Source organism: Mustela putorius, unplaced genomic scaffold (genome assembly GCF_011764305.1).
Source record: "Mustela putorius furo isolate JIRA1106 unplaced genomic scaffold, ASM1176430v1.1 tig00003976_pilon_pilon_pilon, whole genome shotgun sequence".
Lineage (NCBI taxonomy): Eukaryota > Metazoa > Chordata > Mammalia > Carnivora > Mustelidae > Mustela > Mustela putorius.
This window is the reverse complement of record NW_025422118.1, coordinates 5,430,738-5,543,473: the sequence shown is the minus strand read 5'-3', so window position 1 is coordinate 5,543,473 and position 112,736 is coordinate 5,430,738. Positions and strand designations below refer to the sequence as shown.

Genomic DNA, 112,736 nt, shown 5'->3' with positions numbered 1-112,736 from the left:
TGCCTTTGCTATATCCCATAGGTTTTGGACTGAACTGTCTTCATTCTCATTGGTTTCCATGAATTGTTTCAGTTCTTCTTTGATCTCCTGGTTGATCCAAGCATTCTTAAGCAAGGTGGCCCTTAGCTTCCAGGTGTTTGAGTTCCTTCTGAACTTTTCCTTGTGATTGAGCTCCAGTTTCAAAGCATTGTGATCTGAGAATATGCAGGGAATAATCTCAGCCTTTTGGTATCAGTTGAGTCCTGATTTGTGACCAAGTATGTGGTCTATTCTGGAGAAGGTTCCATGTACACTTGAGAAGAATGAGTATTCTGTTGTTTTAGGGTGGAATGTTCTGTATATATCTATGAGGTCCATCTTGTCCACTCAATTGATGCAGAAAAAGCATTTGACAAAATCCAGCATCCGTTCCTCATTAAAACGCTTCAAAGCATAGGAATAGAGGGAACATTCCTGAACCTCATCAAATCTATCTATGAAAGACCCACAGCAAATATCATCCTCAATGGGAAAAAGCTTGCAGCCTTCCCGTTGAGATCAGGAACAAGACAAGGATGCCCACTTCCACCACTCTTGTTCAACATAGTATTAGAAGTCCTAGCAACAGCAATCAGACAACAAAGAGAAATAAACGGTATCCAAATTGGCAATGAAGAAGTCAAACTCTCTCTCTTCACAAATGACATGATTCTTTATATGGAAAACCCAAAAGACTCCACCCCCAAAGTACTAGAACTCATACAACAATTCAGCAACATGGCAGGATACAAAGTCAATGTGCAGAAATCAGTGGCTTTCTTATACACTAACAATGAAAATACAGAAAGGGAAATTAGAGAATCAATCCATTTACTATAGCACCAAGAACCATAAGATACCTGGGAATAAACCTAACCAAAGAGGTAAAGGATCTGTACTTGAGGAACTACAGAACACTCATGAAAGAAATTGAAGAAGACACAAAAAGATGGAAGACCATTCCATGCTTTTGGATTAGAAGAATAAACATTGTTAAAATGTCTATACTGCCTAGAGAAATCTATACTTTTAATGCCATTCCAATCAAAATTCCACCGCTATTCTTCAAAGAGCTGGAGCAAATAATCCAAAAATTTGTATGGAATCAGAAGAGACCCTGAATCACTAAGGAAATGTTGAAAAACAAAAATAAAACTGGGGGCATCACGTTACCTGATTTCAAGCTTTATTACAAAGACACCAAGACAGCATGGTACTGGCATAAAAACAGACACATAGACCAGTGGAACAGAGTAGAGAGCCCAGATATGGACCCTCAACTCTATGGTCAATTAATCTTCGACAAAACAAGAAAAAATATACAGTGGAAAAAAGACAGTCTTCTTCAATAAATGGTCCTGGGAAAACTGGACAGCTATATGTAGAAGAATGAAACTCGACCATTCTCTTACACCGTACACAAAGATAAACTCAAAATGGATAAAAGACCTCAACATGAGACACGAATCCATCAGAATCCTAGAGGAGAACATAGGCAGTAATCTCTTCGATATCAGCCACAGCAACTTCTTTCAAGATATGTCTCCAAAGGCAAAGGAAACAAAAGCGAAAATAAACTTTTGGGACTTCATCAAAATCAAAAGCTTCTGCACAGCAAAGGAAACAGTCAAAAAAACAAAGAGGCAACCTACGGAATGGGAGAAGATATTTGCAAATGACAGTACAGACAAAAGGTTGATATCCAGGATCTATAATGAACTCCTCAAACTCAACACACACGAAACAGGCAAACATATCAAAAAACGGGCAGAAGATATGAACAGACACTTCTACAATCAAGACATACAAATGGCTATCAGACACATGAAAAAAATGTTCATCATCACTAGCCCTCAGGGAGATTCAAATTAAAACCACGTTGAGATATCACCTTACACCAGTTAGAATGGCCAAAATTAACAAAACAGGAAACAACATGTGTTGGAAAGGATGTGGAGAAAGGGGAACTCTCTTACACTGTTGGTGGGAATGCAAGTTGGTGCAGCCTCTTTGGAAAACAGTGTGGAGATTCCTCAAGAAATTAAAAATAGAACTTCCCTATGACTCTGCCATTGCACTCCTGGCTATTTACCCCAAAGATACAGATGTCGTGAAAAGAAGGGCCATCTGTACCCCAATGTCTATAGCAGCAATGGCCACGGTCGCCAAACTATGGAAAGAACCAAGATGCCCTTCAACGGATGAATGGATAAGGAAGATGTGGTCCATATACACGATGGAATATTATGCCTCCATCAGAAAGGATGAATACCCAACTTTTGTAGCAACATGGACGGGACTCGAAGAGATTATGCTGAGTGAAATAAGTCAAGCAGAGAGAGTCAATTATCATATGGTTTCACTTATTTGTGGAGCATAACAAATAGCATGGAGGACATGGGGAGTTAGAGAGGAGAAGGGAGTTGGGGGAAATTGGAAGGGGAGGTGAATCATGAGAGACTATGGACTCTGAAAAACAACCTGAGGGGTTTGAAGTGGAGGGGGTGGTGGGAGGTTGGGGTACCAGGTGGTGGGTATTATAGAGGGCACGGATTGCATGGAGCACTGGGTGTGGTGAAAAAATAATGAATACTATTTTTCTGAAAATAAATAAATCAATTTAATTAAAAAAAAGAGAGAGAGATCTGAAAGGAATGGAGGGTTAGGATTAGGAGGGTTGAGGGGGACAAGGAGAACTGGAGAGCCGTGGGAGGGGTCTTAGGCAGGAGGTGTGTTGTGTGTGACCCTCGGGAGAGGCGGGATTCATGGTGATTTCCTGGAGAAGCCCAGCCATCGAGGGCTCACATACTGGATATCAAAGGGTTCTCCATAACAAACGTACTTCCTGCCCAGGCTCCGAGAGGCCTCCCCTGCCAGCAAGGGAGCCTTGGAACTCAAAGGGTGTTGGGGAGGCAAGGAAAGAGACAGAGAGTGGGTGTTTTTGTAATGTTTACTCACAGGGCGGTCAGGGGGGCCCTCGTGGCTGGGATGCTTCCAGCACCCCCGCAGAGCAGGCTCCGGGCTGGCCGCCCCCGCCGGCCCCCCAGGAATGGAGGGCACGCTGGTCCCATGCTGGCGGCGCTGGCTCTACGGGAATCTGTGAAATGTTAGTTTGACGTCGGGGAGTACCTCTCCCCCTTTTCTTTTCCCACTCTTTTTTCAGAAACAGGACCTGGGCCTCCACGCCTCTGTTACACATATTGGTTCTGACAGCTCAAATTAATATGTCAGATGCTATGATCCTCGCTGGCGACAGGCCTTTTGACCCTATCAGCGCAATCTGCCTCCCTGATTGAAAATCTCTGCGCCTCAAATTGATTCAGAGTTTTATAAACATCCTGCAGCCACGATCCAAGGAAGCCACCGATGAAAAACCTGAGAGAGTTTAATTTGCCCCTCTCCTGCCCCAGCGCCTCAAACCAGCAGGGTGGAACAAGCAACAGGGTTAAAAGGAAGGCCTTAGACCAGGCAACCTTGTAAGGTAAGAGTCCAGGGATTTCCCCACCACCACCCCCCACGCCCCCCAACCACTTCCACCAACTGAGCTACCCTGGTGGTAGCTTGCCTGCATCCTAAAATGCAGCTGGAATGATCCAGTAAGAGGGAACCTGATCAGGCATCAGAAGGTCTGTGTTGCCTGGCTCTGCTACTCACTAGCTGTGTCACCTTGGAAAACTTCCTCAACTTGTCTGAGCCTTGGTTTTCTCTTTGTGAAATGAATAATGCCCACTCTGCTGTAAGGCTGTGTAATAACAGGACCGCTCTAAGGATGGGGTGAGGTGATGCTTTTGTAAAGCACTGTTGAAAAGCAGGGAATCATGACTCGTTTTTGTAATACCCCCAGGAGAAGGAGGAAGCGAAATTAGCAGAATGTTGGTAATTGCAGATGCTGAGAGATAAGTACTACAGAAGGATCCACTCTGTTTTTCTGTCTAATTCTGTGTATGTTTGAAAATTTCTAAACTAAATCCTTTTAATTTTTTTTTCTAAGTTTTTTTAAGTTATGTATTTGACAGAGAGAGAGAGAGACAGCAAGAGAGGGAACACAAGCAGGCAGAAGCAGACTCTCCACTGAGCAGGGAACCCCATGCGGGGCTCGATCCCAAGGCCCTGGGATCATGACCTGAGCCGAAGGCAAACGCTTAACAACGGAGCCACCCACATGCCCCAAAAAACTAAAAGGTGCCCTTTTAAACAATATATGTGGAGACATAAAGTACGTAAGTTTTGGAAGTGTGTGTGTGCGCGCGTGTGTGCGCACATGTGTATGCACACACATGCACACAGAGAGACAAGAAATCATTCCCCAGGGAAGCTTTCCCTTCTCACACATTTAAGGGTCTTGAGAACTGCCCCTCAGAATGGAGCCAGCTTAAACATGGAGATGAGATGAATTTGATCCTACATCATACAGGAAAGGGACAGTTCTCTGCAAAGGGATCCTCGTGGGAAGGGGTAGAGCTCTGTGCACAGGGATTCCCTGTCTGTGAGGATTCTTCCATGCAGAGCCCACCTGACATCCTCTGCGTGCACCCAGCACCCCGGCTGGTCTCCAGCAGTCACTGGGTGCTCACGATGACAGTCTGTCTGCTTCCCTGCACCCTCCCACACAGCACCAGTGTGTGGTGGTGACCTTGGTCCCCCTCACCCGTCACATCACAGGACCCACTGCGGACGAGATCAGCAGAACCACTCCTCACAACCACTCAGGCACTCTGCTGGATTCTCAATGCGGGGACCTCTCCGCTCCAGCTTCCAGCACCTTCTGTCCTGCTGCTGCTTTCCCTGCAGCACAGCCTCCTCGACACCATGACTCCCGGGGCATCAGTCCCGTGGCAGGAGCACACTCAGGTGTTCAGAAGCCCCTGCTTTTGCCTCGCAGGCCCTGCTGATTCTGATAGGCACACACTCGGAGCAGCCCCACCATTCCGCCACCGGTGGGAACGCACCCTTCGTTTGCCGGCCTCTCGGCGTGGCTTCTGAGAGCAGCAGCCACAGAATGGCCAGGCCCCCCACAATGGCTGCTCCATTCTCTGTTGATAACGCAAGGGAAGGAATGCGGAACTTTCTCCAAACTTCTCCAAGGCCTCAGGGAAACTCCCATGGGTCTTCCAACACCCCCACAGAGAGGTGACTCGGCATCCCTTCCACTGACACCTCCTGGGGCTGTGTCACCAGCTCATGCTTGAGAGGGAGACAGTGTAGGCACTCCTGGATGACCACAGAGACAGCAGCCAAAGGTGCACCCACAGCAGGGCCCCAAACTTGACCCCAGAGCCCACCTTAAACCATACGGAAGTTCTCACCAGCCTTAGTTCCTCATAGGGGAGGCGGATGGTCAAGAATGTCATGGCTCAGCAGCCCAGAGGACCACTCCCTCCCACTGGTCACCTCCCCAGGGCCCCGGAGAAATAATGAAGGCAGGCACCTCCCTTACTCCCTGACCTTCCACTTCCCAAGCTGTCACAGACCAAAATGCCTTCCAGTTGGTCTCCCTGAGGATCCACGAAGCTACTCACAGCAAGTTGTCTCCAAGTAGACAATGACACATCAATTTAATACTCGTGTCTTCGATCCCATCTGGCCAGAGTACTCTTGCTCTGCAGCCCAGCCTACCTGGTCCCAGGTGTGTTCAGTCTAGGGAAACACATGTCCTGGGGCTCAGAGGCTGGCTCCCCGCTCCCCTGCTCACTGGCTGTGTGACCTGGGACAAGTTACTTAATCTCTCTGTGCCTCGGTGTCCTCATCTATAAAATGGGAATAATGACAGTATTTACTTCCTGGGGATGTTCAGAGGATCCTAGCAGCGTCTGACACATAATATATGCTCTGTATGTCAGCCCTCATCATCATAATCACTATTAAGTGCTTGTTGGGAACCCTTGCTTCTGGCTTTCTTGAAATGGATCATTTTTTTCTCTGCTTCCAAATCAAGCTTCCCCACCTCCTCATTTACGAAGAAGTCAGTTCTCAAAGTCCAAATCATTTCTCAAAACTAAAATACGACTTCTCTTTCTCCAGCTCTCTTCCCTCCCACAGGCCAGCCTCATCCGTTTATGGTATTTTATGGCTCTCAAGACATTGGATTTTCTCCCGCAAAGGCAACAAGATATCCTTTGTTCATCCATGAGTTTGTATTAATAGTCGCTGCCAGTTTACAAAGCTCTTTCACTTACACCATGCCATCAATCCTTTATGGAGGCCCCAGAAATGGGAAGCTGTTGGCCTGAGGTCCTTTCCTTCTGCGTTGATGGCTTGTGAGAGGCAGGCCTGCCACTGGGCTCCTGCCCTGCCGGGGTCTCCAATTCCGTGTGTTCCAAACCTCACCCGCCTCCACAGAGGCACAGGGGTCCGCAGGCCTGAGAACAAACCCAGGGAGGTCCTCCCCTCCAACACATTGAGGGGTCCTGCCAACTGCCTGCCAGAAGAGTCCTAACCAAAAATGGTGGCAGAGAGGAATCTGGGTCAATGCAAAAAATGTCTGTGACGTGTTGTTGATTTTCAAAATCAGTTCAGAAATATTGTGCACAACAGGACTTGATTTCCATAGAGAAACAAACACACAAAGAAGCTGGAAGGATATGTACATATGGTGTTGACAATGGTAGAGATGGCAGAAAGTAAGATCATTTTCTAATTTTTCCACAAAATGCATTAATGCATTATTGCATGTATAACTTAGACAAATTAAGACTCAGCGAAATGGACACAGTTGCACGAATGCTTTGCTGTCCCCCTGTGATGCCCCAGGGTTAGAGATTTCTCCTCACTTAGGAGAGATGGTCCCACAGGAGGCACCTCACCTCTCCACAGGCTCTCTCCCAGATCCCACCGACATTCCCCCTATTTCCAGGAAAGCCTTGGTTTGTTCCTCCCCAGCAATGGGACACCAGGGATGGGCAGCAACATCCTCAGAGGGGAGAGAAAGCGCCATCCCCTTCATCACCACCACTAACCCGGGCAAAGCACTGCACATTGTCTCACACCATCTGCCCCACAGCCTGTGAGGTAAGTCAGCATAGCCTCTCTATGCCACAGATGAGGAAACCGAGACCCAGAAAACAGAAAGAGTCTGCATGAGATCCCACAACGGGAAGGACCGGGCATCTATAGAGCCCAGGATTCCTGGCACTACGTCTGCCTAACTCATACCAGATCCCTTTGGCACACTGGATGGCCCAGGCTCTTGTGGCGGGGCCTGGAGGAGCCATATTAGACCTCCTGTTGCCCAAAACGTTCTCTCTCAGGAGCTTCACAGCCCCTACCTGACCTTGGAACTTCCTGCCTGTAGTCACTCCTGAGCCACATGACCGCAGAAAACCCCGGCTGTATCTGTTGGTCGGGGCGGCCATGACAACGCACCATAGGCAGGGTGGCTGATACAAGGGGAAGGTACTGCCTCATGGGTCGGAGGCCATGACTTCAGGATCAAAGAGGCCGTTTCTTCGGAGGCCTCTGTCCTTGGCTTGTAGATGGCATCTTCTCCCCTTGTCTTCACATGTTATCTGTGCATCCATCTGTGATTGAATTTCCTCTTCTTCTAAGGATACCAGTCATACAGGATTGGAGCCCCCCCTCAACTGACCCCATTTTAATGACCTCATTAAAGATCCTATCTCCAAATAGTCATGTTCTGTGGTACCAAAAGTAAGGATTTCAACCTGTGAATTTATGGGGGACACAGTTCATCCCATAATACCAGGTAGAGTCCCCCTTGACTGGGAAAGTTTCCCCAAACCTCTTCTGTTGGCACCAGCAGGGATTGAATGCCCACTTATACTAGTAATCCCATGAGTGCTGAGAGGGATAAGGTCCCAAGAGGCAGCTGGGGAGAAAAAGTACAACGACAGGTCCTCGGGACTGGGGACAGGACATGCAACGCGAGGGAGCTGGGAAGATGGGGGCCGAGCCAGGTCACCCACAGGCTGGTGTGAAATGACGAAGCTGGCCCAGAGCCTCTGATGGCCCACGAGTCCATGGAGACAGTCATCCCAAGTGAGGCAGGTGTATCATAAAATAATTTAGTCTATAAAGGAGATTTATTATAGGACAATGGCTTTCCTAGAAAGAAAAACTATTCCAAAGCTCGGGGACTCTGGGCAAGTTGAGTAAGAGAAGACTAGACCATGTGGTTTCTAGCTTCCCTTCCGGCTTGAAAGTTTTCAGATTCAAGACCATGTTTCTTCCTGATGATTTTGCTGGAACTGCTGACATTTTGCCTGGAAGTGGCACAGAGTAGGCGCTCAGATGAGTCCAGCTTCCTTCTTCCATCTGTTGCCTTCCATTCCCATGGCTGTCCTCGGTGTCCAATTCCTCGTCCTGGATTAAACAACAGAAGACAGAGAAAGAGCAGGGGCTTTCAGAAAAGCCCCAACAGCAGGTACCAGAAAGGACAAACCTAAACAGAAAAGAAAGTAATACCACACTCACTGAACAGGTCGAGATGCCTGTCCTCTTGCAGAGAACCTGGGCCAGACCCTTCTGAAGACAACAGAGTAGCTATATGGGGGACAGGAAAGTCTGTGTGCTCCCGGCCCCAAGGACCCAGCAAAAACTTCCCGTTGCTCCCCCAGGTCCAGGGCAAAGGCTCTGTTTCTCTCTAGAGCCTTACAAAACTGTGTCCCTCAGCTCACGAGGCCTGGGGCAGAAAAAGGCAGGGTGAGATCAGAGGCCTAGCAGATCCCAACGGTGATCCTGAGAGAGCCAATCTCATCTCCATGTTCAGCAGCCCATTAGTCTCCCCAGTGAGCATGTGGGCTCCTCTCATACTTCAGCAGAAACCTTCTCTGTGCCAAGGGGCACAGGGAGAAAGACAGCTCACCACTCGCCCAGTGAATCAGAGTTTTTGTCCCCCCCTCACCTGGCTGAGCCCTCAACACACACCTTCAGAGCCGGGGACCAAGGGGTTGGAGGGGCAGGTGGTGCCCAGTAGGGCACTGAGGAGGGGCCTCAGCTACCACGGCTGCTGACATGAGCTGGGCGCAGGGAATGGTGAGAAGAGAGACAGACCCCAGGGGTCAAACCCCGATTCTCACACTCCAGGTAAACGTGGTACATCTTTCTGAGAACCTGATGACTGGGTGCTTTCATCTTCAAAGCTTGTTTCCTTACATCATCTAATTTGAGTCTCACTGTGATCCTATGAGATACTCAAGGCAATTATGGTTCCCATTTTACAAATCTGTAAATCAAGATACATGTCCTGCGAGGGACCACACAACTCACACAGAACAGAGCTGGCACCAGAGCCCATGGCTTTGGGGGCCCAGTGTGCCCTTCCCACTCCTCTAAGGGGCTCCACTCTAAACCCTAGGAAGATAAAACTAATAAGCAGTCAGAAGCCCTGAGTAAAGGAGTGCCCTGTGCTTGCTTTCAGGGGCACCCTGGAACATTCCAGGGGCCATATCCCACCCCGTTCCCTCTGAAGCCAGGTAAGGTAGCACAGAAAAAGCAGTAGAGTGACCATCACCCAGACCCAGGCTCCAGTACCAGCACTCACTAGCAGGGGACCTAGGACAAGCCAGTGATCTCCCCTAAGCTTCAGTTTCCCTGGAGACTGTGTGAGAGGTAGTGTGATTCCCAGGCCAGAGCCTCTGTGTCAAAGTAAATGCTGCCTGCGTGAGCTGGGTGATGAGGGGGGACACAGATCCCTGGGGAGCAAACACGGGTTCTCCCTCCAGGGGAACGTGATGACAGGGCACTTTCATCCTCAAGGCATTTTTCAGAGTTTGGCTTTGAATTGAGTTGCCACTTCTTCGATGTGTGACCTTGGGCAAATCACTTAACCTCTCTAAACTTCAGATTCTTCAGTTATATAATATGAACAACTGTTAGCACCTAGGCACATGTGTCTAGGTCCAGGGCTTGACAGCAATAGGCTTACTGAATCCTCCCCACAACGCTGGTGAGAGTGTGTTTGCCCATTTTACAGATGAGGGGAGAAAAGACTTGCCCAAGGTCACACAGCCTGTCAATGACAGCGTGAATTCAAACCCAGATCAGCAGGACTCCCAGACCCCCATCCCTTACCTTCATGGATACTGAAAGACGGTGCCAGGCATTACAGACACCGAGCAGGCCTCCACTGAGTGGCAGCTGCCGTTGCCATGATGAGTGTTGAGGTGCTGTTTAACCTGTGAACCACTTGGCTGCCTGGTACCTGCAGTGACTCTTCAGGAGACCCCAGATGAGGCAGATGGGCTGCCCCTCAGTACATGGTGTTCCCCCCTGGGCATAAGCACTGGACCTTGGGCATCTCGGCATCTCCCACCATGACTAGCCCCTGTGTCATGGTCCCCTCCTTGTCCTGGTCAACCACTGTCCTTTAGGCATTCACATCCTGTGCTCCATCCCATGAAGTCTCCATCCCAGTTCCAGTGTCTCTCCACCCAAAATGCCGCCATCATCCACAGTGACATCCATCTCTTCTTTGGATGACCCAATCTCCAACCCGCCCTTTAGTTCTTTGACTCTGTGGTGGTGACCTTTACGCCCACTCCTCTTCGGCCATTCCTTTCTAAGGCAACATCCCTGATGTCATAAATTCACAGCCCGTTCTCCTGACCACCTTCTCAGTGACCCCTCCCAAAGCCTCTGGATCTTTGACCCCAACAAATTCATCAGTCCATAATCACATCGACTCTATTTTCTCCTGTGAGCCCCTTCTGTCTTCATGTTCTTCTCTTTCCAACCCCGATCCCGTGGCCGTCACTTCACCCTCTCTTGCCAACATGCTTAACTGGCATATCTTGGCTTTATCCAAGGTCCTTGCATGCACAACTGGCCAGACTCCAAGCCAGAGAACCCAAATGTCTGGCCCCACAATTGCCACAATGGAACCACCAAACACAGATGGAGGAACTCCTACAGGGGTATAAACTGGCTTCTCATGTTGCCCTTCAGGCAAAATCGAAAACCTTACCACGGCCTCCAAGGCCTTGCACAGTTGAAACCTACTTCTCCAGCCACATCTCATTAATCCATCCAGCGGACAATTACTGAGCAACTACCCTGTACCTACCAGGCACTGTGCCCCTCCCACTTGACCTCTATCATCAGCCATGATAGCCTTCTTCCAGTTGCTGAAATGTGATCCTTCTCACCCTAGGTTCTATCTGTTTAGATGATTCTTTCATCTACCTCGCCTGACCAACACCTTCTCATTCCCTCTGCCGGGTCTCAATTTAAATATGGCTTCCTCTGAGCAGCCTTTGTTGACCCCCTACCCTAGATTCTGTGGCTCTGCCAGTGTGCACAAACACCACTATCCATTCCTCATCATAGCACTTTTTTAAAAAATTTTTATTTAAATTCAATTTAGTTAATGTGTAGTATATTATTAGCTTCAAGATTAGAATTTGGTGATTCATCAGTTGCATGTAACACCCAGTGCTCATTCCATCAAGTGTCCTCCTAAATGTCCATCACCCAGTGACCCCATCCCTCACCCACCTCCCCTCCAGCAACCCTCAGTGTGTCTCCTAGAGTTAAGACATTCTTACGGTTTTCCTCCCTATTTTCACCTTTTTTTATTTTTCTTTCCCTTCCCCTATGTTCATTTGTTTTGTTTCTTAAATTCCACATATGAGTGAAATTGTATGGTATTTGTCTTTCTCTGGATGACTTATTTCACTTAGCATAATGCCCTCTAGTTCTATCTATGTTGTTGCAAATGGCAAGATTTCGTTCTTTTTGATGGCTGAGTAGTATTCCATGGTGTGTGTGTGTGTGTGTGTGTGTGTGTGTGTGTGTGTGTGTACTACATCTTCTTTATCCATTCATCTGCTGTTGGACATCTGGGCTCTTTCCATAGTTTGGTTATTGTGGCTATTGTTGGTATAAACATTGGGGTGCAGGTGCCCCTTTGAATCACTGTTTGTATTCTTTGGATAAATACCCAGTAGAGCAATTGCTGGATTGCAGGGTAGCTCTATTTTTAACTTTTTGAGGAGCCTCCATACCATTTTCCAGAGTGGCTGCACCAGCTTGCATTCCCACCAACAGTCTTCATTACATCCCTTTTGATAAGATGTATTCAAGTGTGATCTGAATTGCTCACTGTTGTATCACCAAGTCTTAATAAATGTTTCTTTTTCTTTCAAAGAAAGGAGGGACATGTGGCAGATTTTAATAAATATCTACAAAAATGAAGACTTTGCTGTGAAATCGCTATACCTGCATTTTGGGCCACCTATTTGTCCCTTGGGTTGGTTTGCCAGATCTAACTAGGCTGCTGGTCAATGCTAACCCAGTGTGTCCCTTCATCTGTACCCTTTACAAAGGAGGACCACTTCTCTGTCCCCCAAAAGAAGCCCAAAATCTTTCGAGACCCATCTGAGAAGAATGTATGGAAGTTCTACTCCCACATCTGCTAGGGTCCCTATTGGGCCTTGATTTGGAGACCAACCCCTGCCCCAAGGACAAGATACCATAGCATCCCTACTTTGGCCTTGGCCTTCTCTTTCAAGAAAGCTAAAGCTAAAGATAAGCCCTATGGGGTCCACCCATCCTGTCTCAGCCTCTCTCCTACTCTCCCTGCCCATGAACTTCTGCTCAGCAGTCTGGTTTCCACGCTGCCTCCTTGTTCTCTCTCAAGCACAGTTACTCATGCTTGTCCCCCACCCCACCATTTTGTAATGACAAAAGTGCGAGGCAAAAGGTCAGTCAGGAGCACTGACATGGTAAAGTGCCAGCCTGGGACTTGTGAGATTTGCTTGCTTAGCCCTTAATATTTCTGTTTCGTTTTCTTCTATGAAAATGAAGGTAAGATTACCTACCTCATGCCGCTGTAGTAAGGGGATGGAGTGAGGTATGTGAGACTCTTTGCATAGTATTCTGTAGATGTGAGACAGTACAAGCCATATTCTTCATCATCCTTCCCCATCCTTCCCAGCCCATTCTTAGTGAGGTCTCCCCAAATCACCATGGCCCACCCCAATTATCACTGTTGTCTAGGGGTCTTTTCTTATCCATTGGGATTGGGAGGAGTGTTTAGTAAAGGTGTTTAGTCATATGTTAGATGTTCTGAGAAGTGGGGATAATAATGGTACCTACCTTAAAAGCTGTTGTTTTGAGGATTAAATAAATTAATATGTTATATATAGGAAAAGGAATTAATCCATATGTATAGGAATTAATGCCTATCAAACTAATTTAAAATTTTTAAGAATTGTAGAATAGTATAACCAGCAGTCATGGAGCCCAGAGTTGACAGTCATTCGGCTCTTGGTCCCCACTGGTGTCAGCTCCCAATCTTCTTTGCCAGGTGGGTGATCTTATCCTACTGAGTTACTGATTGACCCAATGTGGTGCCAACCTCACAAACCAAATCATTTCACCTTCCCATCTGGACAACACCCTTCTCCTCTCCTTCTCCCAATGTCCTCCGTGTTATTCCTTATGCTCCACAAATAAGAGAAACCATATGATAATCCACTCTCTCTGCTTGACTTATTTCACTCAGCATAATCTCTTCCAGTCACACCCATGTTGATACAAAAGTTGGGTATTCATCTTTTCTGATGGAGGCATAATATTCCATTGTATATATGGACCACATCTTCTTTATCCATTCATCCATTGAAGGGCATCTTGGCTCTTTCCACAGTTTGATGACGGTGGCCATTGCTGCTATGAACATTGGGGTTCTTTTCACTACATCTGTATCTTTGGGGCAAATACCCAGAAGTGCAACTTCAGGGTCATAGGGTAGCTCTATTTTTTATTTCTTAAGGAATCTACACACTGTTTTTCAAAGTGGCTGTACCAACTTGCATTCTCACCAATAGTGTAAGAGGGTTCCCCTTTCTCCACATCCTCTCCAACACTTGTTGTTTATTGTCTTGTTGATTCTGGTCATTCTAAGTGGTGTAAGGTGGTATCTCAATGTGGTTTTGATTTGAATCTCCCTGATGGCTAATGATGATGAACATTTTTTCATGTGTCTGTTAGCCATTTGTATGTCTTCTTTGAAGAAGTGTCTGTTCATGTCTTCTGCCCATTTTTTGACATGATTATCTGTTTTTTGAGTGTTGAATTTGAGGAGTTCTTTATAGATCTTGGATATCATATGGCTGAAATCCTTGATCTGAACTAAGCATACTTTATCTGAGTGAACGTGGGTGTGTGTGGGATTCGGGTGGGGGACAAGAGGCAATCTGGAGAAGGTTTCCAGAGATGCTCAGTCAACTCCTACCTGCTCCTTTCCCAGAAGTACTGTCTGGAAGCTCCTTCTAGATCTGCCAGAACTTACATATGGTGGATCTTCTCCTGAACCTGGAGCTGTGTAGACGCCTCATGTAGCATCTGTGTGTGAGGAGGGTAGTGATGAGGAAGATTGTGGCCTGGACAAGTTGAATTTAGTTCAATTCAGCAACTATTTAGTCAGTGCCTGTTCTTGTTGGGGGTTAGGAAAGCTATTATTATTTACGGGGTGGGGAACAGGGAAAAGACCTGGAGAAGGTAAAAAGAGATGATATAGGACCAGTTCTTTAGAAGCTTGGGGGGTCGGGACACAGCCACACTGGCTGGGTAGGAGTGGGGCGAGGGTGGGGAGTGTGGGGCTGCAGGAGTCGGGCACCTGCAGGATCCTTGCTCTGCCACTTTCTGTTCAGGGGATCCTGACTCGGTTTCTTGTCATTTGGGCTCCTCACTTTCCTTGCCTGTGAAATGGGGACCCTGGTGTTGTCCAGCATTACAAGTGTCCACAGTCTCTCAGGATAGATGAACCATGAGAGACTGTGGACACTGAGAAATAAGCTGAGGGTTTTGGAGGGGAGGGAGGTGGGGGTTGGGTGAGCCTGGTGGTGGGTATTAAGGAGGGCACATATTGCATGGAGCACTGGGTGTAATGCTTAAATAATAAATCTTGGAACACTGAAAAAATAAAATAAAGTTTAAAAAAAAAAGAAGAAGGATTTCACCCATAAATCTGTCATGGGCAGGGAGGAGTTTTATTGAACAATTACAGAGCACCTCAGAAACAGCAGTTACCTGCAAGAGGAGGAAAGCTCTCACCCTGCCCATCTTACTTAACTCCAGGCTCTAGAACCGTCTGTCAGAACTCGAGCCAACAGAGCCAGAGAGCAGCCTTTCATGTGGGACATCCTTGAGGCCCTGCTAGGTGGGGCTGACCCTGGGGGTGCTTCACAGCCTCCTCCAATGGAGGGGAGAGTGGTGTAGCTTTCGGAAGACCCTCCAAAAGCAAGGGATGTCCCTTCACCCCCTTGATCCTTGGAAAAAGGAGCCCACCCTACCCTGTAACCTGGGAATCCGGTCCTTCCAGGCAAGGTTCAGGAGCATTTGCCTCTGGAGCTTCCTTAGAGGAGGGTCTAAGAGAGCTTCTACAAGAACTCAGAAAGTAGGCCTGGTAACAGAGTACGAGTCATCAGCATGGGAACTAACCTGCTCCTGTATCCCTAAAGTTTACAAAACACCTGCCATCCATTATCTGGTTAGCCCTGATGCCCCAGCAATCCAATGAGGTCAGAAAGGTCAAGTGTGATACCCCTATTCGTCACCTGATTTCCATGAGATGAGGTGAACCGTCCAGGATCGCACCATCGGTTAATGACATAGATTAGCTCAGGCCATCTGAAATTGCCAGGAAAGGCAGGGGGACCACAGGTCTTCTCCTTCCTCTGAATTCAGAGAGCAAAGACAGGTCTTACTCTGGCAAAGCCCCACCCCCACCCCCAGCAGTGGGAGCCAGTGAGTCTGCGGCAGGTCCACAGCCAGCCAAGCCAGGGGTCCCAACATGGACTCGGGGAGGGGAAGAGATCTATCTCCACCATGGTCCTTCCTCATCCTCCACTCCTCTCAGTGCTCTAGGACCTAGGGGTCAGCTGGTCAGCCTCAGGAAGCTCTCCCGTGACCGCTGAGTGAGGAAGTGAGTGAAGAGAGCAATGCCATTCCCCATCCCAGCTCCAGGGTACCTGCCCCGCTGGGGGCTGCCCCTGTCCTCCCCACAGAGACAAGCTCTCTTCACATGGCTTCAAGTTCCACCTGTGTCCACCAGGTTGTGGCCCTGCGTGTCCGTCTTGGCCCCATCCCTAGGCTCCAGGACCCCTACATGTGGGACATTTACATGTGGCTGATTGGTCTCACTGCCATCTACGTGCCTAAAATCAGAGACATCCTAGTTCCCCTCAGGCCCCTCCTTGTCTCCGCTTTCCTTCGCTCTCATTCTCTCTCCTGGAGCTCCGCACCTGGGCTCATCTCCAGATCCCCTCTGCCCCCTTTGCCCGAGCAGCGAAGGTTCCATCCATCATTTACCAGCGTTAAATCGCATCACACTCTACCAGAGGTTCAAGGTGACCTCCAGAGAGAGCACTGTTGTTCACCTCGTGGGCAAAAGCAGGGAGGCCCAGCATATTTGCCACAGAGTAAGTTTCTCCCTCTCCCTTTCCTGTGGCGCTGATTCTAAACTTGAGCTTTGCGGGGTTCGGTGGGGACTCTTTCCCACACAACTGGGCACACAAACTCTCCCTGTACCAGAAACTCGGAATGTTGAGTTCTTAACCCCAGGCTGCCTGCCACGGCTCTCCAACCTGGAAAAGAAGGCAGGAAACAAACGGAAGGGGCAGGTGTTGTGTATAGGGACTAACTTCACCCTGTCTGGCTTCTTCCCATTTTTAACTGTGTCTGCTGGTTTTCCATTTTTAAACCTGCCTGACCCCATTCATCTCTGCAACCTTCCTCCCTGACAGGTCCTGAAAAACACGCTCTGAAATATGAACACAGAGATCTTGGTCCAGAGCAGTGCAATTCAGGAAGCAGGGCCCGGCCCTTGCTGCCCTACAGAGTAGGCAACTGGTGTGATTGCAAGGGATTAGAATCATGAGTCCTTGCCTCAAAAAGCCATTGCCTCTCTTCTCTTCATTGACAGATGAAAAGCCCAGCTCTATATGACCAGGGATGAGGCTACAAAAGCAAATACATCCAAGAGAACTAAATATTGGCTCCAATTCACACTAGCGTGTAAATGACTGCTAGCAGATCCTTTCCTGATGAGGGGAGCACCAAAGGGAGGTGGAGGTCTCCTTACAAAGGAAGAGAAAGAGCAGCCAGACTCAAAGCTTTGAGGTGCTTCTCCCAGTGGAGAAAACACTGGACCAGAGTCAGAACTAAGAATTCTAGTCCCAGCTCTGCCTATAGTTCACCCGGTGACTTTAGGAATATTGATCTACCTCTCAAAGCCTCAATTTACAAATCTATAAAATGGGTTAATTGAACAGGCCTATCTCTAAAGTCCTGTCAAGGTTTGGCAAACTGCTATTCGATTATTTCAGTTTTGCCTCCAGCCTACTCCATTCACATCCTTAACGCAGCTGGAGACATATAACAACTATTTGTCATGATCAGGCCTAAAAATTCCCATTGTCCAAACCACAAGTCAAACAATGCCTTCCAGGTACAGCCAGAAACCAAGGTCATCATGACCTTGAGAAACACAATGAGAACTAGGAGACTGAATCTTGATGTACTTACAACCCTTTGGAATAACAGGAGTTGAGGCTCCATCAGCCAGGAAATGAGAGCCCGCCATGGTGCAAATGAAGTAATGATTACCCCTCAGATCTGCAGAGCGATTTACCACCAACCGTCTTCTTTCCTGCCCGCTGTCTAGTTTGATTCTCTCTAGAACTGCGTGAGGTGCACAGGGCAAGATTCATCACCCCATTTTATAGATTGAGAAACCCAGTCTCTGGCATGGAAGGGGCAGCCAGGACTCAGACCACGTGATTCCTCTCCTTCCACGCAGCCTGCCTCCCACTCCAACGCCATCCCACTGCTTCCTGCCTTTTCTGTGCTCCACCTCTAGTTCCAGATCCGAAAGGGAGCTCATAAAAGGCAAAGGGCAATAAATTCTGGAGAGAGACCCAGGGAAGCTGTCAAGACAGAGGAACTCCGGTGCTCCGGCAAGTTCTGTCTCCTCTTCCCTCAAGCCACCCAGGGCTGGGGAGCCAGAAACCAACCCACCACCTCCTGCTTCTTGCTGCCTGGGGCTGGCTCAGCTCACATTCCCATGACCTGGGCTAGCTGGTGGCATCCGACAGCAAGGTGCTTCCCTCTCCTGCGGCGTGCTCCCCGGTGAGCTCTGCCCAGCCGAGGCCAGGTTTACTCGGGGATAATTGCAAAGCAGGAGGCTCCTGCCCGTGACTAATCAAGCAAGTAAGACAGAGGTTAAGAACAAACCCAACCAGGAAGGGGGGTGGCGGGGGGGAGAAAGAGAGAAAGAAAACTCAAGAGAGAGAAAGAAAGAAAGCCGCTTTAATAATAGGGTAATTGCCCTGTTTAGGATTACAATCTGCCAGCATTTCACTAAACTTTATGACACATGATGACAAGTTAATAAGCCAGATACCTCACTGTGTGCGTTAAACAGATGCCCCAGCCTCCTTGTGCAGGGAGGTAACCCCCACGGCACACACACCACCCCAACACACACACAAAACAACAAGGTGTGGGGGGAGGGGGCCGAGAAGGTGGGGAAACTGGTTATTTCTGTTGTCAAAATGGCCCCAGCAATAAATCACCATTAATAATACTGTCATCTATCAAAGAGGAGCTCCGGTTGCCAAGGCCTTTGAAGTGGCAGCACCTATAATTTCCCACCTATAAAAGGTACCTTTGTGCATATGTCATGCTGGAAGCTGACAGAGCAAGAAGCCGGGCAGTTCCTAACTTCCCCACGCCCAGCCCCATAGGGAGCCCATGAAGCACCCCACTCACTCCTGCTCCACCGTCGCCTGGGGGCCAGGCCTGTCTCCACTCACTCCACCACAGGTCTGAAAGGCAGACAGGCTGCCAGGCCTCCAGCTGCCAGCAGGACTGGCAGGCTGGTGAGGGAGAGGAGGCAGGGGAGGTGCACAGGGAGAGGGCTCATGTCCAGGCAGATCCGGGAGCTTCCAATACCACCTACAATCTAGCCTTTTGGGTAACTGAGGAGTGACATCCACCAGCTTCCTGGCAGGACCAACCCCCAAGAAGGAAGACCTGGGTGAGCCTGAGGGCTAAGGCAGTGCCCCTCACAGGCTGGACCCTGTCATCAGAGTCACCAGAGAGAGGAATGGCCCCCGAGGGCTTCCCCAGACATAACTAGATAAGACTCTGTGGGGGGAGGGGGTCTGGGCATGGACTCGGCATCTTTAACAGGTTCCCCTAGAAGGGTGTCTCAGACACACACAGGTGGGAGAAGCACTGGTCCATAAGCCCTTCCCCTCTGCCAGAGAGGAACCGGGGAGCCTTGGAAGGGCAGCCATTGCTGCCACTCCAGGTCTCAGGAGGAAGATGGCGAAACCCGAGTTAGTCAGCCATGGCTGCCAGAACCAGGTACCACAGGCGGAGTGGCTTGAACAACTCAGATGTCTCACAGTTCTGGAGCCTAGAAGTCCAGGAGCAAAGTGCCAGCAGGGCTGTTTCCTCTGAGACTCTGGGCTTGGCTTAGAGATGGCCGTCTTCTCCCCACGCCTTCACATGATCTGTCCTGGGGACCTGTCTGGGCCCAATTTTTCTCTTCTTACAAGGACACAAATCAAACTGGATTAGGGCCCACCTTCATGACCACATTTTCAGTTAATTCCCTCTTTAAAGATACTATCTCCAAATACAGTCTGCTGAGGTACTAGGGGTTAGGACTTGGACAGATGAATTCGGCAGGGAAGGCGGGGGGGATACAATCCAATGCATAACAGAGCCCTAAAACTCAACATAGGGATGAGCCCCCGAGTTTGGAACAAAGACCCTAAAAGCCACCAATCCACTGGCAACATCTGAAACTGAGATCAATCTTCTGAATTGATTGAACCCAGCCTTCTCATGTCCCCTTCACCTCGCAGGTGACTTGTCCCTAGATTTCAATAGACCCCGCATGTCCATATCTTATGCAAGGGGAGAAAATCCCAGAATGAAGTCCGCTTCAATGTGACTTAGATTGAGACCCCAAGGTGTCTCTAAATGTGGACTGGTTGGCTCAGTCTGTGGAGCGTGTGACTCTTGGTTTCAGCTCAGGTCCTGATCTCAGGGTTATGAGATCGAGCCCTGCATCCGGCTCTATTCTGGGCATGGAGCCTGCTTAAGATTGTCTCTCCCTCGAAGCTAGCAAGGCCTGTTGGGTCAAAGTTTGTTTGTGTGGCCCCAGCCAACATTTGCTTGCTAAGCATTTATTCTTTCTGAAGTTTTTCTTATGAATTTCCTTCCTTCCCTTTAAAGCCCCAGACACCTACCTTCTTTTCCTCAGTCCAGAATAACATATATACTCCATTTCGCCTGGCTGTCTTTGGAATCTCTCATGTTTATACTAATTCCCTGTGCATTTATAATTAAATTTTATTTTCTCCCATCTAAAAAAAACCTCTCTCCTTCTCCTTCTGCGCCCTCCACCCTCTCTGTCCCTCTCTAATAAACATTCATTCATTCATTCATTTAATTAAAAAATAAAGGTGGACATTTACTGAGCACGTACTGTAAGCCCAGCACCACTGTAGGAACCGACATCATTTCCAACTCCCTATGAGATTAACTACAAACAAGATGCTCAATTGGCCAAGGTCAACAGTTACAACAGCCCAGCATGGCCCGGCCCCCAAGTCTTCGTGACTCCAAATCCCAGTCTACGTGCTTCTTGCTTCTCCACATCCTCTTCCCACGTGTAGCTCCTGGATTGTCACTGTGGGGCTGCCACCTTTGAGGATCTGCTGAGCTGCTAGGAGTTAAGCCCTGAGCATTGAACATTTTATAGGGGATTTAAAGCTACTTTTATCTGCAGGACATTTTCCTGAAATTGTGCCCTATATGTTGATGTGCTTTACATAAGCGCAGATGTAGTTGATCGACACCTACACCAACGCTTGCCGTGTGTTTGTTTTGTGAGGCAGCTGGGGCTTGAGTTCCTGGGAGCTGCACACCAGACCAGGGCCGCCCTGCACCCATGGTTTCCCCTTCCACTCTTGGTCCTTTCCTTCCTCATTTTCCACATGAACAAATGGAAGTCTTAAGCTAAGTTATTTCTATGACCCCTTCCTTCACTAGCACTTCTGACTCCTCGGGAAGCTCTCGAGAGGAGAAGGAATGGTGACAGTCTGTCTAAGTGGTTCTTCTGCTCTTTCCTGAAGAGCTAAAATAATTAATGCCAAAGTCTCTCTGTGGCCAGAGGCAAAGCGAGGCGCTTCAGAGCTTCCCACGTATCAGTACAAGAAGCTCCTAGAGCCCGCCATCACCAGGAAAGTCTGTCCAGGCTGGGACACCCTTGCCGGCACCCCAGCCCCCCAACTCCAATCCAGCTCTGCCTGAGACCCTCCAGCGTCCTTCAACTTCTGCACCAGCCTTGCATTTCCTTAGTCACACAGTCCCTGAGGAATCTCTGGAAACCCACAGACACTGCCTCCGTGAGCGCTGAGCAAGCCCCTCATATGATCTTCTGAGCCTCAGTTTCTTCTTCTTTAACATGAGAGGTTTGGGTCCCAAAGTTCTTAGGGTGCTTTTGGCCTTGAGTCTGTCTCCCCCAACTCCGAACTTCCCCTCACGAAGGAACCCATAAGGCATTTCACAACCACACACGGGTGATAGCGCACAGCCGTCCTCACACACATACACACTGACACTCACACACACTCACACACTCAGACAAGCAGGGGCTGCTTCTGTCCCCCTCCCCCTTGCTCCCTTTCCACAGCTCTACCCTCTCGCCCCCACCACAGACAAGCTCTTCTTGGCTTCCAGAAGCAGCTCCCAGGAATGGAATGGCCCAGCAGTGGCTCCTGAGAGGACAGCTTCTTGGCAGAGATGGGGGTGGGTGGGGTAAAGCAAATTTTTTCCTTTGAGGCCCAAAGGCTGTCAACCCTCTTCAGCTGCCCTGGGGCCTGTCAGCCACAGAGCAAGATTTATGACCTGGGCAGCTTTGATCCAGGCCTCTGATAAACATCAGGCCCAGCTCGATGGGAATGCAGCCTCCCAGAGAAGCAGAGCCCAGGAGGGGGTGCCCAGGGACAGGTGGGGCCTCAAAGTCCTGTCACCAAACAGAGACCCCCATTCTGGGGAGAAGGGTGTAGCCCCTGTAGGGTCCAGGGCCTCTACAGCCACAACCAACGCTGTGAAGAGCCTGTCCAAGTCTCAACCAGGAAGTGGGGAGGCGCTGGCCTGGGCCTCCAAAATTCCCTCACACTTGCTCACCTGTCCTTCCACACGCGTTACCTGTGCTCCTCCAGACATAAATAGGCCAGGGAGAGAGAACGAACCAGATAAGATTTGAACTGAGAAAGACAAGTTTGGCCCAGCAGGCCCTGTGGGCTTTGTTGTTCCCGTTCTTGTTGTCGATACTGTTGTTCTTAGTGATGATGGGGTTGGTGAGCAGCTGGATTGTGTTTCACCCCAGCCTCCCTTCAGAAAGGACACGAGGCCAGGACAACCTGCGCGTGGTCTCAGAAACCCCTTGGCCCTTCCCCTTGCCCTGGACTTGGCCCCTCAGTGGGACAGGGAATCCATATACCGTCAAGGGACACCCTCAGCTTTGCCGGTGAAAGTGAGCTCCCTGCAACAGAGCCACGTCCAAGTCTCCGGAGGAGCCAGAGAGTGTCATCAGGATGCCTCTCAGACTTCAAGTGTCAGCCCCCTCCACAAAACCGTTCCCATCCAGGAAGCAGCCTCTGCCGCTGAGCACCCTAGAGGAACGTTGACAAAGTCGGTGGGGCCTTCCAGGGGGCCGCGGGTGACCCAGGCATCGGGAGACACCTGGGGAGACTCGCTGCCCCTCCCCATACCCAACAAACCAGGCTGCAGCCCGAGCACGCAGGAATAAATACATATTTGCCAAGCACCAAATTGGGTGTAATGACCCTGGCCTGTCTCACAGGGTCATCTTGAGAAATAGCTGATGTCAGACGATGAGTGTGAGCAGCTGTTCTCCATTTGCACTCAACAAGAGGAACGGGCCTTAAATTACAGCAGGAGGGATTAAGGTTAAACATTAAGAACAGCTTCCTGGCGAGGAGGGTCGTGAAACTCTGTAATGTGTTACCCAGGGACTGCATAGACATTCTTTTTTCAATAAGACTTTAAAGCAGGAGGCTGGTGATCTGCCCAGGCAGTTTTATTAGGGACTTTATTAGGTCATCTGGCCCATCGTCCTGAAGACAAGGGCCTGGACTAAACACCCACCAAGCAAGACGTCTCTGGACACAGGACAGCCTCAACTGCTCCTAATAATCCAGAGTGGTTCTGAACCTCTTCTTGCTGCCCCACAAGGTAAGAAGAGGATCCAGAGGCCGCCCTCCAGGGCTTGCCCTCTGGGACTTACTCCCAGCGCTTACTCTGGCAGCAGTGGTCACCATTAACAATGAGGGGGAAGTGGGGTGACTTCCGAACCCTCTGAGACCAAGACCGATATTTACCAGCCAGCACCAAGAGAAGCCCCTGTGCCCCCAGGGACAGAGAAGTCATAAATCATAACATTTTACTGCCAGGGGAAAAATGTACCCACTTCACAGATGGGGAGACTGAGACCTAGAAATGGGCAGCACCTTCACGCAATTTCTTTGAACCTGAGTTGGGGCTGGAACTACCTGGTGAGGAGTCTGGTTTTGTCACCAACCAGCAGTGCGAGCTCAAGCCTTCAGTAGCCTCATCTACAGGATGGGATTGTGGTAAACAGTAAATGGAACACGCAGGGCGACATCATTAATCCTAGAGCGCTCTGGATCGAAGGTGACTGCTCTCACTATTATCACTCTCAATTTGTGACCCTTTCTGTTACTCCAGCTGCCTTTACTGTCGACCTCTAACCTGTAGGTGATTCTCCCAAGTTTCCAGATTAACAGAAAAATAAAATGTTTGATCTTTAAGACCAGGGAAGGTATGTAATTAGCTTTAGTCATCCTGTTACCCAAATCCGCTCATTCTGCCGATGAAGAGATAGAGGGTGCCCACAGGCCCTCAGAGAAAGACAGGCAAGAACGTGCTAGAAGGGGTCGGGAGGGGAAGGGAGCGTGAGAGTAAGCTTGGGGACCTCCCGGTGCTTGCAAATCCCACCTGTTCCCTGGACCTGGCTTTGAGTTTCAACTTGGAATTCTGGGTAGCTTCTTAGTAGCCTCCCTTCCACAGCCCCCAGTTACCTGATCCAGGGGTCAGCACCCTGAGGGTCCCATAAAACTACTGGCTGACTTGATGAACCCAGTGTGGGGTTGGCTGACACCAGGGTGGGCAGGCAGGAGGTATGCCAAGGCTGGGCCTTCGGAGCCCTTCCCTCTGGAGCCCTTCTGCCTCTGACCTGCCCCAGCCCCCACCCTAACCCCCCTCCTTCCCACACCCCTCTCAGATGCACCCTAAGATCCATCTCTACCCAAGGCAAGAGCCACTAAAAGACACACAGGACATCTGGGAAGCTCCTCTTGTTTGTAAATCTCCATGTAAGCAAATATGTGATTTGATCACCCACAAAGCATCCTGCTAGAAAGTGATCATCACCCACCTTTCAAGATAAGATACGGAGGGTCAGAGAGATTCACCAAGTGGTCCTGATCACACAAGGAGCAAAAGCAGCAAATCTAGGGATTAAGCCCCAGCCTTCGGGTTCTGAAGCCAGCCCTCCTTGCCGGCGAAAGCTACTCCCAGCTCAGACCTGGGTCTCCACATCACGTCCTTCTTTCTGAATGTTTCTTTTTTTTTTTTTTTTTAAGATTTTATTTATTTATTTGACAGAGAGAGAGAAATCACAAGTAGGCAGAGAGGCAGGCAGAGAGAGAGAGGAGGAAGCAGGCTCCCCACTGAGCAGAGAGCCCGATGCGGGGCTTGATCCCAGGACCAGCCCTCCTTGCCGGCGAAAGCTACTCCCAGCTCAGACCTGGGTCTCCACATCACGTCCTTCTTTCTGAATGTTTCTTTTTTTTTTTTTTTAAGATTTTATTTATTTATTTGACAGAGAGAGAGAAATCACAAGTAGGCAGAGAGGCAGGCAGAGAGAGAGAGGAGGAAGCAGGCTCCCCACTGAGCAGAGAGCCCGATGCGGGGCTTGATCCCAGGACCCTGAGATCATGACCTGAGCCGAAGGCAGCGGCTTAATCCACTGAGCCACCCAGGTGCCCCTTTCTGAATGTTTCTAACATGGCTTACCACTTTCAATGCCAAAGCCTTCACCTTGCCCTGGGATGGAGTCCCCTTCTTGGTGAAATCCCATGTCCTCTATTCGCCAGGTCCTGGAGGAGTTCCATGATGAATAACAAACACCCCCGCAGTCACTTGCCTGTCTGGACATTCAGGTTTTCAGATTCACTGGGAGCCTCCCGCCTTTCTGGAAGGTCTGTCTCCTCCCTCTGTTACCTGGGTGTTATCACACCTGCCACCAGCCACGTCCTTCGGGTTATCTGCTGTGCCCAAAGGATCCCCTCCCAAAACCCACTCATCCCAGAATGCTTTGCTTGCCTGCTGTTGACCTTTGCCAGGTGCCCCCCAGCTGTGCCCAGACTAAGCTACTGAAACCAGACCTTCTGGAAACGCCCCAGAAAGAACCGTGGTAGCCAGAGCGGGTAGAAGAACAGATTCCAGAGTCAGACAGACTAGCTGGGAGTTCTTGGGCAAGTCCCTTCTCTGTGCCTCGGGCTTCTGTCCACAAAACAAAAATGTGAGTACCAACCTGGGAGGGTTATCATGAGAAGGAAAGACACTGATGTTTGTAAGCTGTTAGAAGGGACCCTGGCCTGAGATTTGAGCAGCATGAACATTAGCAAACAAAAGCAAATGCCCATAGCCTGAACTTTTAAAATCACAGACCAGGATCCTAGACCCAGGCTTGAGGCATCTCAAGGCTGGAAGGAGCCATCTCCCTTCCAATGACAAAGGTCCTTATGACCATGGGTGAAATCAACCTTCGGAATAACCATAAAGACAGGGAGCTCATCACCTTACCGCAGACCCTCCCAGCACTGAGCAATTTCAACTCGATTTTTTGTTTTGTTTTGTTTTCAGCCTGAGCTAAAAGCAGCCTGTCTAGGGCTTCTACCCACTGGCCTGATCCCCGAGCCTGCTCCCTTCCACATGACAGCCCGGCCTCACAATCCCTTCTCACTCACACACCCCCACCCTCACTCTGGGCACCCTCAGCTGTGCACCTTGATTTACGGGCCATTCCCAGGCTGGTAGGTAATGCTAACCAGCCTGGCACAGTCCTGCCTGCCTCCCGCACCTTTCCTCTCCGGAGCCCCCAGGCAGCATACCAGCACGCACACCCGTGCTGACAGCTCCGGGGGCAGCTCAGCCAGGCACCATGTGGCCCAGAGCCAAGTGGGTGGTGCCCAGGGACAAAGTAGAGAGTGTAGGTTCTGAGAAAAGCCTCCAGACACATGTCCAAAGACAGGCAAGGCAGAGGCCTTTCCAGAATCTGCCTTAACCGAGGCAGAATAGACAGGTGGGGGCATCTGGGAGGCACCAGAAGATCTCCTGCTTCTTTTTAAGGTCTTGCACCATGGGCTGCTTCTATTCCTTTTTTTCAACGTAAAAACCGAAGGGAGGGGGGCGCCTGGGTGGCTCAGTGGGTTAAGCCTCTGCCTTTAGCTCAGGTCATGATCTCAGGGTCCTGGGATCAAGTCCCGCATCAGGCTCTCTGCTCGGCAGGGAGCCTGCTTCCTCCTCTCTCTCTGCCTGCCTCTCTGCCTACTTTCGATCTCTCTCTGTGAAATAAATAAATAAAATCTTTAAAAAAAAAAAAAAACAAAGGGAGGGTTCTGCATGACATCTGCTGTACTTGGGTGCAGATGAAACTGAGGCTGCAGGAGGGTATGTGACAGGATGGGGAGCCTGGGGAGAGAGAATATTCTGGAAAACGAAGGAAAGGACAAACGCTTTCTACCTCTCAGCCTGCCCAGAGTGAAAGGAGATAAATAATATTTATTTTAGGACCTGCCATGTGCTAGGCACTGCCCTTCACCACGGACCTAAGTGAATACGTGTAATCTCTGAGGCAACACTAGCCGTCCATACCCTTCAACTTTTGCAAAGAAGGAAGTCAAGACTCAGCGTGGTCAAGCAGCACACATAAGTCACACAGCTAATAAGAGGCAGAGCCAGAAACCAGACTCGGGTCTGACTCACGGCTAAGCCCTTCGCACTTCCCACGGTGTGGCCAGGTCACACTGCCTCCTCTGTGTTACCGGAGCGCCAAGAGCCCCTGCGTCAGGCTGAACAAATATCCTCTCCTTCCTTCTCTTTCTCTCCCCTGTCTCTCCCTGTCTCTATCTCTTTCTCTCACTCACACACACACATACACACACACCTGTGGGCACATGCATAGCCTCATAGGGCCCCAAAGCCTGAGGGGCGGGACTCAGAACCAGAACCCGGTTCAGCTCCTGGCTCAGCCTCTCCAGGGCTCACGACCCCCCTGAGCTTCGGCTTCCCTGTCTGTCAAATGAGGATAAGAGCGCCTGCCTCACAGGATCTGTGGGATGATAACATGAGTTACTATTGGAAACACACTTAGAACAGTGACAGAGTGTGAGTCGCACACATGTGAGCCCAGCAAGGAGCCCAGAGAGGCCGCGAGAGGTCAAGCTGGGGATAATCCATGTCTCCGAGTTCCCATCTCAAAATAGGAAGGTTGCCCCAGACGGAGCCTCGCCACTCTTCCAAGTCAAATATTCCAGGCCACAGCTCTAAGTGCTTCTCTGGGGTAGAGGCGACTCCCGAGCAGGCAGGAAACACATCCCAGAGGCCAATGGGCCATTGGGGAACATTTCTCAGCTTTTTAAGAAAAGTGGAGCCAACAGTGTCCCACGCAAAGGCAGTCCAATTAAGTCACCCCTGCAGAGGAGCTAGTGCTGCCCTCCACGTGCCCCAAGGGTCCCCTGTGGCCAGAGCCCTCACGGGTGGCTCTGGGGGTAAGCAAGAGAACAGGACACCCCCAGTGAAACCAGTAAGGAGAACCAGCTGCTCTGACTTCTCCCACCCTTTCCAGAGGCAGGACACAGGAGGGGCAAGGGGAAGACATTGCCCTCGGGAAGGTAAGCAAGGTCCTGGGGGCACCTCCCCACCCCTAGAGGAAACAGCGGGGCTGGGGGCGCAGCCTGCCCACCTGAGGGGCTGCTCCTCTACACCTCCCCTTTCTCCACTCTGAAACAGGAAAAACAGGGTTGGGTTTTTTTTAAAGATTTTATTTATCCAGGGTCGCCTAGGTGGCTCAGTGTGTTAAGCCTCTGCCTTCAGTTCAGGTCATGACCTCAGGGTCCTGTGATGGAGCCCTGCATCAGGCTCTCTGCTCGGTAGGGAGCCTCTTTCCTCCTCTCTCTCTCTGCCTGCCTCTCTGCCTACTTGTGATCTCTGTCTGTCAAATAAATAAATAAAATCTTTTAAAAAAAAGATTTTCTTTATCCATTTGGGAGAGAGAGAGATGGCACAAATACAGGGAGACGGGCAGAGGGAAGGGAGAAGCCGGCTCCTCGCTGAGCAGAGAACCTGCGGTGGGGCTCCATCCTCAGAACCTGAGATCATGACCTGAGCCCAAGGCAGATGCTTAACCAACAGAGCCACCCAGATGCCCTAGAAACACAACGTTTAAATTGGGTTTTTCTCTCACTCAACCATGAGGCTGGAAAGAGAGGGTGAGAGCACAAGAGAGGGACAGAGAGAAGTGAGGGAGAGGGAAAGAAACACTGCCAGTGTGCAGCAAATGTTGGGTTTTTCACTGATTTTTAGACATTTGTGGACCCGCTGATTTATTTCCAAACATCTGGATTTCTGAGTTTCATCCTATTTTGGAAAGGGACTCATATCAACTCATATGTTCAGCTCAGTCCAGCTCAGCAAATGTTCGCTAGGCACCTGCCGTGGGCCAGGTCCCCAGGGAGATATGAAGCTGAGTGAGATATAGCCCTTACCCTCAAATAGTTTATAGTCCAGTTAATGAGACCGAGGGTAAAAGACAATGCTAATATAAAGCAGATATGATCAATGCAAGATGAGAGCTTCAAACAAAAAGTCACAGTAGCCTAAGGAAGGAACTAAGTAGCCTAAGGAAGAAGACTAAGAAAGAGATGTTTGCTTTCTGGAAAGGGGTCTGGTGATATTCATCTAAAGCCTTGCAAATGTCTGTAATCTTTGACCCAGTGGTTTTATTGCTAAGGATCTATTTTGAGGACATAATCAGAGCCCTGTATGCAGATTTCTGCACAAAGACATATTCAGGTTATTTATAAGAGAAGAACATAGTGGGGGGTGGGGCAGCACCTGGGTGGCTTAGTCAGTTAAGCATCTGCCTTCCGCTCAGGTCATAATCTCAGGGTTCTGGGATCGAGTCCCACATCAGGCTCCCTGGTTGGGAAGCTTGCTTCTCTGCCCATCACTCCCCCTGCTTGTGCACTCTCTCTCTGATAAATAAATAAACTCTTTTTAAAAAGAGAGAGAGAGAGAGAGAAGAACATGGGGAACAACGCATACGTATAATAAGCACGTTATAGGTGAAAGAATGGGTAGGGAAGAGCGTATGTAGAGAGGTTGTGGTCCAAGGAGCTCCAGGGACTGAAGGAAGGCCACTGCTGGCTGGTGGGAGGGAGAGATGGGGCAGGGGGAGAAAGAGAGAGAGAGAGAATGAAACCCGAAGAGGAGAGCAAAGAGGCCAGACCAACTCAGCGGCTCTGGGCTCTGCTCTCACCCTGAGGGCCATGGGAAAGAAGCCTTTACCAGATTTCCCAGAGAGGGGTAGCGCGATCAGATCTGTGGCTCTAAAGAGCCTCTTGCTGCCGTGGAGAAGCTGTGCCACAGGCAGAAGTCAGTGTAGGTGCTTTCTGTGTATTCCCTTATTGAATCCTAACCACATCATGAGAGAGGGAAGCTGAGACTCAGAGCTGTGAAGTGACCTACCTAAGGGTGCACAGCTAGGAGGCAGAGCCAGGCGAGGAGGCGGAGCCAGGCGAGGAGGAGGAGCCAGGCGAGGAGGCGGAGCCAGGCTAGGAGGCGGAGCCGGGCAGTCTTTGCGACTGCAGGGAGGGGCTCATGTGCTGTGGCAGGCCGGTTAGGAGCTATTGCTGGAACTCAGGTGGGAGAGGAAAGTAGCTGAGAGTGGTTGAGGGGCAATGAGAGGGGCATAATTAGTAGGATTTAGTGATGGCTTGGAGAAGGGGTGGGATTGGGAGGCATGGGGAGGAAAGGGTCAAGAGTAACTCCTAGGCTTCTCTGTGCACTTCTCTGATTTGAGGAAGAAGAACGTTAGATATATTTACAGGTGACCCTTGAACAGCTTGGGGTTTGAAGCTCCGACCCCCAATCAAAAATCTGTGTATATGAAGGGGCACATGCACCCCAATGTTTATAGCAGCAACGTCCACAATAGCCAAACTACGGAAAGAGCCCAGATGTCCACTCACTGATGAATGATTAAAGAAGATGTGGTGTATATACATATAGCGGAATATTACTCAGCCATCAAAAATAATGAAAGCTTGCCATTTGCAATGATGTGGGTGGAACTAGAGGGTATTGTACTAAGTGAAATAAGTCCGAGAAAGACAACTATCATATGATTTCCCTCGTATGTGGAATTTAAGAAACAAAACAGATAAACATAGGGGAAGGAAAGGAAAAATAAGATGAAAACAGAGTGGGAGACGAATCATAAGAGACTCTTACGAAAACAAACTGAGGGGTACTAGAGGGGAGATGGGATAATTGGGTAATGGACATAAAGGAGGTCACATGATGTGATGAGCACTGGGTGTTATATGCAACTATGCATCACTAAGTTCTACTTCTGAAACTAATCATACACTATATGTTCATTAAATGGGATTTAAATTTTTTTTAAATCTGTGTATATTGAGGGGTACCTGGGGGGCTCAGTGGGTTAAAGCCTCTGCTCAGATCATGATCCCAGGGTCCTGGGTTCGAACCCCGCATTGGGCTCTCTGCTCAGCAGGGAGCCTGCTTCCCCCTCTCTCTACCTGCCTCTCTGCATACTTGTGATCTCTGTCTGTCAAATAAATAAATAAAGTCTTTAAAAAAAAATCTGTGTATATGGGGCGCCTGGGTGGTTTAGAGTGTTAAGGCCTCTGCCTTCAGCTTAGATCAGGATCTCAGGGTCCTGGGATCGAGCCCCGCATCGGGCTCTCTGCTCAGCAGGGAGCCTGCTTCCCCCTCTCTCTCTGTCTGCCTCTCCACCTACTTGTGATCATCTCTCTCTCTCCGTGTCAAATAAATAAAGTCTTAAAAAAAAAAAAACTGTGTGTAACTTTTGACTCCACCAAAACTTAACTGCTAATAGTCTACTGTTGACCAGAAGTCTTACCACTGACCTAAAGCTGATTAACGTATATTTTGTGTGTTATTTGTGTTATATATCGTATGCTTATAATAAACTTAGCTGGAGAAAAAAATCCATCAAGAAGCTCATAAGGAAGAGAAAATATATTTACTCTACCGTACCGTATAATTGAAAAAAATCTGCAGATAAGTGGACTCGCGTAGTTTAAACCCATTTCATTCAAGGGCCAACTGCACACATACATATCATACACACAGAAATATATATACCATATGGGCATAATAGAGAAGGAATTTCAGGAAATATAACAAAATGATAACAGTGGCTATCATTCAATAAAAGGCTGAAGGGTTACTTTTATTTCTTCCTGACACACATGTATTTTTTTTAATTTCTTACAATAGGTGTACATTATTTCCATCACCAAAGTAAAATTAATTAGACCTCCAAATTATGCATCAATGTATGTATACCTTTGAATGTACCACACATGGGCACAGACTATCAGGCATTATCTGTAGGCCCGTTCATCAGTGTGAAGTGTATGACCATCACAGTGTCAATCTCATGTAGGAAATGACCGTGAGCCTTCCGCAAGCTGGGCTCAGAGCTCTCCCCAGCCTCCTCAAAGGCAGCCAAGAGCCTGAAGCCAACCAAGCCCCATTCTGAGCCTAAGGGTAGACTTTCCAAGTAGAATCTCACCAGGAATTCCAGACCTCTGCCTGCAGAGGAGTGTGTGACCGAAGTCCGGAAGGACCTAGAACCAAGCACACCGTGGCAGAGTAAGGAATGAATCCTCCCATAGCCTCCACAGTTGACGGCAGTAGAGTCTCCCATTGGGGCTCTAAGTGTCCTGCAAACCCCCTGCTGGGCTTCCTCTCCAGACAGATGGACCCTTAGGTAGCGTAGGCTATCCTGAGTGTAGGCCAGAGGGTAAGTCCCAGAGAAAGTGCCTGGAAAGAATGAAACAAGCCATTCCTCTAACTCCACCTCCTTGAGAACAGGATCAGGATTCAGAGAACAAAGTCTACAAGAGACTTGAAAAGGCCGGGTGACTCCTGGTCCAAGAGTCAGGAGCTGGGTGGGCTCAGCTGAGGGCATGAGCCAGGAGGTACCCCTAGAAGCCCAAGGGAAGCGGAGCGAGCTCCCGTGAAATGGGCCAGCAGGCAGGTGCTAATGAGATTGGGGCTTGGGGTAACCCTAGGAAGAGGGTGTGCCTGGTGAGGGCTTCTCCGGGACACCAGCTGCCTCTGCTGCCTGCATAGGGGTCCCCTCTAGTTTCTTGAAAGATCAGCAGTTGCTTTAGAGACAGCACACCTCAGCTCAAATCCAGGCCCTATGACAAGTGAAAAATGATTACGGTCAAAGCCATGGACTTCCAGATTACAGGGAGGCATGACACAGCGAGTGGAAGCCACTATGCCCCACCTGCAGGTACTCACAGTAAAGGGGCTCTCCTGGGGTCTGTTGCTGAGTGATGCCTCCCAGGTGTTATTCTTGAGACCAGGAGATAAACACACATACACACACACACATACACACACACACACACCACCCCATATGCACAAGTGTCAATATTCACATTCTGAGTTAAAGACATAACCCTAATTATAACCACTTAAATACACATAAACATGCACAACCTGTTTACTAACACTCACATCTAATTAATAATCATAACTTAGGGCAATTTGCAACTTACAAAGTGCTTCTCACCTGAACCTATCTCATTTGATTATCAAGAATTACATCGTGAGGTAGATAAGCTAATTGTTATTATCCAGCCTTTACAAACAATGAAACTGAGCTCAGGGTGGCTCAGAGTCTCCCAAAGACATACAGTTAGTACCATACAGCGTGAAACTCAAATCCAGTTCTAAACTGTGTGCTTTTCCTCTCTGCCACACATGTAGAAACCCTCCTATTTCCTCAGCGGCAAACGGGTATTTCTTGGCTGCCCAAAAGAAGGCTTGATATCAACCCACCAGTGGAGAGTAGCTATAGATAAAGAAGCTTGAGAGTCAGATAAAGAAGAGTCCCTCCACCATCGGGCAGGCACACACAGCCTCTCATTGTACCCTGATAAATCCCCAGCCTTTATTTGGGACATTCTTTCCACCCGGGCCCCATCCCAGACTCCCTCTAGCCCCATCAAATATCAAAGCCCAGCTCAAGTCCCCTGTCCTCTGAACGCCTCCCTTCCCCCCACGGACTGCCCACACATCTCTCTCCCTTCTCTGATGTCCCGTCATACATTGCGTCCTCAGTCTTAGCCCCTGTGGTTCTCCAGTTGTTTTCTCTGCGTCTGAAGAATGAGTCTAAGGGCTCTGCCATCATCGAGGCATGGGCTCGAGTCACGTCTCATCCATCCGAGCTGTGTGGCCCTGGATAAGCTGCTTCGCATCTTTGGGCCTCACTCTTCTTGCTATAAAAGAGGGCTAATGCTAGAACATAGATCAGAGTTGTGAGAGCCAGATGTGAAACTCGTGCCTGACACAGAGTGAAAGGCCAATAAATGTCACTTAGGAACATAGTAAACGGGAGTTCATGGAGAATCAGACATATTCTTATTCTTATTTTTTTTTTGGACCACCCCCCACCAAAGAGGCTGGGGACAAGCAAGTCATTCACCAGCTAGGCAAAGGTAAACCCCAGCTCAGTCACAAGTTAACTGTGCGACCTCAGGTGGGCCAGTTTGCCTCTCTGGGCCTCAGGTGTCTGATCTGCTGGAGGTCAGCAGGGTCTCCTGACCCTGAGCCGGGGGTGGATCAACCCACCACAGATGCTCAACTCAACAGTGGTAGCGAAGTGGGGTGACTAAGTGCATCAGTGGAAGCCATTCCGACTTGGGTTCAATCCCTGGCTCCACCTTGGGTAGGTCACACATCCTCTCTGAGCATGAGTTTAGAGTGAGGTGACCATACCATGAACCCACTGGTGGCGGAGGTTGCCATTGTTTTGGTTATTATTCCTCCTTTGAATCCCGAGAGTGAAGGGTGAAGAAGGTGCAGAGAATTCCAACCATAGCTGCTATCACAGGAATGACAGACATCAGGAGTAGGTAGTAAAAACTTGAGAACTAATAAATTAAATGAACCCCAGAATTTCTTTTATCCCTAATACTCAGCGCAAGGGATTGAGCCTCTCCCAGAAACCCCCCTCCCCCAACCAAGGTACAGAGAAAACAAAAGAACAGCTCTTCCCCCACCTGTCGTGGACTTGACAACTCTTGATGCTATCTGGGCTCTCCTGGAGGCTAGTCCAGCCAAGGTCCTCAGGCAGGCAAGGCACAGTCCTAAGGCAGCACCAATGAGGGATGGTCAGAGTCAAGGCTGAAATCACAGCCAGCTGCCCCCGGAGACCCCCAGGCCAGCCCGAGGCCCATCTCCGAAGAGCAGGAGACCAAAAGCCGGGGCCGAAGCCAGCAGCCAGTGCATCCCGGGCTTCTCCCAGAGCTGTCCCCCAGCGAAAAGGCCCAGGTCATCTCCGTGACCCTCCAGGGGAGGGCCTACGTGGAGAAGGAGGGTGAAGAAAGACTCTCAGGGCCAGCAGAGGAGCAAGGCTTTAAATCCTTCCCCCAGCTCTGAGCACTCCCAAAGCCCGCGCCAACCCCACTCCACCAGGCCCCCCCTGGGGCTAAGTGGCTGCCACCGAGAGCCTGGCCCTTTGCCAACCCTCAAGGGTCGCCTTTAGGTTGGGGAACTCAGCAGCTCCAAGGTGCTGACCTTTCTGCGGGGGCCATAGCAAACACCTGTCACAGGCCTGAGTGCTAATGATAGGTCCAAGTGAATGGCATTAAGGTTAACACCTGCGTTAGTGACGTGCCTTGCAGAAGGTCAACTGTGCTCGTTGAAGCAGCCTGAGGGAAGGGGGAGGGGGACTGGTCACCCTCCCTTCCAAGCTGGTGACTCTGTCACTTGTGCTAAAGCACACCAGTCATCCATGTAACTGAAGTAACTCGGGGAGATTTTCTCCCCTTAGCCCGCAGCGGGAGGAAGAGGAGGGAGAGAGGGACACATGTGTCTTCCTATTGATTTGCTGCTGCGAAGGTGGGCTCCCTCTGCGCTTGGGGGTGGGGAAGGGAGGGAGGTGAAGCCAACACCATCGCTCCTGGAAATGTCCTCCTTCCATTAACGGTGAAGTAAGCCCAGGATCACTGCGCAAGGTCAAACCCACCATCTTCTCTGCTCACCTCCCAGGACAAGCCGGCCCCGAGCTGCTCCTTCGGGCATACCGTCTCCCCTTGGGCTCTCCTTGGTCAAGGGCATCTCCCTGCGGCATTCCCCAGCCCCCGCCACCCATGAAGAGCCCACCTGTCTCCATCTTGGGACCTGGAGGTAGCTCGTCACTTCCAGAAAACAGAAGAGATTTCAAACAAAGTCTCCTCTGCAGCAGAAATCATCTCCCAGAGGCGGGTCTGAGGCTTCTAAGCAGGACAAAGTGCCCACAGCCGCCAGTGATGACTGTGAAGGTTCCATAGGGTTCTTCACAAACAACAAGACATGATCACTTTCCTTCTCGTCCTTGAACAGATGAGAAAACTGTGTGACGGGTCTATCCTGTGCCAGATGCTGAGCTAGACTGAGGCAAGAGACACGGCCCCCCAGAAGGGAACCCAACTAGGTCAGGTGGATAAGATGGTATTTAAGGATCCTTTCTGCAAAAGAAAAAGGGAAAGACGCCAAGATAGAGGTGCAAGTAGTGTCATGGGAGCAGAAGGGAGGGAGAGACCATAACCCGCAGGGAGAATGAGGGAAGGCTTCTTGGAAGGGGTGGCATTTGGATCTTAAAAGGTGGAAAGACTCCGATGTGAAGCAATAGGAATAGCACATTGCCCCTGGAAAGAAGAAAGAACACAAGGTCTATGTAGAGGGAAGGTGTGACAGAGTGTTCCCGATGACTTCATGCCCTGGATGGGCCACGCATTGACCTAAAAGTCGGGCGGCATTTATCCAAAGATAGCTGCTCCATTTCAAGAAAATGGAACAGGTGTCCCAGGGAAAAAAAAAAAAAAGCAAAACCCGATGCTGATTTTTTAGGGGTCTGTGCATGTGATACATGGTGGGTGGTGTTATTATTGCACAAAGATGTCAGGAATAAACCACAGGCCTCCCCACAGATGCCACGGCCAGATGGGAAGACTGGCAGTATTTTGACCTTACTTGAACCCTGCGTCCCAGGATTCTCCCGAAGCCTGCCCCAAAGGGCCGAGACACATGTGCTTCTGTCAGCAGAACAGAGAAGGAGAAACAGTAAGACAGCAACACCCAGAGTTTAAATAGACCCTTTGTCTCCGGCCAGGGCTGTTTCATTACTCACCCTACACGTGACATCCCCATCTTCTCACTGATTCCGACTTGCTGCATGAGGCCATTTTCCAATTGGGGCAAACTAAGACCCCCGTCACACAGTTTAGCTCCAAGCAGAAACCAGGCGTTGTGCTCATGGTAATGGGTAGTGATTACGGCTCCCCCGCTCTGTGTAGGATACACACTAGGCACTTAGTGCAGGAGTGCAGGAAATCCTCACCTGATTATAACCGCAATTTTATAGGTGAGAAAACAGAGAGATTGAGGGACTTGCCCAAAGTCACACAGCAGTGAAGTGACAGGGGCAACTCTCAAACCAGTCCATTCAAACCTCAACCGCCCCCCCCACCCCACAACTGTTATGCCCAAGCACAAATGGGCTTAAAGACGGGCCTCCCATCAGTTCTGGGGCTGCGGGGGAAGGAGATGAAGCATCCAGGAGGGCTGCAGGGTGGGGTGGAGAGTCCAGTGCTTACTTCAGAGATTCTTTGCAGGACAGAGAAGTTCCCGAGGGCTTTAACCCTGCATTGGTCGGAAGACAGATTCCAGCAAAGGGAGGGCAGGGAGAGAAGAAGGGAAATCAAAGCAATAAAACTTCCCGAGCCACCACAGGCCGGAAACCAGGGAGGAAGCGTGGCCGGCGGGAATAGGTCTCTCGATCCATATTTCATGGGAGAGGCGATAACAATTGGACATGTCACTCCCGAAAACCAGAAACTCAAAGCAATTTCAGATGAACTTTCAGAATGATAAAACAAATGGCCATGTTCGTGTTATACACCAAATAAATCACACCCAAGTGATAGTTGTAATTCCCAAAAGTACACAGAGAATTGATTTTCCTATGACACTTATCATGATGAACGGATGTACCCCTGGATGGGCCCATCCTAAGTGGCTCCTGCTTAACCCCTGCCCTGCCGGGGCTAGCTCAGTGCCTCCTAGGGACAACCCACCCGGCCCCGCCACTCTCTGAGCCCGGGGACACAAAGCTTGCCTCCTGAAGCTGGGCTGAGACTTGGCTCTAGCAGGTCGGTCCTGCCCAGGTGGGTCACCAGCAGCTTCCCAGGGGCCGGGTCTGATCAGGGGCAGCCAAGAGGTCAGACGTTGACCTCGCTCCTGTCTGAAATGGAATGAGGCCTCCCTGGCCATGTCTGTGTCCATGTCTGAGAGGAAGGAAGAAAAGAGCTGCTGTCCCTGGTCACCTTCATCTTCACAGTTGCCCGGATGCTGGATGTCATTACCTGCTCTCCTTTTCAGTGAATTAACTGAACCTCAGAGAGGACGACTTGCCCAAGGCGGGTTCTGTAAACTGGACTCTCTTCCCCACACGTGCTGCTGGCTTGGCGCTGCTGAGATCTGCCCCCCGCCCCCACTCGTCCATTCAGAGCTCAGCAAGCATTTACTGAACATCTATTAGGTACCAGGCCCTAGGCTGGGGATACAGTGGGAAATAAGACGCTATTTCTGCCTCACGGAGCTCACGGTCAAGTGCAGGGTGGGGCACACAACAAAAGAAAGATCGCAATAGGGAGTTCAGGCTTTGTGGGGACACGCGTGACACTGTCCCACCTTATGGGAAAGCTGCCTCCCTCCGGAGGGGCAAAGGAGGCTTCAAAGAGCTCGAGGAGGAGGTGGTGCCAACCGGGAAAAGGACAACCCGTGTAGCTGGAGAGGGAGAGGAGGTTAGAGAAGCAGTTGTCAGAGGAGCCTGGAGAGATGGGATGGCTATCCCGGAGCGCCCTCGCAAAGCTATGGAAAGCCACTGCAAGGACTAGGGGAGGGGGGGGGGGCGGGGGCAGGGACAGGATCAGATTTGTATTTTAAAAGCTGATTCAGGGACTGTTGGGAGCAGACAGCGAGCTTGTCTTCAGGCTGTGGGCCCTGTCTCCTTATAAGACTATTTGCATTCTACAAACCAGAGGTCAGAATTCTATTGCTCACCATCAAAGGCAGCTGTAAGACTTGGAGAACAAAGAGTAGATAGAACATGTTCTATAAAATAAGCCATAAACACCAACTCGGGCTAAAATCAAAGACAGTTTCTCAAAATAAAAATAGATGGCTTTCAAAGTTAACGTCATAAACAAAATCTTCTGCTCTCTGGTGCTATGTGTTCTTACACTTCTCACTTCAGGGCTAAGATAACTTTAGCTGCTTGTTTTGTCAAGGTTGTTTTTCTGGTTGGTTTTGTTTTGTTTTGTTGTTTCCTGTCTTTTGTCTCCTTAATGCAGCTAGCACAATCCCAGTTCTGCCTCTTGCTAGCTTTGTGACCTTGGGCAGAAGCCTTGGCTGCTCTGAACTTTTCAGTCTTTCCACAGCTCTAAAATATTATGCCCCTATGGCATACGGAGTTTCTTTAAGTGACATGCATTTATATCAGACAGTGAATGCTTGTCAAATTCAAGCTCCAGGAATTTATAGTCTGTCCAACTCCAGAGATGTTGTCACATTGTCAGAGATGAGGAGAAATGGGGTCGTGATCAGAATCTGGTCGTCCCCAAATTATAAAAGGACTGAGGAAAAAAAAAAAAGCAGGCTCAGATAATGAACCCCCTGATAAGTGTCTTCTCTCTCAAATTCCCCAAGTTCTAAGACAAAAACACTTAATGAATCACACTAGAAAGGAGAAGAATTTCTAGATATGTCACTCCCCTGTCCCAAACAAGTTTAAAGACGATTAACAGTGACCGTAGCATAAATTAGCAACACCTAGACACAAGCTCTTACCAGATACTTTAAACCAGGAATTTTCAAACTGAAGTAAGTGAAGGATGAGAACACATTTAAAGGGAAAAAATCTCACAATCCCCATGGAATAGACCTAAGTTATTTAGCAGTAAAGTTGATACAGACAAACACTAACCTAGGTGTAAATCCCTATGCTTCTAACTCTTATGCAAATATAAAACAAAAACAAATCTATGAAATAAATTTAAACTACACAATTTAAACTACCAAACTGATCAAATTCAAATGAACACCTTACTTTACTGTGACGAATAACGATGTTTTGCAGAAGTTGAATGTCTGATGTTGGGCCTCCCAGCAGAGAGATATCATTGTTTTAACCTGTCACTTTATTGTCAGCCCAATTCTTTGGACTTTAACATGATAGACCATCATTTAATCCAGAGGGCAGCAAACATTTTCTGTAAAAGGCCAAATGGTAAATATTTTCAACTTTGCAGACGATATGGGCTCTGTCAAAGACTACTCAACTCTATCACTGTAGCATGAAATCAGCCATAGACAGTGGTAAATGGATGAGCCTGGCTATGTGCCAATAAAACTTTATTTACGAAAACAGGTGCCAGGCAGGATCTGGCCTGAGGGCCATAGTTTGCTGACTCCTGATTTCATCCATCATCTTTATTATGTCATCATTTGGCCTTTTGCCTTTTACCAACAAATTTCACTTTTAACTATTGATTTTTTTTTTTATGGACCAGGCAATTCAATAATTCACTCCAAAATTTCAAAAAAAAAATTAGCAGAAATGATTTCTTGCCTGCTTACTACTCAATCACTGCTAAAGAACTGATATGAAAAAAGGCAGGTTCTGAGAAATACATCATCTTCCCGCTGTGGGCATGGGCATTCTTGGGTTCTGTGTTCCTGTAAGTCCCTTGGACCATGCAGCAGCTGTTTCTCTCACTTCTTTTCTTTATTTGAATTACTGATTGGACGTCAAATGGTGACATTCTCTCACCTTCATTGGACACGAACATATTATTTAAGATAGTCAGCCTCTACTATTTCCTCTTTATTTTACCAGTCCATCATTCAAACAAAAAACAATGACTGAGCACCTACAAATATCAGGTGCTATTTTGAGCACTTGGGACTTTTTTTCATGTTTTTAAAGTATGTAAGATTTTATTTTTTTATTATTTATATTCAATTAGCCAACATATAGTACATCATTCATTTCAGATGTAGAGGTCAATAATTCAACAGCTGCATATACCACCCAGTGCTCATCATATCACATGCTCTTCTTTGTGCCCATCACCCAGATGTCCCATGCCCCCACCCACTTCCCTCCAGCAGCCTTCAATCTGTTTCCTAGAGTTAAGAGTCTCTCATGGTGTGTCTCTCTCTGATGACTTCCCATTCAGTTTTCCCTCCTTTCCTCTATGGTCCTCTGTGCTGTTTCTCATATTCATATGTGAGTGACACCTTATGAGAATTGTCTTTCTCTGACTTATTTCACTCAGCATAATAACCTCCAGTTCCATCCATGTTGATGTGCATGGTAAGTATTCATCCTTTCTGATGGCTGAGTAATACCCATTGTATATGTATAGCACATTTTCTATATCCATTCATCAGCCAATGGGCATCTCAGCTCGTTCCACGGTTTGGCTATCGTGGATATTGCGAGCACTTGGGATCTTAAACAGAAAAAACAGACCCAAAGAAGCCTGCCTGAAGAAGATATTTGCAGGGGCTCCTGGGTGGCTCAGTTGCTTAAGCCACTGCCTTCAGTTCAGGTCATGATCCTAGAGTCCCGGGGATCAAGTCCCAGGGATCGAGTCCCGCATCGGGCTCCCAGCTCCGTGGGGCGTCTGCTTCTCCCTCTAACCTTCTTCCCCTCATGCTCTCTCTCACTCTCTCTCTCAAATAAATAAAAGATATCTTAAAAAAAAAAAGAAGAAGAAGATATTTGCAAATGATATATCTGATACTGGGTTAACATCCAAAATAGGTAAAGAATGCATATAGCTTATCATGATGAACCCAGAGTAATATATAGAATGGTTGATTCACTATATTGTACACCTGACACAAATGTAACACTGTATATTAATTTTATTTGGATAATAAATAAATAAATAAACATGGCGGAAACCCAAAACAGTCTGATTAAAAATGAGTGAAGGACCTGAATAAATACTTTTCCAAAGAGGACATACAGAGAACCAACAGACACATGAAAAGATGTTCAAACATGATCATCATCAGGGAAATGCAAATCAAGAACATAACGAGATATCATCTCACAGCTGTCAGAGTGACTAGTTTCAAAAAGAAAAGAAATAGGAATGTTGGTGAGGATGTGGAGAAAAGGGAGCGCTCGTGCATTGTTGGTGGGAATACAAACTGGTGCAGCCACTGTAGGAAACAGTAGGGAGATTCCTCAAAAAATTAAAAATAGAATTACCCTACAATCCAGCAACTCTACTTCTGTGTACTTACCCAGAGGAAAAGAAAAAACGAATTCGAAAAGATACATGCATCCCTATGTGGACTGCAGCACTTTTTACAATAGCCAAGTTATGGAAACAACCCAAGCGTCTGCTGATAGATAAATGAATAAAGATAGGGGGGCGGTATAATAGACTGTCACTTAGCAATTCGAAAAAAGAATAAAATTTTGTCATTTGCAACAACATGGATGGGACTTAAGGGTATCATGCTAAGTGAAATAAGACACAGAAAGTTAAATACCATAGGATTTCACTTAGGTGTGGAATCTGGAAAACAAAACAAAACAAACAGCAACAAAAAAGAGAAACATAATGAATACTGTTATGCTGAAAATCAATTTTTTAAAAAAGAGAGAGAAACAGACTCATATTAGAGTTGCCGGATGGTGGTAGGGGGTGATGGGTGAAATGAACGAAGGGGATTACGAGATTACAAACTTCCAGTTTTAAACTAAATCCCGCAAATGAAGAATACAGCATAGAGAATACAGTTAATAACACCATGATAATTCTGTGTGGTGACAGATGGTAACTGCGCTCATCGTGGTGAGCATATCCTAATGTATGTAATTATCAAATCACTATGTTGTACTCTATGTTGAAACTAATATACTATGTTAGCTATACTTCAATTAAGAAGAGGGAAAAAAGGGAGGGGGGGCCTGCGTTCACAGATCCTACATTCAGATTGAGGAGTGGGCAGTAGACAGATGATAAAAATTCAAATAACATATGGATACATCAGTTGTGGTGTTGTAATGAAATCGAGTGAAGGTCTATATTAAATAACTTTAGAAGCCAGCATCATCACAGAAGATGATCGATTACAAAGGATAATCCCAAGGGCAGCGTTCAGTGTCCTTCCTGTAGGAATCCGACAGCAGGCAAGGGTTGCTTATTTGTGTTTTGCCGGAGGACAGGTCACGGGAGCTCTCACGGGAGCCAGCCTTGCTCACCAACCCATCAGGAACCCCGAGCTGTTCCCGCTTGGGCTCCTTGGGCGCCAATGTGGTTAAAGCGCCTGCGCATGGGAACTCAAAGTGGCCAGGACGACATGGTCCACGCACGTGACCTAGCAGGTGCTGGGCTGTTGTTTTGCTGTTTATGTCCTTCACAGCTCCTGACCGTGTGGCCCTGAGAAGCCCGAAGGAGACCTTACAAGGCTTTGGTGGTTTCCTGGCTCTGCCCCTGGGGCCGTGGATTAGTCAGTCCCCATGGATCAGTAAGTCCCAAAACAGGACTGTGTTTCCCCTCTCCCTCACAGAACTCTTAAGAGAACCAAATAAGATAAATGGTGAGTTTGTTGGGTTTTGACTTTTTTTGTTTTGTTTTGTTTTTTTTTAATTAACCTGCTGGAAGCCGGTTTGGCCCCAGGAGGGAAAAAAGAGGGGGAAACCACCAGAGAGGGCAGATTTTTACTGATATGCAACATAGCCTGCTCATTGCACTGGGCTCTCACCTTCGGTTAGGACTGTATACCCGCAGTCTCTAATGTAGGGTCGCTGTGTTGCTATTATTATACTAGTGTTATTACATCCGTGTGTTGGAAGAACTACCGAAGCCCAATTGTCTAGGGTGCTCACATGGTTGAATTCTCTTTACAAAAGGGAAACCCTTACTGCCATTCACATTCATCTTAACTTCATGAAGATAATTAGTTATCAAGCCTACAGATTTCTCTATCTCATTCTCTCTCTCTTTTTTTTTTTTTTTTTGGTCTGGCAAAACCTTTCACAGACTGACAATATATATTATTCCTATTATCTTTTGCTTTAGTCAGTTTCAAAAAAGTACTCCCCACCCAAGCCCTGTTTCTATTGTATTTTCCTCAGGTCTTTGAAGAAGAAAAAAGCAACGCAGAACAAAACTCCAGAGTCTATTTCAGCAGGGTCATGGAGTTGAATATGAATGAATACTCATATTCACTGAATATGAATAGGCAGAAGGACTTCTTGCCTAAACGTTCTCAACTGCAGCCTGTCCGATCCCTACTGTGTGAGAGCACTGAATCAGATCAGACATGGGAGGAATCGCTTATTTCAAACCTTGATTGAATGGATCACACTGTCTGATATACACCAGCGTCAGCCAGGACAATTTCCTGAACCTCTGCTACAACAAAATCACTGCGCTATACACACCCAAAAAATACAAACATGCACTCTTCTCTCTGTCTTTCTCTCTCTCTCTCCACTGTCTCTTTCTGTCCCATGTCCTCTGCCCACAGACCAGTTGTTCCCGGTGAAAGGCTGCCAGATCATATCTCATAAGCACCTGGGGAGCCCGCCTGAGGTTCCCAAAGTCTAAGAATAATGTGGTTTCCCAAGAGGAAGAAAACACCATCCTCCCTCCTCCCCCGCTCCCAGCCACCAGACACCCCGCTCCCAGCAGGCAAACACAAACCAGACTGCCCCAAGAAAACAACTCCCCTAAGATGACAACATTTTCAATTTGCAATCTGATTTTTTTTCCTTTAATATGTGTGTTGTGTGCTTTTCCCTTTGTCAAAAGAGCACAAGCCTTTCATTTTGCCTTTTATTTGTCTTGCTGCCGGTAGAGTGAAAATGTATTGGCTTTTCAGTTAGTGATTACACATCATCACATACCCAATTTATAACACCATGCCCCAAAGAACAGATGTAATAAAGCAAGGGCAGGAAGTAGCAACCTTATAAAACAGAGCTGCCGACTCAAAGGTCTTTGCATGTGTGCAGGAAAGAAAACAGTGCCGGCTCCATGCCTGGGAACTTGTATTTTGCAAATGATCACAGATGTTATGGACACAGGTCCAGAGAGTGGGTGAGACAGGAAGAGAAGAAATCAGGAGATCCAGTTTCCTGGCCCAGGGACAAAGACTATAGCCCCAGTGCTCTGTGGGGCAGCGCTAACTTCACAATCATCCACCCCAGTGAAACCAAACTGTCCAGGACCAGCCTCCCGAGGTTAAGGAATCTGTGGCTGGGAGGCCAGTCCACCTTGCTAATTGTTTGGAGTTTTATTCCGTTGTTCCAGGAGAGTCCACGGGCTTAGGATCTTGAATAGGACCTTTTGATAGGCACATGCTGGTGAGACCTCCCTTGGGGTGCTTCTCAAAGACCCTCCCAGACTGCAGGAAGAATCTACCTCAAAGACCCCAGTTAATACTTCCTTGGTTTCGTGGCCTATCATTTGTGTCTAATTTGGTTTTTTGATGAAGATAATTAACTAAATATATAGCTATATGTAATTTATTTTCCTGACTGGAGTAAATCAGGAAGGGCCCTCGCTTTTGGCCCAGCAGACGAGGTCCCTCCGCCTGAGGCTAAGGAGACTCACTCACCTTGGCGCCATTTTATCAGTGGCCTCTTCCCTTCACTCTGGGTGGTCTCAGACCTCACCTGCAGAGCAAGGTGTGGCATCCAATCTTCATCTAGGCCCAGACTTGTCTGATGGAGGCAATTAGCCCTCAGGCCCAGAAGTCTGGTTCCCTACTGGAAACCGGGCACCAGCCTCCCTGGACACTAAGTCAGAGGAGACCACAGACGCCAGCACCCTCCATGCCTGCACACACTCAGTTCTCTTCCTTCCTGGTCACCTCCAGAGTGAGCACCCCCATCTTTTATCTCTGCCAGAGTCTGAGCCATTCCCCAACCCCTCTGAGTTTGGGGTTCCCTGGGCCCCTCTGTTTCTCCATTCCTCATCCCTCCTCCTTCCCTCCTTTCTCAGGAGACGGGGGAAGTCCTCATGTTCTCCCTCTCTAAGGCAGGACCCCCTACACTTAGTCACATACAGTCACACACACCCAGACACTCACAAATGCACACACACACATTCACACCCACACCCATGCACGTGCACACTCATACTCCCAGGCTCATTCACATAGACACACTCACTTCCCACATTCACACTCATGCCCACTCACACACCACACAGTCACTGATTCACATATAATCACACATAGAGCAGCCTTTTCCAACTGCTCCATGCACGCTGATCTCAGAATTGAAACTCTGTACCACACTGTCTACTTCATTATTTTATAAATGTTTTCTGTGTGGCAGTCACATATACCTTCCCCTAACTCTGTCCTGAAACTCCATGAAGGCAAGCCAAAGCCATATACTTCCTCCATCCCTCCCTCACCCCACAGCTTTTAGAAGCAACCTAGACTTAAGGCATAAAGTTCAGCAAATCAAATTTTTTAGATCACTGAGCTGAGAGAGGTCTCAGAGATCACCACATTTCCTGTTTTTCCCACTCCAAACTAGATACAGGGATGGATGGATAGACAGATGGATAGATACATGGATGGATGGATGGATGGATGGATGGATGGATGGATGCATTCATGGGTGGATGGATGGGTGGATAGGTGGACGGATGGATAGATGAATGGATGGTGGATGGATGGACAGATGAATGGATGGGTGGATGGGTGGATGGATGGATAGATGAATGGATGGGTGGATGGGTGGACGGATGGATAGATGAATGGATGGGTGGACGGATAGACAGATGAATGGATGGGTGGATGGGTGGACGGATGGATAGATGAATGGATGGGTGGAGGGATGGATAGATGAATGGATGGGCGGACAGATAGATGAATGGATGGGTGGATGGGTGGATGGGTGGACGGATGGATAGATGAATGGATGGGTGGATGGATAGACAGATGAATAGATGGGTGGATGGGTGGATGGATGGATAGATGAATGGATGGGTGGATGGATGGGTACATGGATGAATAGGTGGGTGTATGCATGCCTTGACTGATGCATTTGCTGACTGGCAGGATTGGAACAGCTATTTATGGATTGCAGGGTCATGCTAGAGTTGCTACCCTGTCCTTGGCGTTTGGGTGGGGTCCTGGGCTCTAGGGCCCTTCCTTGGATACCCTATTCTGGCCCCAGCCAGAAGAAGTCACTGAAGTCACAGTAAGAATTCTGACCTGGTCTCAGACCAGCCTGGATTCCATGGCCACCTCTGTCACTCCCTTTGTGACCACTAGCAAGTTCCTCTAAACCTCAGTTCTCTTCAGCATGAATTGGGAATATTAATAGGATCTATTTCATTGATCTGCTGTGGGCTTTAAAAGAAATAAAGAGGGAAGAGCATTCCACACAAGGCCTGGCACATAGGAGAGACCCAATACACAACCGTTACCTGATGATTACCATCAGAGTTCCAAATAAAAAGGAAGAGTGGTTTTGAGTCCTGGAGCTGCCGTCAGTTACCCGTGACTATCCCCTTACCCCTGTTAGCTGGTTGCCTTGCTTTGTTTGGGGACTGGTGAAATGAAGATGATAAAATCTGCTTCACTGGGCTCTTGTAAAAGGTAAATAAAATTTCAACTGTGCCACACCTATTAGTTCTCCACAGCATGTGCATCTAGCATGGGAGGTACTGAGTCAAGGTAGTAGCTGGCTTCATCTGTAAAGCAGTGGCGCTTGTCCAGGTGGTTTCTGAAGTTCCCACCAGCTGTTGCTGCTGCCTCTGTCCCCTGTTGTCTTTCCCCTGCCCCTGTTCCACTGAAACCCAGCCAGGCCATTCCAGGACCAAATCCTCAAAAATGCCCTCCCTGGCCAGAATTGCTGAAGACAAGCTTCCTCTCTCTCTGAGATCTCAAAATGTTTTTAAAGTTTATTACCACTCACTTCTCCCACATTTTTACAAACCAGATCCCAGCTTGGCCATGTAATTGCAGAGCTGAAGTTCCATCCTCTACCACAACCTGGAGAAATGGCCATTTTGGTCTTCAACACATCCTGAAGAATGTAGGTGGAACTGTGCCAAGGATCTGATGGACGGCCCCAGCCATGGGTGAAATGGGGAGGGGTGGTCGAAGAGGCCCTTAACTGCAAAGGGTTCCAATGCCCTCATCCATAGAGGGCAGGAGCTTGGGATTTGAGAACCAGGAATCGATGTCGGAGGAAAATTCCAGAACAGACTCACTTCACACTTTGAGAATCGGAGTAAAGATCTTATTCATTTGTGTTTTAATTTTAAGCCTCATTTTGATTATAAAAGTAATCATAGAAAATGCCAAAGGGCAAAAGCAAATATAACTAGTGTAACTAGTATGTGTGTATGTGTGTGTGTGTGTGTGTGTGAGAGAGAGAGAGAGAGAGAGAGACTACTGTTAACAGTTCCCACTCGTTTATTTTAACATAGCTGAGATCCACCTGTATAAAATATTTTACATCTGTTTTCCAGTTAATGTTACATATTATTATACAATTAATTTCCCATATCATTAGAAGCTCCATTAATGACATCACCTTTAATGAATCCATAAATACTCCCTCATTTGGAAACCACGACTTTATTTAACCATTCTACTCTTGGCCATTTAGGTTGTAACCACTTTTAAACCCAAACAACCTCTGAAGCACCTTGAGGTCCACTGTCCCAGCCCAGAGGTGAAGGATCTATAGCCTAGGGGCCTCAGGTGCCTCTGTCCCCTCCCCTGCTTCATGGTGGGGGCTGTGCTGTAATTACAGGATGAAGACCAAGAAGCTGCTTCCCTTCCACCTCTTTGCCCGGTTTTCCTGAATTAACATTTTAATGACTAAAGAGCAGTACTGTGATTCTCACGTACATAATTCTAGTCAATAAGATAGGTGATCTGAATTGTAGGGGAATCAATTTTTACTAGAATTCTATAAAGTTTATTGAATGAAATACAACCCATAAATCTTTTCTTTTTTGTCTTACCTTTGATCGGGACTATCTTAGTCCCAAACTCTTGATTGCAAGGATCAGAAACCACTCAAACGAGCTCAAATGAAAGATTGGGGTTATTGCAAGGGTACGCAGAGGTCCTGAAGGAAACCAGGAAGTATTGAGTCAAGCCTCAAGAAGGTCAGGAAGCAGGGATTTGCTCTCCAGCTCTCTTTAATCACCCATGATTTCTCTGCTCTTCTCTGCTCCCTCCAGCCCCCTCCAGGGCCCCCTCCCTGACTGGCTGCTCTGAGTCCCAGTTCCTTATACGCTCAGCAAGTGGTCACCTCCATGTGACCTTTCAGCACACATGCCCAGCACCAGCTCACGACATCCTTCTGATCCCTGGTTCAGATTCCCCAAAGGGGGAATCATACTGGCTGAGAAGCACATCGTGTCCGGATCCACATAAGCCATTGATTGTTCTCTGACCAGCCCATAGTCAGGCTACTCCTGGCTCCCAATCAGCAGTGGTGGGGAAAGCAGGATCACATGAACCCGACTCACTCAGCAAGGCGTTGGGAGGACCATAGATCCCCTGAAAGGGAATCTGAGCCAATAATAAGCTCCTGTGTCTAGGAGCACCTGGGTGGCTCAGTGGGTTAAAGCCTCTGCCTTTGGCTCAGGTCATGATCCCAGAGCCCTGGGATCGAGCCCCGAATTGGATTCTCTGCTCAGCAGGGAGCCGCTTCCTCCTCTCTCTCTGTCTGCCTCTCTGCCTACTTGTGATCTCTGTCTGTCAAATAAATAAATAAAATCTTCAAAAAAAAAAAAAAAAGAAGAAGAAGAAGCTCCCGTGTCTAATTCCTAGACCAAAGACCATACACTGAGTCAGAGATTTTATTTCCACAGAGGTTCTAGAAACACAGTCTTCTGGAAAGTGCCAACTAAGGCTCTCTCTTCCCATAATCAGGCCAAAACAAATAACATGGTCCCTGGAAATCATAAGTCCTGGGAACCCTTAAGTGAGTCCCTGATTCCAGTCATGAGCCTTGATCCACCAGTACTTTCTGCAAATCAACCAGGACCTATCTTAACCTTCAAGCTCAAGGGTGCTCTGCAAGCACCTTGGGATTGGACTGAGGGTGTCCAGACAGGCATGCTGCTACCTCGAGTCTTCCCCGGGATACTCATCTCACACCCCAACACAGAAAAAGGCATGAACAATAAAATTGTTGATATATTCAACTATGTTAAAATTAAAAACTTCTGTCCGTGATAATATAATAGAGAGTTAAAATGCAAGCTACAGAGTAGGAGGAAGGCACATACAATAAATATATCTAACAATATACTGCAGTTAAAATATAAGAAGAACTCTTGCAGATTTTTCTAAGTGCGACAGAAAAATGACCAAAAGACTTAAACAAGCACTTTATGAAAGAGGATTTTTAAATGGCTTAGGAGTGTACAGAAATGTGCTTCACCTCAGCAGCCACCAGGGAAATGAGAACAAGAAAACACCGTGAGACTGCGCTGTGCTTCATCAGAAGAGCAAAACGAAACAACCGCGGGGACCAAGTGTGGGAAGACGGCAGAGGCGGAAGCTGGCGCACTGGTGCTGAGAGAGGAAGTTAAGGCACCCATCACGTAAAGCTCCGTGATGATACCTATGAAAGCAGAGCCACATACTTTCTATAGGACTTGGCAATTCCACCCTTAGGTGTATGCTAGACAGAGATCCAGGCAACAGAACTCCAGGTGGAAGTGCCAAAAACTAGAAATGACCGAAATCTCCATCAGCAACTGGTGGACACACTTGGGCTATAATCGTACCGTGAAATAGTATATAGCAATGCAAACAGATCCGCTACGGTGACGGGCAGCAACAGGGATGACTCTCACAAGCCGAACAAGCCAGACACCAGAAAGTACATGTCGTATGATTTCACTTCCTAAAGTACAACAACAGGCAAAACTCATCTATGGTGTTAGGAGACAGGATCGTGGTCCTTTTGGAGGAGGAGGCTGGGGAGTGGCAGAGAAAGGGCAAAGAGTGGATTCTGAGCATCTGGGGATACCATAATTCCTCATCTGGGTGGTAGTTACATGAGTGGGTTCACGTTGGCAGAGTTCAAGGAGCTCTATGCTTACACTCTGGGCAGTCTTATGAATGGATATTATGCATCAATTTTTTGAATATTCATTGTTTACAAAGGTAATTACTGTACAATGTGATGCACATAACTGTCCCCAAATAGTATCATCTCCCATACGTGTATATGACTCCTGTGGACCAGAGAGGTAAAGTAATTTCCACAAAGTCACACAGGTCATTAGTGGTGTGCAAGGCCACCCAGACTTTAAGACTCCAAGGTCAATAGTCTTTCTATGACACTCCATTTCCCACTATATAGCAAAGCCTCAACCCCACCCCCTTTCCGGGCAAGACTGATGAAACATGCCTCCCACCTCACAGAAAGAAGAAACAATTGATATTCAAGACATCCTTTGAGTGGTGAACTAACCTTGATGTAATGACAGCTCTCTAGCGGGCATTAGCCAAACTCAACACTCAATCTTTTTGCCTTGCGTATATAAGTCATTCCTGCAGCAACACCTCATCAAGAAGGTCCCAAACCCAGGCGGCCCCCCTTCCAACAGCCTGCCCAGACAGCTGCTGGGTTGCTGACCTCATGTCTGATGATGGCGGCCGGGACACAGCCCAGGACTGCTCTTCCCAGAGCCTCTGTCGCTTTAAGGATCGGTTAGGTTCAACTTAAAACAAAAATAAAAGGAGAAAAGAGAGAGAAAAAATGTAAAACTGCAAAGAATCAAAACAGGACAAAGCATTCACTCACTGGGTTGCTCCCGGACTCCATGCTCCTCTTGAGTTTGTCGTGTCTCGTGGGGAAAAAAGAACAGAAAGCTTTGTCCCAAGAAGAGCTTAATATCACGGAATTTATTGCAGTTGAAAGAGACTTTTAAATTCATCTTCTAAGAGCAGAGAATGATAAAGACGACACATGGAGAGCATTTTACAGGTTCTGAAGACTCTTCACGTGTCTCTCTTGATTCTCTAGGCAGTCCTTTCAGGAAAGGTGTTATTCACCACCACCACCACCACCACCACCCCCACCGAGAGAATAAAAACCCGGGCCATTTGCCAAATGGCTAAGTGGTCTCCTCCTGGTATTGGTCTCGGGTTGGCTGAGTCCAAATCCCAGGCTCTTTCCACCCCACCACACTCCACACCATAAACCATGTCCTGCTCAGTGGAAACACCTGCAATGTGTCATCACTGCTTCTCGAGAAGCCTTGGAGCGAGAGAGCAATAGGGTTCCGAGACACCCAACAGAGGGACACATTAGCCCACATCTGGCTGTTTCCATACTGAACATCGGTGGCTTTTTGCAGAGCGCCCGTGTATCCGTAACGCGCTGCGCTTGGACAGAGTGTCCCTTGGTCCACCCTCTGAGTCAGTAAGGTTTAACCCCTTCAGGGGACTGACCCAGTTTGGTGGCCCCCCTGCTCTGCATTAAGAACATTGCAAAGTGATTGGAGAGCGAGTGGGATCTGCATAAAGAATGTAACCCTCACATCCCTTGTTACTTCTCTCAGTAGACGCAAATGCTGTTCCCAGAATGCCAATATCCACAGCTACTAAAGGCCCCACCATGCTCCCGGGCTGACTCCCGTGAAGCCACAGGGCATGCCAGTTGGAAAGCATGTCCCAGAACATGGGCAGTGAGCACACACACGCCACAGGTCCAGGATGAAGTCCTGTCCAGGAAAGGGATGGGAAGGTCCCATGAGTTCCCCACCGCTCCCCCAGAACACCTCAGAGCCCTGCCAAGGAGAAGCCGACTAAGTAGTGTCTCAGACCAGAAAATTCTCTGCCCAGGTTTCTCCCAGCAACAGAAAAGCAAAACCACCAGGAGCCCGTGAAGAATTCCCTCCCACTCCCCCCCCCCCATCACCACGCACCCTCCAGTGGCAGGAGCCCACCCTGGGACAAGGGAGGCCTACGGGGAATTTATAATATGTGGTGTGTGGATCAATGCAAAAAGCAATTGCTTTTTAACAGTGGACTTTCTTGTTCCCAGTCTAGCCCTAAACAACAACTAAGGTGAAAGACACTGCCATTTACATGGTTGAAGAAGGGGAACTCCAAACACTCTGCCTTGTGTTTCAAAGCCAGCTGCTGTCAAGGACATCCCGTTTTCAGGATTACCTTTTGTGGCACACATGGTCTGACCGCCCAAGACCAGCTTTCTTCGCGGGGCAAATTGGAGACAGGCAATGTTTTTTGTTTTTTGTTTTTTAAATATGTTATTTATTTGACAGAGAGACATTTGACTGAGCCACCCAGGCGCCCCAAGGCAATGTTTTCAATATCGCTGCTACTGGGCTGTCCGCACAACTCTGAAAAGTCTGCCCACGGAGTCCGTTGGCTGGGCATGGCCGGCTGGCTGGGGTTGGCCAGGCCAGGAGCCAAACCCCAAGTAGCCTTTCCTGCGCCGAGTTTCCTGGAGTTCTGATTGCGTCCCAGAGGCCCCGACCCTTCCGGGATGGAGCATGAACTCACCCAGCAGCCCTGGGCATGCCACGGACTTGGCAGACGAGGCCCCGTTGAACTAGTGGGCCTGCTCCCGTGGTCAGGAGAACCGGGAAAGGCTGGCTTTCAAAGGAGCCAAACCACGGAGCTTGGGTTCCAACCCTTTGAAAGTCCTCCCTATAGCAAGGTAACCGTGGGCTGGTGATTCCACTGCCTGCTTCTGCCTCTGCAATCAAAAAGAAGAAAAATCCAGACCTGGGAAAGTAGTTGCTGTGAGCTAGAGTCCAGCCCAGAACGGCAGACACGCAGCCGTCTGTCTGGAGCAGGTGTTGATGTTTATTGACTGTCTGCAGACGGGGGCTACATCAGCGGCTCTGGGGGCAACCGACCATCAGCCTCAAAGGAAGGCCCAGAAATACCACGTTACCTGTGCTGAACATTCTTCAAACCCTAGCCTGTGCCAGGGCTTCAGCCTAAACCTCACAGTCCTACCAGACACAGCACAAATCCATCAGCCAACAGAAACATGAACCACCATCCAGCAGGGGTCCCCTGGTCCGGGGTTCTCAAGCAGAGGTGTGCCATACCCTCCTGGGGCCATTTGGAAATTTGGGGAGCAGAGTCTGGGTTGAGGGATGCGACTGGCATTTAGAGAGAAAGCAGCAGGGATGTGAACCCTCCAGCAATGCAGGAGACAATACCGCGCTGAGAATTGTCTTGCCCGTAGTGCCGACACCTGCCCTCGCTCAGCCCAAATTCACAGCCTTGTCTCCCTGGAATAAACATCACAGCCTCACACAGTGCCCTGCAGTGGTGGTGGGGGGGGGGGGGGACTCAATGGCAGTCATAGAGAGGTTGTTTCCTCGGGTGTGGTGCCCATGGTCAGCATCCCATCTGTGCATGTGGATAAGCACCTGCTCTTCCTTCACAGGCTTGTCACGAGGGGTCAGTGAGCTAATGTGTTTACAGGGCTGTGCTCGATAAGGAAAGCAATGGTCACTATTTAGGAACTGTTAGCCCAAGAATCTGGATCTGAACTTGTCGGTAGCAGACACAGTGGGGTCAAGTGGAATGAAGATTGATTGAATTCTAGAAAAATCTATCAAACCCCAGATCTACTTTTTTACCTGTAATGTCTTGGGCCAATCAGTTAGGCCAATCCAACTCTTCAGAGCTCCGTCCTTTTGCACCTGAGAATGTTCCTGAACATTCCTGAAATTAGGAACCGAGAGTGATTTGCCTGCTGTAAGGAGCAGTACAAAGTATCCCCCACACATGTCATCTACGGAGAAGCCTACACAGCTAGACAATCATCCCCATAGGTCGGTGTTTTCTTCTTCACTTAGGATGACATCATTTCCTCTGTGATTAAAAGTAATCAATGCAAAAACATACAGAAAGATGTTCCAGCTCACTAATAATAAAAGATGCATATTAAAATATCAAGAGACCATTTTTCATATAACACGTTGGCAAAGATTCAAAAGGCAAATGAGGCTCAGTGTTGGTGAGGGAAACAGTCTTCTTATATATAAACACTGTGGGCGGAAATATTAATTGATACAATATTTCTAGAAGACAATATGGCAAGACATACCAAAAATTATATGTATGTATGCATATATATATACACACACCCATATATATATATATAAAGGAAATAATTTAGTACTTACAAAATACTGTACAAAAATGTTTATTGCAACTTTCCTTCCAATGGATAAAAATTAGGAATGGCCTGAATGTTCTTTAACTGGAGTTCGGTTAAATAAATAATGCCACATCTATTTATTGGAATATAGGCAGTCATTACCAAACATAAAATAGAGCTATATGCAATCTCATGGAAAGATGTGTAGATGAGATCACTAAGCGGTAAATAGCCAATTATTGGACAGTAGTAACTATGGTACATCCCCATTGTGGTGCCAAAAAAAAATTATGACTACATTTCACATATCTGAAAGAAAACACACTAGATTCATTGGTTACCTAGGTGCTGGGGACAGAAAAGATTTTCAATTTATATCTGGAGGTGCATTATATCTAGAGGTATATTCTACCCAAATGCCAAGCAGTCAAAGGGTTAAAATTCAGGCCAAACCCTACACATAATTTTATGTTACAGCTTTATCCCAATTTTGATTAAGACTGCCATGAAATTTCAAGGGCTCTCATGGAATGCAGAAAGCCTATTTCTGGCCCATCAGCTTAGAGGGATGTCTGCTAACCCGTCACTTGACCATTTTTGTCACTGAGGAGACGGTCACTTTCAACTGAGGTAGATGAAAAGCAAAATGCTTCGAAGAGAGCATCTTACTTTTCTCTTTTTCTTCGTTCTTCTCGTACTCTCTGCTATGTCTGCATCAAGGATCGTGGATCACAGATGCTCTCCGTGATTTTGGCGTGTTTCCTCCTTTTGAACGTTAAGGTGGTAAAGCGGCCGTCCTATCCCTTGTTCATCCTCACAAAACACGCTGCCTTCTCAGATCAGGCTTTTTCTGGAGAGATTCGTGGCTTCAAGAAAAATAAACATTTCCAGTTAAAGCTGTTCTGAAAGGTTGTTTTGTGTAATGTCATGAATGGTATTACAACAAATAATTCCAAAAAATGAGACTTAAAGACAATCTAATTTTCTTTATCAACTGCTATCACAAATTACCCTAGACTTATACAACAAACATTTCTTTCTCACGGTTCTAGAGGCTGAAGACCAAGAGCGAGGTGCCAGCAGATCTTGGGTCTTAGAAGGTCCTCTTTTGGTTTGCAGACAGCAACCCCCCCTTGCAGTGTCCTCACTCAGCACCAAGAGAGAACTGGGGTGCTCATCCCAACATGAGGCCCCAACCTGGTGACCCCACGGACCTCCCAAAAGCCTCACCTCTAAATACCACCACACTGGGGGTCATGGTCTCTGTGTATAAATTTGGGGGGGGCAGAATGCAAACATTCAGGTCATAACACTAACTGACTTTTTTGTCTTGTTATTTTGTACATTTTCATAAAATTGCTGGTTCCCCAAAGGATATAAGAATATAATGTTTGTTTGTTTGTTTTCCCCCAAATCATCTAGCTAGCCTATTGTCTCCTACCCTGCACAGGAAGTGTCAGCTCTTCCCCTATTTATTTAACTATTGGAAAGTTTATAAATTCGTGCATACAATTAACAACTTTCATTTTCATGGTTACCGTAGCACTTGGCTCTTACGATAATAAATGCACATTTGTACTTCAACTGATCAATATTTCAACATAAAAAGCACAAAAGGGATTCCCACTCCAGGTTGCATCTAGAGGGCTTGCCTCTCTTGCAAAACAAGAGCATCACTATTAATAAATATGAATGCCACACCTTGTTCCTAGCACCACTGTTGTTGGGTTTAGAGACAACGCAATCCCCCAACCGCTGATCACACACAGGGTCGGGGATGCCAGAAATGACTTTGCAGTTGACATCTACTATCGGGCCTCCAAAGGCCAAGTCCAAAGCTGACACCAAATATCAGATTTGGACCAAATACCAAGGCCAGAGTTAGCCTTGAGCATATCTCAAACTTATTCTTATATTCATCTTATATTCATCAAATACTTACAAGAAGCAAGTATTTGTTTTATGAGTGAACAGACATTTTTCTTAAAATCAATGAGTTCCCCATCCCTGGGGAAGAAGATATGGGTAGGTAGCAATATTGGATTGAACCTCCCAATAGTTCCCAAACTTTTTGAATAGTGGTTGTTGTTTGATTGTTATTTGGTTGTGTAGACGATCTCAGGGCTTGCGGCCTCCCCTGAGATCACCACTGCTCAGAAGTTCCTCATGGGGACAGCTCTCTGCCCATCTCCACTGTCCCTCACTCCCAGGTGCTGCAGGGGCAGCTAGCTCGGCCAGACCAGACGATGTCTAGCCCCTGTGCCAAACTTTCTAGGACTTCTCTCGCTGACAGGGTAGAGCCTAATCCTTAAGGAGACAGTGAGCATCTCCCAAAAGATGGCCCCACCCTACGTTTCACAGGCCCCCTTCCCTCACCAACGATGCTCCCAGCACCCTGGACTCTGTTCCTCCCATTACCTTCCCCTCAGTGTTGTCCCCGGTGAACTTTACTTGTCCTTCATGATCTTGAGTCAACATCACCCCATTCACAAGGTCCTCTTCCACCCTGTTCCAGCAGAATTCATCTGTCCTCACAGCCAACATGAACAGAGGGCCCACCCCACTCTTCTGCAGATTCCTGAAAACAGGGACCACATCATGGCCACCTTCAAGACTCAGCCTCCTGCACATTTGTAGCAAATACATCCTTCCAGCAAACGGAAGGATCTCAGCAAATGTGGAAAGAAAGAATGAATGAATAAATGAATGAGCATAGACAATTAATCCCAGATCTTTGTGTGAATTTTACACCTACCCCTTCATAACAATATGATAATTCTGAATAGGCTGCCAAAGCCAGAGTTGGAAATCACTGGACCATTGGTTTTCAAACCTCATTCTCTGGAGATGGATGGCCATCATGGGAGCCAGAAACAGGGCACCCCACGTACCCACTGTGCACAGAGCAGAACCTCTGGGTTCCTTACCTCCAGGTTCACACATGTCCCTCCCAACCCTGCAGATGAAAAGAAGCACTATTCTGACTTCTTTCCCCACAGATTAGTATTGCCTGTTTGTAAACTTCATCTAAGTTGAATCCTCAGTATGTACTCTTTAGAGACCATCTCCTTTTATTTAATATTTGGAGTTTAGCCCATGCACTTGTACATTTTCTTAGTTTCTTGAAATAGCCAAATAGAACATCAATGAAGAAAAGAACTGGGGAAGCATAAAACCCAAAAGCATGCGAGGCATAGTATCAGTAGCTGAGTCTCAGGCAGTCTGTAGACCGTAAGCTTCCTGAAAGTGAAAATGATGTCCTCTTCATTTTTCGGTATTTCCAGCCATCCAAATTAAGCCAAGCTCATAATTGGGGCCGGCCACATTTTGGTTGAATTGAAAATGGTTAGACAGCGTAGACCATCTGGCCTTCAGGTTGCTGTGTGTTTTTTTTTTTTTTACCCACAACCCATTTGCACCCCCACCTCCCCCGTGCAATTCCCCCCACCCCACCCCGCTCCGGACCCTGCCCTTTGTCTTTCCCCTCCTCAGGCTGTGCACAGAGCGTGTCCCTGGTTTGGGCCCAGTTGCTTGCCTTTCCAGACACCAGCATGACTCACCCAGTGGAGAGAGAGAGCGAGGAGGAACAGGGATGAGTGGCACAAAGTGCTAGTCAGAAAACTCTTGGGAGAGGCTCCCTGGTCAGGCCAGCAGGGGAAAGAGCTGGAAGCAGCAAGCCTACATACCACGTTCAGACAGGAGACAGAGGCAGACCCAAAGGGGCCCCAGCCTGGGCTCTGGACCCGGGAGCCACAGAGCGCCCCCCCCTCAGCCCCGCTGCCATCTCCCTCTGAACCCCCATGACCTTCCCTCCTCCGTGTGCACCACGGCCAAGTTTAGAGCTCACCCCAGCTGCTGGGGCACACTGTCACTCCAGCTGTTACTGAGCAATGGATTCCTGTTGCCAAGATATGGATTTGGTTTTAATAACAGTTAGTGCAAACACTGTAAATTTACTGCTGTGAGAGAGAGTTTTTGAAAACGTCCACTCTGGCTATAATTTTTCAGCCGCGCCAGCTGTTTGTGCTCAGCTCATACCTGACATGGTGCTTTGAAATAGCAATCACTGTATTTATAAGAAGGCAAGGACTCATAAATATGTCACAAGTGGAATATACAACGCCATATTTCACCATTCTCTATTTTAAAATTGTGAGTTATGGCTGCAGAAATGCACACCCATTAAAGGTGATATGATGTATTTTCTGCCTTGTTCAGGAGTCCATCCATCATCGAGACAATAAAGAAAACCGCACTTACTTTTTTCCTGTCGTCTGTAATTTATGATCCCCAAAAAGCTGTAACCTTTTGGCAGGCTTTGCAGAAACCACTGCACTGTTAGCAACTAAATAACCTTTTATAAGGTTTTAAATGTGTTGCTACAGTCTCAATGCACTTGCTGTATTGATCCAGAAGATCTTGGGGAAAAAAAAAAAAAAAGAAAGAGAAAGAAAGGTAGGGGAGGAATGGAAGATGATCTATAACAAGATCGATAACGGCATATAGATTGTTGAAAGATGCTTCTAATGATTTTTGCCAGCCATCATCCTTCAGCATGCCACGCCCTATCTCTTAGGCTTTGGTCTGGGCTAGAATTGATTGACCTTGCTTTCCTGCTGCCTCCTCCCTCCCTCCCTCCCTTCTGCCGAGCGGTCAGACGGGGGGAAAAACAAAATGTATTGGCCGCCACCGGCAATCTGCAGAAAAGCTGAGAATCACAGAGCTGGACAGGGCCGGTAAGACTACCTCAGGACCCAGATAAGGAAACTGAGGCCCAGCAAGTGTCTGTGACTTGCCCAAGGTCAAAAGGCGATTTAAGAGCAAGGGCTCGGACTCGGGGATTCCTGGTTTTCAGGGCACCCTGTTCCCCAGTCGACCACTCCCCATCTCATGTTTGCCCCGCAGGAAGAGGGCGTGCAAGAAGCAGGTGGACGCATTTCTGATGAGTTTTGCAGACCCAATAAATCTGCGTCGCCATGAGGCGTAGTGGGAAGATGACAGGCCTGAGAATCAGATAAAACCGAACTGAATCTACATTCCCCGTCCCTCCCACTCCTGTGAGCAGTAACCAACCTGTCTGGGTCTCTGCTCTCCACCTGTAAGATGGCAACCACAGTCTACCTTGAAATGTGGCCGAGAAGATTAGATCTGGTGTCTGGGGGACACCAAGCACAAAGTAACTGGCCGACCTTCTGCCCTATCGCTGGCATTTTCTAGATTCTTCTTCCTTGCCCTTTGCTCCCCCCCTCATCCTCCAGGACAATAGCCACGGAAACTTCCAGGCAAGAGCCAGCTATGGAGGAAAGTAGGCCAATCTTCCCAAACAAAAAATCTCTGGTGCGTAGGCATTTCCTCACTCATCACAGATGAAGGCAGCCGAGGTGGATACAATTATTTCCTTCTCTCTACGCAGAGGCGGAGCCAAGCTCTGGAAAGTATGAAGACCAGGTCTGTGCAATTCCCTTTGGAGGAACCCACATGACGACAAGGATAATTGAGCTTTGAACACTCTATTCTTGGTAAGGAAAATCTGCAGGTTAAAAAAAAAAAAAATGCTCTTGTGAAGAAACTGAACTACACAGTGGGGGGTGGGCGGTTCTTGCAAGTATCCCTTCCAGAAAATTCTGCCTTCTTGAATTCAGGGCTCCCAGCTCTGAGGACATGCCTCTTTGGAGCAGAGGTTGACAAGCTAGAACCTGCAGGACAAATCTGGCTACAGCCTTTGTTTGTAAATAAAGTTTCAGGAGCCCAGAGCCACACCCATTCGATTATATAGATTATATATTGTCAAAGGCTGTTTTCAGCTACACCTGCCCAGGTGAGTCTTTCTGCCAGAAACCGTGAGGTATGCCACGCCTAACATCATTACTAACTAGCCCTTTCTGAAAGAAGTTACAAACCCCTTCTCTAGAGTCTACCCAACAAGGCCACGCGCCAGAGGGAGCTTCCCAGTAGAAGGCAATCAATAATTACAATCTGTAAGGCAACTTGCAGTTTACAAAATCTTTCACAAACATGATCTTGGGTAAATCACCCAGCACCTGTGAGATCACCTGTGAGATGGAGATTCTGATTTTCCCAATGGCTCAGAGGAATATCCTCAGACTCAGAGAAGAAAATAATTTGCCCAAGGTCATACAGAGAGACAGAGCTGGGAACTGAACCCAGGCTGGGCAGATCTAAGAGGCCAAGCTTCCTGACCATCCCACGGCCCTCTCCTTCACAATCTGCACACACCCTCTGCCGCCCAGTGTGACAGCTCACCAGCCAGTCCCCTGGGATGGTCACTTAGCACCCCCGGACCTTTTTCTCATATCCGGAAAAAGGAATCACTAGAATACTCATTTGGAAAGACGCTAAGGGACTTTCCAAAAACACAGGCACCCTGTGAAAGATTTCCTAGGGCAAATCCTATTTCCTTCACCCAGTCTGACACCTGTTCCACCCATGGACAGGCCATAGGAGAGACTAGCAAGACAGGTCTGAGGTGGGAAACAGGGGGAGAAGGAGCTCGCAATACAGGCCAGCCCGTAAGAGCAGAGCGCCCCTGGGTCCCACATCAGAGCATGGAGACAGCAAGAGCAGGCCCAAAGAGGCTGCCAAGCACATGCAAGGGTCGTGGGGGGGGGGGCAAGTGTTGCCCCTCACACCTGCAGGGAGCCTGGGTCAGGAGCAGGATAACAGAGCTAAGAGCCATCACCCCTCTGCCCCAGGTCCCACCATCTGTGTCAAAGTCTCTCTCGATTTCTTCCTGTGCTCTCCCAGAGCACCCCCCAAATCATTATTAACATTATAAATAAAAACGAGAGGCAAGTTATTAAATGTAAAATATGCAGAGTTCCTCCCAGAACTCGCTGGGCAGTTCATAAACGTGACGGCTTTATTTGGCTGCTGATCGAGGCAGCTGATGAAGCATCTCCCGGTCCTGGGCTAATTGAAGCTGTTAACGAAGTGGAGGGGAGAAAAGACTGTGGCTGCCTGCCGGGGACCAGACGGGCAGCCCTGGGCTGAGACGGAGCCTGCAGTCTCCACCGTGTTGCTGTGCCCGGCCACACCAGGGACCTGCGAATACCCAGAAAGGGAGCCCTTCGCTGCAGGGACACCTCCACTCCTCCCCTGAGCCCTCAGAATGTCCACCGGAGCCCGCTTGAAGAGCCAAGAGAAGTTCCTCCTTCTTACCTAGAGAAGAATCTTTTCCAATAAGATCTAGCTAAGGCTGATTTTTAGGACAACTTAGTGATTCTGGCCTGAGGATCCTTGTCCTCAAAACCCAGGCTGAGTGGAAACCACCCAAATGTCAACGCATCCGCAGATAAATGGTGACCGAGTTGTGGCAGCTCATAACAAGGAATGAAGCACTGACCCATGCCACCACATGGGTAATCCTCGAAAAGCCTGCACCAAATGAAAGAAGCTGGACTCGAAGTCACATACTGTGTGATTCCGTGTACAGAAAATATCCAGAATAGGTACATCTTCAGAGACAGAAAAGAGATTAGTGGTGCCAGGGGCTGGTGAAGGGGAGAACAGAGAGCAACTATTTAAAGAAGGTTTTAGGGGCACCTGCATGGCTCGGTTGGTTGAACATCTGCCTTTGGCTCCCATCGTGCTCGCTCTCTCTCTTAAATAAATACATAAAATCTTTTTTAAAAAAATAAATAATAAAATGAAGGTTTTATATCCATGAAGTTGGCTCCTCTTTATGGGTTTCAGATTTTTCAATATGGAAACTCAGTCGACACCTAGCTCCATGATCCTGGTTCCCTGTATGGACAGGGGTGACCAGTGGGCCTCCAGCTTTTACCTCTTCAACCCATCCGAGCATCAAAAACAACAGCCAGCCTTTTGTCCCACGTAGGGCAGGAGCAAGGGAGCCTATGGGAGAGAAGCTCAGTATGGCAGAGAGAAGGAGGGGTTTCAAGCCAAAAGAACTGGTTCTGCTATCGTCCAGCTGTAAGATCTTGAACAAGTTCCTTAAATTCTCTGGTCCTCAGCTTCCTCCTCTAAAAAACAGGGCTGGTGAGGCTGGTCTTGCCTTGTTCACGGATTTGTTGTGAGCATCAGAGATACCTTTATTATTATTGGTAACTCTTTAAAAATCAGGGGGACGCCTGGGTGGCTCAGTTGGTTGGACGACTGCCTTGGGCTCAGGTCATGATCCTGGAGTCCCGGGATGGAGTCCCGCATCGGGCTCCCAGCTCCACAGGGAGTCTGCTTCTCCCTCTGACCTTCTCCTCGCTCATGCTCTCTCTTGCTGTCTCTCTCTCAAATAAATAAATAAAATATTAAAAAAAAAAAAAAAACAGTGTACTGGGGACACTTGGGTGAGGAAATTACTTGGGCAGCTGACTCTTGGTTTCAACTTCAAGTCATGATCTCAGGGTCATGAAATCGAGTCCCATGTTGGGCTCGAGCTCAGCACTGAATCTGCTTCAGATCCTCTCTCCCTCTCTCTGCCCTTCCCACTCATACTCTTGCTCTCAAATAAATAAAAAACATTTTAAAAGCCCGTGTATTAACACAGAGATGTACTAAACAACTACCAAATCACTAGCAATTGAGCTAAGTAATGGAAAGCAAGTTGGGTGGGAACCAGATGGGGGAGAGAACAGGTTAAGACACAATGCCTGCCCTCCATATAGGAAGGCAAATCCAACACAGATGGCACCACTGGAAAGCAAAGAACAGTGACATCCAGTCTCAGGGGTGCGTTCCTGAAGGAAGCGTTGAGAACCCAGAGCCCTGGGTTCTAGGCAAGCTCTGCTCCCAACCCTAAGGGTCATTTGAGAATCACTTAAATATGTTGGTTTTAGTTTCCTCTTTTCTCCAATGAGAGAGTAAAAGTCCTCAAAGATCTGGCTTTCAAGCTGGATACTAAACAAAATTAAAAGAAAAAAGACAAACAGGAAATATATTTTTTAATACCTATGTCAGAAGACAGATGCTCTTAATATGTAAAGGGGCTTTATACAATCAATAGGAAAAAGATGAATACCCCAAAAGGAAAAAAAAAAAAAAAAAAACAAGTAAATAACGCATGACTTTGTGCAAAGATTTTCCTGTTAATTATCATAAAGAGAAATTGAAAACAGTCTAAAAGCCAGAGTTATAAGAATAGTTTTCATTTTAATCAGGCACAGTCATATTGCATAGTTAGTGATAATCATATTTTTCATAATATTTCATGATAAAGTGTTCATAATAAAAGAGGAAAAGAAGACTGAAACTTTCAGGATGCCAGTTTAATGTTTTGTTTTTCAAAAAAAAAAAAAAAGGACAGTTATAGAGAGATGATAAATAGTCTGGAAGAATATACACCAAAAGGTTAACAGTAGTTATCTCTGAGTGTAGGTTAATAATTTTATTTCTCCTTTATACTTTTATGTTTTTCTGAATTTCTATAATGAGCACATTATTTTCTAATTTAGAAAAAATACGTTTAATCTATGATGCAACAGAATAGCAAATTCAGGGTTTTACATTCAGCTCCATTAAAATTTTATTCTAGCACCAAAGTGATAAAACCTTCACTAAAATAAATTTTCAAAGGTTATTAAAAACGGCCTTTATTATTCTGTGACTGTTTCTCTGTAACAGCATCTATCTCACTTAACTGCTGATTAACCTGCCTCTATTCTCAACTATTCATAAAATTTCTTGAGGGCAGAAATCTAGTCAAATTTATTCATAGCATCAAATATGACATTAGATGCTCAATAAATGTTTGTTGAATAAATGGTAAGAATGGAGAGATCACTGGTCTGGAGGAAATTGTCCAAGAGGCCACAGAAAGTGAGGTGGGCCATGGGGTGCCTGGTGGCTCAGTCGGTTAAGTGAGGGACTCTTGGTTTCAGCTCAAAACATGATCTCAAGGTCGTGAGATCAAGCCCCACGTCCAGCTCTGTGCTCAGTGGGAATCTGCTTGAAATTCTCTCTCACCCTCTGCCTTTCTCCCCAACTCGCACTCTCTTTTTCTAAAATAAATAAATGAATCTTAAAAACACTAAAAAAATAAAACAAAGTTGTTTGTTTTTTTTTTTGACAGAGATCACAAGTAGGTATAGAGAGAGGAAGAAGCAGGCTCCCCGCTGAGCAGAGAGCCCAATATGGGGCTCGATCCCACGACCCTGGGATCATGACCTGAGCCAAAGGCAGAGGCTTTAACCCACTGAGCCACCCAGGTGCCCCTAAAACAAAGTTTAAAAAAAAAAAAAAAAGTGAGATGGGCCTTGAAGAATGGTAGCAGTGGAATGTTTATAAATCCATCCGTCTAGTCAGCAAGCCTACTGGGCCCCAGGCACGCTGCTGGACGCAGAGCCTGCTGAGTTAAATAGGACCCAGAGCCTCGCTGGGAGGAACTCACAGCTCAGGGATAGAGGCAGATGCATAAAAAAATGATGGGAATAGGGCACCTGGGTGGCTCAGTGGTTTAAATCCTGTGCCCCCACATGCTGGTCTGGGCGATCGTGTCCACCCCTATATGGAAAATGATCTTAACTCTGAGAAGGGGCGGTTCTTAAGCGGGGGAGCCCACATCCATGCTGTCCTCATCACTACGCCATCACCTCACGGTGAGAGAAAGGCAGGTGGAGAGAGGCTCTTCCTTTCACGGTTGGGTCTCTGATTCTGAGTGGGTTTACTCTATAAGGCGAGCTGGAGGAACTTCTCCCAGGCAGCCCTGAGAGCGCACCCAGACTCCTGCATACCAGGAAGGGGGTTTCCTCTGTCCCGGAAATGCATCCCTCAAGGTCTGCTCGGAGGCTGTGAGCCGGACCGCAGGGCTGGAGCACAGGCAAATGTGAATTAATGTGGTCTTCCAGCTGGGCTTCTCAGCAAGGTAACAAAATGTTGACATCAGCCTGAAAGTCAAATTAGGCTTTGCACTATGCAGTGTGACCCAAGGTGTTGACACCCTGGCTGTCTGCCTTCCGTGCTTCAGGAAAGCATGTGATTGGGAACAGAGCTCATGACTTCAACGGCTTCCCAGAACGCCCCTGGACAGCGAAGAACCCTCAGTGAGCGAATCCGTGAGCCTTTTCCAGGAAATGTGCACGGGGGGCGTTTCGTCGTTCTTCCCACCATCACTGAGTATCTCTTATGCGTCTGATGCTGTGACAGGTACTGGGGCGCAGCAGGTGGCCTCCAGAGGGGGAGCAGATAGAGACCCAGCCCATGAAACTTTCCCAGCACCATGGTGCTAGAGCACCATGGCGGTCTCTAGCTACCATCCTGTAGCTCAAGTTGGTCTTACCAGGTGCCCTCCCTGCGCTGCCCCCCAGTCACCCCTCAGTCCACCACCAGCTGCCTCGGCCCCTACCTGTCCATGGAAACTGTTCCCCTGGAGAACACCAGAATCTCCTCACTGTCACACCCACGGATAGGACCCTGGTTCCTCGGGTTACCTGACTTTCTTTGAATGTTTGCTGCTGCCATATGACTCCTTTTTGAAATTCTTCCTTTTCTTCTCTTGTGGGTCCCTACTCCCTTACAGTTTTCCACAAACTTCCTGCCATAATTCTCCTTAAACCCTCAAAGACCTCCCCATGTCCTACAATTATAGACCCCACACTTGTTGGTATAAAAACCTCTTGTGATCCAGCTCCCGCCAGCTTCTCCAGACTCATCTGTCCCTCACTTGCCATGTCTCCCCATACCCGATGCTACGGCAGCCCTGAACCACACAGGATACCTCTCCCAACCCCGTGCCCCGTCCTCCTCCCCTGGAATACCTTTTTCCTCCCCACCTGGCCATCTCCCTGGTGAACCCGGGCTGTTCTTCAGAACCTAAACATCGGCCACTTCCTTGTGAAGTCTTCCCTGACCAGCCCCCGCCCATACTGACTCCAGAAAGAGTCCACTACCCCTCTTCTGGACCACCTCTGCCCCCTGCACTCATTTCCACTGTCCTGCTTGTCACGTGGTATTGCCACTGCTTCTGTGTCTGCCTCACCCACCAGGTAGAGATGATACCCTACTGCCAGCTCTCAGTCTGGCACTCAATTGAATTATGAAAAATATTTATGGAGCAACTTTAAGGAGCTTTTGGCATCAGGGAAAAGATGCCCTGGCACTGATTTTTGGATTTAGGATTTAGGTTTTTGACACAAAAGACATGGGGGATCCAAGTGCTGTTGCAGAAGGAAGCCAGGAGAAAAGGCTGGAGGCCAGGGGTCCTGAGAAGAGAAAGGAATGTGTGCTGGTCAGTTTCTCCGCAGGGTGGAGGGCGCAAAGGCGTGCATGGGGAAACACAGGAGAGCGCTTCCTTGTTTCCAGGCTCCTCAGCCCCTACCCAGCTGAAGGGACACCCCATTTCTCAAGAAGATTGGCACTTCCCTCGCCAGAACTCTCACCCCACAACCAGACCCTGATCATCTCCCGTGAATTCATTCCCTCCCCAGCACTGTGAGCCCCCCAATGGGGCTTGGCATTTAGAGCCAGGCTGGTCAGACAGGACTTATGGCAGGAAATAGTAAGAACAAAACGACACACAGGATAAGAGCTAATTGGAATATCACCGAGGGCCAAATGCCATATGTTAAGTTAATAACTATGCTTGGAGACCAATGAAAGGCATTCTTGCTGGCTGCTTTCTCGAGAAATGTTTATGGGGCAGGTGGCACTTCAACTACTCTCTGAAGGAGGGAACTCTTTGGAAATAGGCAGAAAGCAGCCAAGCAGGGGGTTCACAGGGGCGGAGGCATAGAGAGTGCCGTGGCTCAGCACCATGGCCTTTCAGGTGCGTAGGTGGTGGAGTGTGGTTTCCTCGGCCAAGGAAGTCCGTCCAACATCTCTGTCTTGTGGAAGGGGGCTATTGTCGTTCTTCCAGCTTCTCCCCGGTAGGAATGATGTGCGGTCTCTTGCTAAACCCGCTAGAACTCCTGCTGTTGGCAATTTCTGCAGGTGATGAGGAGAACCTTAAATAAGAACATTTACCTTCCATGGAGCCTCTTGGGCAAAATTCAGGTGGCGGGACGGCCTCTCTTCTGAGCTGCGGGGAAGCCACCTCTAAGAGGCTAACCTGCTTAGAGCGTGTTGCTCTGTTTCAGGGCTGGAAGCACCACGGTCAGAAAGAGGCCTGATCGCCAGGCCCTCAGGTGGCCCTTCCAGTCACCGTCTGGATGCCAAAGTAGGAAACAAACAAGAGGACTACGCCAGGGCATGTCTAAGGATGACTCAGGGTGCCTTTGGTCCTGTGTCTCAGCCTATCTGGACAGGACAAAGGGGGATCCTAAAATCCCACAAAAAGGTAGGATCACCCAAGAAGTGAGTTAGTTGGTGAGCCAAGAGTCCATCCCAAGCCCTAAAAGATTGGAGCAGAAGTAGGGAGGGCGGGTTCCAGATTTCTTTGGCGTGGTGGTCCCAGGTCTGTGCACAAGATGGAAAGCCGAATGTTGGTTGAGCTACACCGAAGAGCTCATACTTTGTCTTCGTTACTATTTTCTATCTTGATGAAAATTATGTTTGTTCACTTGGTTTTGTACCCTGCCACAAGATAAATAGAACCATGACTCATGTTTCACAACCTGCAGTGTTTTTATGAGCATTCGAGGACTGGGGCATGAGCCCTGTTGCTGTGATTTTTTTCCCATCTGGAAAGACGGGGGAGTGTGTTCATGCTCCCCACCACTGTGGCTCTCCAATGTCACGTCTGTGCCCTGCTCACTCTCCCACCCACCTCCCAGCCCACTTAAGGGTGTAAATCATAGAGACGAAGCACTGCTTTCACATTGGTCCCTGTCCACCCCCTGGGGGCAGGAACTATTAAGAAATAAAACCAGCTGTGCTCAAGAGCCCCCAACGTAAGGAGGAACGGACCCTCTTGCTTTGGCCCCACTAACACGTCCTTTTTCAAACCTCCTTGAAAAGTAAAACCCTGAGATCTGACAAGAGGCCAGATGACCTGAGACATGAACAAAGGCTTCTCAAAAGTGGCATGGGGGGAGTGGAAGAGAAACGTAAGAGCTCAGTGCATAATGTTATGCTTTAAACCACATGCCTTTTTCCAGACTGGGTTATTAAATTAATTCAGAACTTATGCTCACACTTAAAAGATTTCTGTCATATTTTATGAACATGATGATCTCAGAGTAATTTGCACTGGAAATGTGTCATATTAAATCAGGGGCACTAATAAACTTTATTACTGAAACTCCACATGGATCAGACGTGGCAGATAAACCATTCTACTTTCGCACTCATATTCATGCCATTGAAATATGGCTCTTCCTATGGGAAAACATAAATAAGCTTGATAATATTCCCTCTGCCCCACCACAACTGTACCCATCTGACCCAGAGGTGTCACCTGCCTGTCCTGCCCTCCCACATGGGAGCTTGTTCTAGGAGTAGGACAGATTGACCCAGGCAGAGATATTTCTTTGGGATTTTAAAACACTTTGACTTCCATGACTTTATCATCTTCCATTCACACTGGCATGGCCCTTATGCCCGACTGTGTATAACTGCTAAGAATTGTTTTACAGGGACAAGTATGGTATAAAAAGTACAGAGTGGTGAATTACGACACCTGAGTTCTTCTGCTTCTGCTACCAGCTGGCTCTGCGATCTGAACACAGATCAGACGGAGGGTATAATAGGGAACGCGTCGGCACAGGGATCGGAGGTTTATTTCTATTTAACAGAGGTTTTCTGAAAGCCTAACATGATCCAGGCCCTGTATGAGGGCACTAGAGATGCAGGAATGAATAGGAATTCAATTAGAATCCCAACAGGGGGCGCCTGGGTGGCTCAGTGGGTTAAAGCCTCTGCCTTCGGCTCAGGTCATGATCTCAGAGTCCTGGGATCGAGTCCCGCATCCGGCTCTCTGCTCGGCAGGGAGCCTGCTTCCCTCTCTCTCTCTCTCTGCCTGCCTCTCCGACTACTTGTGATTTCTGTCAAATAAATAAATAAAAATCTTAAAAAAAAAAAAAAAGAATCCCAACAGGATTATTTGAGAAACTAAATTAAATTATCCTAAAATAGGCATGGATTTGTACAATTCCATAGAAATACTTGGTGATTTTTTAAAAAAAAAATATCTCTATAAAAAAAATTAATGTCTGAGAAGAGCCAAGTAAATTCAGAAGTGTGGGAGAAGACTTGCCTCACCAGATATGAAATACAAAGCCGAGATGTTCCAAATGAGGTGGCATGTGCAAGCTTTCACCCAACAAACCCATGGATATGAGAACCAAGGCAGGAAGAAGAGAAGCCCTTGGAAGTCTGTATTAGGATCCAATGGACGTCCCATGAGTCCTCGCCAGCACAAGCAGTCAAGCATCTATCTAGCTTCCCTATACTCAAGAAAACCAGGATTTTTTTCTCTAAAAAAAGAACAATTTCACCAAAGTGGTCTGAATTCAGGAAGATGGGGTCATCAAAGGACAGGGGCTAGGGACAGAGTAAAAATAGGGGAATTAGGTGAACGTCTACTTCTTATCTGGTGAGACAAAAGACCCTCCACCCTTTGCTGCAGTTTCTACAAGGTAAGCCATCAAAGACACCCGGACACACACCAACAGAACTCTGAAGCAGGAGACTAGATGACACTTCTCCAGTAGGGAAAAAAGACCCCCCACATACCAACACCGGAGCGATGTGGTGCAAAGGGTCATGGCAACCTGATCTGCACCCTCCCCAGTGAAGTCCCACCCCCTCCTCACAAACAGCCTCCACTTAAGTGTGAACAGAGCCAAGGATCATCAGAGCCTTAAGGAAATCCTTCTCAAAGAAGATACAATCAAACACAAACATGAGTGAAAGAATCTGGGAAAAAAAGTAGACCAAACAATAATATCCTCAAGAGAGATGATTTTTCAACCATAAAGCAAAAGTAACATGCTATTCGAAAGGCCCCGCTTGAAAATAAGAAAGAACTCTTGGAAATTAAAATTGAGAACCAAAATAACATTATTCAAAAGAACTAAAATTAAAAGTTAAGGAAATCTCCTATAAATTAAAACTAAACGACAATAGAGTACAAAAGAGAGATGGAAAACATATGAATATCTGGATGAAAATCCAAATAATAAGAATTTAATAAATATAGAAGAGAAACATTTATAGGAAGAAAATTATTCGTGGAAAAATTAAATAAAATTTCCCAGAACCAAAGGACATGAGGATACTCTGAGTGACTAGTGTAGTGAATGGGGGAGCGGGGAGATCCACATCAAGGAACACCATTGTGAAATTTCAGAACATCCAAGATACAGAAATAATTCATAAAAATTCCATGGGTCAGGGTGGGAAGTGAAGGGAGCAAGTGCATATAAAGAAATGGGAATCAAAATGTATCTGACTTCTCAAAAGAAATTTTAGATGTCAAATGATAGTGGATCAAGACCTTAAAATTACAAGGTGAACAAAAAACTCGGTTGCACATCCATACACTAACAATGAACAATCCAAATAAGAAACTAAGAAAACAATTTTGTTTACAATAACATTAAAAAGAGTAAAATACTTAGGAATAAATTTAACCAAGGAGGCAAAGGACTTGTATACTGAAAGCTATAGAACATTCTTAAAGAAATTAAAGAAAATATAGGGGCACCTGCTGGCTCACTCAGTAGAGCATGCAACTCTTGATCTCAGGGTTGTGCGTTCAAGTCCCATGTTGAGTGTAGAGATTACTTTAAAAAAATTTTTAATTAAAAAAAAAGAAGACACAAAAACATAAAGACATCCCTGTTCGTGGACTAGAAGACATAATAAGAGATCAATACTGCTCAAAGTGTTCTACAGATTCAGCACAATCTCTATCAAAATCCCAACAATGTTTTTGCTGAAATGGAAAAATCTATCCTAAAATTCATATGGCACCTCAGAGGACCCAAAATAACCAAAACAATTTTGAAAAAGAAGAACAATGTTGGAGGAGGTCTCTCACACATTCTGATTTTGTCACATACTACAAAGCTATGGCAATCAAAACAGGGTGGCACTAACATAAAAGTAGACATACAGACCAATAGAACAGGATTCAGAGCCCAGAAATAAACCCTACCATACACGGTCAATGATTTTTGACAAAGATGCCAAAACCATTCAACAGTCCACCAAACATTGATGGGAAATCTGGATATCCATATGCAAATTAATGCAGTTAGACCTTATGCCATATACAAAAATTAACTCAGAACAGATCAACAACCTAAACAAAAGGGCTAAATCTATAAAACTCTTAGAAGAAAATATAGAGGGAAATCTTCATGGCATTGGATCTGGCAACATTTCCTTGGCTATGGCACCAAAAACACAAGCAACTAAAGGAAAAATAGATAAATTTAATTCATTCATAATTAAAACTTTTGTGCCTCAATACACACTATCAACAGAGTGAAAAGAGAACTTACAGAAGGGGAGAAAATATTACCAAATCATACATTTGATAAGAGATTGATATTCATAATATATAGAAAGAGCTCCTACAACTCAACATTTGATCTTAGCCAAAAGGCCGAGAAGCGATTCCTACAACTCAACAAACAAACCCAATTCAAAACTGGGCAAAGGACTTGAATAGTCACTTCTCCAAAGAAGATCTACAAATGGTCAATAAGCACATGAAAAGATGCCCAACATCACTAATCAGCAAATCAAACACAATGAGATACTGCTCTACACCCATCTGATGGCTATTATAAAATACAAGTTTTTTAAAAAACAGAAAATAGCAAGTGTTGGCATGGACAGAGGGAAACTGGAACCTCTGTGCGTTGCTGGTGGTTATGTAAAATGGTGCACTGCTACAGAAAATGGTATGGCCATTCCTCAAAAAAATTAAACTCATAATTATATGTGACCCAGCATTTCCACTTCTAGGTATATACCCAAAACAAGTGAAAGCAAGAACTCGAACAGACATTGGAATACTCATGTACCAACCAACCATCAACCAATGAAAGGATAAATGTCATGTAGTATAGCTGTAAAATGGAATAGTTCTATTCAGCAATGAAAAGGAACAAAGCACTGTTACCTGAAACAACATGGGTGAATCTCAAAAAAATCAGGCTAAACGTTATGTGATCCCATTTACATGATATTTCTAATGAGGAAAAATCTATAGAAACAAAGTAGATCAGTGGTTGACTGAGCCTACAGGTGACTGAGGAGGCTGACTTTAAGCTGGGCACCAGGAGACTTTGTGTGATGAAAATGTTCTAAAACTGAGCATAGGGATGGTTGTACAACTATATAAGTTTGCTGAACTCATTCAACTCTACGCTTAAAAATGGATAAATTTTATGGTATGTAAATTGTGCCTCCATAACCCTGTTTTAAAAAAAAAAAAAAGTGTTAGTCATTCTTCCCAACACATAATATATTTCCCAAAGAGCTTTATTCACTTTGTTCTAAAATTCTGAATGTGAGCAAGGAGGGGTTGCCAGGGTGAGGGAGGCAAAATAAAAAAGATCAAATTGTCCCCTCTAGTACCTAATGATACCCAGAAGGAAGAACTACAGGCTTTGAGGGCTGCCATGTCCTGAGGCATCAAGAAGACGTAGGGCGGAGTCAGAGTTCCTCTTCATTCAATGCGAACTTGAAGGGCAACATCGCCCTTTGAAACTTCCAGGTGCTGTTTCTCAAGCTCCCCTTGGGACATCAAAACACTGGTGCAAAGTGAGGTCAGCCCCAGAGAGAGGGATAGTGCTTCTCCTCACTCTCCCACTGCCCATTAGCAACCTGAAGAAGGAAGAAGAGAGGAGTCTGCACCATAAAGTGATCAGAGGAAAAGAGGGGAGCCGAAAGTGAATGTGTGTACATGTGGGTATGTATGTGGGAGCCCACAGATAAACCCATCTACACAAACACACTCATGTGCTTATATGACATAAAATCCAAAATTTCATCACAATTATATTACATATTTTTAATTATAGGGAAACAAGAAGATGGCAGTACACTCCAATACTATTTCTTTGTTAATTTTTAACTTGAAAATTAATGCTACTAAAAAAAAATTCCTTTTTTACTTGGTCCACATGCAAATGCAAGTTTTTGTGTAATGAAATTCATGCTAATGCAAATACGATTTTTCCTGATAAAAAGAGCCTAGAGGGATGCCTGGGTGGCTCAGTTGTTTAAGCATCTGCCTTCGGCTCAGATCTTGATCCTGGAGTCCTAGGATCCAGTCACACATCTGGCTTCCAGCTGAGCGGGGAGCCTGTTTCTCCCTCTCCCTCTGCCGGCTGCTCCCCTTGCTTGTCCTCTCTCTCTCTGTAGCAAATAAATAAATAAAATCTTTTTAAAAAAAAAAAAAAAAAGAGTGGATCAAGACACTCTCTCCTCTCCTAGCCTGGGTCTGGTCTCAGACTCTTTCCAGCAGGAAGCTCCAGAAATCTAATTAACAACTGATGGATATTATTTTTTAATTAACTAATTAATTAATTAAAAATAAAAGTCTAGAATGTTTCAAAATCAGCGCTATTAATGAAAGAACGGACATACTGGAAAACAAGGAAACAAATGATAAACACAGTCAATGGGTTGAAACAAAAACTTTCACCAGCTTCATCAGTCTGGAAATCCACCTTCTCTAACATAACCAGGGGTGCTTGGTTGCTATTGTCACTCTTAAGTGTGCAAGAAGATGAGGAAGAGCAAGGAGGCAGAAATAAACTGTACAAAGGAAAACCAAAGTAACACAGGTCCCCAAAGATAATTCTTCTGCTTGTATTTCCAGAGTGGCCAGTTCCATAATCAGATGAGGCAAACATTGACAGAATTTCTACTCTCCCATTGTGCTTTACAGTCATAACAAATGGTGTGATTCGTTTATATGGAAAAGTTCATCGAAAGCAAATGTAGAAACTAGGTTTGAACTCTGCTGCTCGCAGGTGCTCAAGCTATGCGTGTACCGGCTTAGGCATGGGTAAGATATGGAGAATAATTCTTACCTTTCAGGATTGTTTTGGGAATAAAAGAGTGCCATTGCCACAAAGAAACCACCGAGGAAAGGGTGAACGCATCTGCTGTTCACCACCCTATGTGCACGCACACATGGCACAGGTCTTACCCTGAGAAGCTTTGCCAGCACTTCCCATGCAGAAATAGAAAGGAACCATTCTTAAGAAACCCAAACAGACACACCAAGATTAGCATGGTAACAGGCATTTCTGCTCCCAGGGAAAAAGACCTGGTTACTGGAAGCCGCAAAGGGTCACCTTATTCCCCTGCCTGGCTAGGTTCTGATAAGAACCGGGATTAGGGGGTGCCAGAGCCCCCAAATCCGGCTAGGAATCTGCTGAGGGAAAGCCAGCTCCCGATGATGAGGTCAAGGCTGCATATTCAAGTCCCATAAGGAGATTTTTCCTGGCAACAATCTTCCTCCTGGCCCGACCCACGCATACATGTGTCCCAATGGATGGAGGAGCTATGTCTGGGGGTTGGGAGAAGCAACTAAATGCAATCTGTTCCCATCATCAGGAAGGAAGGAAGGAAAAAAAAAAAGAAAACCTCAAAACATTGGTCCTATTGACAATAAGGCCAGATGTCCTTTTCAAATATCGGTATCTGACAGGGGCAGCGATAAAGAAAGACTCTGGACTAAAGAGAACTGTATTCCTCAGAGAAAACATTCAATGGCTATAGTAAAAGTCAAACTAATGGTGGCTCACACATGATAGCTCATTTCCTCCACACCTAAGGAGCGAAGTGTAAATAATCCGGGACAGGAAGGCAGAGCCGTCATATCAGAACTCCAGGTCCTTCAAGCACATGGTCCTCACAGACTCAACATGTAGTTTCCATTTTGTAATTTCAGCTGACTACTGTGGCTCTTCCATTCTGAGTACATTCCAGCCAGAAGAAAAGGAAAAGAGCAAGGCAAGGCACCAGATTACCCTGGTGTTTAAAGGTACAGCTAGAAAGCTGTGCACATTACTGGAGTTCACATCCCAATGACTAGAACCAAGTCATAAGGAACAGCAACACCTAGCTGCAAGGGAGGCTGGGAGTTGTAGTCTTACTGTGAGAGGCCATGTGGGTAGCACAATTTGGGGGATATATTGGGTTTCCTAGGGCTGCCATCATACAGTACCACAAACTGAGTGATATAAACAGAGATTTATTCTTTTATGGTTCAAGAAGCCAGAAGTCCAAAATCCAGATGTTGGCAGAACTGGTTCTGGAGGTTCTGAGGGAGAAACACCCCCATCCTGCTCCCCCAGCTTCCGGTGGCAGCTGACAACCCTTAGTGTTCTTGCCTTTGACTGCATCTCTCCAATTTCTGACACCATGATCACACAGCCTTTGTGTTTCAGGATGCAAACCTTCCTTTCCTTTCCGGTGTATAGAGACACCAGTTATCTTAATGTGAGATTATGCTGCTAAGATGCTATTTGCAAAGAGGGGCACATTCACAGGCACCAGGAGTTAGGACTAGGACGTCTCTTTCTGGAGCATATTATCCAGTGCAGCACAGGGGATTACTGTCGAAGGAGGAGGAGAGTGGGGGATACTGGTGAACGCCTGCCACAGTACACTGGGAAACCGCATCAAGGAACCTCCACCCAGAACTCACTTCCCTCGTCTAGCTAGTCTAGAAGTGAATCCAACCAGCATTCCACTCTGCAAACTCTTCATTTTCTAGACAGTTCCCATGTCTTGTGTCCCCCACAGTCACCTGTTCTTCTCCCACAGATCCACATCTGGACATGTCCTCCATGGTTCTCCCCTCAGCCCAGCCCCGTTTCAGAGGTTGGTGACTCCCAAGGCTTTTTTCTTTGCCCAGGAGACAGTGCCAAATAGCTGCCACCCTGAGAAGTAGGGCCACATTATGGCTTTTGTGGGACCTACATGCTTTGCCTTCATGGGCCCTTTCCTCTATTAAAAAAAAGTTAGGGGTGCCTGGGTTGCTCAGTGGTTAAGCCTCTACTTTCAGCTCAGGTCATGATCTCAGGATCCTGGGATCGAGACCCGCAACAGGCTCTATGCTCAGCAGGGAGCCTGCTTCCCCCTCTCTCTCTCGGCTTGCCTCTCTGCCTACTTGTGATCTCTCTCTCTCTGCCAAATAAATAAATAAAATCTTTTTTAAAAAACATTTAAATATACATCTTAATAGTTTAATAGTTTAAATTTTTATTTTATGAATTTTATATAATAGTATATTATATCATTTATATAATTAGTAATTATTTTAGAATTATAATTTTAAATATATGATATATTCTATAATAATACTTATATATTATAAATATAAATTATATTTGTTATAAATATATATTGATTATAATTTTAAACATATTATATTGTATAATTATAAATATGTTTATAATTATAATTGTTATTAATTAATAATATAATATAGAATATATAAATTATTTTATATAATTTAAAGTTATATTTTATTGCTACATTGCTATAAAATTAATGTCTTGATTATTATATATTAATATATTGTTATGTATTGTTATATATTAATATATTAATTATATATGTTAATATAGTAAATGAATATTTGGATGTTTATATTAAAATTATATATTATGACTACATTGCTATAAAAACCAATGTATTTATATTATATATAAAAACGTTTTCTTCAACTGAAAAAATTTTTTCTCATCATTTCAAAAAATCTTTAAAAGTTTGTAGACACTGGGCACTGATCTCCTTGCTTAATGGTAAGTCATCTGAACTGGAGAGCATGTTAAAAGGAACAGCAGAGACAGCAGCCACCAGATCTGATCACAACTTCTGATCAGAGAATGGGAAGCGATACCCACCATGTCCCCCTCCCCCTAACAAATTGTTCACTTTATTTGCTCTCACAACACCTTAGGGACATACAACAAGGCACATAACAACCCATTGTTAGGTCAGAAAGGGCAGCCTGCTTTCAGAGCTAAGAAACAAATTTCCTCACTCCAACTGTGTTGTCACCACTATTCTCAATCTCAGCATGAATTGGAAGAAACATGCCCACACCATACAACATGGTGGATACAAAGCCTTTATTGAAGGTTGAGAGAAACTGCCCATTCTTCAACATCATGAACCATTCAATCCTGCACCACAAATCTGACTAATCCCCAAATATATTTCATCCCATATTTGTCAATTCTATTATTTCCTGATGCATTTAGTTTCCACTCATAAACTGACCCAGAAGGCATATTTGTGAGGATGACCAACTCATCCACTAAAACTCATGGATCCCATCAAACCTCTCAGTCTCAGGCAAACCAGGACAGTTGGTCAAGCCATAATGATATCTAGGTGTCATCCTCTGCTCACATTTATGTGTTTTGACCAATAAGATGAAAAGTGCTGAGAACTTTTTTAAAGTAGTGATTGTAGTTCTGGAAAGTTCAAGTGGAGAGTCCAATATTACCACTCAGCAAGATGTACCTGGCAGTAAATGTGGCCAAACCAAGTCCCCCTGGCTTTCATGGCATCTTCTGTGTGGAAAGGAATGGCTGTGATTCAGCTGCCTCTTTTCTGGGCTCCCTGGAACAGTCTCTTCTAGAAATATTTTAGATGAATTGCCAAAGGAGAAAAGGGAGTTGAGCTGTGGTCCTCAACCACAGTGCACTTAAGAATAAGTAGAACTTGTTAAAAGTATGTTTTTCTGAGCCCTATCCCCAGAAAGTTTAGCTTCAGAGAGTCCAAAAAGCAATCTTTCTAACAAGAACTCCAGCAATCCTGATGTACATAGTTAGTGGGTGAACCACACTGTTTCAAACTCAAGCAGGAAGGAAACCTGAGAGCTGCTCCTCATCCCAGTAAGAAAAGCAGAACTGTGCACTCATGAAAAGGGAGGCACTTAGTGGTAGGACTGCTGTTATCTAAAAAGCATATACTTATAAATCTTGAGAATGTTGCAAAGCATATCTCGGTTATCAAGATAACTATGCTCTCTCTCTATATATATATATGTTGTGTCATACATTTACCTATAATGCATACAGACAATGACATAAACGAGATAACAGCCACTAAAGTGACTGTATATAATAGGCATTTAATACATATTTATTCAGGGCGCCTGGGTGGCTCAGTGGGTTAAGCCGCTGCCTTCGGCTCAGGTCATGGTCTCAGGATGTTGGGATCGAGTCCCGCATCAGGCTCTCTGCTCAGCTGGGAGCCTGCTTCCTCCTCTCTCTCTCTGCCTGCCTCTCTGCCTACTTGTGATCTCTCTCTGTCAAATAAATAAATAAAATCTTTAAAAAAAAAACATATTTATTCATATATATCCCACGGTGATGTGTTTAACATATATGTATATTAACAAATCCATAGTCCTGTTTTGACCACGTTAACATGGCCATAAGATAACCAAATAGAGTTGACAAATGGGCAGTTGGGTATAGGAGACTATAACTCTGGAGTTTGGTCAGGGGTCAAGTTAGGGCTAAAGATACAGATTTAGAAAGTGATCCACATAAAGCTTGTAGCACTTCAATAAAGCACAAACCATGGGGGCTGGGATCTTGATGTTAAGTCAAGATCAAAAGCCCCATAACCTCACCGGCATGAGCTTGGCTCTGTACATGAATCCAAGAACCAATAAAGCTTAGGCTAGCCATAACCAGAAATTAGAATGTTTATCAGCTTAGAATATAGTTCCAAGGCCATGTGTGGAAGCCCTTTGAGGTAAAAACCCTAATTCATTCATAGCTCAGTACAGAAACTCTTGGGGCCAGGCAGAGGCAAGCACAGGATGATCACACAACCCAAGACACCAAAAGGAAAAAAATTCTCACCAACAACATCCCCAAGGAAAGATGCACTCAGACCAAAATCACAGAATATATGAAGAAGGCCAAAAACAGAGCAAGCAAACCCCACACTGCCAAACCCATCCCAAAAAAGAGGGAAGAAATTACATCTGCAGAACTAGAGATAATAGAACAATCTGAAAGAAACTTTGAAATTTGTTCAGTGGGAAATAGAAAATCATTTAAGGGTTTTAAGAAAAAGCTGAACAGGCTGAAAGTAGTGTTTTAGAATTACTAGGGTGGCAATGACATGGAGAAGTTAGAGAGTGGAGCAGCAGGAATAGCCAACAGGATTTACACCATCTACCTACTGGAAGTGTTCTCTTCCTCTTCTGAACTCCCCTGAAATTAACTGGCACATCTCTTATGACCTTGTGACCTCACCACTTTAATCTGTGTTTTAATGCTACCTCCACATATATAAACCATATAAAGGAACTCACCAAACTCAAAGCTCCTTTGCAGCAGAATAGATGATAGATAGGTACATAGATAGATACGTAAATGATAAATAGATGATGATAGATAGATACATAGACAGACAGACACCTTTCTATATCCCCCAGAGCACCTCACATAGTGTTCTGGGCCCATGGGAGATATTCATAAATAATGTTTCATAAATAAACAACCCAACAAATGAACAAAAGTTATGTTAAAATCTGATTGATGAGACCTTGCTCTGTGAACCTCTAACTTCAACTGGAACACAAAACCAAGCTGATGGCACATCATTAGTTTATCTCCCCAGGATCTGATTGGCTCCTAAACTTGTTCTCTTCTTAGCCTATGTGTATGTCAGCTGTCAGTGTATTTAAAAGTCAGCTGAATTCAGTGACAGCTTTAAGCCCCGTAGCACTGATAAAAATCTTTTGCTATGTGTGGATTCCCTGGTGCATATTGCTATATAACCTGTCTTCCCTTCAAATTGATTGTCACTCCATAGACTTTTGACTAATCATTATAGTAGGTCTTGCCCTAAATCCGACTACCCCATTTCTAATTAGTTAGAACATTTCTCCTTCCCTCTTTGAAGAAAAAGTCCGATGTAATGGCCAGTGCCTGGAAAACAGCAATAACTTAGGAACTTATACAGGGGCACAAACTTGCCACACTGAAGAGCATAACAGCAAAGATGTTAGGACTTCCTGTGAGGCCCAGAGCCATGCTCATTTCCAGAGCTTTCCTTATTATGGTGGTGGTAATAATAATGAGGATGACAGTGATGCCAATGACACAAAGCTATCTTTTTTAAGATTTTATTTATTTATTTGACAGAAATCACAAGTAGGCAGAGAGGCAGGCAAAGAGAGAGAGGGGAGGAAGCAGGCTCCCTGCCGAGCAGAGAGCCCGATGCGGGACTGGATCCCAGGACCCTGAGATCATGACCTGGGCCAAAGGCAGAGGCTTAACCCACTGAGCCACCCAGGTGCCCACAAAGCAATCTTTGATTGAACACCCAATATCACCAGATATTATGTTGGGCATCTTTCATACAAGTTGGCATGTAATCTTCCCTAGAATCCAGTTAGGAAGGTACTAGCATGTCCTGCCTGTCCACCTTACAGATGAGAAAAGTGAAGATGAAGAGTTAACTAGACATTTTTGTAAAAATATAATAGGTGTCAAAGCCAAGATTCAAACCTAAGTCAGTGTGAATGCAGTTTACATTCTTTCCATTTCCTCACACTGCTTCCACTATATATGCCCATGCTCCAACAAAACACCCAGGGGCACTCTGAATAATTATCTCAAGGACTTCAGATGACGAACATGTGCTTTGGAGCTGGAACGTTTTCCCATGAGACTGGAATCATGAACAGGCACCAGCTTCCTGAGTTTTTATTCCAATTCTATTCATGACTTCTTCAAGAGAATGACTAAATAAATCTGGTCTTATCATACTCCCTCCATTTCACTCCACTGAGAATGAACTGATCCAGTCCAGCTCCAGATTTTTGTGTCCGCTTGTGAAGCCAACTATCCACCCACATGGCCAAATCAACTGCAAACAAACAGCTCTGAAAAGTTAATGGACTTCTTTGGGGATACAGAGTAAGACCATAATAGAAAAATCATAATCACAGCACATTCTAGTACTTGCATCATTGAAATCATCCATTGCCAGTGTGGTCCAAACACACTGTACTGGCTTGCTCTCTAAGACTCAAAGTAACTACAGAATTAATTATTTTAAATTAATTTTAATTAATTTATTTTAATTTATTTAAAATTAATTTTAAATATTTCAAGAAGCTTAGAATGAGTGATATTTTTTAATTACTCTACTAAGCACATGACCATCAACAAGACAATGGTCAATTCTGTGGTCAAGTCACACTATAATACTATAAATTAGTAAAAATACATGAATTACAGCTACTTGCAACAGCTACTTGAATCTTAGAAATATAATTACCGAGAATGCCAAGAAATAGTGTCAAGTGACTCAAAATCCAGAGGGGAAAAAACAAATAACAGAAAAAACAGTGATCCATATTAATTAGAGTTATCAGATAGTGACTTTAAAGAAACTATGATTGATATATTCAAGAAAATAAAGAAAAGGATAGCAAATTTTACCAAAGAACTGAATCTGTTAAGGGAAGAGTCAAATGGAAATCCTAGAAATAAACCAATAAAATTATTGAAATTAAGAATTAACAGAGGGGTTCAAGAGCAGATTAGATATTTCCAAAGAGAGGATAATAAAGCATAGAGGAAAAGGAATGAAAAAATGAGGGGTGAGGGGAGAGCATAAGAGGTCTAAGCACATGCTAAATACATCCAGTATATTTATCACTGGAGTCCCAGCTGGAGAGGAGAGAGATAATGGGATAGAAGCAGTTTTCAAAGAAATACTGGCTGAGAATTTTCAAAAAATGATGAAAACATCAAACATAGAATAAAGAACTTCTACAAAACCAAAGCAAGATTAATACAAGGAAAACCATGTTTAGATAGTCACAGAAATACTGCTAAAAAACAAAGCTAAAGAGAAAAATCTTAAAAGTAGCCAGGGAGGGGGAGAGGACACATATTTTTTTTTAAAGAACAAAAATAAACTGACAACTAAGCAATAGAAAAAATGGAAACGATAAGACAGTTAAAGGAAATGTTTAAATTACTGCAAGAAAGCAATTGCTAACCTAAAACTCTATACTCAGTGTAAATATCTTTCACATATGAGGACATAATAAAGGACAAAATAAAAAATTTTTAGATAAACAAAAACTGAGATAATTTATCATTAGCATATCTGCATTAGAAGAAACACTAAAATGATTTTTTCGGGCAGAAGATAAATGCTTCCAGATGGAAACACAGTAACGCAAGAAGAGAGAACAGCAACTTTTGGTAAAATTTATGGATAAATCTAAATTAATATTCACTGTATAAAACAATAATACTAATATCTGTGGAGCTCAAAGTATATGGGGAATTAAATATGTGTTAACAATACCACAAAAAACAAAAGGAGAGTAAATAGAGTTAAAGTGTTATAACGTTGGGGTGCCTGGGTGGCTCAGTCATTAAGCATCTGCCTTTGGCTCAGGTCATGATCCCAGGGTCCTGGGAATCAAGCCCTGCATCAAGGCCCACATCGGGCTCCCTGCTTGGCAGGAAGCCTGCTTCTCCCTCTCCCACTCCCCCTGCTTGTGTTCCCTCCCTTGCTGTGTCTCTCTCTGCCAAATAAGTAAATAAAATCTTTTAAAAATAATAAAATAAACAATAAAGTGTTATAAGGTTATTGCACTGTCCAGGAAGTGATAGAAGTGATAGACGTGTTCATTTAAGATAGGTTATAACAAAACAATCATACATGATGCAATCTCCGGGGTAATCACTAATGAATAATAAAAGAATGTACAAATAACAATCTAATAGAGTAGGGAAATGATTTTTTTAAATACCTCATTAAGCCAAAGGAAAGAAAAGAGAACAAAATTAACAAACAATGGAACAAATATAAGGTAAATAGTAAAATGATAGGTTTAAACCTTGCTGCCAGTAGTTACTTTAAATATAAATGGACCAAATTCCCCAATTAAAAGACAAGGATTGTGAGACTGGATAAAAATAAATAAAATCCAACTGTATGTTACAGGCATACCTCAGAGACATTGAGGATTTGGTTCCAGACCACCACAATAAAGCAAATATTGCAATAAAACAAGTCGGATGAATTTTTGGCTTTCCCAGTACATATAAAAGTTGTCTACACTATGCTGTAGTCTATTAAATATACAATAGCATTATCTTTTAAAAAGTGCATAATTTTAAAAAATGCTTTATTGCAAAAATTGCTTACCATCATCTGGGATTTCAGGGGTCATAGATCACTATAAAAATATATCTAATGATAATGATAAAGTTTAAAATATTTTGAGAATTACCAAAATGTGACACAAAACACAAAGTGAGCAAATGCTGTTGGAAAAAAATGTCACTGATAGGCTTGCTCATCACAAGGTTGCCATGAACCTTCAATCTATAAAAAATGTAATATCTGCAAAGTGCAATAAAGCAAAAAGTAATGAAATGAGGTATTCCTGTACAGCAATACATCTTAAACATAAGATTACAGAATGAAAAGCTATGTGGAAGGTTTAAAACATAGCCACAAATCCTTTGATTCTCCTCATTAAAGGTGGGGGTTTAACTCCCCTCCCTTATTTGAACGGGTTTTTGATTCCTTCAGCCAATAGTATATGGCAGAAGTAACACTTTTTTTCAAGGGCAGGTGATAAAGGCTGGGCAACTTATGCCTTGTTTGATGAAGCATTTGCTCTTGGAGCTCTGAGCCCTCTTTGTAAGAGCCTGACTACCCTGAGCCTTACGTGCTATAAAAAAGCCTGAGTTACATAGAAGGGGCATGGGCAGACACTCCAGCAACACTCCTAGCTGAGCTCAGTCTCCAGTTAGCCTGGTCCAAGTACAAGATGTGTGTGTGTGTGTGTGTGTGTGTGTGTGTGTGTGTGTGAAAAATCTCCAGATGACTCTAGCTCCCAACCATTTAAGTCTTTCCAATCACAATTCCAGACATTGTAGAACAGAGATAAGGCATCTCTGCTAAGCTCTGTGCAAATTCCTGACCCATAACATCTCTGAGTTGTTGGTTTATGCCACTGTTTTGGGGTGTTTTGTTATATAGTAGCAGATAACTGGAAAATGCTAAAACTAAAAGGATGGATGGAAAAAGATACACCAAGCAGAGATTATTCAAAAGAAAAATGTTGTATCTAGACAACTATCAGACAAAGTAAACTTTAAGGCAAGCAATTTTATTAATTTACATTTCCTAATAATAAAGTGGTTGGTTCAAGAGAAAAATATAGCAGTATTAAATGTGTGTACACATGGGGCACCTGGGTGGCTTAATAGGTTAAAGCCTCTGCCTTCAGCTCAGGCCCTGATGCCCGGGATCCTGGGATCGAGCCCCATATCAGGCTCTCTTGCTGAGCAGGGAGCCTGCTTCCTCCTCTTTCTCTCTGCTTGCCTCTCTGCCTACTTGTAATCTCTGTCTGTCAAATAAATAAATAAAATCTTTTTTAAAAAATTTGTGCACACATAACAACATAGCTTCAAAATATATAAAGCAAAAACTGACAGATCATAGATATTTACAAGTATGGTTGGAGATTTTAACATGGTCTTAGAGTATATTTTGAAGGATAGACATCATTCAGAGTATATTCTCTGATAACACTGAAATCAAACAAGAGATCCAAAACAGAGAGATAACTATAAAATCTCTAGATGTTTAGAAATTAAAGAATATAATTTTCTAATTGACCCATAAGTCAATGTAAAAAAAAACCTACATTAAAATATCAAGCTTCTAGCCAACAACAACAAAATACCATTAATAAAGAAAAAAGGCAAATTGTAGAATAGAATAGATATTTGCAATACATATGGAGATTAGAAAATACCCTCAAATGAATGGAAATAAAAATAACATCAAAAATTGTTGGATTCAATAAAATAGATATAGAGAAATAACCCACTATACCCACCAGAATGCCTAAAAAAATTTTAACTAACAATATTAAGTGTTGTCAAGGATAGATATGGAGGAACTAGAATTCTTACACACTGTTGGTGGACATGTGAATTGGTACAACCACTTTGGAAAATTCTTTAGAAGTATTTATTATAACATGTACATACCCTAAGACACAACAATTACACTCCTATTATACCCAACACAAATGTCCATTAACAGTAGAATGAAGGGGCTCTCTGCTTCTCCCCATGTGGCAGACAGCCACTTTTGGTGTAGTGCCAGCCACATCCCCCAATACACAATGGTGAAGGTCTGAGTCAACAGATTTGGCCATATTAGGTCACCAGGGCTGCTTTTAACCCTGGCAAACTGGATATTGACACCATCAGTGACCCCTTCATTGACCCAAACTACATGATCTACCTGTGTTGGTAGGATTCCACCCATAGCAAATTCAGTAGTATTGTCAGGAAATTTGTCATCAATGGAAAGCCCATCTCCATCCATGGAAAGCTTATCTCCATCTTCCAGGAACAAGACCCCACCAACACTAAAGGGAGTAATGCTAATGCTGAGTATGTTGTGGAGTCCTCTGGGATCTTCACCACCATGGAGAAGTCTAGGGCTCACTTGAAGGTGGGATCAAGAAGTCATCATCTCTGACCTTCTGCTGATATCCCCATGTTTGTGATGGCCATGAACCATGAGAAGTATGACAACTCCCTCAAGATAGTCAGCAATGCCTCCTACACCACCAACTGCTTAGCCTTCTGGCCAAGGTCATCCATGACAACTTAGGCATTGTGGAGGGACTTGTGACCACAGTCTATGCCATAACTGCCACCCAGAAGACCATGAACAGTCCCTCTGGAAAAGTGTGGTGTGATAGCCAAGAGGATGCCCAGAACATCATCCCTGCTTCTACTGGTGCAATCAAGGCTAAGTTCACCCCAAGCTGAACTGGAAGCTCACTGGCATGATCTTCTGTGTCCCTGCCCCCAAAGTGTCAGTTATGGATCTGACCTAATGCCTGGAGAGAGTTGCCAAATATGATGACATCAAGAAGGTGGGAAAGCAGGGATCCTGGGCTACACCGGGTCATCTCCTGAAACTGTAATAGTGATACCCACTCTTCCACCTTCGATGCCAGGGCTGGCATTGTCTTCAATTGTAAGCTCTTTTCCTGGTATGACAATGAATTTGACTATAGCAGTTCGGTGGTAGACCTTATGGTCCTCATGGCTCCAAGGAGTAAGAGCCCCCCGCTGGACCACCAGCCCTAGTTAGAGCAAGAGGAAGAGAGCTGCTGGGGAGCCCTTGCCCCAACTCATCCCCCAACACACTGAGTATTTCCCAACCTCTACACAGTTCCCATCCCAGACCCCCTAAAGAAGGGGAAGTATTTGGGGAGCCCTATCTTATCTTGTACCATCAATAAAGTATACTGTACCCAGCCAACACACACACACACACACACACACACACACACACAAGAACAAATGAGTAAATATGATGTAATACCACTCAACCATGAAAAAGAAATGAACTACTAACACGTATAACATCATGGATGAATCTTACAAAGATAATGCTGACTGAAAGAAGGCAGACATGAGAATACATACTTAATAATTCCAAAACTTGTCTATGGTGATATAAGTCAAAACAGTGGTTACTTTGCAGGGAGACTAGGGAGAGAATTGACTGGGAAGGGATACAAGGGAAGCTTCTAGAATACTAATCATATGCCATATCTTGATCTAGGTATGGTTACATAAGTGTATACTTTTGTAAAAATCAGTCAAGCTATGCACTTAAGATTTGTGCATTTTATTCTTTTTTATGTTACACTTTAATTTTTTTAGTTTTTTAAAAAGCAAAGGGATAATAAACACAAAATTCAGGAGAGTGGCCACTTCTGAAGGAGAGCCCATGGAAGGGGATAAGGAAGAAGTATACAGACACTTAAAGTTTACATTCCTGATGCATAAAATACCCTTCTGTATATATCAAATATCACATTAAACGTGAAAAAAAATCTTTTAGTAAAAACAAATTATTCAAACAATTTAAACCCATGTGCTAAACTCAGGAAGAATTTTTAAAGTAAAATTAATATAAATTATTTTCAGTGATATTTAAATACAGGAAGACAATGCATTAATATAATGGTGCTGGTTGTACTTTCAAGAGGTCCCTCTGTCTGGGGTAGAGCACTAAGAATGGTGGGCATCACTGAGTATATACTGTCTGTTGGGCACTGTTGTGAATGCATTACATGCATCTAATTGTCACATAACCCTATGAAGCCAGTACTGTTATCACCTCAAATGAACAGATGGGGTAACACACACAGGGAGTTCAAGTGATTTGCCCATGGCCTCACAGCAGGCAAGCCTGAGAGTCAGCCTCTGAAGGCTGGTTTTGAATTGCCCTCTGGTTTAGAGCCTGTTTGTTTCACCCCTGCACTGCTCTGCCTCTTCTTATAAGAGGCACATCCCTGATTTCTGGAAGTTCTCAACCATACCCGACTCCTGACAAGGCCTGAAATCGAGTTCCAGAGTTTTATAATACCTGCCTCAGAGAGAGGGGTGTTGTGATGTGTCCATAATTACAACGACAATGAATTACAGTGTCATTACCGCCAATAACAATAACAATAAACATTAAGCCCACATGGCACTACATTACAGAATAGATTTAAAGGTTGCCATGATTGAACTGTTACCATGTTTCCTAATTTCAGACCTTCACTAAGAAAGAAGTAACCCGGATAAATTACCTTTTCTCTGTGAACTCTTCTCCTGTCCTTTTCTGGCTTATGACCCCTACCACTTTAAACGATGCATGTGATTTATTCATGATGTGTATCTTACCTCTCCTCCAGGATGATAGGATTCATTTCTGATTCTTCCTTGCCTCCCATTACTTAGACATAGTAGGTGCTTAGCAAATATCCCTGTAATCAGTGAACGCATAATAAATAAATAAAAATTAGGTCAAACACCCCAGTTCTTTATAAAAGCTTCCACATAGAGGAGCCTGGGTGGCTCAGTGGGTTAAAGCCTCTGCTTTCAGCTCAGGTCATGATCCCAGGGTCCTGGGATCGAGCCCCACATCAGGCTCTCTGCTCAGCAGGGAGCCTGCTTCCTCCTCTTTCTCTGCCTGCCTGCCTCTCTGCCTACTTGTGATCTCTATCTGTCAAATAAATAAATAAAATCTTTTAAAAATATAAATAAAAGGGGCACCTGGGTGGCTCAGGCGGTTAAGTGTCTGCCTTTAGCACAGGTCTTGATCTCAGAGTCCTAGGATTGAGCCCCACATCAGAATCCCCACTCAGTGGAGAATCTGCTTCTCCCTCTCCTTCTGCCTCTGCTTCCCCAGGTTGTGCTCTCTCTCTGTCAAATAAATAAATAAAATCTTTAAAAAGACCTTGCCCATCATATTTGCCGCTGTATCTCCAGGGCTTAAAGAACCTCTAAGTTGTAAATATTAAATATCTGTAAATGTTGGTTGAATGAATGAAAATATGAAGGATAAATCATTCTCCCACATTGTAAAGTAGCTGTAAACCATTCCTCATCTCTGTGAAAGGTCTCCCACTCTGGATGGGTCGACATGTCCATCAGCTCAGAGGAATAAGGAATACATGCTGCTGGGTCTTGATGATGGGATGAATGAGTTTATAATGGAGTGATGGGTGGCTGGCTTGAGAGAAAACCCTTCACACTGATCCAACCACATGGCAGTGGTGGTGGTGGCCTGTGCAGGAATTGCAGCAAACTATTCTTATTACACCATCCTAGAGACGATGATGAATGTACATGGCTTGAATGTCTTTCAGATTTTTTGTTTCCCTGCTTGGTTGAGATATAATTAACATACAACATTGTTTAAGTTTAAGGTGATAGATTCATCTATTGTAAAATGCAACATATATCACCATATTGAGAGCTGACACCTCCATCTTGCCCTAGCACGACCATTTCTTTTGGGGCGAGAACATTTAAGATTAACTCTCTTAGCAAACTTCAGACATACAATATAGTGTTTTAACTAACTGTATTAACAATAGTTAACTAATAGCATTTTAATATGCCATAAATTAGATCCTTAGAACTTACTCATCTTATAATCATCTTATAACCAGAAGTTTATACTCTTTGACCAACATTGGTCAACTATCTCTCCAATTCCTCAACTCTACCAGCCCCTGGTAATCACCATTCTAGTCTGTTTTTATGAATTCAATTTTTTTTAGATTACACATATACATGACATCATACATTATTTGTCTTCTCGGTCATTTTTTTCACCTAGCATAATGCCCCCAAGATCCATCCATGGTGTCCCAAATGGCAGGATTTCCTTCTTTCTCATGGTTAAATCATATTCCACTATACACACACACACACACACACACACACACACATCAATTACATCTTTACCCATTCATCCACTGATGGTCCCTTAAGTTGTTTCTACATCTTGGTTACTGTGAATAATACTGCAATAAACAGGAGAGTATAGGCATTTCTTGGAGATCCTGTTTTTATTTCCATTGGATACATGCCCAAAAGTGGCATTGCTGGATCCCCTGGCAGTTCTATTTTTAATTTTTGAGGAACCTCCAGAGTATTTTCCACACTTGCTGCACCAATTTACATTCCCACCAGCAGTGCACAAGACCTCCCTTTTCTCTACATCCTCACCAGTACTTGTGATCTCTTGTCTTTTCTGATGATGGCCATTCTAACAAGAGTGTGGTGTTATCTCTCATGGTGGTTTTGATTTTTTTTTTCCCTGATGATTAGTGACACCGAGCATCTTTTCGTGTACCCCTTGTCCATTTGTTTGTCTTCTTTGGAAAAATATCTATTCAGTTCCTCTGCCAATTTTTTAATTGGATAGTTTGGGATTTTTTATTGTTGTTGTTGGTTTGGTGTGGGGTGTGTGTGTATGTGTGTGTGTGTGTGTGTGTGATAAAGCTGTCTGAATTCTTTATACATTTTGGATATTAACCTCTTATCAGATAAATGATTTGCAAATATTTTCTCCCATTCAGTAGAGAGCCCTTTCGTTTCACTAGTGGTTCCCTTTGCTGTGCAGAAGCTTTTTAGTTTGATGTAGTCCCTTTGCTTATTTTAGTTTTTATTGCCTTTACTTTTGGTGTCAAATAAAAAAAAAAAAAATGTAGGTCATGGAGCAGACTCCCTACATTCTCTTCTAGGAGCTTTAAGGTTTCAGGTCTTCAATCTTTAATCCATTTAGTGATTTTTGTATATAGTGTCTGTTGAGGTCCTGTTTCATTCTCCAGAATTTTCTTTGTCTAGTTAGAAGTCGCCTAGGCTGGACGTCAAGCTCCATGATAGGGTCGGGGAAGTTCTCTTCTTCAGTCTTTCCTGCTCCACTTCCATTTCTTGATTTCTTTGGCATATCATTCTATCAATGGGGAAAGCCTGTGATGGCCCTTCTTAAATATGAAACATCACCATTCAGAGTGAGCTATGCCTTGGGGTAGCTCTGGAACAGCCATTTGAGGAAAAGACTGTTCTTTCCTGCCCTTGAAAAAGCAGGCCTTGTTCTCCTGGGTGGGAAGCTTGACCTTCTTCCTGACTCCTCCCCTGCTCTTCACCTCCTACCAGCTCCTCCTTCTAGCCCCCAACACATCTGTTTCATCTCCTCTTCCCCCTACCCCATCTATCCCTTCTGGTCTGCAGTGAGGGGGCATGCCAGAGTTTGATCTCAGAGCAGAAAGAATCCACAAAACAAGCCACAGAGTCTAACAGAAATGCTCTGGAACAAATTGTTTCTCAGCGACTTGCTCAGAAGAGTGATCAGAACCGGAGACTACGGCCCAGTTTGTTCGTTCATATCCTTTTACTGCAAAAGACCAAGTTCTGACCAGCACGTATTTTGATGTCTGATCCAGGGCATCGCTTAGCAAAACCCCTGAGCTTCTGCACCGCCCCCCCTCCCCACCACCATTCCCTTCGCTAAGTGACTTGGGGCGGGGCGGGTGCGGGAGCAGGGGGAATGAGAGGAGAGCTGGGGGAACAGCTCACTCCCTGAGACTCAGAACCCAGTGTCTCAGAAATGCCATCCAGTACACCTCCCGCTCTTCTAAAGGCGTCTATTCGTTCTTAGCATTCTGGGTGAGTTTTTATGGCACCTGTCTCAACCACATGGGCCTCTCCATCCAGTGACTTCTATCTTAGCCTGTCGTCTCAGGCTCTCTCTCTCTCCCCACTTCTGGGCGCCGTGGTCACCCGGTGGATCTATCTCGGCGTGTCCGTCCCGCCGCACACCTCTTCCCCACCCCCACCCCCCTCGGGGCCCCGGACCCGGAGCGCCCAGCCTCGCCCGCGCTCCCGGGGCGGCGGGGAAATGCCGGAGCGCGCGGCTCGCCGCGCCGGGCGCTTTCATCCCGATCCAGGTGGCGGCAATCCAGGACAGGATTTACGGGGCCCTGACCCTGAGCCGTCAAGAAGGAGCAGCCAGATTAATGGGGTGGGCGGGCTGGGGTAATAATCGTTTGTTTGATGTGACAAGCCTGATAGGCGTTGATTTACTTACAGACTGATGGGCTTTTAATTGAGCACCTCCATCCCAGTCACTTCAAAGGCAGGGGAAGTTGACAAGGGGCCCCTTGCACCGAGGGTGCCCGGTGACTGACAGCCCCCCTCCGCGGACGCTCGGCTCGGCCCGCGATTGGGCCCCGCGGACCCGGCCCGGCCCTCTGGCAAAGTAACACATTTTCGGTGTAACTCAGAAATGGCCTTTTGTCTGCTGCCAAGGGGGGCAGGCCCGGCTCGGCAGGCCGCGCGGCTCGCGGGAGGGCGAGGGCCGGGAGCCGCGGGTGGCCGCCCCGCTCTCCCCGCCCCTCGCCGGGCCGCCCGGCTCCCACCTCCTCCGCCCTCGCCTCACTTCCTCCCCCTTCCCAAACCCGCGCTCCGCTCGGCCCTTCCCGCCTCCCCGCACCCCGCTCCTTCCTCCGCCCACTTCCTCCTTCCTCGCCCCCTCTCGGGAAAGGCCGAAAAAGGTGGAGTCGGCGTCTGCGGTCCCCGGAGTGGCCTGTGACCCGGTCCGTCCCGTCCCCGGACAGCCACCCTGCTGCCCCTGTCGCGCCTTCAGATCGGGGCACCCTCGGCCTGGGAGGCCAGGCCTCCAGGGAAGGGGCAGGGGCCACAGACCTCCGTGACTAAGGTCCAGCGGGACTTCCAGCCCGTTCTCCTTTGGTCCAGAAGAGGCTTTCATAACACTCTGCTTGGAATATTAGGAAATGTCCTTTATCGGGAAAGTTCTGTCAGAATGGATTTGTTTTGGTTTTGTTTGTTTGCTTTATGTAGTTAAGTTCTGATTTCCTGGCTGCTGAACTTGACTTGGGCGGGGAGGAGGACGTGCCCAGGACTCTCCGGTGACGTCTGCTCACCTGCTGCGCCCGGGCTGGCGTCCAGGACGAGGGGACCCGGGAGTCGCGGAGGCTGGGACCCCACCCACCCAGGGGGCGGAGTCCCTGAACTCTAAGGGTGGGGCCTCCAAGCGTCCTCCCTGGGCGGGGTGGTTCTGTGAGACCCCTTGAGGGAGGCTCCAGCTAAAAGTTCTAAGTCAAGCCGCTTTAGTGACTGCCCAAGACTGTGGGCAAGGTCCCTCCCCTGCGTTTTCTTCTTCTTCCCCCTGTAGTGACCCGTCCCAGCTCAAATAGCCAGGAAGGAAATGAGAGAGCAAGAAAGACAACAATAATAACTAGAAAAGACAACAATAATAACTAGAAAGACAACAATAATAACTCACATTTGCATAGCACTATTTAGTTTGGAACACACTTTCGCCTCTATTATATTAATTGGTCTTTTAACTGTGTGAGGTAATAAGTGTGCTGTCCTTTTGCCCATTTAGACAGATGATAAAACTGAGACTCAAAGGATAATGTGCTCCCAAGAGACAAAATCGCATCCCAAATTCAGGGACATTAAGACATAAACCATGTCCCAAACTCCCTCCAAATCAGCTCCTTCCTTCACCGCATATCACTGCATCCCAGAGACTATTGTCTCCCATTCCTTTTTAAGCTGCTTTTTCTTACTCCAGGTAAGTGGTTAATCTTGTTTCCCTCCCTTGTTTTCTCTTTTCGGGCCCTCCCCTGGCCCTCCACCCTCCTGGTCTGGGTGTCCAAGGACAGAGCATCCCACCTACCTTTGGGAGGCCAAATGTGTCCCTTAGTCTCTGCCCCAAAAGACACTTCCAAGGCTCCCTGAGACCATGATGCGCCGTTAAGACCTGCTGCCCCAGCTCTCCTCCAGCATCCGTGTATGAAATGGTCATAGGCGAAGCCCCTGTGCATTGTGTTCTCTACTCAAACACATTCCCTCAAGTTGTCCATTGCCTATCATCTCAAAGCCAACAAAACACATGTTTCTCCTGACCTGCTGGAAGGGTAGTTGCTACTACAGAGCTGAGCCCTGGGACAGAGGCTTCAGAGAAACTAATCATCTTTCCCTTTCTGGCTTCTATGGCTTGGACGGATTTCCACTGATGGACTGAATACCACAAGACGTGGTCTGTTTACATGTCGGTGTCCTCCCTGGAGTCCAGGGACAAGTATGCATCTTCTCATCTTATATCCCCCGTGACCAACGCTGAAATGTTGCAGAAACTCTTGTTGCTGAAATGGTTATCGAAAGGCAGTATAGTGTCTGGGTGAAGTCAGATAGCCTGGGATCACATTCCCAGCCCCACTGCTTGCCAGCCACACAGCCTTCAGAGAGGTCATTTCCATTTTGCATGCCTCCGTTTCCTCATCTGTAAAATGGGATAAAAAGAGCACCTACCTGGTGAAGTTATTGTGAAGGCTGAACGGGTTAATAACCTATGTCATCTAATCCACAATGCACTAGAGTTTTAGATCTCACAAGGAAAGAAGAAAAGGCTGTGAAACAATCTGTGACACAATGCTTTTTATCAATGTCAGAGATGTTTAAAAGTGTTTAAAATGTCTACATAAAACCCTTAGAGGGGCGTGTGGGTGGCTCAGTCAGTTAAGCGTCTGCCTTTGACTCAGGTCATGATCCCAGAGTCCTAGGATCAAGACCCTACCCCACCCCCCTACCCCCACCCCCCCCCCACGTTGGACTCCCTGCTCAGTAGGGTGTCCCAGTCTCCCTCTGCCTCTCCTCCTTGCTCATGCTCTCTCTCTCTCTCTCAAATAAAGAAAATTAAATGAAAATAAAAACACTTAGAAGAGTAGCTATCTAAGTGAAAGCTACTGCTCTTGTTGAAATGTATTCTAACAAAAGCCCCATGATGAGTGAGTTAGTCCTCACTTTTTTACAGACGAGGAAACAGAGATTCGGATTGCTAAAGGAGCTTGACTGAGCTCGCAGGGCAATGAACCCTCCGCAGGCATGGCAGGCATTTAAAACCTGCCTTTGAGGTGCAGTAATCTACAGTTATTACAATAGCTGGCAGTCGCCCACCACGCTCCCCGGGAGTTAGGAGCTGGGTTTTGTTCTCAATTGCATTAGCTTTCCTTAATCTAAATTTCTTCCCCCTCTGGTATAATAACTCTGCTTCTTCCTCCCCCTCCTCCTTTGTACTTGGCTCTGATCTTGTTACTTTTCTGTTAATGGCTTCAGGTTCTACTGTATCTGCGATTTGAATTGTAAGCGACCTCATATCTTTTATGGCGGTAGGGGGGTATAAATAAATATAAAGGTCATGATCAGCTTTTAAAGATGACATGCAGCAAGAAAAAGTGAGAGGGCATATGGCCACGACTGCACGTGGGAATGTATATGTGGACACCCTGAGGGACTGCCCACAGTGCTCCCTCCAGTGCTACCCCAGAGAGAATCTGATGCTAGGTGTCCCAGTGCAGGTCAGAGCTCAGCAGGCCCCTACACCTGGGGTAGCTGTCACACCAGACTTTTTTCCCATAGCCCAACGAGAACTACAGAGTGGAAAGGCAGAGGATCTTGGGAAGTTCTGGGGGCTGGAGGCAGTGAACTTTTCTAGGACATTCTCTGGCTCTCCTTGGTACCGCCTGCCTCGGTCCCAAAAAGATGCCACTTGGCCACTTGTGCCCACCATTTCCCCACATGAGGAACCCCAGTATTCTACCTCTTCTGTCCAGCTCATAATACTCCCGTTAAAAGATAATGGATACAATAGGGCATAGTATCATACTGAGGTTTTGCTTCCCAAGTCGGGAGGCCAGGGGCTGGCTAGAGAGTCATATTTGTGAATTTGCTTGGATTTTAAAGGATGGGATCCGGGTGGAGAGGGCTTTTCCAAAACTTCTCTCAACTCTCCCACATCAAAAGCTAGGTGAGCAAGGCAGTTTGAGAAGGACGCCTGCACAGGGCACGGGGAGCTTTGCCACGGGAAGCAGGGAGAACACGCCATCCTTCAGTACCCCTGAATGGAGCCTACTGTTCTTCCTCCAAGATTGAATAAAATGTATTCTATGCTCAGATCTACCAGATAAAGAAAGAATATATCAACAAAGACGGGGAAAGACGAAAATGGTTGTTCAGCGATCCATTCACGTACGTGTAGTTCATCTCCAAGGCTTCCAAGAAAGCAGCTGCGCACCAAATCCCTTCCGACGCTGTCTGTATCTGAGCCTCCTGGGAGATAATCCTCTTAATGGAATATTTAAGAAATCGGATATAAATCACCAACCTTTTATCTCACCTGAAGATCCGTCCTCCATAGGGCGGGTGATGGCGGATGGCGCATACGTCTATCTACATACGGTCGGTGGCAGGTGTCTTTGTGAGCGGATGTTGCCATGTTTTTAGGCTCGTTATGTTTTTCAATATCTAAATCTATTTTAGTTTTCTGAAGATAGGGGTGTAAGATTATAAATCTTAGAGATCAGAGCCCAGAAAACAGCTGCACCTAGAGACAATTAAAACACACATCCCTGGGAGAAACCTTTTTGGTCATTTGCAACCAACAAAAATGCCTATTATTATGACACACTCATAAATAACGAGTTTGGCATATGCTTTAGTACCAAACAGAAGATGAATAAATTAAATTTGATTTACAACCTTTTTTCATTTTTATTAGCACTGCTCTGAAGAGTTTATGTAAGGGACGTGCCAGAGCAGTTATGCCAAATGTTTTAAGGCGTTGGTATTGATATTATATAAATTAAGGTGTTTTAATTTGCATTCTTTAATTAACTAAATACTGGCAGAAAAATAAAACACAAGGGCAGCCCTGACTTATTGCTTCTATTAAACTGCTGACGTCTCTAAAAGATGCTTTAAGTAATCCAATTCATACAGAGAGCAGGAGGAAGGGGTATTAACACTCTGATTTGGCAAAACACATCGGGGTTGAAGAAACCAATATCCTGCTTTGCTTGCACAGTGGTTAAGGTGGTGAGTGTATTCTAAGAAGGTCTGCATCAGTGTCCCCAAGGAAGAAGTGGTCAATGTTTTTTTTTTAATTGTGCATCCTGCCCAGGTCTGGGCGGAAGGGTCAAGAGGCAGCCCAGCCCTACCACCGGGTATGAGCAGGTTTCTGGCCTGTATCACTGCCAGTCTAAAAAGGGAAAACTGGTTGAATAAAGCCAGTGGATCCCAGGTCAACATGATCAGGTCCAAAAACCAAGGAAGGAAAGAGTTAAAGATCCTTCAGTACACTTAGCTTCTTCTCCTCAATGCTCCCCATCTCATGTAGGCCCCAAGCAAAACCAAAAACAAACCCCAAAAAAACTTCCAAAAAGATGTGCCTGGAGTATTTCAATTCCTTTCCATGCCCTGAGTCCTGTCTTCAGCTCCAGAGACTTCCTTAAAATTCACTCTTACAGTGAGGGCAGTAACTACTTTCTCTTCCAAGTCAGAATGAACTTCTCCCTACTTTCCCTTCTTTGCTCTTCATGTTTGCTCTCTGTTTCTCCTCTCCTGTAGGGTCAGAATCAACCCTGGTAAGGTCTCAGCTTCTGTTATTCTTGCTCCAAACGTGTAGGGAGGGACAGCTGTAAGAAGGAGATCACAGTTTCCAGCGTTGGCCGTAGGAAAGAGGTTTCTCCTAAAACAAAGGCGAGAACATTTTATTTCTCTTCCCTAAACCCACAGGAAAAGAGCCGTCTGTACAAAAGCCCATACTGTTCTCTCCCCATTTGAAGGGTATCCGACTTGGATCCTCTGCTGGGACCGCCAAGCATCATGTCCAGGGTGGGGATCTTGGGGCTTCACAGACACCTGTTGAGTTGATTGGAGACATCACACAGGGAGAGGTAGGGCTGGGGAGCACAACTTGGCTCTCTCCTGGCCCCTACACTGCCTGTACCCTTGCATATGGCACCAGCACTGTGTCTTTGGAAAGCCCAATAAGAAGCAGGTCAAGGGCAAGCCCAAGCAAGCCCAATGGTCCAGGCCTCCGAGTCCTGTCCTTATGCAATGTCCCTACCCCAGTTTTCTTCCTTGAGGCTTTTCTTGACTCACTCCAGAAATAAAGGATGAATTCCAACTTTTAATAAGGAAAATACCGGTCTCCTTTGCCAGCATCCTATCCGCCCGCCCCTCCCCCTCCAAAAAAAAAATCGCACTTTCTTGTCGTTTTCCATCTTGCAACTCTGTCAGTTGTTTTAAAACAACTGTTTTAAAACATGTCTCCTGTCACAAATATGATTGTCATCATGCATTTTTACTGCAGTGGTGAAAATTTCACCCAGCTTTGAGAGAGGGGAGGGACCCCTGAGAGCCCCTTCAGGCCTGCCTCAGGACAGGAATGAACAACAGGAAAACGACACCGTCATGGTTTTGAACTACTGTGGTTTTTCTGGTTGTGGCTGTCTGCGTTGTTTGCTTGTTTTTTGTTTTACTCAATCATTTGTTCTTTTTTTTTTTCTTAATTTAAGGAAATTAATGAGAAAAACGAACACAGCCTGGCAGAAAGCGGTTGTGTTGAACTTATCAATGACAGGCCCTGGGAAACATGTGAGAGTTGCTTCGGGATGCCTGAGGAAAGTTCTTCAAGATGTTAGAATTTTACTTTAGACATCCTGGAATGTAAATCCACCCTGATTCCAAGAGCTTATCAACACTCTGCCTGGTCCCAATGGTTCTTCCCATTGCCACAGGGTCAAGGTTACGAAGGAAAAGTGAGCTTTTGACTCAGAGGCCCAGGCCTAGGACCAGAAGTGAGAGGACCGGAGTACAGCTCCTGCTGGGAGCAAAGCAAAGCAAAGCTGCAAGCCTTGTTGAGAAATCGCACACGCGTGATGTTTCGTACCTTTGAATTTTACAGGTAATACCTCTTCAAAAATAAAAATAAAATGAAAACTATCTTGGTGAGCACGTGACTAACAGTAAGTGTTGATTTCATAATTCGATGTCTTGCAATCCTTCACAAGCCTCCTTCTGGTTGGGTCTGGCGATGAACCTTGACTTAATGCTACCAAAACCATTTCATGCATTGTCTTTGACACAAACCTTTGCCTTTCAGTGAGCATAAACCAGTAAAGTCTAGATGCTACAGAGTTCTTATTGGGGCTCACTGACTGGAAAGTTGGCTTTATTAAAAGATGTACTTGCCAATATCTTGGACTCTTTTAGGCCAGACTTGAATATTCTTCTCCTCCTTTTTTCCTACTAAATGAGGGAGAAGGTTGGAAGGGGTGAAGCCAGGGTCATGAGAAGCGTGCGTGTTTTGTTTATTTGTTTTGTTTTTTGTTTTGTTTTTCATTTCCATCTTCCAAAGATGGAAATGAGCCTTTCAAGTTCTCCAAATGATGTGACCAGAAGGTCCCAGAGGTGTCCCCCAGGTTTCCTGGGGGAACTTCCAGTTCACCCCAAGTACCTCCTCCCAACCATCTTAAAGGGAGTTTGTTTTGAACACATAGAGTTTTTGCCCATGTGCTCCTAAGAATATCACCCTATAATCTATTAGCCCACACAGAAAATGATATATATCCTATATATACCCTTATACACATATCTGGTAAATCACAGCATCAGCAAGACGAAAAAGCATCCCAATGTCCACCAGGAGGGGACCAGTCATATAAACTGTGACACATCTGTGTAACAAAGCCAAGAAACTAAAAAATAAATAGATATGAGGCAATCTCCAACACATATTAAGTTTTTTTTTTTAAAGCAAATGCAGAATGATTTTTTAATATGTCACCATCTGTGTATCAAAGAAAGAAAGAATATACACGTATATGCTAATATATATACGAAAGATCTCTGGAAAGATGGGCCATAAACTCACAGCCCCAGTGCACTGGGGAGAGAAACGAGCTGGCAGGAGGGAGGTATTTTCACTGTACATTCTCATAGCTTTGGAATTTGGCGCCATGGGAATGCACTTTGTCATAAATAAATGAATACAATTTTTCAACAAAATAAAAAGTAATTTAAAGCACGTTCAGAGGCAGTTCATTACGTAAATCCCCACTCTGAACGGACAGCTAGAGTTGGATACTTCTGGCTGGCCAAGGACTCGGTGGGGACCTGGCCTCTTCGGTTTCCTTCTCTGAGCAGAGGCTGGCAGAAAGCCACGGAAACAAACACTCCTTGAAATTGTTCTGACATCTTGGAATTTGGTTTCATCGAATACAACCAGTGATCACTGAGCCACTGCCGGAGCAGCTCTCCCCTTTTTCTCTAATCAGCTGCGTTGAAATGAGTCTGAAGCAGCACAGGCCAGCCCGTGGCAAGCCCAGCCCAGAGAGGTGTGTGCTTTTGGCAAGTTTAAAGGCTTACCTGCCAGGAGGGGGGAATCAGAGAAACTTCATTCTCAGTCTGCCCCTTACCAAGGGAGGTCTTCTGGAGGGACTGGGGTGCACACAGGTTCCAGCTCGTAGAAGCTCAGTGTATAGGGGCAGGACGTGGGGGCAGACAAAGTCCCCCCTTCCCTTTCAAGGACCTTCACTCTCCTTCAGGACTCCCCTATACCTAAAGGAGAGACAGAGCCTGAACACACCTCCCATGGTTTATACTGACGCCAACAGGGTGCTCAGTAAATGTTAGTGGATCTCAATTTGACTTTGAGTAAATGCACTTAAGAACAGTGGGTAACTATACTACAGGCCACTAAGCAGAATTAAAGTTTAGCCCTCCTGACTTTTTTTTTTTTTTTTTTTTTTTTTTGATCTGCAAAAGAAGCATACAGATCCTTCACTTCAAAGGAATAAAGGGCTGCCCTGCCTTTCAGCAGCTGTGGAATGTGCCTGCTGGCTTGCTCTGGTCCTCACCCACCTTGGGATCACCTCAGGCCTGTGCCTACCAAGTGGTCAATAAAACAGTCATTGAATGAATTAATTCAATCCAGTTTCATTAATTAAATGAATGTTCCCCTCACTTCTTCCTCTGCCTCCACTTCTTCTCCACCATCTTGTCCTTCCTAGGGATGAAAGGGAAATCCTGATTGAGAAGACCAGTGCTCTGGAAAACAATTTAAGTCATTTGTTTACAGCTTCTCACAGCTAGAGCTCCCTCAGTCCTGCACACAGTTGACTGGCTCAGGAAACAATTAGTTGGGTTCGAATCCTGCTTCTGCCAAGTTCTAGCTGTGTACCTTGGACAAGTTACTTCACAGCTCTGGGCCTCAGAGGCACCTCACCTTTCACACAGGCACGATAGGTGCCCACCTAAATTAGTTATCACATGCAAGGAGCTCAGAACAGCGTCTGGCACACACTAAGTGATCAGGAAATGTTATTATCGCCCTGGGTGACACTCTCCATGTCTGCTAATCATAACTGAGACATTGGCTGACTATTAACATAGGATTCCTCCCAGCAGTATTTGCAATTGAAGAGGAATGCCTAAAGAATTTGAAGGCCCAAAGGAACGATGAAGTCAAGGGGTAATACCCAGGGCTGAGGCTGATGTATGGGGCGTAAGGGGCAGGGCAGAGGAGAGGGGAAGAGCATCAGAGCATCGGAAGCACAGGGACTCCCACAGCTCTCCCAGGCCAGCTCTCCTATCTCCCTGGGGCTGATAGGAGATAAATGAAACCACTTCTTCAAAGCACCCTGCTCAAGGACCGGGATCAAACACCAGGGCTTGAAGATAAGCTCCTGCCTGCATTTCCTTTCGTCCATTCCTTCCCACCACATCTCCAAAGGAAATTCTAGAGGGAGGAAAAGCAGTTAATTCCTCTTTCTTTTATCAAAAGGAGTTACCTCCCCTCTACACTGCAATGGACCCTGATAGGAGAACGGGGTTGAGGGGGGAGGGGGCTCTGCCAGCAATTCACTCTGTGACTTCAGGCTCCCCCATAAAACTTCCAGTGTCCAAAGGGATGAAAACACCTGCCCAAAATAACTCAGAAAATTGCTGCGGTGGGGGTGGGGGGGTGCATGGGGGGGCAGGTGGAGGGGTTGGAGGAAGGATGAACACGGAGACACAGATTTGGGGAACGATCCTTTCATATGTTTATACAGTTGACGTTTTTGAAAAACACCAAGTTATCCACCTTGAACCTTCTTGGGATGCCAGTGAGATGAGACATAAACAAACAGCACCCAACAGGTAAAATTCTCCTTTATTCAGCAACAAACATTTACTTACGACACTCAGACGGCCTAGATTCACATCCCAGGCCCACATCTCAGGAGCTGGGACTTTGGGCAAGTGACTGAACTGCCACGTCCTTGGCCACGAAATGGGGTAAGAGAGGACCCATCTCTGCAAGCTTCTGTAAGGATTAGGATTAAGCGGAAAGTGCTTGCAGCGCGGTGCTTGGCTCTTGGCCCTGGCTCCCGGGAAGCTATTGCTAAGCGGTTAAGAATACAAAGAGGCAGCGGACAATGAGAAGCAGTCACAGTCCAATGGGAGCAATGGACAAGTAAACAAAGGAGGGCAGATACTGAGTGATAAGTGTAATTATAGGACACGGGATGACGGGAGAGCGCAGAGGAGGGAGCTGGTCGCGCAGGCTCCCTGCCAGGCTAGCTGTTCTTGCCCCTCGGGCCCTTTCCTGCCCGGGCTGTGTCTGAAGCTGGGGATAGGGATGGGGCAGGCAAAGGAAGTGGCCTCCCAGGGCCCTGAGCGCGGTGCTCTAAATCAGGGCTCCTGGCCAAGGCAGTAATTGCCAGCCGCTGAAAGATATTAAGCGCCAGGGAGGAAAACCAAGTTCTCTGTGAGGCAGACTTTTCAGAGTTCTTATAGCTTGTAAAAAAAAAAAAAAAAAAAAAATGTAAATAGTTACCCAGTGAGATATTATTTCATGTTGTTGCCATTAGGGTTTGAGTGTTATGCAGAGAGAGGCGATCATTCAGGCAATTCTGCTTCTGCGAGGACTTTTAAAACTCCACATTAACCCCACACAACAAATCCACCACCTCCAGCTCTCAGCCTGACTCAGGCATTTTCTCCTGGGTGGCGAATTTTATGTAAATGCAAGTAGTGAAAAAAAATCTATAAATATTCAGCATTTCCTAAAGGATTTTCCGGAGGGCTTGGGGGGATTGGGGGGGCATTTCTTTTAAAGAGACTCATTTTGACTGGAGGCTGGGGTGAGGGATACTCTCATTTCTGGTGGAATCTGGGGACAGATTGGGTATTTTTTTTTTTTTTAGATTTTATTTATTTATTTGACAGAGAGAAATCACAAGTAGTCGGAGAGGCAGGCAGAGAGAGAGAGAGGGAAGCAGGCTCCCTGCTGAGCAGAGAGCCCGATGCGGGACTCGATCCCAGGACCCTGAGATCATGACCTGAGCCGAAGGCAGCGGCCTAACCCACTGAGCCACCCAGGTGCCCCGACAGATTGGGTCTTGAGGGCGGGCGGTCCCCAGTGCTGAGTGGCTCCGGACGCTGTTACTGCCATGACTGGTCTTGGGACGCCAGCCCCACGGATGCAGGATGCACATATCACAGCCCTCACTGACCTGGGACTCCCCTTGCACCAAGGGCTGAACATGTGAACACACATTGTCTGCTTCCAGCCTCCTGACCCTTGGAGGTCATTCTTATACCTCACACATGGGGAAAAGGAAAGGGAGGTTGACTTGTCTGGGCCCAGACCCACGGGAACAGCATGGTTCAAAGGCCTGGTTCTGAGAGACCTGATTCCATGCAACCACTCCACCACTCACCAGTCAAGGACTTGGGGAAGGGACTAACCTCTCCAGCCTCACTCTCTTCAGCTGGAAATGGGAGAGAAGAACACCTAAGGCTTGTGGAGTGTCTGACACATGGAATGGCACAGGGCATCCTCCAGCAGCCTCCACTCTGTCCTGTCTTAATGGGGCTGCTTGCACCCAGAGCAAGCTGAGCAGGTCCTAGAGAGAGGGAGGCTCCTTAACCACACATCTGCCACTTTTCTTTTTATTTATTTATTTATTTGAGAGAGAGAGAGAGAGAGAGAGCACAAGCAGGAAGAGCAACAGGCAGAGGAAGAGGAAGACACAGGCTCCCCACAGAGCAGGGAGCCGGATGCGGGGCTCAATCCTAGGACCCTGGGACCCTGACCTGAGCTGAAGGCAGATACTTAACCGCTGAGACACCCAGGCGCCCCATATCTGCCACTTTTCTGCAAGGCCAGGCCATGGGCCGTAGGCCCTGTACAACATCTTGCGTGGGCTTTTCAACCTCATCCGTACAGCGCCATGCTCTGCGCACCACTAACCTGCAGTAAATAAGGCCCAGCTGAATACTGATCCTTATTCTCTCCCAGGTGGCAAGCCATTCCTCTGAACACTGACCTTGCTCTGCGCCACGGGGAGGAGGGCCCCAGTTAGGACTCTATAGGTTAGCTCTTCAGCTAAGTGAAGGTCGAATAGCAATTGTAATCGTCGTCTAGTCGTGGTTTAATCAGGCCTCTGGCCTGGCTAAGTCTGGTATCCCATCTTTTCTCCTAAGGCCATTGGATGGATTCAGCCAGAAGAGCGCTGCTGCTCTCACCAGCACCCTGAAAGGAAAGGTATCCCATTCCCTTACTGGCACTTTCCAGGAGAGGGGAAAGAGGCCGGTTCTGGCCTCAGTGCAGTCAAGGCTTCCACTGTTCCTATCGGTGATCACTGCTGTGAGCTAAGAATGTGGGTGTGTGGGTGGGTGAGTGGGTGTGTGTGTGTGTAAGGACAATATAATACTACTGAGGCAAATTGCTTACCTTCTATCCAGAGCCTGCCCATTCTACCATCATCCCCTCCTTTCTCCTTTTCTTTCAATCATTCATTACCTTTTTCTTCTCTTTTCCTCTAAATATTCTGTCACCCTCTCTTCATCTCCCCTCTCTCCTCTCTGTTGCCTCCTACCCCTCTTTTCCTTCCAAATTCGTCTTCTCTCTCCCCTCCTCTTTGTTCCCAGCTGATTTCCCATTAATCATCCCTAACACACATCTGCTTGGGTCCTGGAAGGATTTTTTTGGTTGGCTCTCACAGCTGGGCTGGTTACAATAATCAAGAAGGAGTCTTTCATCTCTCTCTGCCTCTTGGGTCTCCTCTCTTCCCGGCTAGTCCTTCTCCAGGGTGCCTATAGAGGCCCACACTTTCCCAGTCCGTAAGGCTTTCTTCTGTTCTCTGTCTAGGAAGCAATTTCCCCAAGGCCAAATAGGCTTGTAGCTCGCAGGAGCCCTGCAATGGACTTTCAAATGTGGTGCTGGCAGTAGCAGCAAAGTCAGAAAGCACGGAGGTTGGCACGAGAAGGAGGGGCATAGAGACCACCACATAGATGGGATTACCCCCTCTCTTGTACCCCTCTTGCTGCAATATGGAAGACACCTCCCAGCCTCCCTGTCATCCCTTAGCATTGGTTTCAACCTGGCTTTACCAGGATTAAAACTGGGGTAGGCAGAGCCTGTGTAATTTCTAAGAGGTCTATGCATAGTACCCAAAAAAAAACCAGCAAAGATGCAGGGAGTACATTTAGTTTAGTGTATGATTGATATGGCCTGGGAATGGTGCCTGCTGTCTCCTTTAGTGAGCATGATAAATGTACGGGATTGCTATTTGTTATTTCCGTGATGGTTATTTCTTTCCGTTTGGAGAACCCCTTTGAAATCACCTATCCCCATCTCGGGTTCTCATGTTGTTTCAAGGCGTAGATCAACGCGGCAGAGTCAGGGATGGGTAGTCCCGGAGCAATAGGCCCCAAGTGACAGGCCTGACAATCAGTGTGATGGATTGGGTCTGGGAAAGTGGTACTGGGAGGCAGGCAATGACACCAGCGCGCCTCCACTGGCCGCTGAGAGCACGGAAAAGTGGTCTCCCTAGAGGCCGGCGCACAAAGGACCAGCTTCACCTTCTGACGATCCGCCAACCGGGAACTTTAATGTCAGTACTTATGACTATGTAAAATCTCTGCCAAGCGCGCAACCGGCAATACACACTTAATCTAAAAGGTGTGTGTGTGGGGGGGGGGGGTATTGTTGTTTTTAACAAAAAGTTTTTATTCCAAAATTTCCCTGGGAAAAGCTAGTGCATTTCCCCCCACCAGAAGAAAAGATGGGAATGGAAAGGCGCATCTCTGGAGTTTGTATCCACGCGCAGCACGTAGAGATTCCCCCCAACCCCCGCGCCCGGGTATACTGGCCTCTCCAGTGATCCTGGCTACGCCCCCCTCAAAGGCGCGCTGCAGGGAGGCAACCGCGCTCCTCTAAACAGACTCTGTAAGAAACCTGAAACACACCCAAGACCGAACCTATAAATCAATGCGCAGGCAGCGCGCGCCAGGCGCATCCGGGCGGTGGGCACAGCTTGGGACACCGCGCTACGTCGCGACCATCTCACCCCGGAAGGGAGTCCTCAAACTTGCAGGCTTCGGACAGAACAGGCTCAAAATAGTTGGAGCGGCGACGCCGCGTCCCGAGAGCCGTGGACGCCTCCAAGGCTCGGGCGCTTCCACGTGAGCACACCAGGGAGAAGCCAATTAGGGAAAGAAAGCTGGACGGGAGCAGAGCCGGAGCTGCGCGGGAGCAGAGCCGGAGCAGGGCCCGAGCTAGGTTGGCGCTCTGGAGGCGTGGCCCGCCCCCAGGCGGCCTCCAGGAGAGGCTGGGACTCCGCAGCAGCAGAGCCAGCGCCTCTCGCCCCTACCCCCCCATCCGCCCCACCCCAGGCACACTCGGCTGGCGGGTGACTGACCGGGCCAGCACCACCTCCGGCGGCGTGAAATGAGAGGGGAGAGAGGAAAGCCAGCGGGGGATAGGGCGCGGAGCCCAGGGTCCGGGACAAGTCCCGTCCTCTATGGGACCCCGGGGCAAGGGCGGCCCAGCTGGGGGGAGGGGAGGAGTACGGCGGGTGGTGGAGGCCGAGGCGGCGCCGGCGCGCGGGCGAGGCCCCTTTAAGGCTCTCCCCTCCCACCGGCGGCGCCGGCCTCCGCCCGCCGCTCTCCCCGCCCCGGGGTCCCGGCGAGAGCTGCGATTGGGCGGGCGCGGCGATCCCTTTGAAGTGTGGCTGCCGATCGCGGCTATTTGACGTGCGGCTCCGAGAAGGCGAAGGTTTTTGTGTTGCTCGCCGGGACTAGCGGCGGCGGCGGCGGCGGCGTCGGTGGAGGAGGGGTGGAGGCGCAGCGACTGCTGCACCGCGCTCGACGCTGCGGAGCGAGCCCACCCGCCCCGGGAGCTCGCCTCCCCGGTGCTCCCCCTCCCTCCCCGCCCCCCCAGTGGCGCTGCCTCCTCCAAATGAGCGATTCGCCCGCTGGATCTAACCCAAGGACACCCGAAAGCAGCGGCAGCGGCAGCGGCGGCGGTGGGAAGAGGCCGGCGGTGCCGGCGGCGGTGTCCCTCTTGCCCCCGGCGGACCCCCTGCGCCAGGCGAACCGGCTCCCTATCAGGGTCCTGAAGATGCTGAGCGCTCACACCGGCCACCTCCTGCACCCGGAGTACCTGCAGCCGCTGTCCTCCACTCCCGTCAGCCCCATTGAGGTCAGTCTCCTGGTCGCTGCCCGCCCAGCGCCGGCCCCATTCCGCCCACCACTGCCGGGCCCGCGGCCCCACTCCCTGCGTCCCGGGGCTCGGTGCGACGCCCAGGTCTGGCCGCGCCGGTGGACCGGGTGAGGAGGAACCGAGGGAACAGGGATCGGAGACCACCGGGTTCTCCTCAGGCTTTTCCGTGGAAGGTTCGCCTTCCACACTCGCCTTTCGGAACTACGTGTTTTCTCTCGGATTGGGTTTGCTCTTGGGAGTCTCCACTGGGTCCTTTACTTTTCCTCTGACACCCAGTTTCCAGACGAGAGACGATCTCTCCTGGGCCTTTCTTGCCCCCGCCCCCCAACACACACACCGGTGTGGGCTCTTTGGGTCCGGATCGCCCCCGTCCCACTCCGCCTCTGTCCCATCCGGTTAGAGCGCTCTACGCCCCGGCACTCCCGATCCCAGGTCTTTCTTCCTCCCACCGCCCTGGGTGCCCTCCCCGGGGGGGAGGGGCCACTAGGAGAGCGCCCGCGGCCGCCCTGGCTTTCGAATGCGTTTCTCCCGGCTCCTACCTCGCGGCGCCACCGCCAGAAACCCGTCCCAAGCGAAGTTCCCCAAACTGAAGTAATAAGTTTTCTCCTGGACACAGGGGAGGGGGAGATTAGAAGGTAGGGGGCGATCACAGCCCCTCCCCCAGCCCCGACTCCAGACGGGTCACCTGCACCCGCGGCGGCCTCTGGTGGACAGCTTCCACTGCCCCATTTGCCCAGGCCTGTGCCGCACTCTGGGACCCAGTGGAATGAGGGATCCCACTCGGGCTCTGCGAGCGCAGTTCCACACTACTGCGCCGCCCCTCCCGCCTTGCTCTCTGAGGGCCTTGCTCTCAGACCCTCTCCCCCAGGCCTTCCCGCCCCGTCGCACCGCCGCCGGGAGACCCCGTGCCCACCCGGCTCCCCAGACACCCCGCTTGCTCCGTCGGTTTGGTGGTCTCACCCCCTTCTCCCTTCCGTTGCCGCTGTCTCCCACAGCTGGACGCCAAGAAGAGTCCATTGGCGCTGCTGGCCCAGACTTGCTCGCAGATCGGCAAGCCGGACCCACCGCCCTCGTCCAAGCTCAACTCGGTAGCAGCGGCGGCCAACGGGCTGGGAGCCGAAAAGGACCCTGGCCGCACCGCCGCGGGAGCTGCCTCCGCGTCTGCGGCCCTCAAGCAGCTGGGGGACTCCCCTGCAGAGGACAAGTCCAGCTTCAAGCCCTACTCCAAGGGCACCGGCGGCGCCGACTCCCGTAAAGACAGCGGATCCTCCTCGGTGTCCTCCACCTCTTCCTCATCCTCCCTGTCTCCGGGAGACAAGGCGGGCTTCAGGGTCCCCAGCGCCGCCTGCACGCCCTTTCCCCCGCATGGAGCGCCGGTCTCTGCGTCGTCGTCGTCGTCGCCTGGTGGCTCCCGGGGCGGCTCCCCGCACCACTCTGACTGCAAGAACGGCGGTGGGGGTGGCGGCGGGGACCTGGACAAGAAAGACCAGGAGCCCAAGCCCAGCCCGGAGGCTGCGGCAGTGAGCCGAGGCAGCGGTGGGGAGCCCAGCGCCCATGGGGGTGGCGCGGAGGCTGGGTCCTCCGGGCGCAAGTCCGAGCCGCCCTCGGCGCTGGTGGGGACCGGCCACGTGGCGCCGGTGTCCCCCTACAAACCGGGCCACTCCGTGTTCCCGCTGCCACCCTCCAGCATCGGCTACCACGGCTCCATCGTGGGCGCTTACGCCGGCTACCCGTCCCAGTTCGTGCCTGGCCTGGATCCTAGCAAGTCCGGCCTCGTAGGAGGCCAGCTGTCGGGGGGCCTGGGCCTGCCACCGGGCAAGCCCCCCAGCTCCAGCCCGCTCACCGGGGCCTCCCCGCCCTCGTTCCTGCAGGGATTATGCCGCGACCCCTACTGCCTGGGAGGTTACCACAGCGCCTCGCACCTCGGTGGCTCCAGCTGCTCCACTTGCAGCGCGCATGACCCCGCAGGGCCCAGCCTGAAGGCGGGGGGATACCCGCTGGTATACCCCGGGCACCCGCTGCAGCCCGCTGCGCTCTCGTCCAGCGCCGCCCAGGCCGCGCTTCCCGGCCACCCGCTCTACACCTACGGCTTCATGCTGCAGAACGAACCGCTGCCGCACAGCTGCAACTGGGTGGCGGCCAGCGGGCCGTGTGACAAGCGCTTCGCCACCTCGGAGGAGCTGCTCAGCCACCTACGGACTCACACGGCCCTGCCGGGCGCGGAGAAACTTCTGGCCGCCTACCCCGGGGCTTCGGGCCTGGGAAGCGCCGCCGCAGCCGCCGCAGCGGCAGCCTCCTGCCACCTGCACCTCCCCCCGCCCACCGCCCCGGGAAGCCCCGGGTCGCTGTCATTGCGGAGTCCACACACTTTGGGGCTAAGCCGGTACCACCCCTATGGCAAGAGCCACTTATCCACAGCCGGGGGCCTGGCCGTGCCCTCCCTCCCCACAGCCGGACCCTACTACTCACCGTATGCGCTGTACGGACAGAGACTAGCCTCAGCCTCCGCACTGGGATACCAGTAACTACAGCTCTTGCTCCTACCCAACCCTCTTCTCCTTTCTCCCTACCCCACCAACCCTGTTCCCCCCTCACCGCCGCCGCAACCTCCACTTCTGCTTGTCCCTGCCAGGATCCCCCCCCCCCCCCCCCCCCCCCCCCCCCCCCGGCCCAGACCCTCCCCACCGGACTGTGTATTTATTTACTATAATGTTAGCTTACAAGCTGGGAATATAAGTGCATTAACGGCCCACACGAGTCAATGGTATGCAAAAAGTCTGTGTTCCCCAAATAATAATATTAATCACACAAGTAACTACATGTTTCCCACCCCTCTTCCTTTATTTTTGTTCTTTTTCTTAGATGTAAGGTTCTTTTTTTCCTTTTTCTTTTTTTTTTTTTCTTTCTTTTTTTGATTGGTTTGGTTTTAGGGGGAGGAGGGAGAGTTGGGGTTCTGGGGTTCTTCTATTTGTTTTCCCTTCCTGGGGAGTTTCTTGCATGCTTCCTAACCGTTAAGACTACATTTCCCCCTTCTCTTTTCCCCCTCTTTCCCCTTCATTTCTTCTTGTTTCCTTACATTTGAGATTCTGTTTTATCCTTTGTACAATTAACAGAGAGGAGATATTTTTTGTAACTCGTTTGCAGGGATGCAGGGATCCGCCTTGGTGGCAAGAGGTCTTGTGTTCTGTTGACCCAGAACTCTGCTCTGTGACTCGTCCCCTGCAACCCTCTTCTTCTGGGGTCCTTGGTCTGCACCCTGGCCCCCAAAATTAGAGCCTTGCTCCTCTGTCTTGCTGTAAGCACTAAGAGCCCTGACCCCACCAGCAGGCTCCCCTGTGAGAGACCCAAGCGGCCTCTGACAGCCTTTCTACCTTCCAGACTTCTCATGGCCCCAAACACCCGGTAGTCACACGGCCTGCTGGTGGGGGACCTGTAGGGCTTCTCTCACTCAGTTAAAAGTCCTAGGAGGCCCTGCTGGTGAAACTTTGCTCTTAATATTTTGCAAAGTGCATTGGTAGTCCTGTTTTATTCTCTTTTGGGCGTGGGGGGCAGTGGTCCCCTGGTGGTAAGGGTATGGTCAGTGATTCTTGCTAGATCCCTCCAAAGCAGACCAGTGGCAATATCAGAGGGCAGTACAACCTCGGTAGCTCCATTGGGGGACAGTTGGGGAGCCCGGGAGTACACGGATCACAGTAGCCCCATCACCCCCTCCCAGGCCTGACCCAACAGAATCCCCAAAGTTGGCCATCGGCTTCCGTGGGCTCCCTCAGTGACTGGGATGGAAGACTCCGACCCCTGGGTCTTCTCCCCACACCTTCCCTCCCTCCTGGTCTTGTGCAGCAGTGTGGGGGGCTGTGGGGCCTGTTTGGGATGGATAGAGCTCTCCCTTGGTAAGACTTATTTTGTTAATAAATGGAATACTTGGCTATATTCACACCGTGGTGTCTTTCTCTCTTGCCTACCCACTGTCCCATTTCCAGACACCTGAGATGTCCTTCTTTTATTCTTGTTTAAATACCTTATGGTTTCCTTCTGAGATTTCCGTTCAAGGTCGAGTTTAATGCCTTCCTCAAGAAGGGGGGTGGGGATGGGGGTAGGAAAAAAACACAAAACTTCTGCCAACGCATTACAAATAACATAAAACCGCCTTTATGGTTTTTCCCCCCCCAACGGTTATTTAGCTCCTAGGCTCCCTTCGTAGTCCTTGACATTTCCTGGGGACAGGGTGGAGGGAGTGTGTAAATGCGGTTTTTCCTCTGGGCCTAGAGGTACTAGGATCTGAGAAAGGAACCACCTAGTGGCAGAAAGACGAGTGACGAGCGCCAGCCCCGACGACGCCTTCTGCGCTTTCCACTGGAAAGGCGAGTAATTTCCTTTTCTCGACTGCCTTTCATACACCTTGACAACAAAGAGTAAATGCCCCTGCTGAGACTGGTGCTTTGCAAGGCTTGGGAGCTCCCCATGGCCAGCGCTGGGTTGTCGACCCCGGCCATTTGCGCCGACAGAGACTTCTCTGGACAGGGTTTGGGTTTTGCTGAGAAGGCGCGGTGATTACTCGGGACTTTGAAGCCACTCTCGGGCCCTGTCGTCTTGAGCTCACACGGCTGACCCAGCTTGGGCATCCTCGGGCCTCCACCCTCCTGAGGATGGGGCGCCGTTTATCAGGAAGCTGGGACCAGGGCCGAGCACCTCCCCAAGGCGCGGGGGTTCGGCGCGCCCAGAGGAGAGGACCGACCTCCTGCACGTCCACCTTGGGCAGTGAGGGGCCAAGGCCGCGGGCTTCGGGGCGCACCGGGCTAGGCCGCAGGGGCTCTCGGCCTCCAGCGCCTGGGACACTCCAGGCCACCTGTTGGGCGCACTTCACAGTGGGCTCCCTCGCCCCCTCCTGGCGGCTCTCCTCGGTGTCCGCCCCGTGCCGCTTCCGGATCTGTTGTTGTGCTGCTGTTTTACTTGGCTTTTTCTGTGAGGATTGCGACTTACAGGGCAATTGGTGCTCCTCGAACCGCGCGTCTCTGAAACGTGGGTAGATCCGAGGTCAAGTGCGGAAGGGCGGGTGGGAGGGATGCGCTCTCCGCCCCGCCGGGTGGTTTGAGGCCACACCACACTCCCCTGGAGAATCAGGGAGGGTCTGGGGACTTGACAAAACCTCAATGTCAGATGCTTTTGTAGGGGAGTTGGATTAGGGGTTTTTGAAGTTTTGCCACTATATCTTTGTTTCTGGCCAAAATTCCTTCATTAGTCAAGAGAACCTCAGGCGGCTTCTGCAGAAAATATCAGTGCTGACCGCCATAAGAACTTACGTGTGTCCCAGGGTTGGGACCTGGGCTGCTGGTGTCTTTGGGCACGTGGGGGCCGCAGGGGGAGTCAGGGAGAAGGGCAGGAGAATGGGCTGGAGAAGCAGCCCTGGGACCATGTCAGGGTGTTCCTGGGGAATCATCATTCTCAGTGTTCTTCAGGTTCGAATTGGCCCCAATGTTTAAAAGGCCTGAAATGTTACGAGTTGCTTTGGTTT

General features: G+C 47.3%; 1 protein-coding gene, 2 long non-coding RNA genes and 1 pseudogene across 5 annotated transcripts; 2 read left to right on the top strand and 2 right to left on the bottom strand.

Moving 5' to 3' along the window:
* Positions 1-8,038: 8,038 nt before the first annotated feature.
* On the bottom strand, positions 8,039-22,300 carry LOC123389488. The gene is made up of 2 exons (XR_006604077.1): positions 22,189-22,300; positions 8,039-8,337 (listed from the first exon to the last, which is right to left on the bottom strand). It is a non-coding gene; the product is annotated as an uncharacterized LOC123389488 (long non-coding RNA).
* Positions 22,301-52,736: 30,436 nt separating this feature from the next.
* On the bottom strand, positions 52,737-92,840 carry LOC106006441. Of its 3 annotated transcripts, none has more exons than XR_001180475.2 (5): positions 92,563-92,840; positions 57,050-57,209; positions 55,301-55,497; positions 54,108-54,192; positions 52,737-53,206 (listed from the first exon to the last, which is right to left on the bottom strand). It is a non-coding gene; the product is annotated as an uncharacterized LOC106006441 (long non-coding RNA). The 3 variants fall into 3 exon arrangements; XR_006604084.1 differs by lacking the exon at positions 57,050-57,209 and adding an exon at positions 88,246-88,328 and having other exon boundaries at positions 91,946-92,838; XR_006604083.1 differs by lacking the exon at positions 57,050-57,209 and adding an exon at positions 88,246-88,328 and having other exon boundaries at positions 92,563-92,836.
* Positions 85,671-86,396, top strand: LOC101694617 (annotated as a pseudogene).
* A 13,175-nt stretch (positions 92,841-106,015) lies between the features above and the next one.
* ZNF703 (zinc finger protein 703) lies at positions 106,016-111,160 on the top strand. Its single transcript, XM_004758313.2, has 2 exons — positions 106,016-107,203; positions 108,220-111,160. The coding sequence occupies exons 1-2, from the start codon at positions 106,961-106,963 to the stop codon at positions 109,747-109,749; spliced, it is 1,773 nt and encodes a 590-aa protein (XP_004758370.2). The 5' UTR covers positions 106,016-106,960; the 3' UTR covers positions 109,750-111,160.
* Positions 111,161-112,736: the final 1,576 nt, after the last annotated feature.

Coding starts and splice junctions, on each gene's coding strand:
- ZNF703 (XM_004758313.2), top strand. CDS start 106,961: ATGAGCGATTCGCCCGCTGGATCTAACCCAAGGACACCCGAAAGCAGC. Junction 107,204..108,219: donor CTCCCGTCAGCCCCATTGAG/GTCAGTCTCCTG, acceptor TGTCTCCCACAG/CTGGACGCCAAGAAGAGTCC.